Below are 144,179 nucleotides of genomic sequence, written 5' to 3'. Positions count from 1 at the left end.
TAAGGTAGATAACTCGTATAAAATTTTACCGGATCGCTTCGATCCAAATTAGCCAAAAATTTCTGCAGATGTAACGAACAATTTAGAAAAAGAATTTTGTCGATATCTTTTTCTGTTACGAAGGAGATTAAAAGTGAATAGGAAGATAACTCTTACAAATAAAATTGTTCGGCTTAAAATGGGTGAAAATAAAAAGCGCATAAACTGTATGATACTAAAAAAGAAATATATTAGCAACATATTGCGAAACAAAATTTTTACGCCCTAACAAAATTTGGCAGAAGAAAAAATAATAATAATCAGAACAAATACAAAAGGTCTTTTCACAGAAAAGTGGAAAGACCTAAAAATAATTTACTTTATATGACATTATATAATTAGGCGGAAGAAAAAAAAATTATAATCAGAACAAAAGCAATAGGTCTTTTCACGGAAAAGTGGAAAGACCAAATTAAAAACCAATTGTTCAGAGATCAATTGAAGGTTTTTCCACATCAGTTTTTAAGTTATTGAAAAGAAGCTAGTTCCGGTTTACTCAAAGTTAAAATTGGTATCCAATCATAAGTTTCTTCAAACTGATGCGATAAATGAATGGTTTCTATTTACTTTTGAGTGAAATAAGGAAGATAATTAACTACTTCCGATTAAGTAAATATCACTTCCGGTCTCATAAGATAGCTTCTTTCATACAGATTCAAAACATATATAGTTTCTATATACTTTTGCCTGTAAACCAGGAGATAATTGGCCACTTCCGGTTTATCGAAAGTCACTTCAGTCTTTAGTGATAAGTTACTGTATCTAAATTACAAAAAAAATGGATTCCAAGTACTTTTTCATGAAAAAAGTGCAAAAATGGCTACTTCCGGTTTTGTCAAGGTCACTTCCGGTTGTCATTTTTCAAGGTCATATGTCACCCAACCTTTTGTTAAAGGTCATATGGCTTTATAATGAACCAAGTTAAAGTAATAATCAATTAACCTTATAATTAGACATTTCAGGGGCACTAACTTCTATAAGATGCCATTGAATTGTATCAGACCAAATGTAACATATCTTCATTACAATCAAGCAATCATTTTGCACTTGTTCTTTTATACATATCTTTTAAAGTGTTGGAGAAAATGCAAAAACAAGGAAAAGTCACAATTGAGAACTTGACCTTGACCTTTGACCTTGACCTCATTTTCTAAGTTAGGACCTAGGGGCCTCAAATAAAAACATTTCAGGGTTATACGATTAACGGTTGATGAGTTAACAACACATACCGACAAAATTATTTCGTAAAGGTAGATCACTCATATAAAATTTCATCGATGCGCTTCGATTCAAACTAGCCAAAAAGTGGAAAGGCCTAATGAAACTTGGAAGATAATTCTAAATGCAAAATGAGATAACAGAAGTTACAGAATTTGTCAACTACATAACGAAAACAATTATGTTGAATTCTCAATGTTTGGTACTAATAAATGATGAGCTTTTCCTTAAACATGTTAGATATTATAATATAAATTTACTTTCTTTTTAATTACTTCAGTAATTTCAGTGTTCAACGTACGATTTTGACTTTTGCTTTTTTGTCACCTACATAACGATATTGTCATCTACATAATATTTGATTTTTTTTTTATTTTTGGTGTTTTTACGCCACTTTTAAGCTATTATTTGGGCTATTTCGTGGCGGCCAGTTTTTATTGGTGGAGGAAGCCGGGGTGTCCGGAGAAAAACCACTGACCTTCGATAGGAAAACTGACAATCCTAGTCAATTAAGATTGGAGTCGAGTGCACCCGCACGAGCGGGGTTCGAACTCACAACCTCAGTGTTGACTGGCTAGTGATTACAGTAGTAACTACTTAGACCACTCGGCCACCGCGGCCCCTCATCTACATAACAAAAATGTCCACTACATAACAAAATTATGGCAATTGTTATGTAGTTGACCGTTATGTAGTGGACGTATTCACACTTTGTGGCATTTTTTAATACCACTGATACTCGACATCACAAACACTGTGTTTTTTTCTATAAAACACAGAACATTGATCATAATGATATAGATATGGACGTGATGTTCCATTGTTATCTTGATAAAAAATCCCGTTACCAAGTGGACAAATAAACAAATACTGGGCTACCTCTACTAACTTAAATGCCAAAAATTGTTGATACCATTTACAGAGTTATCTTTTTATGCATTATTATAATGATATGTAGAGTTATAGCTGAGGCACTTTCTAGATAAAAATGGAGTGTCATAAGTTATACTATAGCAAGCAAAAACGTTTTTGTTATGTAGTTGACAAAATATCAAGTACACTATAAAACATTAAGATAAATCTGAAACAAAAACCAACTACTATTTAAAGGCTTTATAATATCAATCTACAGTGTATTTTCTATCTAAAAACAGAAAATTGTAAGATTTGTGAAATTGTTAAGATGTCTATTTTGATACTATATTTGGTATTTTTGAAGTTGGGTCATGCAGTTTGGGGTCATTTGAGAGCTTTGAGCATGATTTCCAAGAAAATCCACTGACCTATTCCTTAATTTTCTTCTGCAAGTAGTAGAACTTACGTTGCACTATGCAGGACACCAAAATTCAAATGACGATAAAGCCGTATTTTCCTCACAGGTCAGCCGTACAAGAATATGATCAAATTTTGAAAAAGACCCTTAAGGTGAACAAATTTTTATTCCCCAGTCCCTGTTGGGGTATATTAACGAAACATCAATATTGTTACATTTCTTTCAAATACTTTCAAATTTCTAGAAAAAATAAAATTTTGATATTTAATAGATAAAATATGTCGCACACACCTTGCAATATTAATTTAAAGGTGACTCGGCCATTTAACAGTGCGCATATTTTAACGCATGTTTCTAACGACGAGCGCTGTGGGTGCCACATGTGGAGAAGGATCTGCTTACCCTTCCGGAGTACCTGAGATCACCCCCCGTTTTTGGTGGGGTTCGTGTTGCTTAGTCTTTAGTTTTCTATGTTGTGTCATCTGTACTATTATTTGTCTGTTTGTCTTTTTATTTTTGGCCATGGCGTTGTCAGTTTGTTTTCGATCTATGAGTTTGACTGTCCCTCTGGTATCTTTCGTCCCTCTTTTGGAAACGGTCGCTTTTAGGGGTCTTCTCAAAAATAGTTTTAACGACATTGGAACGTAGGCGTGTCTGAGAGCACCCTTTCCCGATGTCAACAAGCGATGCAAAACGTTCTACAAAACAGATCAAAACAGGAAATACGTACGGTCAGAAATACAGAGTGCTTTGTTCATTTTTCACCTAAAAGTTTAAAAGGACAGAAATATATAGATATAGGAAGATGTGGTATGAGTGCCAATGAGACAACTCTCCATCCAAGTTACAATTTATAAAAGTAAACCATTATAGGTCAAGGTACGGCCTTCAACACGGAGCATTGGCTCACACCGAAAAGCAAGCTATAAAGGGCCCCAAAAAAATACTAGTGTAAAACCATTCAAACGGAAAAACCAACGGTCTAATCTATATAAAAACGAGAAACGAGAAACACGTATGAACTACATAAACAGACGACAACTACTGTAACCAGATTCCTGACTTAGGACAGGTGCAAACATTTGCAGCGGGATTAAACGTTTTAATGGTACCAAACCTTCTCCATTTTCTGAAACAATAGTATAACATCACAACATAGAAAAACACACTATAAAATATCAATTGGAAGGCTTAACTCAATCAAAAAACGTAAATTAACACACAATAAACGAATAAATTTGACCTGTACGTGACACCTGAATGCAAATACACAGTTAATAAAAAATTACAAGGGATAAATAATTAAAGTCAAAAGTAAATAAACAGGTTTAAACAAAGTTAAAGTATGATATCACTGTGAAATTTCAAACAACTTTTAGAAAATCATCACTTTTGAAGAAACCTGCGTCATATAATACACAGGTAAATGAAAATAATGTTGTTGTTAAGTATACTTCTTCTTCTGTGTGTATAAAATCTTCCGTTTAGGAATACCAAGAAATTTCTTTAATATCAATAAAACTAATCTTACACTTGGTACATATGGGGTGAATATCAACAATAAAAATATACAATAAGTGCTAGATAAAACTTCCTGTACAGGTCCAAGAACAGCATCTAAGGAAAAATGAAATAATTTTGATGTTCATAGTACGAAGAAGTGAAAATTAGTAGTAAATTAAATACCAAATAATCAAAGCTGGTAAATAGACAAGATCCATGTTAACATTAAATAACAAAAAAACATTACAAATAGTATCAACAGGTCAAATTAAAAAAAAAGTACGATTTGAGAGTACTCGCAGTTACTGACAGCTAGTTAAAAAGCCAAAACAATTAATATTAAAAAATCATGCATCAGAGACTAAAATCAACTAAAATACATTCCAAGGATTTAGTATTTTAACGTCATGAACAGTCAAAGAAGACATGACTTGTGCAATGAACAAAATAAATGTATCGACAGGTAGTAGGATAGTTAGGAGTGACTTCTTTATAGATAAAAATGAACGTGTGTGTGTCTCTATACATCCCGTTTGAAAAGAAAATACAAATTTAGTTATGTTTTAATTTGCTTATGACAAAATCGATATTAGTGCCAATGTAAACTATATTCAGAGATCGAATTACAACATTGGTACGATAACCCTTACTAATAAGTTTGTTTAAAGGTTCGATGAGTTTACACGGATCACAAATTGATTTCCGCGCTTTAAGTACAATATTACCATAAAATTTAGGATGTGAAATACCATTTTTAATAAGTTTTCTACAGGTACAGCCAAATTTATTAATCAAATCTTTGTATCTATGAAAGAATTTAGTAAAAGTTTTAAGTAATTTATAGTAACGAAATTCCTGACTTAATAATTTACCAGTGATGCATTGATTACGTTCGTTAAAATCTATGACATCACTACACACACGGGCAAATCGAACGAGTTGGGATATATAAACACCGTATGATGGAGCCAAAGGCACATCGCCGTCTAAAAAATGAAAATTAACAATAGGGAATGAAAAATCGTCTCTTTTGTCGTAAATTTTAGTATGGAGTTTCCCTTTAGAAATTGAAATGTCTAAATCTAGAAAAGGACAACTGCTGCTGTTTATGTTAGATTTAGTTAAAGTAAGTTCTTTTGGGTAAACTTCGGTAGTATATTTAGAGAACTCTGGATTATTTAACGAAAAAATATCATCCAGATAACGGTAGGTATTGTTGAATGTATCAACCAAATGTAACAATGATACATGATATAAACATAACATTAAAAAATATATATATAAATATTACAATGTATACGACGTCGACGGTATCTGGTGCGTTCGCTCACAAAACACATCCTCGCCCTACACGTTCGCCCCTTCGGTCCGTTCGCACCCTATTTTTATTTAAATACGGGTTGAATTAAATTTTGCCAATGACGCAATGTTTAACCGTAAACAAAGGATATAGCGATGTGAACAACTGCCTGTCACCGTACGGCTTTCAAAAACAAGTAAACCCCATAATAGTGTGCTATAAAGGCATCGGGGGTTCATCTGCACGCTATCCGTTTGGCGTATTATAACATTTTGTTACTGTCAAAAAAAAATTGAACATGACAATTTTCAAACAAAAACTAAGTACTTGACCGTCACACATAACATATTTATTTAAAGATTTATATACTTTATCAAATAATGGGCACGAAAATATCTAACAAATTTTCTCGTATCATAATTCTATGATTTCCGGAATTCAATATACCAACCGAGTTCACTTAAAAAAAAAAAGGAAATATTAGCGTAAAAACTAAAATAATTGAATAAGAATGTGTTATTATAATCTCGGGGGAGAGGGGTCTACTTCAATACTTAATTGATAGGGGTGGCGCTGGGGTTCTGTTACCCCACCCTTTTCATATAATTTAGATTTTAAAAATGTATACCTTTTTATATATTCCGTAGGTAAAAATGTAACCTTTTCCCATATTGATTGGGTTTCATGTGGTGTGTAATGTAAGAGCACAGACACAGACGGGAACACCAAGAAAGATGACAGACGAAGAAGTTATGGAACTTTATTGACCGTATCATATATTTTGAATAGTTTTACCGACCTATTCACATATTTTCAAGCTAGAAAAGGTGACCTATTCCAGCGGCACGTCCTATCACCTTGTATATAGGAACCTATACCCCCCTCCCCAAGATTATAATGGACTACCGGAACTCGAGCAACACATTTCACTAAATTGATTATTTGTTTTACGCAGAAAAAAGCCCGACACTTCAATAATTTGCTGTTTTCCACCTTTGATCATGTAGATGAAAATTGGTCAATAGTAACCGGGACCTAGTATTCCGTTCCGACCTTATATATCGGTCTATACTTTTATCCCTCAATACCGCATGCTTTGCGGAGGAGCGTAAAATATTTGGTTTAACCAAGTCGGGATTTTGCCTAGGACACCCGAAGTCTACCGGGCAGTTCCAAACACTACCAGCTAAAGACTTTATATATAAACAAAATTTAACTACTTACTAGGTTCAGGAAAAGTTGGAATTGTAATTTTAAAACTCCGTCCAGTACACAGGGACGCTATATTAGTCGGTGATATTGGCAAACTTTAACTTCTGTCTTACTTTTTGACATGCGTTTTTTTTTAAAGGGAAGCTAATAAGGAAAGTTCTTGATTTAAAAAAAATTAAAGTGGAGTGTGTCATTGCGGCAAAAAATATGAATGACAATTTTCTTAATGATGTGTGAACACTGGTTTGACCCACCTTCTGCAAAGAAGCGTAATTATCGGTCTATGATGATAATAAGGAGATGACAATTTTTTTGTAATATGAACTTTTAAATTTAAACTTTGGTGGATAGTTGTCTCATTAGCAATCATACCACATCTCCTTATTTTCATATCGTAGGGTTGACATGGGTATAGAAATATGACTTCCCTAATCTGACAGATAATCCCTTGCTTAGACAGGGTGTTCATACAGCTGGATGTATAAATTCGCAGCCTCGTAGGGTTAAAAGGGGGAATTTTGCCCATACCAAACATACTAGTGCACATTTTTGTTTAGGGGCCAGCTTAGGCACGCCTCCGGGTGCGGGATTTTCTCGCTGTGTTGAAGACCCATTGGTGGCCTTCGGCTGTTTTGTCGAGTTGTTGTCTTTTTGACACATTCCCCATTTCCATTGTCAATTTTATTGTCCATTCATTTTCTAGTGGCAGTCCATAATTATATCTAGCCCCTCCTACTTTGCAGAACCTTCATATGGTACTTATCATCCACATATTCTCATCCGTATTATGCTTGAAATATTTGCCAGTGAAGGTTCAGCAAGCACAAATTGTTATTATGTGCAATATATACAAAAGAACGTCATTTTTGGGCCTTTTATCATAGCTGACTACGCGGTAAGGGTTTTGGTCATTGTTGAAGGCCGTACGGTGACCTATAGCTGTAATCTTCTATGTAATTTGGTCTCTGGTGGATAATTGCCTCATTGGCAATTATACCACATCTTCCTATTTTTTTTATATTTCACACATCTCTCCAACCTTTTTAATGAAAATTTACTTTGATAAAGTTTGCCAAAGACAAAATATTAATTTCATGGTGAAAAGTTTTATTTGAGGGTCACCTTAGACCTTGAATGTCGCAGTTGTAATATATCTGTTAGACCAACTTGATGTACCAAATTTGAATATGGTGAGTAGACAGATTTGTTGGGATTACAACAATATTGACTTCAACCACGATAGCTGTGAACACAAAATATGGAAATAAGTTTTCTTAAAACATATAATGCTAATACAAGCAAACGGTGTGAACTATTAGGACTTGTTCCAATACAAACAAGAAGTATCAGGATAGATCACATATTTTTCAAGTTGTTACGACATATTCCTAGATACATCTGCATGTATGGCAGTCACAGCTTTCAGCACATATTTTGTGATAACAAGAGTTCACAAGCTGAAATGTCTCACCTGCTTTACTAATCATCATTCATGATTGATTTTATGTTGATATTCCTAAAGATAAAGTTTTACTACAAGTATCAGAAAACAAGAATATTATCAATGATCATGAAAATGAGGCCAAGGTCAGATAAACCAATCCAAGCCAGCCTTACACAGTGGCGGAACCAGAAATTTTCATAAAGGGGGGGGGGGGGGGGGGGGGGCACTGACTGCCTAAGAGAGGCCCGCTCAAGTCATGTTTCAGTGATTCCCTATATAATCAACCAATTTTCCCCCATAACGAGAGGGCGGGCACCATGGGCCCTCCCCCTAAATCCGCCTCTGTCACAATCATCCCCTCAACCAAATATTTTGAAACATATATATAGAATGCGAGAAACAGACAAAACCATGGAAATGAGGTTAAGTTCAGATAAACCCTGCAAGACAGGCATATTTGTTTTTCATTCATAATTTTGTACATAAATCATGCCGTTAGTTTTCACATTTGAATTGTTTTAAATTGTACTGTTGTCATTGCGAGGCCTTTTATATCAAACTATGAAGTATAGGTTTTACTCATTGTCGAAGGCCGTATTGTGACCTATTATAGTTGTTTATTTCTGTGTTATTTGGTCTCTTGTGGAGAGCTGTCTCATTGGCAATCCTACCACATCTTCTTATTTAATATTTCAATATATACATTTAATAATCATTCCATACATCAAATATAGTTGACCTATTGATTACACAATGTAGCATATTAAAAGAGGACTTACCATTGACCAATGAACCATGCAAATGTGATCAATGACAACCGCCAGACAGACATGTAACTCTTACATTTGTGAATCATTGCATATACATATAGTTTATCTACTATATGTACTTTTAGTATTAGAAAAACAGACAAAAACACAAAAACATGACATTGACAAATGACCTATTGCTAACAGTATCTGATAAACAACCCTAATCAGGTAACTTTAACCTTGATCACTGATCCATGAAATGAGGTTGAGATCTTTGTTGCAATCTGTTTCAATTTGAGTGCATATCTTATTTTACAAAACAATATTTATCTGATTTCATGATCAGTAATCTGGATCATTATGATACTGTAAGTTCAGAAATTATTGCGAGGTTTTTATTAATGCAAATAATGCGACATTGTGAATATCGCGATAATAAGAACTTGCATTCTGATAACTGAATTATAGATCTTTATGCAGATTTTCTTGAAATCGCAATAATCAAACTCGCAAATTAGTCCATTCATGAAAAATCGCAATAACAAATGCACGCAATAATTTCTGAATTTACAGTAGGTAATAAGGTTGTCAGTTAGTGAGGCACACGTTTTTCCAGACAATATATAATTTTTTTGATTGTTTTGTTTGGTTGCTGTCTCATTGAACAAAACTATATTTTATTTCTCCTTTTATCCAGAATATATAACTTTGGAAATAGAAACTGAATAGCATATGGATAGACAACAAATGCCAACTGATGTAAAATAATTCAAGTGGTCATTTAGGTCAGGGGTTGGTGAGGTAAAAGATGAGGCAAATGCATGTGCTTTTACCACAACTGCCACTTGGTATTATGATTTCCAAAATTTACAAATCTCATTAGGTACCTTCTGTATTAAAGACAACTGCATATATTGCAATTTGCATTTCATGAATCATGTTTGCTGCAAAATTCACGACAGGCAGCAAAAAAAAAAAAAATTAAAACAGCGCTATTAAAATTCATTTTTTGAAACATTTTTGATTTGTATTCCTCAAATGTCTATGAGATCAAATTTATAAAACATTTATTAACATTGTTAATTTCAATATACTAGTATAAATTGTTGACATGTATACATACAATCATTAGCTGATCAGCTCTATATTTTCATTTTTTTTATATCGATATTCTTCTTTTGTGTTTTTTTATAAGACTCAATAATCTGTATTCATTATTGGGACAGTTAGGTAAAGTAGGTCCTTTTGATCTTGGATTTTTTTTTATGGATTTTGACAGCACTTAACATATAGTTCCAACTTATAGTTGATCTTGGCTTCTTAAGTGGATTCTGACAACACATTGCATATAGACACCAAGTGTAGATGATCTTGGGTTCTCATATGGATTCTGACAGTACTTTGATTATACATGTAGTTCCAAGTATTGTTGATCTTGGCTTCTAATGTTGTTCTTAAGTTTCAGTACTTTATATATAGTTCCTAATTACAAGACAAGATGATACTGGCTTCTCGTGTAAATTTTGTCAGTACTTTGCCAATAGTTTCCAAGTAAAGTTGAACATTCCAGGATTGACATTTAAAAGCATAATGAAGTTCATATTTTAAATGAATGGGGAATGTGTCCATGGGACACAGATGATGCCCCCGCTTGCATATAAAGTTATAAAGGGACATAACTAAAGAACGATATGAGTGACTCTGCCCAAATTTGAACTTGATCTGAATTTTGTTGTAATAAGCATTGTGTATATGTTTCATAACATTTGGATGAGTCAAATTAAAGTTAGAGAACAGAAACGAATAAATCAGCAATTGTTCCATTTGTAAAGGGGCATAACTCTAGAACAGTAGAAGTGACGCCACCAAAATTTAAACTTGATCTATGTTGATTGGTAATAAGCATTGTGTATAAGTTTCATAACATTTGGTTGAGGCAAACTAAAGGTAGAGAACGGAAACCAATTTTGGAATGTACGTACGTACAGACGGACAAGGGTAAAACTTAATGCCGCCTCCGCTACAGCGGGGGCATAAGAAAATGAAGAATTTGTGGCGATCAATAATGAGCATACAAAATAAAATTACATGCACAGCAAGTGTAAATAGTGATTTTGTTTTTATATGTTGAATACAGACTTCTCGGGGGATGCTGTTTGGCTGCCAGGGACAAGTTATTTCTCTGCCTTAAATTCTAAAATGCAGCTGAGCTACAATTGTACTCCTCGTCAACCAAATTATGCTGAGGTGTCTTGTACCCTGTTTTGAATATGGGATACACAAATTTTGTATTCACAAACACTAAGCACAAAACCATAATGAATTTTTCAACTCAAATGTATGTGTTATTTGGTAAACTAGATAAGCCCTACGTGTATGTTTAAACCAGATACTTGATCTTATGAAATTTTAAATACCAAAGAGAGACGGGGGGGTTATTGTAAACAAATTGTGATCAAGACGAATCCATCAATAAAATGTAGTGCCTCGTTCTGTCATGGTAGGGGTTATAATTTACAAATAAGGAAGCGGGAAAAGGGTTAATCGGGTCTGTTAGTTAGCTTGGTCTAAAGTGAAAATAAAAGTAACTAGTTTGGTTGAAGTAAATCTTATGAAGATTATAAATAGAAAAGACCAGATTATTGTTGTCAACAGCCTGTGCCCTTTAATCTCGTGTGAGTCACTTTATTTTTAAACAATAAAATAAACTTAATATATCTTTATTTTATCATGTTATAGAACTATACAATGTACTAACGAAAGCACAATTTAAAAAAAAAGGAAGGGTACAAACAGACCCAGGGTGCGAATGTGTGGGGTGCGAATGTAAAAGGGGTGAACGTGAATTGGAGCAAACATGATTTTGGGTGAAAGGATCAGAATTCGAAAATAGGGGGGATGAATATACTGGGAAATATATTTTGCTATTTTTTTTGTCTGGGAGCAAGGGGGATTGAAGAAGAAGTAAAGGGAGAAAATCTTAGAGTATAAGGGAAGGGAAATGGGATTCGGGGATAGGGAGTGGGAATCATGGACCCCTGTCCGAGGGCAGTTATGGGGTACCCCACATTACTCATTAGATGTTAACTTCTTCTTCTTGTCTCCGTATGAGCCTCCTTTAATTAGGAGCACCACCATGAGTTATGGCGTTTAAAGGAGGACATTTTAGAGCCTGTATTGGTACAAATTAATGTGAGCATTAGCCTACCCAGTTCCCCAGCCAGGCCGTGACGGGTCTTACTACCAGAAAGTTAACCTTCCCCAAACATAATACAATGCAATAAAATAAAACATACTAACTCACACACTCACCTGATTCGCTCAGTCCTCAAAGTATAAAAAAGTGCAAACTATATACATAAAATGGAACAAGGTCACCCCGGATGCCCCACAAATGCCTTGGCAAAATACGTCAAAGGTAATAACTAGGAACCGGTTAGGACAAAATACATATCCAAACCGACACTCCCAAATGCCCTATAGTATCAATGGTAGAGGAAAGTCGAAAATCCTACTGAAAAGGATCTCGGAAAGAAACTACGGATCCATTAGGAGAGCAGCAAGAACTCTTAGACTTCAAAAGATAGGTCTGATAGTTTCCAATAATGGAAACTACTAATGGATCACAAATGGGGAGAGCACATGTCTTAAACAATTCTGAAAATATCTGCAACGAGAAAATAATGACCGAAATAAAAAGTATATAATCTATGGATGATAAAATGCATCCAAGAAAACAATTTAAAAAAATAATTTGGATGATGCTGATGGATTCTCGTGGCTACTAAATTAGATTTTACGAACGACGATGAAAAATCAAGACTCATTTGACCCTAACGGTAGCGCAACAAGGACATTTGTGATGCTTCCATCCCCTCCTTTTTGACTGTTTGACACGGATATTTTTCCCAACAGGCTATACATGTTCACAACTTTCCAGTTAAGGGTAAAATAAACACATAAATAAGATACCAGCCATAACGATTATACATAGAAATTAAGCCCTTGCAAGGTTTCAGCCGCAGAGATTTTCTACAGACTACAGTAGCGAGTATTTGAAACAACCCCCACGATATTTATCGTTATACTGATAACATTTGGCTGCCTAATATATTAAAATCTATGTTTTCCCAAATAATGACTCTACCTTCATCGTTGTCTATTCGCCACTATGTCTGTTATTCATGTACTTGGTCTTATTCATCAGTGCAGTATGGTGCTCAACAATGGCGAACCTGAAATTTCTGTTGTCCGATTATGGCGCCAAATTAGAGGGAAGCAACTCGCGCCAGACAAAATTACCGTATTTCACCAAAATAATCAAAATTTCGCTTTTTTATAACAAACAGTAATATGTTAATCACATTTATATTCAGCTATCGTCCATTGATATATTACAAACATTATTTTATTAAAGCCATCAATAAAGAATTCACAACAAAGTAATTAATGGAGTGCATTAAAATCAGACCTTATGGGGTAGAGGGGTTAAACAAAAGCCCAAAACTTTTTTAAAAGCATGGTGACCCCCATTTTATTTTACCTTAAAATGCTCGAAAAGTTCATAGCTTTGACATATTCGTTTTTAAAAAAAATCTACCGGGGAAATTTTACAAAAAATCGATTTAACCAATATGTTTAGCCTTAAACTGAAATTAGAAAATGCAAAATTTAGACATAAATCTGAAAATAAAAGGATATTTAAGTCTAAAACAACCAAGGGAAACGTTTACATTTCAAATTTTAATGTTTTTTTCACATAATAATCATGCTGACTTGGTTTTGAAAGTCTTTGAATTTGATGTAGCCGTTATTGTTGAAAGGGTGGAAATGTTTGGAAATAGGGTCAACATCGCACATTTCGCTTCCATTTGAGGGGAAAACGAGCCTGTTGACCCCCTTTTTTCTTTGCATTTTGGATTCAGCATAAAAAGATCTACAAAATATGAGAAAATAAAAAAATCTACTGGCCTTCTTTCGTGGGGAATTATGTCAGAATAAATATTCCAGCAATATGTGTCCTTTTACACAATGTCATTCTCAAGCTTTTTTGATCGATCGTTGCACTCACTAGCCAAAAACGTTCACATTGTTGATCGCGACTGATATTATACGATATCAGTGTGTGGAAAGCTCGATATTCCATACGTCTTTTTCAACAAGTTTCTATATTTTCCTTCCGCCCACATTCGCAAAAACCTTATAGTCGTAAATATGCTAAGGAATCATGTTTTAAGACATCAAAGCAAATATCTTCATGTGAAGAGATATTGACAATACATGCGTATTTATACAAATTTTCTTAACAAGAGAGACAATATAAACATACGAATTTATAGCAAAAGATTTAAAAACGATGCTGGCCAGTTATTTCATTCGTCAAAAATTGTTCATAGTTAAACGTTGTGTAAACGAAATACACAAACTAGACTGTCTATTTGACAAGGTAAATCTGTTTGCCAGTTTCTTATCAACAAAATGAAACCAGTGTATTTATCTTGTGTTATCTGTTATATTAATTTATGCATGATTGATTGTAAAAAAATGTTCTCCTTGTTGACGCTGTAATTAGTAAATAATATCTGTATTTAAAAATCAAAGTTATGTGTACAGATAATTTTGAGGGAGGAAATTACTATGACAGTGTTTGTAAAATCTTTTAGACCTATATGCATTATAATAATTCAAGTTCCCTTTTTTATAGAATTTAACAGAATTCGAAATGTTATTGGTACAAAATGTAAATATATACATATATAATAAGTTTGTCAAGAGCTTTCTTAAGCTATCACAGGGCCTAAGAAAATAAATGGACCTTTTCTGATTTAACTTTTTCCGAATATCTCCCTTTAAAAAATCTTCATGGGAAGTGAGTTCTTAAGATTACATCGAATTTGATGACATCAATGCATACAGTTATGTTTTGGGTTTGAATAAATTCAGAACATTGATCTATTCCATAGATAGAATAGCAGCTCAATGGAATATAATACCCCACCCTGTAAAATATACATGTACATGTTTGAATACATCAACAAAAGGAGGGGTATTATTTCAAACTTGTTGTGATAAAGCTGCATAAATAATGAAAATTTGGTGTTTTATAGAACTGGAATGCATTACTGAAACATTGAAACTGTCATAATATATACCAAATAATGTATTTTCTTCCATTACGGAAATAGCTATGAACAATCTTGAATGCTTTGATCATGTTGATTATAAGTAATAAGGAAACGAACGATATTTAAAAAAATATATATCTATTTTATTGTTTTCAAGCAATTCTCAGTAAAATTAATACATTTATTGATCGAATTTGCATGTTTTTTTCAATCAGATTTTGTTAATATACAAATTGATCTCCTATCCTAATAAGACGCGAAACAAAATCAAACTTTAACTGAAGAAATAAATGAGTTTTTGGATAAACGCAGGCATTTCGGGTTCAGACGGGTCAAAATGACGAAATTTGGAAAAAATCCGAAAAGCTGGAAATTCCGAATTTTAAATTTTTTCCAAGGCTACTGAAATTGTTTAGAACAATGAAGATTGCACGGAAAAAAAATTTGAAAGCAGTAAAAGAAATAAGTACAAAATTGTTGTACAGTCATGTATATGTAATTTTAAGCAGTTTGCAGTAAAACTTATACATTTTCGTACCTTTGTGGCTACAAAATTACCTTCAAATAATCAAGAGTAATAATAACATATGTATATGTTTAATATGAATGCAAGTAATTTGTGCCTAAAAATGTCTAGATTTGTGATTTAATATGAGACTATTGTTTATTTGAATGAATAAATTTGTTCAGTGTTGAACATTCATATTTTTCACTCAAAATGTGTTGGAGTAGGTGTAATATTTTCAATACTTTACGAATCCATCCTATAAAACAGATACACGTTTTTTTGGGGGGACAGTTTCCATGGGTAGAAGAGTATATGTCAATTGTGAGAACAAATGCGAACAATAAATCTTAAAACGAGATAATATTTAGATAAATGTAGCGTATACAATGGACTACATGTGATACTCTTCTTGAATATTTACATAACTCTTGCATATTGGTAGACATAATCATATATGTATGGTGTTGTATTTCAAGTACCTAAAGGCAGTCATTTTTAATGTGGCGGAAATATAGATTTATTTTCGAGGCTTTATTTTCAAAATTGTTCCTTTGTATCATAATTATCAATTTGCAAAGTTTCATCAGTTTACAAGATAGTGATCAATTATGCCAAAATATTGGATTTAGCTGCTTAACTAACATAACTTACTTCTATGAAAACATAATATTGGATTGAACAATGAGATAATGAGATGATTTATTGTGATAAATTAACTCAGGACATTTGTTTGTATTCATTTGGTATGCTAAGGACCACGATACCCCCTCCCCTACCCACAAACAGTAATATACAATGAAGAAAATAGGTAAATTACTTTTTATTCTAATAAATAAAAACTTGAAATAAATATAATAGTTTTCTTCTCTACGTTAGTGCTCAAAATATAGATGTACAACAGTATTTTTCGTAATTTAAAGTTCCAATTGATGTTAAGGTTTGATTGTATGAAACAACATCATATTCTTTAGATATGATTGATAAAGCGACGAATTATTCTGCGAATATTTGTACAATTCATTTCACAAACGATCGATACACATTTGAGTGACAAGTATATACCGCCTTTTTGTCGACTAAACCTTATTTAAAAACTGCAATTCTAATAAGACTTTCAGGTACAGAAAAAACAACAGTGTCTTGAGAATGTTTCAAGCAGTGTTACAATTAAGCCTTTTTGGACCAATTCTTGTGTCAGGTAAGATTAAATTGTACTTAGAAAAACATGTTTTTTTAGTATAGGGCATTAAATTTTGCTGAACACACGTGTGGCATCCTTTTTTAAAGAAAATATAAAATGTATCTAAGGCTATGCTTCAAAACCAGATGCGTTGACAAGATAACCACATCCTGTCATGCATCATCACCCGCCATGCAAGTTCACACTCAGTCAAAATCGAAAATAGGAAACAATCGGTAAACTCACAAATCAGGCTACTCTACCATGTCTACTGGTATCTGAAGATATAAGACCGCAATTCATGATGGTGGCCGTGACATAGATATAATGTCAGCCAATCTTCTATATTTTTCAAGCCGTCAAACTATGACATATCGGAGAAACATTGTTTTGAGTGATTTTAATCATTAGCTTGAATATGAGTACATGGACCCCTCTTTTCTAGAATGACATTTGACATGATACTGTATGAAGATTATTTGTTCTAATTTGTACCCAGAAATCACCGATTTCTTTTAAGCAAGATGAATAAACACCAAAATATGCCGTTTTTTTTTACTAAAATCATGACAATTTAATAAAAATGAACTATTTTGAAACTTTTGTTAAACAAATGAAAAGTCTATCTTTGTGCAGAAAATATTATAAATCTTTTTACAATAAACTACATGTGTTTCTCTTTAAAAAAAAAGTTAACCATGTCTGTCCAATGGATGGAAATGTTCAAGAAAGCGAAATTTAAAGTAAATGTAAAAAAATTCGACCCATTTTATCTCTAAATTTGGCACATAAAGGTATATATTTTTTTATTGCATATTTAATTGACTAGGTGAAAAATAGCCTGTTTGCAAATTTTCGTAAAAAATCAACGTGGGATCGAAACTGTATCGTCTGCCCTTAATGAAGTCCGTATGTGTGAAAAAGCACGAACGTAATGTATTAAATATTATGTACACGCTATAAGATGAATCACATTTGGGTTATATTGCTGCTAAAAAATGGAAGTTTACAATTGGAAAGTGAAATCATCTTGTTTATCATTGATCCCAATTTAAAGTCGTCCAACTATGTCAATACTAATGAAACGATCAATATTTGATGCATTTTTTTTATTAGTATCCCTAATCTTGAGTTCACTTATATATATCATGTATATTACATGTAAGCACTCATTGAAATGTGGGTTATTGGGTAACAATTAATGTACAATATATTTGAAGGTAAAACTAGACAACTTTGCAAGATTCTTTTTCCTATGTGTTTTTTTTTATAACACAGCTGCCGAAGATCGAAATCGATGGCTCGCCCATGATATAGCCTAAGGCGCTGAAAGTGCCTTTATACAAACAATAAATCAATGTTTTATTGCACAAACATTTTTTTTCCATTCAACATAGACCAACAAGGGTAAACAATGATCGATATTTTGAGCCATTTCTCCTTAATGGGAGCAAAGATAAAAGGGAATTGAAAAATAACAATTTATTAATTCTATGTGTCAAAAGCGTTTTTCTGGGTTAACCTTCATATAAAAACATTAGGTATTTCATCAAAGGTCATCTTTGCCTAGTGGAGTAAGAATCTAAGTTTCGAAATTATTTCTAAATTTATCAATGAACAATTCAACAGAGTTTAAATATTTACAAAACTGAAACACTTACTACTGTACTGATGATACTCTCGTGGATTACAGGTTATACTCCACTAGCAGGGGATATCTACCCATTGTTATAAAAATTGAAAATAAAACCTTTAAATTGTAAGTGTCCGAATATAAGTTATACTAGTCGTACATATAGCAAACAATATCCCAACATGAACACATCATTTGTTAATAATATATGAATGCAATATTTTTGTTCAACCTGACGTTTGAATAATCTTAAATTTTTAAGTTTTCTGATTTTATTTTGTTGGTTTAACTAGAAGGGTTTTTATGATAAAAGCGTTGACATACATTAAGCTCGAAAACTTGTCTTTTATTCTTATATTATTTCAGTAATCATCATGGAATGTGCCTATGTTATTGGAAAAGAACATAAAACATCCATTATAGTTTTACATATGTTTTGCTCTCTAATTAACAATATATCTTGCTATTCCACGTTTATTGAAATTTAACCGTACAGCTCGTTCGTATACCCGTAACATGTATGTGGTTGTACTTTGTTGAATCTAACTGGTTTTTTTTTGTCACTCAGGGCAAATGATATTGTTTTACAGTCGTGATCAGTCACGGTTAAATTTTCATAACTGTTCTAAACCGGGATGTTTTATGCTTGGCATATTGTCTGTAAAACCTTGTATTGTTGGTCTTAAGATTAAACGGGGATCAGACACCTTTACCCAGGAATCGATCCAAACTCATTTTAAAACCATGGTGAAAAGTAAAATCACAAAAATACTGAACTCAGAGGAAAATTCAAAAAGGAAAGTCCCTAATCAAATGGCAAAACCAAAAGCTCAAACACATCAAACGAATGGATAACATTCGATAAGTATACTTAACCTGAAGGGAAAGCAGCTTTTAAAAACCTGAAACCTGATGTATCTACATTGTAAAAATCTGTCAGTAGAACTGTGTTTAGGTGCTATTTCACTGACTATACTGGATACTTTTATCTAATGCTAAGTTTTCTGTCAATCCGATTGAGTACACTCCCCCGTCGGTTTCTAATGCAACTTGCCGGATTGTATTTACAAATTCCAATCTGTTTTTGTAAGCATTCAGCTCACAATTTCAGTCTTGAAAATTCTTTTTCTATTTTTTATTTTACAAAATTCGTTCGACTTTGTGCGTGTGTTAATAAGGCAGACGAAAACTAACCCATGATTATTCACTGCTACAATTATCTGTGAATGTTTTTTGCTAACAAGAGCTCTCTGTTTTTCGCGTCTCGTCTTTCTTTTATCTAGGAAGGCAATGTAGATAAATAAAATGTACTACATTAAACCTCCAGTCTCAACGTCTAAAATTGCAAAACCTTATTGATACATCTACCTGCAATAAGATGATCACATGAAGAAATAAACATTTATTCGTGTGAAATTTATGGGGTTAGATTTACAAAATAATGGTTTTGTGAATAGAAATCAGTTAAATATCAAATTGCTTGTTAATCTATGAGGTAACATAAGTTAATAATTTTTCCTTCAAGGCACAATTACATGTACGGGATCGAACTGGGCGTTGGATGGATCTAAATGTTATAAAATTATTCCTGGCAGTCCTGAGGATGGACAAGCTCAATGTACCAACGATTATTCAAGTGCTGCATTGATGCTAGCTCCAACAAGTCAAGCGGCTACCAATGTCGGTAGTATATTGTAAGTCGAATAGCACATTTTGAGGGTTATATTTATTTTGTTTCAAATTATGTTGGTACATGTAGTTTATTTAATCAAAAGGGAACGATCACATCTGTTATCATGACATCAATTCATTTATAAATATTTCTCTACTTAAATTTTTAAATGTTGTTGAAACGAATTGGTAATGACAACATATACTTGCAATTTTTTAGAATAGAAAATGTCTTTAAATGATGAGCATTGGAACGTTTGATAATCGAAAGTAATATTCATGGCAAAGTGCACGTACTGAATTTAATTTAAAGTTTCAAATATCTAATGTTCTAACACCAAGTATAAAACTTATAATATTGAACATCATTCAATAAAGACGTACATATATTTCATAAATAACCTCTCAAAAGAAGTTGAACTGACAATGTATTAAATTTCTATGCATCAATTCTCTGTTTGAAATTTATATTTTTATACCTTTCAACAACCCTTAACAATAAAGTTCCTCCTTTTTTTTTAATCACAGTAGATTAAGCGTGATCCCAGCACAAAGTTCGTGTCAATAAGATCACATTGTTTAGTACCTAAGTATAATGTAAAGCTAATACCCTGTTCACAGTTTACTTTTTTAACCGGTTTTGACCCGAATTAGTTAAATGATCGAATAAAATCTGGCTGCCTTTTGTTATCTTTTTTTATTTACTAGTAGAAGTTGAATCCCAAAGTTCGTGCAACAAAACGGCGGAATAAAAGATTACCATAATTTCTTGACTAATGTCTGGTATGAAGTTGTAGATAAGAATTGTCATATAGAAGACAGTCCATAATAATACATTGCACAATCCTGATGTTCATATAAACCACCTATATTTCTAAAAACGAATTTTGTTGCACAATAACTGTCATATTTGAAAAATTCAAAATGCGAAACAAAACATATAACTGAGGAGTGTTACCTTAAGTACATACATTAAATATTTGAAATTCTGAAAATCTTAGATAGATAGTAAATAGTTTGAAATATATATATAGGTTTTGTTTAATTTAGGTAGATAATAATGGTAGAGACCTTCAAATATTTAGAGGACGAATTAAGCTAAGATGTGTTTTTGCTGTGTGTGTTTTTTTTCTACATTGGCTAGAGGTAAAGGGGGAGGGTTGATATCTCACAAAACATGTTTAACCCCGCCGCAATTTTGCGCCTGTCCCAAGTCAGGAGCCTCTGGCCTTTGTTAGTCTTGTATGATTTTTTATTTTAGTTCATTTATATATTTCGGAGCTTAGTATGACGTCCATTATCACTGAACTAGTACACATTTTCGTTTAGGGGCACGTCTCCGGGCGCGGGATTTTCTCGCTGTGTTGAAGACCCATTGGTGGCCTTCGGCTGTTTTCGACTCTTTTGTCGGGTTGTTGTCTTTTTGACACATTCCCCATTTCCATTCTCAATTTTATGACATGATTGAATACTTAATGACTCTCTCTGGAGCGCACGATCTAAAATATAGAAAAACATATGATTTCATTCTGAAGAACTTCCGTGATGTATTGTAGCATTTACGTCACACCACTACTAAATTGTTGGCTTCTTTGTCGGCCGCTAAGTACACAAAATGTGTAAAAGTACTTAAAGTTTGATTTTAATCCTTGAATTTGCCTATTACTAGATGAATACTTTTGATACTTTCTAAATAATTGCACTCTTTTCTGTACTTGAACACATATTTGACACATTATTTCAAATGTATAGCTACTAATGTAATGAATCAAGAAATCTGAAATTCAATATTTGTATCTACATTTCTGAACATGAGTGGTTGTTAAATATTAATTTAAAGGGTCATTCTCTGTAAGCAACATAGAATTTCAACGAAAATAAGAAATGCATACTTCAGTGTTTCCTTTATTTTTATATAATGGGTTTTGTAATGGTGCACGGACAACAAAAATGATAATCATTTTAAAAGTTAAAGTTTTGGTTGCCATGAAAACAACTAACTTTGAATTTGCTTGAAAAACGTTAAAAATACTGAATGAAAAGTAATGCTATTTCTGTTTTTTCAACTTTTATTGTAACAAAATGTTTATGCTTCTTAAAAATATTGTATATTAGTGTTTCAAAATAACATTTGGAAAATGTTTTCATCTTACGTAAAAAAAAATAATTTAAAAATTTGTAGTTTTTTCAAAATTCATGATTTGCAAACATTTAATCTCATGTGCTCTGTGTATATGCCTTTTTGAGTTTCTTTGTTACATATGACGTGGCTCTGTACTTATACATCCCGTCATTGTGTTTATGTGCTATGGTAAATTTGTAAATTTGTCTTTCATTTTTACTAGTGTGCTTTGTCTATATGCCTTTTTGTGTTTCTTTGTTACCTATTTCTTTGTTTTTATAGTGATTAAGATTATATCACAATTTTGACTACTGTACCCGAATGTTTTACATTTTTACCTATTATGTCTGTTTGTTTTGTTCACACATCGTTGTCAATATAATGGAATTTTATGCGACTGTCATACAAGTGAGAGGTTTAGCTAGCTATAAAACGAGGTTTAATCCACCATTTTCTACATAAGAAAATGCCTGTACCAAGTCAGGAATATGACAGTTGTTATCCATTTGTTTGATGTGTTTGAGCTTTAGATTTTGCCATTTGATTAGGGACTTTCCGTTTTGAATTTTCCTCGGCGTTCGGTATTTTTGTGATTTTACTTTTTACAAATTATCCGTTTTTAAGGCTCATTTTTGTTATTCCAGATTGTGTGGCATAAACGAATATCATCATTAAACAATATTGCATCTGATGCATTTTTGGCCAAAAAAATCCAAAGAGTATATTTTTTTTTTTTTTTTATTAAATTTTGTTAAAAAAAATAGTCAATTTTGAGTTTTTTAAATTTTTTTTAAATCTTAAATTTTATTTAGACAAAACATGATTCCTGCAATTACTTCATATTATATGATCAGTTATGTTCAAGCAATAATAAGAAAATAAACTGTACACATTTTGATACCTTACATAGTCAATGATAATTTAATATACTAGTCAACAAAAGAAACGATACACAAGTTTGAACTCATATTTTTCATTAAATATTGTATATATAGGGAAAACTGTTAATTTATCCTATGAAAAACATTCATTTGCAAAGCGAATGCATATGATTGACAGAATCTGATCAAATTTGAAAGTTAGAAAATACCGTGTTATTGAATAAGGGCTCAAATTTATTTTGCGGAAAATGATGACTAAAGTCGACACTTATTTTCGAAGATGAGAATTAAGTACTCAAATATCTGCAAAGGCATTCAAAATTTTAAGCAGACCATGTTTGAGTTTAAAGTTTTAAGTTCTAACATCGATTTTTGAATTTTGCAGTGAAAATACGATTTTTTAAATAACAAAAATTCATAAAAAAAAATAAAAAAATTGCGTGTTTGCCTTACATCTATGGTTTTGATAAGAAAATAACACTCTGTAAATATTAGACCATTTGGTCAATTATTTATCTTGGTACAGTGTATCCAATTTCATTATATATGGAAAATGCATTGCCTTGTTTCGTTTCATTTGTTGACTAGTATACTGATATCACGTATAAGTACGAAAAATATTAGATTATATCCTTCAAATGATCTTGGTTGGTTGACTTTTTTCATATTTTCTTGATAAGCCAACTCAAACATTTATTTCGTATGCAGGTTGTTGGAAACTTTTGCATTATAGTATATTTATATATAATTTTAGGGATTCAAATAGTTGCTCTTTCTTCTTACACAGGTGTCCAAATTGTTTTCGTAACCATAGTAAGCATTGCAATCAAAAATTATGTTTCGATAACTTGTCTTGATGGAAGTTTACCAAAATTTTCTAAACATTATATTATATAAGTATACATGCAAGTTTTGGTACTAGTGAATAATTCGGTTTAGAATCTGGCATTCTGCTTAATGTTGCATTATCAATTTCACTGTAAGGGTAAGTCTACTAAATGAACTATTTACCAATGCTGTCTGTCGAATAATGCATACCTTCCTCGATCAAAATATTATGCTAGGCTTAAATCCAACATAGTAAGACTAACATGATTAAGAGAATGTAATTTTGATTTAGAAAAATATTTTAAATTCTACAAATGTTTGATGCAGCAATAATTATCACAAGATAGAAATTATATACGCCACAGAAATTAAGATCAATAACATCGGTTTCTTTTCTTTAACTATTTCGTTCGAAATAATAAAACCGCTTTGATATGACTGTATTATTTTTTTGAAGATTTAAGTGGAGAAAATAGCATAGACAATATTCTAAACATGATAAATCTATTTAATCGAAGTGGGTTGCTTTTTTTATTATTCTTTTTTCGGAGGGAGAAGGGATTTTCTGTTTAAGTATCAGAAAGTTTGTTGATTAAATTACTTGAAACAAATATGATCATTACATGTTAAAGTTTATAAAAATTGTCATTGCAAATTTTGCAGAAGTTCTGGAGTAAATTGCTCTTTAGCCGCACCACTTTTTCTTTCGTGACAGAAAAACGGATTGTTATTGGTTGAAACAGTTAAATTGATTCCATATTGTTTTTGTGTCGCATGTATGTCTTTTTCTGACAGTTGTTTAGATCATTTTCTTTTTCCACCAGCTACTGTGCGACACGACCCCGTCTGTAAATATTTTAAATATGGGTGTGTACTAATTGCCCTTGATACAATTCACTGACTCTCCTCTTCCTTACTTTATTTCGCTGAACAACGTGTTAAACATTACAGAAAATTCAGACAGTTCCAACTTGTTTGTTAAATTATTTACTTTTGTTGAAATTATCAGAATATCTGATTGTTGAAATGATTTTGATTTTACAAGTTCAGTTGGGCACTGGGAATGTTTTAAACAGTCTTGTTTATGGAAAATACAACACATTCCATTGTCTTTACAGTACTTTAGAATACATTTTGTCAGCATCCTATGTAGAATTGTTTTCTGTAGAAATGCATAAAACATTTGAGTCTCCTTTTCTGAATAGTAATTACGGGGAAGCTACTCCTGCTACACAGGGTAACTAATAGTGGTTTTTAATTGAGATTGAAGAATTCATCATCTGTTATACTTTATTTGAGAATATTAATTTGTTTTTCTGAGAGCATGATTAAGTATTTCCAGACAATATTTTGTATTTTGATGAACCAAGGTTTAAACTATAGAAACAATGTTTCAATCATATCTGGAAAATCTGGTTTGAAACTCTTAAAGATCAGAATAAAATGGGTCTCCCAATACACTAGGAATAAGACACTTTTTGGGGATAATTTTTTGACAAAACTGCTAAATAATATATTTTTATATTGCATTTCTGAATACATCATAACCATACTAGTCTTATCAACACCATAATAATCTTTTTTATTCTTTAAAAGTCCACATAAATCAAATTGTAATTGCATATTTTAAGCCTTTTTGACTTACAACAATAGACCAACAAGTGTTCAAGCAGTTGCCTTAAAAACCGTAAAATGTTATGTGGAACTTGGTGTATATTTCGGTATATCTTAATGGTTAGAACTTGTTTTACAAATTTTGAATAAATTCTGAGACATGTCATTTCCACATAAATTTCATGTTTACAGAGAATATTTCTAAAGATATTGTGAATAAGACATATTTGCTATTTTATTTAAAAAGAAAATGATTGAATTATTCAATTCATCTTCCCCCTCCCGGGTCATATACGGTATACAAACCTATATTCGATATTCAATTGACAATGTCAGCTGTCGTATAACTGTGACGATCAAAATTTCACAGATAAAATGTTGCTGAGTTGCTGTATAACAACTTTCAGTTACTGACGGAAGAGTCGAATGATGAACGACCAAAAGCGTTAACAGTCATACAAACAATGTATTTCTTTTTTGTAATTTCCGTGTTATTCCTTTGTATAAATTTATGATATGTATATAAAGCTAAATTTTGTTAGCCTAGTTGGTCGAATAGTTGTTTTTTCAATTAATGTACATAAAGCTAGATCTTTATAACTTAATTGGACGAATAGTCTATGGAGCTAAGCACAGAGCAAGTGGTGTTGCCACGATGTCAGAGACACAGTAGTTCAAATGGCAGTTCTAACATTGTTTTAGCTGAATTTGAAGCGAAATTTATATAAACCATGGGGTAAGCCTAAATAACCGCGGGTTATCTATTGAAGAAAGTATGTCGTAAAGTTGTCACATGTTAAGACGTATATGGTAAAAGTGAAATGTCGTGTAACGGCATGGTAAATAGCTTTACGACAGACAAAAAAAGCTAATTTGTAAGGTATACAATGTACGCGCCACTATACATAATGTAGTGCGTTACAACACTAGATGTAGCGGAAAAAAGAAAGAATCTACTGAACAAACATACGCTATATTTTCATAGTCTAGTTGGTCGTGTGGCTAGAGTTCTTGACACAGTGGAGGCAGAGTTTTGATGTCACAGAAGCAAGGGTGCGAATCACATTGAGGACAGAACAAATATTTACTAACAAAAATTTGCAGATCAAACATTATTGAGCTAAATTTGAGACGAAGTATATATGATAGATGTGTTTATTAATGTTTGAAATTAAATATAAACCTATTTGTAGTTCTGGTGAAAAAATATGGACAGAGCTTCGCTTCAGCTATGGCGAAAAATGGATTTGGAATGATGGTTCAACGGGAACAGTAACATGGGGAAGTAAGTATAAAATCAACACTGTTACTTTTTTATGAAGACGGTTTGGCTTGTGTTATCCTAATATTTCTTGATTTCTTGTTTTCAGATGACCGAATTGTTTATAAAAGTTACAAAAATAGTTTTGCGATGTATTCAAGGTTATAAAAGTTCAAAGCATGACAACATTTAGCTTATATAGGGAAAGTGGTAGTATGTATTCTTCAATAGGCGGCAATGCTTATATCTTCTGATTTCACTACTTTTTATAATAAAAACCTGGACAAAACAGTTATGTGTTATATTAGAACTTTATTATTCTGTTTTTTATGCTTTCCTCCTTCAACCAAAACAAACAACCAGAGGTTTACCATTCAATTGAATGAACTGCAAGTATCTCGTGTATTTAACAATGTATTGGACCATTTAGGTAATGCATAAATGAAAAGAGAAACAAGAGATGAATTGCAATATTTTTACTTATTCAGAGTAAAAATGTTTCTCATACAAAAATAAACAATATATAATATATACATGATATACATATACATTTTCCAACAAGATAATAACAGAGACATATAATGTGTCTCTGATAATAATGAATGCAAAACATAAAACGATAATAAAATAATACAGAATATAATAGCTTGGCCTAAGAAGGGGTCAACTAAGCCATATAAAGATATAAAAATAATAAATGTTACACATGCTACATAAGCATACAAAAATGAAGATGCCAACAAGCTCAATAAACTGGCATTATAATCAAAATACATTTGTAGTCGACCAAAAATATATATGAGCATCCAACAAATATGTTAATAAAAAGCTTAAGGTGTTGAAAGGGGATGGAGGGTGGGAAAGTTTATAAATCCCAAAATAAAAATCTTGTTTACAAAACTATCGATCTGTAGATAAGCCAGAAAGTGTAATAAGATACATAGTGAAGAAACTAACCAAATGGTTATCCAGTCAAAAGATCGTAATGCAGGGGTTCCCCAGAGGGTTATGAAAATAATCAAAATTAAGAAAGAAATTAATGGTTTTCGTCGTTGGCATAAAATAAGTTATTAAAATAACTTGCATATAAATTGAACCCAAATGGTATCATGACTATCTTCGAACGGAGCTTGTTTATGGTATCCATTCCCACCGTCATTGTACATCAAATTTGTGAAAATTTGGAAGCCTTTTCGAATAATTCTCAAGAAATATTTCAATGTGTTGTGTTTCAAAATTTATATTATGAATATGCAGACTGCAGTTAGTCATAAATCTAATATGACGACCTTCAAACGCTTTGAGTACACACCCGTGGTAAAATATGAATATATTGTTTGGGCTGTTCCGATCATACTCCCACGTCATATGCTTTTTTATGAATGAACTACCCGACGTCATTGAACGATGACGTAAGAATATAAGCATTTTACTTGAAAAGGCATGATTGTGAAACCTAAAATCATCACAACAAGGAAACTTAAACAAACGATGATAAAAGGTGTTGTAAGCCGTTTTTATTACATACAAGTAAAATCATCATTTAAATTCATCCAAACCTATCTAAATACGTTATTGCAAATAGTTTAAGCATGTCACTAGTTCAGTTTGCTCCGTTCTTTTACGTCAATGTAATAGTGCGTTTATTTACGGGAACGGCAAATATTTGCCTTCACCTAGAGCGCTTCGATCCAAAGAATTGCCGTATTTGTCCTATTAGAATAGAAATAATTCGTGAGGGCTTGAATTTATACTGATTTTACCACAAGTTTGTCCTTTATGCCGATATTTAAACGTCTAAACATAAAATTGAGTTTGGGACAAAGAACTGACTAAACAATTTTTTATTTGAAAATCTTTATCTCTATTTTTCTCGATAATGTTGCATTGTGTCGATTGTTTTGCCCTTTATGCAATATAAAGATTTAAACGTTTTACGATGTACTCTCTTAAATATGCACAAAAAGTGTTGGAATGGACGTAAATGATTGTCCTTAAACTAGCTCTTGTTTGGAAGTTAATCGTCATGCATATGTCTCAATCATGAGATTTCTTAAGATTTTCAGGGCACGAAAAACAGAAATGCAACCGTTTTTTATGTATATTTCAGCACATACAAATCACAGTAATTGAACATATTATCGTCTCCTTTCATAATCATGAGATAAACATGAATAAACGATGAGAGGTAAGCGTCATTGAGACAACAATAAAACGAATCACGAAATCAAACTGTTTCTCGTTTGACTTTTTAACAATTGTCCTAATCTTTGTTCAATATGCTGTGCTTCTTATCAGACCGCGACTTTCATAAAACGGTCAACAAAAAAAAAAGAATGACAGGTCTAATAAAGGTAACAATAGTATACGAACATTAACATTTAGCTTGTCAATATAGTTTACATTAGATAAATATATGTTTAGGTGAAGCTATTTTACCTCAGCTGTGTATAATGGTTGGAGACAGCGGATTCCTTTATGATTATTTCTGCTATAAGACACTTGCACTGATTTGTCAGATGGATATCGATGGATTAGGTACACATGATGATCTAATAGAATCTTTAATTAAGATATAGACGAGTTACGCATTTTGATATTTCTGAATGTAATTTATGGATGATTTAATTAAAAACGAATATTAAATACCAATATCATATATATCATCATACAATATTCAAGAATTATTGAAAGTCTTAATTCATGTTATGCTCGTATGAAATTTTAAGGAAACACATTAATGTTAAATCTTTACTTCAAGGAATACCACAAGATCATCAGCAGTAAGGGTTCTATGCAAACGCCGAGACATGAAAACATGCTTATTATATCATACATATTATGTTTTATTTAATTTTGTAATTCAATATAGGTTTATGTGAATCAGGTTGGACAAAAGTATTGAGCAAATGCTACAAAAAACTACGCCATGATTCTGTTGGTGTCACTTTCAATAGTGCAAGACAAATATGCAGTGACGAATATGCCTACATAATGACCCCACAGTCACTAAGTGAAGCCCAAATAATTACATCATATACCGTTTTAGACTTTGGAAGGTAAGCAGCCAATCAAAACCGCGATTACTATAATATTGATCGACGGCATATCATTAAAAATATATACGGGGAAAAATTTGTCAATGTATTTTGTCTTTTTAAAGTGTAAAGATGTATGCGTCTCTTTATCGCAAAATACATACCTTCACCAGGAGCTACCATCCGTTCGGTCAATTTTGGGGTAGTCAAGGGCCATATGTACCATTATCTACATGTCACCATAAAATGATACAAATATGACATATAAAGTACTAGTGAGAAAATTGAAATAAGATAACACTTAAGTAATGATATCTTTTGCAATTTCATTTGAAACGAGTAGTCAAATACATCAACCGTCAATAGACGACTTTTACGATTACACGAATTTGTGCAAAATTGGAAAGTCAATAGAAAGTACCGCGAAAACTTGATTTCAAAGTGTTAACCTTTCCATTTACTATAACGTTACATGGTTTGATATTTGTTAAAACTACTTACGTACATTTTTTCTAATATAACCTCTAGTTCTGTAAAGTTCATTCCAAGAAGGACTTACCTTTTAGATTTGAGAGTCGTATTAAGAAACCGACAATATCTTTTAAAAGATTTCTTCTTATACATATTATATACAAGAAGATATCGTCATCATTTCCGCACAGTGTTATTCACGTGGGTTGCACGAATACGCTGCTTCTGTTGTAATTACTTAACCTTCGTCAACTGTTAAATTTTTTAACTAAATTAGTATTTTTGACATTTCTATTCTTTTGAATGAATTCTATTTATTCAGTACTTAACCAACGTCAACTGTGAACTTTTAAAATTATACAAGCGTGGTTAGGATTTTAATTTTTATTACTTTATAGTAATTTCTTCCTTTTTTAATATTGGTGTTGTTTTGCACACGTTTTTTAGGGATATGTCTATATATGTCTAAATATGTTTCAACTTTACGCCAGTCGTTGCCTATCGAATAACCTGTGGTTATACTGGGCTTACAGCATAATTCATATAATACTTCGTCCAATATTGAGCCCAACGATATTTGATTTGCAAATTTGCGTGAGTCAATTTATGTTCTTTCCTCATTTTTTTTTAAATATTTGGGTTTAAGCTGATAAAGGTGAATCAGGAAATGTTCATCGACGATGACTTCAACACGTAGTTTCTTTTAATTTTTATTAAAAAACAGTAGGATCGATTACCATATTGATGGATTTAGTCCCCCAAAATGATTATTATTTCAGTAGTAAAATCTTCAATTCGCTCATGATACTGCAAGTTATTGGTGATTTCACATAATTAACCTATTCTATACAACAAAAACAACATATTCTCGTATTGAGAAGTATAACTTGAAACCAAATATTCACTTTTCATACCTTTTATGCTTTATGATTATTACTGTCGATTTCTATCACGCTTTATATTACCGATTATTTCTTTGGTAATTAATGTATAACATCATTTCTAATGAAGTACAGATTTTAGTTTATGGCTATACCCTGCCGGACATAAATATTTTGTAAACAATTAGACTGAGATAACATGAAATATGATTTATATAATCGTTGATAATTGGCGTATGTATGAACTTGCACAAGCAGTGGTGTCCGATTGCGTATCAATATGGGCTCCATTGCTTTGTTTAAATAATGTATGTCAAAGGATATTTTTTCAGCAACTCGAGATGATTTTCATTCTGTATTTTTCAATAATAAAACATTGTATAGTTCCGACTACCCGGAATGAAGAAGTTACCAGTGTGTCAGTATGTCACGCGACACTTACCAACTGTATATATAAACGCGCGAGCACTCGGTTATGGCAGGTAACACAAACTTCTACTGGCGCCAAGTTAAAAAAATAAACACTGTGCAAGCTAGCGGGAATTGTAAATTAAGAAGTTTTAAAGCAGTCAAAGATAGCCTTCAAAAATATTGTGATGAGATATATTTAACCAGTGGTGTCAATCAGATGTGAATTCTCAAACATTCTAAAGATCTACTGCTAAATCTCATATCACAATCTCTGCAATTTTGCAGCAACATTAAGACCTTTGATTTGCCTACGCTTTTCACTTCTATTCCCTATGCTCCATTGAAAGATCGACTTCCCCATCTCATTTAACAGAGCTGTTTCTATAAAAATGGGAATCGTAGATGTAAATCTCTTGTTTTGGGTTATAATAATTCTTATTTTGTGAAGAACCACACTGATTCTATCGGAAAATACAGTGAAGATGATATTATCAAAATGTTGGACTTTTTAATTGACAATGTATTTGTTGAGTTGTGAGGATTGATATTTCAACAGACAGTCGGTATTCCAATGGGTACTAATTGTGCACCCCTTCTGGTCGACTTGTTTTGTACTCGTATGAAGCAGAACTCATTCAGAACCCTTCTAAATGACAAAGAGAAAAAGCACCTTGCAAAATTCTTTAATTTTATTTTCATATATATTGACGATGCCCTATCACTGAATAACCCATATTACACATGTTACAGTCAGTACTTACATCTCTTATAACCCAGTGAACGTGAAATTAAGGATACTTCTGAAACAAGAAGGATTGCTTCATACCTTGATCTTTTCCTCAATATTGACACAAATGGACGACTTCACACTAAAATCTATAACAAACGGGATGATTTCAACTTCCCAGTTATCAATTTGCCATTTCTCAGCAGTAACATACCCTCTGCTCCGTCGTTTGGTGTTTACATATCTCAATTGATTCGTAATGTTCATGCATTTTCACACTATACTGACGTCATATACAGGAGTTTGCTTCTTGCGTAGAAACTGCTCCAAAAGAGTTATGAGTCAAGATTAAAAATGACACTCCGTAAATTTTATGGACACCATCACGAATTGGTTGATCTATACGATGTGTCTGTGTCTAAACTAACTAAAGACATTTTTACCACGTCTTAGATTGTGATTTACATCTATGTCGTTTGTCTGCTTAGTACCGAGCGTGACCTATTCCCGAATATGACTGTTATACCGAGTGTGAATTTGCATGGCTATACGACGTGTCTCGGTATTTTGTACATCCAACATTCATGTATTTATTTTTGATGTTTTTGTTATGGTTTCGGTTGAAAAATGAGTTATGTCTTATCGTTTGTAGTCCAAATAATTATAAAATTGCCTTTCAATACCATCGTTGTCATATTCCCGAAAATGACTGTTTTATAACCGAGTGTGAATTTGCATTGCTATACAACGTGTCTTGGTATTTTGTACATCCAACGTTCATGTATTTAATTTAGATGTTTCTGTTATGGTATCGGCTAGATAATCTGTTATGTCTTATCGTATGTAGTCCAAATAATTATAAAATTGCCTTTTCATAACATCATTGTCATGAAAATTTTTTGGACGAGAATTGTGAAAATAATTGTATAAAGTTCGAGATTGCATGTCAGTTACGTAAGCGCGTCACTGTTTTTTTTTATATCCTGTGGTGTTTGTCGTTGGTGAATTATGCTCGTTGTTGTTCTGCGGTTTGCATGTTGTGTCGACTATTATTTTATTTGTTTGTGCGTTTCTCTGTGATGAATGTTTTGCGTGTGTTTGTGCTGAATTTCTGTCACGTAGTGTTATCATTTTATCGATTTTTTTTTAACATTGTCATAAAGCGGGAGGTTTGGCTAGCAATTAAACTATGTTCAACCCACCATTTTTTCTTAAAATGTCCTGTACCAAGTCAGAAATATAGAAGTTGTTATCAAATAGTTCTTGTCGTTTGTTTTGTTGCACTTCAGTGATCCTGTTGTTCCTTTGTTTTCCTCTTATAGTTGATTGTTGATGTGTTTCCCTCGGTTTTAGTTTGTGACCCGGATTTTTTTTCTCTCAATCGATTTATGACTTTTGAACACCGGTATACTACTGTTGCCTTTATTTAAATCCACTTCATTTTAACATTGGTAGAGAGTTGTCTCATTGGCAATCATTTCAAATCTCCTTATTCAGGCTTCTTGTTTACTTCTAATAGAATTGTTAGAATTTCTTTATTTTTATGATATCTTTTAAACAATTCAACAAACGAAAAACTGTTAACATTGAAACGACCCGCTGTGTTTATCAATCTTGAATACAAACAAGAAACACAATGATGTATGATCAGTCTGGTGAAACTAAATACTAGTAGTTACATAATAAAAAAATGTTGAAAGTGGTTCGTTACACAAATAACAAAGTTACATATAAGTACAGAAAGCTGTTTAGTACATAAATATTTTTCAGTCAGATTAACCATTTGTATCAAAATAACAGAAGCTTTTATCATTGTTTATACACATCGTAATGTCCTCCAGGGAGCAGATACTGTATTTCATGAATGTTCCTAAATTAGCCGCCCAGTATAGCATAGGATACTATTGCCGGCATTCAATATATTATTTGGCCCTGATCTTGGTTGGATCAGGATTCTTTGAAGTGATAACATGTTAGATTTATGTTTTTAGACATATTGAATAAACAAATTGTTTTTATATCTGAAAGCATTTATTTTTCTCTTAAGCGGCTGTTGGTTGGGAATAACTGATTTTGATGCAGATCACACGTACACATGGGAAGATGGTACTGAAATAAACGAGTCAAGTCTGTACTTTAAAAGTAAGCATATATTGTTTTTTTTTTTTTATTTCATCATGTATCTAACTTCTGAATTGATTCGGTATAATATTTATTGAACAGTTTCAAACTTATAAGTTTTTATTATTACTTTCATATTCCTAGTCCGAAAAAAAACGCACAATATTGGTTTGAATTTAAGTGAAAATAAAGGAGTAGGTTCAGTAAGACCCCTTTTTGGCCCCAAAATATAGCAGTTTTACAAAATTGTTAAAATGTAAACTTTTAACTATTCATTGGAAAGAAGAATACTTCTGTTACATACATATGGGCTGTTTTTGATAATACAATGCACATGTATTGGGTACTAGCATCATGAAGCCATGCTAAATAACTGAAATCTTCGAAATTTAAGCATTTTGGTTAATTTTTAGACGGTTTCCGTCTGAAATGGAAGTGGCCGCATTTGTGTTCATTCTTAATATTTAAACGAAAGTTGTATTTGATGATAATACATAACATATATAAAGGTTGAGAATGAACACGGATGCGGCCACTTTCATTTTTGACAAAAACCATCTGAAAAGTGACATATTATAGCATATTTGATAGATTTTTCATATTTAAGCTTGAATTTGAGCGTCTTTAATGACCAAATCGGTTCAAACCTTTCACATAAACTGATTGAATCGACTGAAGTAGACACTCAAGTGTTTAAAAAGTGTCCAAAATCCTTCATCAGATGAACTTGAATTTTGAGGCCAAAATCGGCCCTTACCGGACCTACTCCTTTATTTGTTTATCAAAATTTCTACAGCAATTACAGAGACGTGTACATCCAATGCCGTTAATATGAATGTTTATGTGTGTATCCAAGCAAAACGAAACAATGAAAGCTGCTAAGGCTAATGCAACACTTATATATATTAGGTCAAACATGATTAAGAATGATAAGACGTTTACCACAAAATAAAACAATGAAAAATATGAGACATCTATCAAAATCATATGTTAAGGGGAAATAACATAGTTAAAAAAAAAAAAAAAAATATGTAAAACATTACATGGCAAATTTAAAAGAGATGTTAAACGTAAAACCGGGTTTGACATAAACGTGTAAAAACAATCATCATATACCTATTTTGTTACCAGTGACAACTGACCTGTTCTGTCATGTTGCTTTAATGATTATTATATTATAATGTATTATTTCTTTCGGTACACAAGCAAAAGAGCAGATGATCGTGGACATAAGCATAACATACCATACCGTAATCATTATTAACTCAGAAACTCAACAACAGTGAACTATACCATGATGTTAGCCCTAAAATAGTCTAGGTCTTAAAGTTAAATAAATAATCTTTGGTTGAGTTTATGAGAGGAGTAGTTTTCACAAAGTTTATGACTTTGCAACTCCGTTGACATACTGAGAAAGGGTTTCTAATTAATCATACAAATCAAACTACCAATCCTGTCATAAATAATTGATTATTGTAAATCATCTGAAATAAAACGTTCAGTAGGTACTTATCTACCTAACCTGATATATATCGGTCTGAAGTCTATAATGGCTTTTACACTTTGTTCAAACGTGGACTCTGCTGATGTGTCATATGTTTTACATATTGTGCGACTTAATTTATAAAAAGTTATACATTCTTACTAAAATTATTGCATTAAATCTTATTGAAACGCTTTTGTTTTATTTTGATGTATAGGTGATCAACCAAGCCATCGAAATTTGGACTACATATGTGCATATATACAGAATGGTCTGTACTATAATGCAGAATGTACCAAAAAAGAAAAAGTTGTTTGTGTGATAGACGGTAAGTGTAAGCATTTCAAGCCGTTTTATCTTCTTAACAATGTAACTATTATTATTGTTATAAATATAAGGTTTTTCCCACCTCCCATTTGACGATTCAGTTGAAAAATCTTTATAATTTCATTTTTTATGTGCAAAGTATATAGTCAAGATTTTATATCAACCCTTGATTGCTGTTTCCCAATTGACCTTGACGATTCGTAACTCTTCGCATACAGATTTTTTTTTTGTAAATGCTACGTTATGGAAACCATAACATATATTGATTTCCTTTCTTTTCCAAATCATCTGTTCCATCATCGGAATGTTCCAATCAGTTTTGACCGAAACTCGTACTTAGTTTATGACACCAGATAAACATTTCGACAATGAATATCTCTCCAGGAATGATCGGGAAAATACATATTCGAAAATCACACCTAATATAAAATGCTGACAAAACAACAAATGACCAAAAGTAAAACAAAACACCGGCAAGGAATCTTAAGGGGTATCCAACACTATACCCTAAAAAAACCTGTCGTTTAATTTTTCTTGTTATCATCTCATTGATAAGTTAGGCCTATCTGAACATCATGTGAACAAAATTAAAGATTTGAACCGTTGGTAAAAAAGATATGGCCACCCAAATATGGCATGGGTCACATGCTGATTTCGGTCGATTTTTGAAGTTCCAGAAATATGGGTACAGGGGTAAACATGATATTTTTTTTGAAAAATCACTAAATTTACAAGAGCATAGTTAATAGTGATGAATCAGGTAATTTTGAGTAGAGCGATACCCTTTACTTGTAAGTTTGTGTTTCTAAATTTAAATTTTAGTCTGAAATAAAAAGGGGGGTCTAAGATGAAGGAACCAAAAATGACTATAATTGGTCAAATATTTTTAGATAAAAATGTAAATTGAAAAAAAAATGTGTCGTTTTTTGTTGTTGAAAAACTAACCATTTGTAGTACTATATCAGACTGTTATTCTCACAAAATTTTGTAACAATTTAACCGTCAGATTGCCTCAATTCAAGATTAAAATAAACCCCCACCCTCAATAAATAAGAGCAAGTTCCGTTCTGATAGTACATATGGGCTATAATTTTTTTGTCTTTTGATCTAGGCCTTAGATATTTGGCATGTGGATTTATAGTCATGAGGTTAAGTGTCTTGTATCATGATGACCTTCTTGTGACCTTGAAATTTGACCTCAAGGTCACCTTAATGTATTTGATTGCAAGAAACACAACCAGGCAATAACTTCTTTGTCTTTTGACCTATACCTTACATTTTTGGCATGTGGATGTATCATCATGAAGTGGTGTGCCCTTACAGTTTTGACCTTGATGTGACCTTGAACTTTGACCTCGAGGACGATAACTGTATTTTGGCAAAAAAACAAGTGAGAAGGCCATGACTTTTATCTTTTGACCTATGCCTGAGATTTTTGGCTTGTCTGAGTTAAATTCAAAGTTTTATTTAGAGTCAATGTTTAGTTAACAAATACATGTTACACAAGCTCTAATCAACCATACAAAAATATAGACACACATTATGACATATCAACAAATTCCATGCACACGGAATATACATGGACATGTAGTTACATAAAAAATTCAAAAAATGTATAGTTTCTAGTGAGGCGAAGTGTACGTACATAACTACTCCACAGAATGTTTGTTTAATTTCACATACTGATTCTGCATGTAAAAGTACACGCGATAATAAAATAGAAAAGGGAGTAACCTTTTTTTTTGTTTTTGAGATACGAGCTGTTGAAATTAACAGCACGAGACGCCAAAAATACATTGGATACATAGGGAAATTCTTAAAAATCGGCAGATATTTTACATGAACAAGATATTCAATTTTGTTGGTCTACAGATTCAAAAAGAAAAGATAAACAATTCAAAAATGAACAACGAATCCATTGGTGGAAAGAGCCAAGTCTCCTGAAAATCCGAACTAGGTGATAAAATATAACTGAACGTGCAAGATCCTTATGTATAATCGAGTTTGTTAAACATATAATTTTATAGTATTTCTGGTGAGGTTATGAAAATGAGATACAACTGGTTTTTAGTTTAAAGCAAATCAGTTTTAAAAATGCTATCAAAATGTGAGAATCTTAACTCATTTCACCTTTCATTCCACGAAATATCAAACTGCAGTTACGAGTGTCACATTATCATATACTCTATTCAGTCATAATCTTGAATTGAGACTTGAGAAGAAAACTTTGTTTATAACGTCTTAACACTGATTCCATTGGATATTGGATGTGTACTGATTGATTATGTAGTCTTAGATGTATGATTTTTTTTATTAGTTGTTTTTGGCTTTGAACTAGCTCAGATCTGTATTTAGTGTCTTTTTGTTGTTTGGATGTACAAGTACCCGGCCACATGTTTTTGTTATATGTATTTCCATTTGTATCCATCTGAAGAACTTTTTCAGTCTTTTTCAACTGATTTTTATAGTTCGTTCTTATGATGTATTGTTACACCACTGTCCCATGTTAGGAGAGGGTTGGGATCCGGCTAACATGTTTAACCCCGCCACGTTCTATATGTATATGCCTATCCCAAGTCAGGAGCCTGTAATTCAGTGGTTGTCGTTTGTTGCTGTGTTACAATATTTGTGTTCGTTGTTAATTAACTGCCCTAATTTTTTAAAGGTCATCCAGCAGACTAATAATTTTGCCGACAAAACCGTTCTGATATGGAAAAGCTACATCGAATTTTGAAGAATGGCTTTACATGAAACCATTTTTTGAAAAAATACGTTTTTGAAACAGACTATAGTTTTTCCAAATTTCGAATATATGAGAATATTACTACTTTGGCATGAAAAACTACTGTAGAAACATTAATTTTCGTGGGGTTAAAATTTCGTGGTATTGTCTCCATATAAAATTTCATGGGGATTTAATTTCGTGGTTTCCATTAAATGGAAGTGATATTATATGTAGGTTAAATTTTCGTGGGAATTTTAATTTCGTGGATAAATTCTTTCCACGAAATAAACGAAATTAAATCCTCCACGAAAATTTCTGCTTTTACAGTATTCTCTAACTACAATACTTAATGCACAGATTAATTTTTCCACTTTGCAATTCAACTCAATCATTGGTGTTTGCTGAGGGGCTCTTTCTGCCAATTTTTACCAAATTTGCTTTTTGTTAGATTAGCAACTGAGTCACGATTATTATGTTTACAAAACAAAATATATCTCCAAATGCAAGCTACATACATGCTTTTCCCAATAAAAACATATATATTTGTACTGTCCCGGGTAAAGGGAGGGTCGGGCCAGCGCTGATAAGTTTAACCCTACCATATTATGTATGTGCCTGTCCCAAGTCAGAAGCCTGTAATTCATTTGTTGTCGTTTGTTTCCTTATATCATATTTGTTAATCTTTTTTTGTTTGGTACATAATTCAAGCCGTTTGATTTTTTTTACACTTGTCATTTCGGGGCATTGTATTACTTTCTGTGCGGTATGGGTTTTGCTCATTGTTGAAGGTCGTATGATGACCTACAGTTGCGTACTTCTACGTCATTTGGTTTCGGGTTGAGAATGGTCTTATTTGCGATCATGTCACATCTCATTTAAAAAAAAAAAAACTATACAGAGTCCCTTTTTTTTTTTCTCAAATCAGCTTTCGTCATTGGAAACAGCATTGAGAAAAGCGACGAATGCTTATTACTTCCCAGATTTTATTTTCAGACTTACTCTCTCTGATAAATTCTGTAATGTTCTCACAATTCGCTTGCAGTCAATCAAGATCTGTTCAGTGTATTTTCAGACTGTTTAGTAGTTATTATTTTTGTTAATTACCTGTACACATCAACATTATACTGAACAGTACTGAATGACATTGCAAGCAAATTGCCCGAACAGTACTGAATTCAACACAGTAGATAAGTTTGAAAATTTCCTGTACGACTGTAGAGGACTTTAATTTTTTTTTAATTTTAGAATCAGAGTGATGAAAGCTATTATTTTATGCCGGTAGAAAAAAAACTTGGAGTAAATCTGAAACTTCATAGTATCTCCTTTATTTCATGAAAAATTACAACAACCAATGTATTTATAATGGGCCGTGTAAGATATCCTTTGACTTGTACACCGTGCAGAACTTTAACTACCCTAGCATACTACGTTTTCAACAAATGGGAAGTTGCGATATTTGGAAAGACCTTCGAATTCTTCACTCAGCAATTGGTTATTTATCATTATTCCTATAAATGTTTACATAAAATTATCTATGGACACTTTTCAACCCATGCATCTTTTCTATATATCACTACAAACCAGTAAAAGTCTGAAATGGCCTATATTTGTACTCGACTGTACTGATTTTTACTCGACCAGTCTGAATTGGTCTGAAATTTACTTGATAATACTCGACTGTAGTCTGAACCATACTTAACAGTCTGAACTTGTACTCGACCTTTACTCGACCAGTACTTAACCATTTTATTTTGTCTGAACCATGCTCGACCTAGTCTGAACCATGCTCGACCTAGTCTGAACCATACTCGACCTAGTCTGAACCATACTCGACTAAGTCTTAACCAACCTAGACCTAATTTTTTCATCTATCTATTGTATTTCATCAATTTAGGAACTGTTTTTAACAGCTATTTCCCCTGGCTAGAAATTTGAACAACAATTTGAAATTTAAAATGTATTCAATATGGCATTGAAACCAAAATTTCACAATAAACATAATATAAATTCAACACCATATTTATCAACACTTACATATATATATATATCACCTTTAAAATAAAACTAAAACAAGCTGATCAAATAATCTCAAAACTGAATTGTGACTAATATTTTCAATGTTATTCAATTTTTTTTTAATGTTACAGATATATTTTATGGTTACTGGACAATTTTCACCATTTACTTAAGCCTTGTATAGATTTATGGTGTCAGTTGAGTTTAGTTGATAATGCAGTGAACATTTTTTTTTTTTTAAATATATTTAAAATAGTATATAAAGCAGCTTAATAAATTTTAAAAATCACACCTTTGTTTTGTAAAACCAAGAATTTAATATAATCATGGTAATAAAACTTCCATAGCAATCCTTGATAACCATTTAAAAAAGGAAATGTGTTCCAAAGTTGCAGAAAAAAATTATTTCAATTAAATTTAAATAACTTTTGTCAAAATTAAAGACATGGCATACAAGAAGCACTTTGATAAGGTTTATTTACCTCAGTACATGTGTGTTTTACAGGTAAAAAGAAAGCCCTTTTTTTCTTAAACTCGTGTATTACTTATCTAGTGAATTCAAAAGGCCTTGCGATTTAAGTTATACAGGATGTTGCAATTTTTAATGAATGTTAATTAGAAATTAATACTCTCTGACCAGGTGTGATCTTTTTAATGAGTTTGCCCCAAGCAGGAGGTATTACTTTATACTTTACCACTAATCAGAAGAAAATTTTTATCTATTTCTTTAATTTTTCTATCCCTTTTTTATAAATATTATATATAATATATCCCAAATTATAATAAGAATAGATATATTTCTAATATAAGGTTAAACAATTTCAGTGATTTTTTGGCTGTTGTTACCTCATTAAAAAGATAATTATATAACTATTGTATGTAACCATGAAACCTATATAGTTTTTCTTTGGGAATTTAGGAAAATCAAGTTTAAAAAAAAAAAAAACACATGCCAAACAAGAAGCACCTTAATAAGGCTTTATTACCCTCAGTAAAGGTGTTGTTTTTAGTTAAAAGAAAATCTTTTTTTTAACAAAACTCTAAAACTTTACAATTAATATAATTAAATTATTATATAAGATAATTTAATTTAACTATCTCTAAATCTGAGAATCATGTAAGGATGTAAAAATATGTTTTTAAATATATCTTTATTTTATTGTGGCTGTTGTCATGTCAGAAAAAATGAAATTAATTTTAACAGCTAAAATTAAAGAAAAGTATAGGTTTTTTGGTCAAGTATGGTTCAGACTGGTCGAGTATTGTTCAGACCTTTGGTCGAGTATGGTTTAGACTGAAAAAATTGGTCGAGTACAGGTCGAGAATGGGTTAAGACTGTTTCAGACTGGTCGAGTAATAGATCAGACTATTTTCAATGGCAAAGATAAGGGTCAAGTACAAATCAGTACGGTCGAGTATGGTTAAGACTGGGGTCGAGTAATGTCTAGTAAAATTCAGACCAATTCAGACTGTCGAGTAAAAATCAGTACAGTCGAGTACAGATATAGGCCATTTCAGACTTTTACTGGTTTGTAGTGTATTGTCAAACTAAAGTGTTTATTTCAATGTGTCGGATGCTTCACACTTAGCAGGAAATGTTTTGAATGATGCTTCCCAGAATACGATTCTAGTCGATCTTTTATAACGTTAATCAGTATACTGGTCATGTTTTAGAGTCATACAGGTATATATTTCACTAATCTATAGAGTGTTACATTTGAAGAACAATAAATACCCAAATAACTTTGTTTATGAACATTCCGTTTTAAATTTCTCTAGGAGTTCGGTGTTTTTGTTATTTTACTTTTTTCTCAAATACATAGTCTTTAGTTTTCTTTTATACATGAATACAGATTTCCTGACATTTAACTTTCAGCTATTGACAACTTGCCAACCACGGATCCAAACACCATTTCTACACAGAATCAGGATACATCAGCTGACATGAAAACATCAGAGCATACAGTCACGACCAATCCTACCACAATGGCAGAAGTATCATCTTCAGACTCAACTATCGCATTGAATACTGCAACTGAAGAAACTGAAAGAAATACAGACGACATAATTAAAACAAAAGGCAAACTGGTTGGACAATTCTATAACGCAACGACCATACCAAGCACATTTTTAGTTCCAGCCATTCCAGTATCTGGAATTGATTGCATCGATAAGTGTACAAACTATTGTTCAACAATTATAAATGGTAACGCTGATGCAAGCAAACTCAGTTTGTTCAAAGTTGATACAAAATCATTATCCTCTTTCCGAAGAAGCCACCAAAGCGCTGTTGATTCAAGAATGTCCTCATTTTACATAGGATGTGTAGGTAGTGCTATCCTTATTATATTTGTTCTTTTCATAGTGATGCTGGATTTTCTACCACGAGCATAATTTTGTTTTCGAATTCATTATTGTTGGTAAAGACCGTGTATTATGTAAAATAAGTAGTCTAAATTTTCTGAGACCAGCAAGCTATGATTGATACTGTTCATTATTGACACATTTGCTTCTGAAAAAGACAGTTCGTTCTCTAACTATGTTTTTATTATCTGAACAATGATAGATCTAAATTGATAGAAACGTTTCAAATTCAAGATTTTGAACATCAATAACCTCAAAATTATTGCGTTCTTTGAATACTTCTCATGTATTGTACTGAAGTATTTCAAATTACGGAAGCGAGTTTTAATAATGTGATAGTAAACATAATTAAGGAAAACAAAAATTGTTTAATAAACTGCAACTTAGAACCTTTTATATACCTATATGGAGTTATTTTCTTTCGGAAAGATAGGTCATTCTTTCAAAGAATAAAACAGGACGATACCAAGGTTCAATGAAATATGCTTCAAGGCATAAAATAATGACCTGTGTAAGGTAATTTTTTTCCTTGATAAAATTGCTTACTATAATTTGCTGAAACATTTTAAAAATTCGTTTGATAGTTAGTTCTTGCCAATTGGGGAATTTATTTTTTAATGTTCCATCTAATGTGTAAGGCAGAAACAATCTTTTTCTCCGTATATTAGATTAAAATACCAAAAATCGTCAGATACACATTTAACACAAGCCAAATCTAACACATTCATGTGTAGGATTTTGAAAATCACGATTGTATCACGATTTCGAGCTCTCTTCGTGTCACTTCTTAACTGTTACATCTATATATACCTTTTACTTTATCAAATGATCAACTGATCAAATATTCTTAAAGTCTATAAAATAACAGCCACGTACCTCACAATGAGGTTGGGGGAGTATAGAATTACATCCTGATTCTCTGTTTGAAAAAAAAAATGTTTTGCCATTCAAAAGAAAAGTATTCTGAATAGTTCATTCGTTAAAAATTGTTGAAAAAATAATCTGGAATTCTCTTGCTGATTGATTTTGAGAAGGCATTTGATTCCATATCTTGGTTCTTTCTTTATGATACATTAAGATATTTTAATTTTGGTGATTCCGTTATATCTAGGGTTAAAACCTTCTATAATTATATAACAGCTGCAGTGAAACAAAACTATTTTCTGTCAGAATTCTTCACTGTAGAGAGAGGCTGTAGACAGGGAGATTCTTTATCCCTTTATATTTTCTTGCTATGTGCAGAAATATTAGGCATTTTAGTAAGAAATAGTAAGGAGATAAAGGGTATTACTATAGATGATACAGATTTTGTACTTTCTCAATATGCAGATGATACATCATTGATATTAGATGGCTCGCCAGAATCGCTCGATGCATCTCTTCGTGTTCTCTAATTTTATGCTGAAATCTCGGGACTTAAGATTAACATAGGAAAAACAACTGTTATTTGGATAGGTAGCAAAAAACATAGCCAGGGCAAATTTGTGTAAAGTGAGGATTGAAATGGGGCTCCAGTACATTTAAGCTCATTGGAATTACTTTTTCAGTTGACCTAGATAGAATGATTAATTTAAGTTATAGGCCAGTGTTAGATAATATAGACAAAACTTTGACAAAATGGTCAATACAGTTTCTCACCCCCTTTGGAAAGATTATCATTTTAAAAACTTTGGTCATATCTAAATTAAATCATCTGTTTCTATCTATCCCTAGTCCAGAGGAGAATATGTCACGTAATTTAACAAATAAAATGTTTGCTTTTATCTGGGATAATAAACCAGATAAGGTCAAGCGAGATCTTTTTTGTCAAGATTATTATATGGGTGGTTTAAAAATGCTAAATTTAAAAGCATTTATACAGGGACTGAAACTTACGTGTGTAAGACGGCTGTATAACTCGAATTCAAAGTGGGTGAGATTTGTCTCTATTGTGGAGCAAATAAATTTTATTGAACTAAGTTACATTGGGCCTATTAAAAAGTCATTAAATAAATTTTGGCAAGAGGTTTTTGATGCTTGGAAAACCCTTAATCAAATTAGAAAACCAAGATGTATTGATGAAGTTCTATCTTATCCTTTATTGGAGGGAGAAAACATTAAAATTGGTGGTTCAAGTGTCTACTATAAAAAACTGGGCTAAAGCTAGAATTTGGACAGTGCATGACCTGTTTGATTATCAGGGCAAAATTATGTCATTTTAAAATTTCCAACAATTATATCAATTTAAGCCAAATGTTTTACATTATTTTGGAATAGCACACTCGCTTAATGAGTGGTTAAACACGATCAATATTAAAGTAAAGGAGAAAAAAAATCAAGCAATACTACCTTTTAATATAAGTATCTTCTTTGAATAAAAAAAAAAGGTTCAAAGGACATGTACAAAGTATTGAATGAGAAATATATTACTTTCTCTGCAAAGAAAAAATTGGAGAACCATCTTAATATGACTGGTATTAACTGGAAAAAAATAAACACTTCGTGTACAAAATATACTAGAAGCACTAAGCTTTGCTGGTTCCAATATAGAATTATCCATAGAATTTTGGAACTAATTCACTACTTTACAAGATGAAAACAAATAGTAGCAACATATGTAAATTTTGCAAAGAAGAACCAGAGACCATAGAACATTTATTTTGGAGCTGTCCGATGGTCGCCACTCTCTGGCATGCACTAAACAACTGGGTTTTTGAAATGACAAATATTGAACTGCCTTTGAATATTAAGATTACTCTATTTGGTAACTACTAAAAAGTTGAACTGAATTTTGTTAAAAATAAGATTATTCTGCTTACAAAATACATGTACTATATTTACCGAACAAAATTACAAAAAGTTTTGCCAAATTCAAATGCTTTAAAAAACTATTTAAAGAAACACTTGAACTTAGAAAAATACATTTCATTTAAAAACCTCTCTGTAGAGGAATATAACAAATACTGGAGTCCCTGGGCCCCTATTATAGAATAAATAATAAATGTCGAATTTTGATTTAAACACCACAAATAGATATTGTAAGAACGAATTAGATTCCATTGTTATTAGATAATTATTTATGTTTAACCTATTGTTGCACCATTATATATTCAATTGTTGTTTTATTATTTAATAATTCCTTTGTGTGAATCTGCCATTCTGTATACCTTTGTTCATACATGTTGTGCTAGTCTATTTGTTACAATAAAGAAAATTCATTATACAAAAAAAGCAAAAAAAAATCTGCTTTTCCGCGAAAAAAATGTCATTACAAATTACAAATAAAAAAAAGAACATAGCAACCCCTTTCATAAACTAAGTTGGTACAACAAGTTACTTACAAAGTGACTTGTATTTTTTATGCACAGATCGGGTGGTAACAATTCATTTGTGTCTTGCTCATTGCAGTTACAGTAATATCTTAATTGTGTCTGGATAATGATTTCTAAAGTTTATATCTATATTAATTGGTGAGTTTTATTTCACATTATGAATGAGCCGTGGGGCGTATTAAAACCTAAACGCATCAGAAAAGAATATCCCACTCTAGTGTGGCCGGTAAAATAGGATGCAAATTCAAACACTGTTACAAGATCCTGATAAAAAGCTCTAGAATTTCCAAAAGTAATTGTTTTATTATTTTATATTTCTTCTATTTTTTCTCCCATTCAACTTCTAATTTTACTTTTGCTCCATTACTTTATTTTTCATTCAGAATTATTTGTTCTGATTCAGCATTTTAAAACTAAAATATTACAGCATCTGCAATTTGGAAGGCAATACATGTATATGTAAGATTTATCTTTTGTCTATTTTTTCAAATTTCATTATCTCAATCTTTTTTGTCTTTTTTTTTTCTTAAACGATGATCAGCAAAAAGATTTACCGTAAATTGTCATTCAAATCATTTCATGTACAAGTATCACTTATCCATATTTTCAATATCTACATATGTACAACATTCATATTCAATTGATTTTGAGCATGTTGAGTGTTTGTTCTGCAATTGTGATATCACATTACTGTCAAATGTTATGTAAGCGTCTCACTAACTGCATAATACAGTCACATTGTGAATTTGCCTCTATGGCTTTCCTTTTGCATTTATCAATACTAACGTATGGAGTTTTATAATTGTATTTTCTTAAAGTGTAGCCTAATCGGTCTTATATTTAGATGTTCGCTTACAAGTTATGTATCTCATTCAGAATTTAAACTAAGGAATAAATTTTGTACAATATCGATCTCAAATTTAATCAGCTGTTGTCCGTGGTTTTGTAAAACATGATAAATTTGGTTGTTTTCTTTTAATAAATGATTATGTTCGCTATTTAGATATTACGTTTTTCATTTCTAAGACATTTGGTGTAATATGTGTCTGTTGTCGATTTCCAAATACATGTACCTGTTGATAGAAGTTAGCTATTATTGTGTTCGTGCGTATAATTATTGTGTACGTAGGTCGGTTCTATATAGTTCTAATGTGTTTATTAGAAACTACAAAAGGAATACAAAATTCCTTGAAAAATATACGCACAAGAAAACAAATAATCAATTTAAAACCAAATGTTCCGAGAAAATCTGAAGGGTATTTCAACCTCATACGTTAATAGTTAAGGTTTAAATAAACTGAATAAAAGATATGCAATTATTTTTTGTTTTTTTGTTTTACAAAAGAGTCACTTTCATTAAAATGAATGGTGTCAAAAGATAAATTCTTGCACAGATTCAGTTTATCATTTACTTCCGAATTCAAACGTCACTTCCAGGGTAATGGAAGCCTACATGGACTATATGTTTTTCTTGAAATGAGGGTCATTTAATAGCTTATAAAACACCTATTCGAAAAACATGTGGTTTCTATGTAGTTTTGCTTGAAATAAAGGGAGATAATTTGGTCATTCTGGTTTGCAAAATGACACTTCATATGGATTGTTAGTTCACACTGATTCTAAAAGTATTTCGAAGGAACCTTTACATGCTATAAGTCCAATTGCTTCTTGCTTACACTTACTAGGTGACTTCAGGTTTACATATTCCAAAGTCATACATAAGTTGTCCAACCTAGAACTACATATGATGAAAATGATGATGGATTACTTAGTAACGTACGCGTTCTGTAGCAAGTTAAAAGCATATTGAGGACGAGCACATGTATATATGGTATGAGCGTTGAACCATGTTTTGTTCTAAAGTAAAACGCTGAGCCGGATTTTAACGTACTAGTTCACATATTAAATATTGACTCTGTACTTTCAAATAATGCTTTGAATATATTTGTCACCCTCCTTTCTGGATGTTAACTCTGACAGTATCAGTTCTATAATAAATAAATAAAAGCTTTTCTGATATGTTCGTAGTGCAGGGATGATACCGTTTGAATTATTGAAATATGTACTTATTCTTTAAAATTTTAGTGGATTTCAATGTGACTTTTGGAAAGGGGGAGGGTATGAACCCTATCAACTTAGTAGTTATTGTGTCAAGATAAAGCTCACTACTGTTTCTAAAAAGGACCACAAACGGATTCCTCTATAGGAGAAGAATACCAAACTGACTCAATGGTGAAATGCTAAATGTTCAATGTTAATGTCATGCACTGAAAATGTTTAACTACATGTATCTCATCAAATTAACATTTTTTAAAGATACATGACATGTACACCTTACAATTGTTCAGTACATGAAAATAGTTATTTTTTTTTTTTTTGCTTTTGGTAATTAAATGACAGACCAAAACACAAAACTTAATATTGACCAATGAATCATGAAAATGAGGTAAATAAAAGATCAGATCAAACCTACGAGACTGACACGTACCCCTCACAATCATACCATACAACACATACAGCTGACCTACTGCTTATAGTATCTGAAAAAAGGACCTAATCACCTAACTTAAACATTGATCACTGATCCAAGAAATGAGGTCAAGGTCATGCAAACACTATCTGACAGACATGTAGGCATTACAAGGAACCCATATATACAACACGAATGTGTCCATAGTACACAGATGCCCCACTCGCATTATCATTTTCTATGTTCAGTGGACTGTGAAATTAGAGGTCAAAACTTTAACTTGTCATAAAAATTAGTAAGAGCATATCACAGGGAACATGTGTACCAAGTAACAAGTTGATTGGACTTCAACTTCAGCATAAACTACCTTGACCAATAACTTTAAACTGAAGTGGTCTACGGACAAATGGACGGACAGACGAACGAACTAACGCACAGACCGAAACACGTCATTCCCTTAGGAGGGGCATACAAAATCCCATTATTCATTATAAGTGAGAAATTCACATGACCAAAAAACTGAATTTTTTTTCAAATTTTTCAACACTATAACCACCTGGTTGATATATATTTTATGGTTTGCTGAACCATGAAAATGGGGTCGAGGAAAAGGGACATACATGTATGACAGAAGGAACTTCGTAGTATAAGGTATCTGCATACAAGGTGTGAAGCATCCAGGTCTTCTCCCTTCTGAAATTTAAAGCTTCATACAAATAGTTCACACAGCTGCAGCCAGATTGTAATCCCTAAGTCCTGCATACTGCGACTTTTTTCACAGGAAAAACAAAAATCAGTTAAAAGCATTATTTTCTTTATAATTCTATGAAAAATAATTATATTCCAAATAATCAATAAATAAAAGTCATTATCTTTGAAGATGCAGACACACACATGCCAATTCAGTCCCTTCTAACCAAACCACTTTGATTGCTTTTCCTTGAAGGATTAGAGCAAACACTTCATGGCCCAGTCCATAATGATCAAAACTTTTCCAGGCTTTAATTCATCCAAAAGGGTAGTATGTCCATGATCTTGATTAAAACATCTTATAGCATGCTGCCGCCAAGACATTATAAATGTGACTCCGATAGCTCTATGTCTCTATTATGTAGCTCATTATGTAGTTTTTCTGAAAAATCTGCAAAACAGAAATGAAAATATTGAAATACAAATGTATTAGTGCCAATTAAAAGTACATGTATGATCATGTTTAAAAAAATTGTAAGCATGAAAATCATAGAAATTAAATGTCATAAAAGATAAAAACAAGTCCAACTCAAGTTAATTTATACAAAGTTTAGTTCTATTTCAACTACATTTATCATGTTCATGAAAATTGTATTTTCAAGAATTAATTTTGGCCAGACTGCCAACTGATTTCAAAAGATGATTTAGGAATGATCAGATTTTGTTTTCTATTATGGAGAAATATGCTAGCCAATGTTGTACTTTTAGTACACATTGAGTAACTTGGAAGCGGGTTTATATGTACAAGTGTTAACAAAAAAAATCAATTCAAATAAATCAAGAACAGAAATAAGACTTGCAAATGCCAATAAATTTGCATACCAAATATCATTGACTTAAAATTAGCAGTTCATCTTAAACTGATCTAATCACAAACTAATACATATAAACTGAGCAAAAGTTTAACAGTCAATAGATCATGAATGAGGGGGCAGGGCCAAATATTCACCATGGAAATGAGATGTGCTAATGCTTATACAACTGAATACCAATTAACATTGGCCTACCACTAATGGTTCCCCTTGAACTGACCTAATCACTAACTAATACATGTAAACTAAGCAAAATTTTCAAAGTCAATATACCATGACTAAGGGGGCGGAGCCAAATAATCTCAATGGAAATGAGATATGCCAATACTTATACAACTGCGTGCCAAATATCATTGACCTACCACTAGTGGTTCCCCATAAACTGACCTAATCACAAAGTAATACATGTAAACTAAGCAAAAGTTTCAAAGTCCATAGACCATGTTTGAGGGGGCAACGCCAAATAATCTCGATGGAAATGAGATGTGCCAATGATTATACAACTGCATACAAAATCTCATTGGCCTATCACTTGTGGTTCACCATAAACTAGGCTTAATCACAAACTAATACATTGTTGACGACGCAGCCATATATGTGTCTCGCTCTTGGACTCCATCAAGGCGAGACAACAAGTTGCAGCTCTTTGTAGTGTTGTCATATGTATTAGAATTTTAAGTTTTGCAATACAATAGTTTGCATTTATCGACAACCCTGCATACCCAGGTAACCATTTCATGAGACTCTATCGAAAGTTACAAGCACATTGATTCACCATATATGATATAGAGTTACAAATGAAATTGGTCAAAGTTAAAAATTTCATATCAATGAAATTGAACTGTTTAAGCCCATTTTTAATCTAATGTACTTTTATGTGTATAGAAATTAAAAGGATCATTGCAGTAGAATAAAGGCATTAAAAAAAGTATACACAGGAGAACAAAGTGGCACAATCTACTAACATTTCTTTATTTGTTTTGACAACTAAATTTTCTAATATAGGAATAGCTTTAGAAAAATATTGTCTATTGGCAAATTACCTTGTGTATCACTTTCTCCATAACTTAAATTTCTGCTCTGGTAACTTTTAATGGCACTGGTAGCAGATACATGTACCTTAAACAAAGTTAATATTAATGATATTTTTAAATAAAGCAAAACAAAAAAAATGTATAAATATAAAATAACCTTCATACCTTTTCTCCAAAAATATGTTTGTTTGTATAAGGCTTAATTAGGAATAGGAGGAAAAGTGAAATACAAATGCAATTCCAAAGTTCCTTAAAGTGAGTCTGGCAACAGTAAAGAGTGATATAAAGTCAGTGGTGTCCACCGTGATATACAACAAACAAAAATACAGTAAATACAATGTATGTATTTCAGTTGCTCACTCATATGTAGTATAATAGTTTCACAACGGCATCATGTAATCATGGTACTGAATATTCCTGAAAGTTTCATGCAATCCAAGTCCTGGTCTTTGTGGTGTTGCATATTGGAGATATATTACATCCATAAATCCACAATATTCAAGTAAATGGTCAAAACAATTATAACATAAAATATAGAAAGGAAGCACACTTGCACGGTAAATCCATAAAAAGAAGCCTAAAACACGATAACCCTCCCCCCCCCCCCCCCCCCCCCCCAAAAAAAAACAAACAACAAAAAAACAACAACATAGTAAAATGTGTAAATGTTGTTAAGGTTGAATTAATAATAATGAAGACTTTTTGAATTGAATGCCTGTACATGTATGTGCATGTGCAGGGTTCTCACTAAGGCTGTTTGAAGGCGAGTCTAGGGATTCATCATTTTTGGCCATGGTGAGTCCAACAGTAAGATGAAATTCTATTGCTATATTGTTTATCATTTCAGTCCCCATTACAATATAGAGCAAGTTTCTAAACTTTTGACATAAAAAATTGATATTTGAACTCAGTTGATCATGTACATTTTTATACAACATTTTACAATCCTGATGCATCTTTTTGGAATCACCAGTTTTGAAAATGATGAGTACATATTTATCTAGGATTCACGGACTTGCCTTAGTGAGAACCTTGATTTGGGCACAATTAAAAAATATGTATTGAAATGGCTTAATTTAAACAATTGATATGGATTTTTCAATACAGGCATAAAGTCCTAAAGTGAAAACAAAATTTTGAACCCCAATCTTGTAAATTTCCCCACAGCAAAAAGAGGGACAGTTTTCCTTATACCTTAGGGAAGAACTTCTTTACAAAAAGTATTTAAAACATATATTTTTTTGCACGTATAATAAAATTAAATTGCACAGTAAGGTTAAAAGGGATATATACATGTATACCGTCACTATACAGGGAATACCTCTGGTTACAATTTGTGAAGAAATTGATATTTGGTACATGTAGTATCAGGTTGTACCAGCCATAAACTTATCTTGCTCCAGTCCATAACTTTGGTATGAAGTTTCAGTACAGAAATATATATATTTTCTGTTAATTAATACTGAGGCGGGCACATGGAAAAGCCACCAGTGTGCTTTTATGATGAGTTAAGTCCAGTCCATAGTTTGTCCTTCTGTTACACCACTGACCCAGGTTAGAGGGACCTGCAAACATAATTAACCCCGCCACAGTATGTGTGTATATCTGTACAAGTTCCTGTCCCTGTAATTCACGTAATTCAGTGGTTGTCATTTGTACATGTACATTGTATATATCATATTTGTTTTTTCAGACCAAAAATTGTAAAAAAATCAGGTTGTTAGTTTTCTGTTTAAAATGCTTTACATTTGTAATTTCTGGGCTATTTATAGCTTACTATACAGTATGGGTTTACTCATTGTTGAAAGTTGTAAAGTGTTAATGACAGTGACCTAGAAAGTTATTAACTTCTATGTGACTGTTAATTGATCTCTAGTAGAGAATGTTTTCATTGGCAATCATTCCACATCTCCCTATTTTGATATTTCAAATATTTATGTTCATTTTAGTAATAATAAATAATTTAACTAAACAAGTCAACTGTCTTGACTACATGGATGGTATTCCATTTCAATTGCAACATTATAATCATAATATGTACCATAGTTTGTTTGATTTTCCATTGCAAAAGTGTGAGGGTATCTACACATACACCACAGTTCCATATCAGCCCTCTGATTGGTTTACCAGATGCTTGAAAATGGTCCTGTGGTGTATGTTAGATACTTCACACTTTTAGCCAGAAACTACAATGTAACACATTTTCTTTCCTGGAATATTTTTCAACCCTAAAACTAAAGTGTTGGGTAGTTGTCTCATTGGTGAATACCCCGTATCCTTTCTTTTTCATATAATAAGTATATCACTGAATTTAAATAACTGTATTATTTTTTTTAAAAATGTGAGACTGAACGCCACATATATAAATCCTCTGATTCTACCAAAAAAGATGCACATAATTTCATAATGCAAACAAATTCACTACAAAAAAAAGGTGCACATAATTCCATTATACAAACATTCCAAAGACACCAAACCATTCAACGTAATCCAAAAATACTGAATTAATCACACATATACATTGTAATTAACTTCCATTATTAGAATTGAACATGCATTCAGTCAAAAAACTTCCAAAGCCTCCTCCAACACTATTTGATGGTTCACGATTTTCCGTTTTCATGATATGAGATACTTTGTTAACGCCTACTGACTGTTCACCAAACTTTACATGTACGTCCTTAATCTAGAGGTCTCCTGTAAAAGGCTGTCCCATTCAGATCACGTACAATATTCAAATACTGTTCCGTGAAAATTCTTGAAGGGTACAGGGTTTTGAATGTAGTGTTTTAAGATTTGGGCACTAATTAAGTTTCACTGATTTGAGTCCACCTGAAAAAAAAATGAAGAATTGACATTCAGTGACATAAAAATCATACATTGAACAAAACTGATTATTGAAATATAAAACAATTTTATTTGGCCTGGATTAGGTAAAATGTAATAAGCATACACACGGCACAATATACCCGAGTTTACCTTATTGTTTTCCATAAAAGAAGCACCTGTTGCAGAGCGGACCTCGACGAAGACACCTGGATTTTCTGAAAACCGTCAGTCAAGTGTTGATGACCCAAATAAACAAAAGAACGAATTGAAATACACAATAAAAACACAAATACTACAAAATTGTAAGAAAAATGGAACTTACCATAGTACGTTTTGTTGGCTCTGCCCTTGAATAAAATATAGCTTCCCGTCTGATCATTTCCAAGTTCAAACTGGTCCACGGACAGATTCCGATGCTCGTCTACACCTCTGAGCCCGAAAAATTTACTGTTGTAGAAAAAGTTAAAAAGTCAATGTCACTGACCTCCATTTTTGCAGCCATTTCAGACGACTGAAACCCGCAGAGTCCCCCCCCCCCCCCCCCCCCCCCCCCAAAAAAAAAAATCCTATTATCAATGTACTTGTTCTTCACATTTAATAAAAAAAAGTAAACATGTTGATTAACATACCACTTCCAACTGAGATAAATATTTTGTATTACTCCGGGATCATTTGGCTATGGAAACTTTAAGGCCTCTGAATGTCTGTCTTTTGTCTTTATGCCGAATCATGGTCAGGAGACATGATGTAAACAAGTTTAGATAACTTTTACCCTGTCGAAACTCTATACCTAGTTTTTAACAGTGTGATGGATAAACTCTGAGTGAAATATTAGTAGTAAATATCCATTCTCTGTGGGATAACACTATAAACAGGTCTGTTTTCTTCAGTTGTTATGATTTTCATGATTGTACAATGTAGTAATTTGTAGTTGTACGCAGCTATACTTCTACATTCAGCCCAACAGCTAATTTCAAGTGATATTTTACATCTCTATGACGCAAACTTAGCTAAATAACAGGTGTGACGTTAGTAAAGACCACAACATGAATCACTTTGCAGAAAGCTGCATAAACCACATCGTAAATTTGCCTCTACATGTAGTAAAGCAGAACCTGAAGAGATAATAGTAAATAATATACAAGATGCACAGAACAAAAATGATTAGTAAAACAGATTCATCTAACCAATTTAACATCATAAAAAGATGAATCTTTACTAAATTATTAATTTATCAATACTGTTAGTTGTTGTTTTTCAAAAGATGCAGCATACATTATTAATTTATTTTTTACTTGTTTTGAAGTTCAAAAAGAGTTGTATTTCTAGGAATAGTAAGATAAAGCGGTTGATTTAAAATGAAAATAACTTGAGATAGGTGCAAGGCTACAAATAAAAAAAAATTGATATGTTGTTTGGAAGATTCCATATTTTCTGTTATGCTAAATGGTTTACTACAAATAGCCTGTTCTCAGCAGATATATGTTATAACTTCCATCATATTTCCAATACTTAAATAGTGAGGAAAACATGCCCATCTGGATTTTTATTATGGTATAAATGACATTAATAATAGGCATTAACAATTATGGTTGAATATATGTTAATTTTTACTCAAAATATGTCATATAACCAAATATTAAGCACATTGGTAACATAAGGTAAATCACTTTTTTCTTCATATTGCATGATTCTTAGGTGGAGCCATACTTAATAGACAACACATTTTGTAATTTCAAACTATAATTTTCTTTTTTCACTTTTATGTCTAACAATTCATCCTGAGGTATTAAAAGAAACAACTATTATGCCAGTACAAGAATATTTTAATAAACAAAATGAAATATTGTCACTTTTCATTGTTATTGACTTAGATATTAGTAACCGTAAACTTATAGAGCTCTCAATTTGTGTAAAACTATTCATTCTTAGGGACAAAAAGAACAACATTTTAATGCTCTTGAAGAATATTCGAACAAAATAGAAAAATATAGGCATTTTTTTTTGATGCGACAACAAATTTTGCAATTTTAAACTTAAATTGTTTCACTTTTATGTCTAACAATCCATTCTAATATACAAAAATATACTTACATTTTGTAATTATCAGGCCAGAACAAGAATATCAACAATAAAAAATATTGTCAGTTTCTATTGTTATCCACATATATATTAGTAACCGTAAACTTATAGAGCTCTCAGTTTGTGTAAAAATCTTCATCCTTAGAGACAAAAAGAACAGAATTTTGATTCTGTTTAAGAATATTCCAACAAAATATAAACTTTTTTTATGCGACACTAAACTTTGCAATTTTCAACTTAAGTTTCTACACTTTTATGTCGAACAATCTATCCTATGGTATACAAAGTACAGGGCAGTACAGATAGTTATCAAAGGTACCAGGATTATAAATTGAAACCCCAGACGAGCGTTTCGTCTACATAAGACTCATCAGTGACGCTCAGATCAAAATAGTTAGAAAGCCAAATAAGTATGAAGTTGAAGAGCATAGAGGACCCAACATTCCAAAAAGTTGTGCCAAATACGGCTAAGATCATATATGCCTGGGATAGAAAAATCCTTAGTATTTCGAATAATTCATACTTTTGCAAACAGTAAATTTATAAAAATAACCATATAATTGATATTCATGTCAACACCGAAGTGCTGACTACTGGGCGGGTGATACCTTCGGGGACGAAACGTCCACCAGCAGTGGCATTGACCAAGTGGTGTAAATAGTTATTGCAGGTACCAGGCTTTTAATTTGATACGCCAGACGCGCGTTTCGTTTACATAAGACTCATCATTGACGCTCAGATCAAAATAGTTGGAAATCCAAACAAGTATAAAATTGAAGAACAAGAATATTTAAAAAAAGAACTATTACCTTCCGCTGAACTTTTTTTAGAAAAAGGACGAGACGTTCTTTGACATACCCCTGGCTCATCAACTTTCTACTCAAACACTGGTGACGTTTTACAAAGTCTGAGTAGAGTTGCAAGCTCTTAAATAGCGAAAACGTTGGGAGGTAGACAGTAATTGTATTAATCGTAAAAGTGCATTGCCAATAACAACGATGAAAGTACATCATATAAGGTTACTACATGTAGCACATAAGATATGACACAACCACATCATATAAAGATGTTTGCACATACTATAAAGGAAAATGCATGTCACATAAAGATATTTGCACATCATAGACGTATATTTGCAAGTTAGAGCAGTATCATTTTCTACATTGATGTCTGATGTTACTGACGTATGATTAACAATTAAAAGTGTACGAACTAAAAGGTGGTTTTGTGCTATCAAAATAGTAAGGTAAGTTTTGAAAAGGTGCGATGCAAGAAGTCGACACAGTTCACGAAGTATCTCTAAGACGCTATACATTTATTTATATAACAATATTTGATGAATGTGACAGGTTTCCCGTCATAATTTCCTTCTTTTCTTTTCTTTTTTGTTGATAATCTGTAAGCTCCTTCGTGCTTATATTTCTTTTTTTGAATGAATAAAACAATGACCACACATAACCCTATTTACTACATGTTTTAATTTTTAGCAAATTGTGGTATAATGCCGACAATACATTGTGTATTAGACTCTTCTGCAAATAAAAAACTTAATGTATAAACGAGCTTTTAGCATTTTCATCGATAAGTTATAACACGCGTTACTTTGTTTAATTATGAAACATTTACAAAAGGTTTATTAGAGGTTTCCTGATTTGCTACGTAGTGATTCCACAAATTCTATAACACTTTTTTATGATTTTATATAAGACTATGTGGTTAGTGCACAAGTGCATCAAACAGACATTGCACGAACTGGGTTGAGACGGGCTTAATTAGTTAACAAAAGTACCAGGCTTATAATTTAATACGCCAGACGCGCGTTTCGTCTACATGAGACTCATCAGTGACGCTCAGATCAAAATAGTAAGAAAGCCAAACAAGAAAAATTCCAAAAAGTAGTGCTAAATACGGCTAAGGTAATCTATGTCTGGGCTAAAAAAAAATCTTTAGTTTTTCGAATAATTCATACTTTTGCAAACAGTAAATATATTAAAACGACCATATAATTAAATTCTTAATATAGATTAACGTTTCTGTGTGTTTAATGTGGTGTTTTTTTTTTATATATAAAAGAACATAATAGAATAATGTTTTCATATGTATAATCAGAATTTTGAATAATTAAAATACTGGTTTGGGTAATACGTTGTAATGTCAAAACTGTGTTGATGTCTCAACATATTGCTAGCGTGAATTTGAAATAAGTTATTATAATTTAAGTTATGTATTTTGATAATTACAAAGATATTTTTCTTGAAAAAGATGGGAGAGCTTGAATTACAAAAGGAGTGAGAAAAAGCACCTGTCTCATGTTTTTTTAATCAATAACTTTTTATTTTCTTCTAGAGATGCATTCTAAAAGATTACTACAAAATATCGAAAAACATATATTTACGACTTAATTGCCGATGAAATAATAAATATAACCATCAATGTTTCGAATAGTTGAAATAAAAAAAAGAACAATTGTCGTATAATTATAATAAAATGCACCGACCCTATTCTTGAAAAAGTGACGAGCGTATCTTATAATTTGACCCTTTCTTTGTACTTTTATAATTGGCAAAATCCCTCGTTTATTTGTACGACGATTTCCGTGTAAAAGCCGAAATATATACAATTGCAAGCGATAAAGATGGTGATTTATATATTCTAACATGAAAATTACGATGGTTTTAAAGAATGTAAAGATATTGTGTAATGTATTATTGACAATAAGAAGAGACTTGTAAAGTCGAATTAACAGTTTAACTCTTACATCCCGAATAGCGAAATATAGTTTTAGTAGTATTTTATCATTAATACACTGTTAACGAGGATAATTTTGTATGTTGAAATGGTTCTTTTTTTCTAAAAGCCTACGAAAAAATTTCAATAATTTCACTTTGTACTGTACTGATAGTATAAAAGGCGAAAAACAGAAAGATAATAAATGTGCTTTGTATTTTATCTTCTTTTTCCCTTTTCATTTTCAGGGAAATAAATATTAATATCAGGTGTTCGATCAACAATTACTTACAACGGTTGCCTGGAAGAATAATCGAGTACACACATTATTGTTTGCTATAAATATGAACAATATACCCACCTGAAACTAATAACAATGTGGTGCAACGGTTGCCTGGGAGAATAATCGAGTACACACATTATTGTTTGCTATAAATATGAACAATATACCCACCTGAAACTAATAACAACGTGGCGCTAAAACTCGTTCAAATACTTATTTATGATTCATAAAACATTCATTGACAGTAAGTGACTGTATACTTTAATTATTTTACAAGTTCAACGACGGCTTTCAGTTCGTACAACGGTTGGTACGGTAGCAAATCGAGAAACCTCTAGTAGGAGTAGTTCACATATTCTTGATTTGATTTAAAGACGTTTACTTTATTTTCAAAGTTGTTTTAATTGTGTCGGTTTTTCGATGTATATCAATGATTATTATCTTCAAAATATACATGTAAACCACATGAAACAAAATCGAACAATCTACATTGTTGTGTTAATTTGTTACAGAAGATTAACTTTTTGCACTTGGTAAAGATTTTTGTTGGAAGCACATACTTTGTGCAACGAAGGCTATGTACGAATCAAGCTTTCACATTAAGAACTTAATAATTTTGCATTTACATGAACATTATAAAATGCAATTTTGTCCACACTAGGAGCTCTAGTAATTAGTGTTATATTTTAAATTTAAAAGTTAATATCAGTATGATATATATCTAATTTATCAGTGTGTCAGTTAAACAAAGACTAAACAGAACAAAAGAAAATATTATAAAAAAGTGAAACCTGTACTTTTTACACGATGATCTTTCGGACTTCCATTTAAATAAAGCCATTGTTTGCCTCCGAAATTGCAAACGTAGTTTATTCTAGACTTAAAAAACTACGTTTGTTGTATGGATACATGAACTGACTAGTATAGTCTGAACATTTCAGTGCAGAAAGGTCACCTGGTTTTTTTGGGGTGACTTATTGACCTTAAACGACCATTTCACGCATAGGTTTTGATTAAATTTGTATTATATGAGCAACATCTTTACCAAAAACGATATGATATACACATTGTACGGAAGCGTATTAGGGCCATCGTTTTTTTTCTTTCTTTCTTTTCAAATTGTCGTCTTTAATTTTGGAATTATCAACTTGAATCTTTGAATTATCTAGTTAAAGTTTGGAATTATCAACTTTATTCTTGAAATTTCCAACTTTAATCTTGGAATTATCAACTTTAATCTTGGAATTATCAACTTTAATCTTGGAATTATCAACTTTAATCTTTTAATTATCAAGTTTAATTTTGGAATTATCAACTTTAATCTTGGCGTTATCAACTTTGGTCTTGGAATAATCAACTTTAATCTTGGAATTATCAACTTTAATCTTGGAATTATCACCTTTAATCTTGGAATGTCTAACATTATTCTTGGAATTATCAACTAAATCTTGGATTCATCAACATTAAACTTGAAAATTCCAACTTAAATCATGGAATTATCATCTTTAATCTTGGAAATTACTGATATTTTACTTCTAGCCCATAGTCTATTCTATTGTGTTTCTCCGTATACATAATTTAGAAATTTTTAATTGATGTTTATATTAGTGTTTCATGTTCTGTCCGACTCGGCTTCTGTCAAAATCCATTATTCATTTAGGTAGACGATACACATTTTATTACTAGATTTATGATGTCTGTGGTCGAGACGGCTACGTTTTCTTAACCGTCTCATGAACTTGGTGCACGTGTTAATTTTCAATCTTTGTCAGGCTTATTCAGTCAGTTGCATTAATTAGTTAGTAGCAGTAGCAGTGCAAAAAATTCCAATCAATTTTTTCGGTTATTTCATAACTATTCTTACAATGCCAACATAACTATACGAATTACGACAGTATACTTATTGTGTTTATATTATACACCCGCAACATTTTCAACAAGAGGTATGAAGATTTAGAATTATACTCGATATTTGACACTTTAGATTGTGTCGAAACGGATCCGGATGGGAATAAATGCTTTATTCTGCAATTTGTGAGATTGCTTTTACTTGGAAACGAGTAGGCTGATTACTAGTCATGTGTTCTATTAGACGCTACGCAATTATTTGTTCATATAGAAATGGATGCTAAATTTCGAATGGTAACAACTATGTATATAAATATATCTAGTATACAACACTAAACGTACGTCAGAATTTTTCACTTGTTTGTTTTTTACGCTTGCGTTTCTGTCAATGCTGATATTTTCTGCTAATGACTCGGAGTGGATATTGGCTTACAGATAAGATTGCACTGGTATACCAACATTTTTAGACGTGTCTTGAGAATCTGGTACAAATTTATCTTCTAGACAGGTCAGTTTATTGTAATTTATTTCATTTTCTAGATTTTTCATTGATTCTGAAAGCTATCGTTAAAATAGATATTTTCAAATGATTAATAATCGATAGACATGTCATCTCAATTCATATTTTGGTCATACAACAAATTATGCGTGCAGTTTGAAACTGACAAGCAGCAATTAAGCATGCTCATTTGAATTATCTACACATTCACACGATAAAAGATCTACAGAAGAGAATTTATTGCGCCTAATTGAGTTCACGATGTTGTATATATATTTTCGACATTCATAGAACGTACGCGTGTAGTCAAGAGACAGAAACAATTACTTTCTATTTATTTATATATACATATATATATATATCTTTTATTTTTAAAGAATTGTTGTGTTACACAAGGTTCGCAAGTGCATAGGTTCATCTTGAATGTGAAATTTTCTATTTAATATTTGTTTTATCATTGACATGTTTATGGTGATCACCTGATTTAGCACGTGCACATAGACTTCAGATTTTGTATACCATGTACATATGGAACTATGATTACAGAGATGTTACACCAGGTTGTATTTAGTAAACGTTACACTATACTCTTATAGATCATGATACATTATTATTGTTAACACTCAACAAGACTACGTTCTGCATATAGGCTCTTACTTGACACTATGCTACGGATTCACAAGAATCATGAGAATGAGAGAAAAATCATCGGACTACAACACATTTATTATATGGTACTAGAAGATGCCCGCGAAATCGCGGTACAATTGGGCAAGTGTTGAAACAAAGAGTGTGTGGACACAGTAATAAAGTGGACACAGTAAGGATTTGGACACGGTTAATGCATTTAATTCTATTTTTTTTTTAAACGATGAAAATGAGGAACATAACGCAAAAGACCCCATTCATCTCGGTGGGAAAATAAAGATAATAAATACCCAAGAAAAGTGTGGCAATATGTGATTTTCAGTAGTTTTTTTTTTTTTTTTTTTTTTTACCCCTTTTTACTCAATAACCGTATGAGCTACGTCAAATCCGTTGACATTACCGAAAGGGATAAAAAATGAGTAACACAATGGAAAAAAAAAAATCCCATCGAAATCGGATAAAAAATAAATCAATAGTACTTCATCAGGAATCAACCCCTGACTGACTGAGCATGCGCGAAAGCGTATAAGACACGGATCGATAACGGTCTCCGAATTTGGATATTTACTAAAAATTGGCGTTTTCTGTGGAAAATGTTTGTTTTAAAGACAAATTTAGGAAGTACAAAACACTACATTTATATGTCATTTCACAATGTTTCCGACTTTGTACGGTTTCAGAGGAGTTGCGGCTTAATGAAATCGGTCTCTTCCTTTAGTAGTATAGATTTGTCAATACATATATAATCCACGGGGTTCTTCCTATGCATTGGTTTAAAAATGCAATTTCACTTTTACAATTTTACAAATGTATGTTCGTACATGTATATATACACTTTACCAAATTTACATGGTTAAGCAGATACATGTCCATTCGCTGTAACTATTCATACTCGACTCTCCCGCATGTCATATATTTATATTCTCTTCATGAAAGTTTTCGACACTTTCTAACACCCATCAAATATCATTTATCTCTAGTCCACAAAACTGCTTGTACATTAAACTAACAGTCATTCAGACTGTCTGTTATAGTTCATCAAACAATTAACCTTCAAGTATTCAACAACGACGACCTTATCAATTTACCTACGTAAATCTGATTACAGATTAGGAAAATTAACGAAATTAAGGTTCCATGACGCAATGAATGATAGACAAGTCATGCAACTTAACGTTTTATCCTAATATCTATACATTTGTCCCCGACAACGATTACATACTATGAGCAAGTAGAAAGGATATGGTATATATCAATTCATAACACAATATCACAATATGCTTTTATTGCCGTCCTTTATCTCAAAGTCACACTGACACTTCAAACATCTAACTCATCACAAGTTCAGATGTAACGATACATGTGTATGTAATAGTTGGATTGATTGAAACTATTATTTTACTACTTACTAGTAGTTGTTTTTTTTTTGTAATTTGGTTGATTATTACATAGTAAGGTTTAGTATGTTAAATGGTACCAGATATTGTGCACACAGTTACATTCGTTTTTTCTTTATTTCATATTTGGAATATGGAGGAGAAGCCCTTTGTCTGTTGTTCATTCAACCAATTGGATAAGTGATACTTATAGCGTATTTATGTGAAGAACTGACATCATGATCAACTGAAGTTATTGAAGAGGCCTAAATACATACGATCGCGTGAAAAACTGCAATTTAGAACTTTTGCTGACAATTATCTTCATCACTGTTTATATTTACATTTGACATATTGTTAGCTTACTATTTCACCGACGTAATTTTTTCAAATACATTGTATCAACTACAAGAAAAGTATTTATTGTCCGACCGAAGTCCATTTAGACTGCATAGAGATATTTTGTCCAGTCACACAATTAGACAAACGATTTTAGCGGACATTCCTTTCAATCAGGCGCGGCTAGCAGCATTATAATTTCATTGTTCAAGATTGATGGCATCGCTTGTCCGTATTAATTGCTATTTCAGATGTTTTGTTTCAGAAAGCAAAGTAACTATAAATTTAAAAGCTACAAAGACAGATATTTTCCGACAAGGTATTATAATTTCATTGTTCAGGATTGATGACATCGCTTTTTCGTATAAACTGCTATTCCAGCTGCTGAATGTAAGACGAAACCTATAAACGTAAAGCACAATGATTCGTTTTTCGTTGAAGAAATCGGAAACCCAGTTTCCCGGAACTATTTTATAAGCAAGCTTAAAACAATACTCATGGCATAAGGATATTGTGAAAAGGATTATAGCGGACATTCCTTTCGATCAGGTGCGGCCACTAGCGCTAGTTCTAAAGGTATTGAGGAAAGCATGATACAATCACTGGGACTTTGGAAATCAGATTGTTTTAAACGCTACAGTAGAACATTTAAATCGGATATTAAATCCGCGATCGGTTATAACTTTGTAACATGTCCTACATCCTAGCCTTGTGTCTTTTCTTTTCACGTTGATCTCAATATTGTGGTTAAGGATTTTTATATTGACATTAATTTTCTCTAGATCAACTATAATTTGAACAAGACACAAGGCTTCATCAGGCACAACATCTTCAAATTTTGGGGTTACTCAATATGCAACTTGGGCAGGCAACATAACGTTACATATTTCGTTTTGGGCTATGATATTTTATTTTGGCCAAATATAATAACCTTCCCCAAATTTTTCTGAGTAGTTAGGGTGCCTACGTACCTTAACGAGGAATAGTCTCATCTTGATTGCTCAACAGCTCTATTTCACGTCGGTCTATGCCCACAAAGATTTACTCTTATGCGGTACCACGTGGAAAATCAAGTAAGGCTATACCGCTCGGGAACGGCTTGCTAAAGTACTCTGAGACAAGTAGACTGGTAGACGTACACACACGTGTATGCAAATACCCCTATGGTGACGCATTTCTGTCAAAGATATGTGGCTAGCTCAGGCACAGTATTTTAGCGGCACATTATCCTTAATTATCTGAGAACACACTATCATTTTATGTACATACTGTGTGCTTTGTGTCAACTGCAGGTAGCATGTAATTTGTTTTGTTCTTGATTTACAATATGACAGAACTGAGTGAATTACATGATACTAGAGAAAAAATATCCTCAAGCATTCACACAGTGTGCCGCGCACACTGCTCGGATAGTTAAGTATAATGTTGGCGTCAGTTAGTTTACATTCATCGCTTGTTATTCAATGACGCCAAGGAAGTTTTCTGTAACATAACGTGTTGCCCTTAAGCCCAAATATTTGCATAATAAAAATAATTATTTTATCATGTTTTATATTTTTTGAGTACTTCAACAATATCAGACTGGGTATCTGAAATACTTCCTGCTGGACGTTTACAGGCTTTATATCAACAATAACTACTTTTGTAATTATGGTATAGTGTCTGTGATCGTTCTTATAAGAGTGGTCGTTAATAGCTATCAATTATCTGCGGTCAAGGTTTATTTATATTTAGTTGTATATCTCTAATCATTGTTCACGCCAGTAATTCTCTTATCAATTGGTCTATTAAGGTCAACGCATTGAGGTTTTATTAGTTAATTGGCTTTGGTCTGCTGTGTCGGTATTCACTTAGATCATACGCTTGATGTGTATTTTTATGTTTGAAACATGTTATATAAATTAGAAATTTTTAATTGATGTTTATATTAGTGTTTCATGTTCTGTCCGACTCGGCTTCTGTCAAAATCCATTATTCATTTAGGTAGACGATACACATTTTATTACTAGATTTATGATGTCTGTGGTCGAGACGGCTACGTTTTCTTAACCGTCTCATGAACTTGGTGCACGTGTTAATTTTCAATCTTTGTCAGGCTTATTCAGTCAGTTGCATTAATTAGTTAGTAGCAGTAGCAGTGCAAAAAATTCCAATCAACCCTCCAGCCACCCCAACACCGCCGAATTTTTTACGAAGATGTTGTGCCTTTATGGTTCACGTTATGTTACTATTATAAATGTTAAGGCCAGACATTTATGAACATTTTCTGAGTAGTTAGGGTGCCTACGTACCTTAACGAGGAATAGTCTCATCTTGATTGCTCAACAGCTCTATTTCACGTCGGTCTATGCCCACAAAGATTTACTCTTATGCGGTACCACGTGGAAAATCAAGTAAGGCTATACCGCTCGGAACGGCTTGCTAAAGTACTCTGAGACAAGTAGACTGGTAGACGTACACACACGTGTATGCAAATACCCCTATGGTGACGCATTTCTGTCAAAGATATGTGGCTAGCTCAGGCACAGTATTTTAGCGGCACATTATCCTTAATTATCTGAGAACACACTATCATTTTATGTACATACTGTGTGCTTTGTGTCAACTGCAGGTAGCATGTAATTTGTTTTGTTCTTGATTTACAATATGACAGAACTGAGTGAATTACATGATACTAGAGAAAAAATATCCTCAAGCATTCACACAGTGTGCCGCGCACACTGCTCGGATAGTTAAGTATAATGTTGGCGTCAGTTAGTTTACATTCATCGCTTGTTATTCAATGACGCCAAGGAAGTTTTCTGTAACATAACGTGTTGCCCTTAAGCCCAAATATTTGCATAATAAAAATAATTATTTTATCATGTTTTATATTTTTTGAGTACTTCAACAATATCAGACTGGGTATCTGAAATACTTCCTGCTGGACGTTTACAGGCTTTATATCAACAATAACTACTTTTGTAATTATGGTATAGTGTCTGTGATCGTTCTTATAAGAGTGGTCGTTAATAGCTATCAATTATCTGCGGTCAAGGTTTATTTATATTTAGTTGTATATCTCTAATCATTGTTCACGCCAGTAATTCTCTTATCAATTGGTCTATTAAGGTCAACGCATTGAGGTTTTATTAGTTAATTGGCTTTGTTCTGCTGTGTCGGTATTCACTTAGATCATACGCTTGATGTGTATTTTTATGTTTGAAACATGTTATATAAACTACCTATAACTATTTACGCGGCTAATATTTTTGTAAAAATTTAAAGAAAAATAGACGTATCGTGTAGTTTATGTAGATAAATCATTGAAAGTTCAACCGATCGCAATTTGACTATAGTTTTAAACCAATTTGAAAACTAACTTCTAAATTGAACAACTTTTCAATCCAATGATTATAATAATATCACAAGTAATCACAATCATTCGGTACATATTTCTAGCAAAATATAAATTTGGTTTGGGTGCTAAAAGCCAGCAAACAACAGTATTGACAATAAGATGGTCCACTTTAATGTCACGTGTAATAATTTCATTAATTTACTAAAAGCAGTTACTGTAGCTATAACTTTTGATAATTTTGTGAAGATCTGTACATTTAGCGATATTGTCTTATTTCCCTATACTGACTATTTAAAGGTGTGTAGATTCACATAGTGGGTAAGGCATGCTTCATTATTTTTTCAAATTTGATTAAAATGTTTAAATTGAATTTAGAAGTAGCAAATAATCAAATTCTTCTTGGATTGTTAAGTGTTACATAAAACATACATGTAAGGAACCAGTCCCTAGTTTATGCAGAAGTTGTATTTCGAAATAAATCTTCTGCAGTAAGAAAAAGAATATTTTTTTTTTTATATTTTGATATTTTTCATATTCATAATGTTTAAGATTAAAACATGTTTTAGGTACGTTGCTCATGCTAACGTGCAAACATTTTTTCTACAGGATGCACACACATATATATATATATATATAATTGAATGCAGTCTTATTAAAACACAGACCTCTGATTTCGTTATACTACTTATGAGCATATGTAGTATAACGAAATCAGAGGTCTTCATTTTAATGAGACTGAATAAAATGCTTTCATTCAAGTGAAGAGTGTCTGTATAATCGTTTATGGAAAATTTACTACATTGTTTTTGATTATTTTTTTTTTATATTGATAGCTATTTGAATCTACTTAAGGTTCATCAGTTTAAAATGTTATCAACCTCAGTATAAATTATGGAGTTTTTCTGCATGTTGATCTCCAGCAATATCCGCTGCGATTCAGAACATGTTTGTTAGTATGTTTTTTTTCTTTTATAGCTCGAAATAAAAAGCTTCATATTCTGACCTGATGTGATATGTACTTTTTTATGAAACTTGAAAATCTATTTAATTATCGTTTTAATTTTGATACTGCTTTCATTAACAACGACATTTTCACATTTAGTTGTCCTACTGGAAAATCTTGTACGTATGATTTTTAATAAATCGTGAAGTATTTATCGTTTTATTTTCGATTGTCTTTGTATCTATCTATTTGTGTGACTATAGGTATACCCCCGATCTGTTTAACTTCTCAATTTCATTACCAGTACCTTTAAAATATTAAATGAAATATCTTTAAGGTTTTTGCTTTTTTGTTTATGTTGTTTATATTGTTATATTCTCTCTTTAAGTTTTAACTTTAAGTATGTCGACTAAGAGTTAATTTGTCCACTTTTGCTTTATGTTCTACTATTTAATTTGCGTGTTATTCGACCTTTTATGAACAAAAAAGTGAGCGGGCGAATTTTGCAATCTCTTTTTTTAATTCTCAAAACGAATATTTTAGAAACTGATGCATGGAATTTGGTAATAGAATGGCGTATTTAAAAAGTTCTTCTTCTAATCTAAGGAGAGAGAAATGACGAAATAAAACGGACATTGTTTATTTCATTTATATCGAATTCGAAAAACTATGTATCGATTTTGAGTGATCATGATTTTTGCCGAAATAACAGGCTTTGGATCTTGAACTTTCCACTCCTAAAAATAGCTTCAAGCCCTTTTGCGAGTTGAGCCATCCTTGTCTTTCCAAAAAAGTCTAGTTTTTTATCGTTTGACAATTGTCATTTCAGGGTCTTTTATAGCTGACTATGCGGTATGGAGTTTGCTCATTGTTGAAGGAAGGTCGTACGGTGACCTATAGTTTTTATTTTTTGTATCATGTGATCTATTGTGGAGAGTTGTCTCATTGGCAATCATACCACATTTTCTTTTTAAATTTAATTTTTTTTTTTAACTTATTTCTGTTATAGTTTAACATATTACTAACGAGTTGTAATCGTGGCTTGCTGTAATATTGGATGGTCGTTTGATACATATAAAGACAAATATATTACTAACGAGTTGTATACTTGGCTTGCTGTAATATTGGATTTTCGATTGATACATATACAATGTAAGAACAAACATATTAATTGTAAAATTAATAGTATCATATTTTCTTACAAGCTATGTGTGTTTTAGAAGAAAAAAAAAAAAACCACCAAACTCAACAGCAAGCATTTAGGTTAAGCGATTTCGCTAATCACGTGACTTGTAAGGACGATACTAAAATGTCCATGACGCTCCGTCAAAGAAGCCTTATTTCATTTGTTTCTGTTTTCCCAACGTATAATAATAATGTTACGTCACAGTTGTCATGCAGTGTTTTACTACTTATTCAGTTTTGCATTACATATCTGCTTTTTACATTTTCTAAATGTTCTCTACAATCTAATTCATGTGTTTTAGTCTGCATTAATAGAACGAAAAATTGTGCATCCACTGTGTCCGCATAGATCAAGGTGTTCACTAAATAGTATTTGTCGTGTACTCACATATCTGTAGATTCTGTATTACAAGTGAGAGGTTTAGCTAGCTATAAAACCAGGTTTAATCCACCATTTTCCACATAAGAAAATGCCGGTACCAAGTCAGGAATATGACAGTTGTTATCCATTCGTTTGATGTGTATGAGCTTTTGAATTTATCATTTGATTACGGTCTTTCCGTTTAGAATTCCATTCGGAGTTCGGTATTTATGCTATTTTAATTTTTTCGCAACCTTTAGTAATGACTTTCCACCTTCATTTATAAACCTCTAATATTTTGGTGTGCGTAAACAACAATGAAAAAAGCTTCTGATAATACAACGAAGTCCCCAAAATATTAAGGTTACAATGGTTTTACAGAAAAATATGGATCTGCAAATATTTGCATAGTAGTTAAATCTTACTATATATTGAATGTATAGAAAGTATTTTATTGCAAATACTGCTTCTTTGTGTCAACGTCAACATTATATAAATTACACATTTTTCTTATCAAAGGATGCAAATTATAGATTCTGATTATTATAATAGCAAATTCATTCGTGAATAAAGTATGTAAAATATAATTATGATGAATCAGTTTGTGTTTATTCACGTATGCAACATCCCGGCTGTATACATATATAAAAGAGGGACGAACGATACCAGGGACAGTCAAACTCATAGATAAAAAAAAAAAACTGACAACGCCATGGCCAAAAATATAAAAGGTAGCTGGTACTTAAAACGATAAATCTATAAAATGTACTTATCAGGTGAATTCCATAGCAGGCTAAACACTCTGATTTCTTTGGAAAGTTATTGAATGAGAAGTTTATTTTCCTAGTTTTTATATATTTCCAGACGTAGAGACCTCACAATTGTCAAAGCTTTTATGAATTTGAACAAACATTAGTCCAGGTGTGAACGCCCGATTATGTAAACTAGGGAGGAATTTGAAAGGCAGATATGCATTAAATATCATGTTAGTGTTCTTTCGTGTTCCGTATAAAACTGCCCTGAACCATATGAGTGAATTATTCACAAGTGAACTAAGTACACACAAACTGTGGCATGCTTGAAACTATTCATAATAAAAATCTGAAGATTTGGTTTGATTGCAAGTAGAAGAAGTATCAACCAGAATTCAAATGGCATTGGTGTTGGCAATTAAATGTCACCAAACGGCCTTCGACAAGGAGGCGAAAAATAGCGTGAGGAAAGCTACATAATAACTGGAAATGAAAAACATTAAGCATATCAAAGGATAAAAACTAACGTCATAATGTATAACAATACAATACAATTAGAGAAAAACAAAAATAAAAGCTATGAACCAATGACAATGACTGAATTACAGGCTTCTGACTTGGGATAGGCACCTAACGAATTTGGCCTGGCTAAACATGTTTGTGAACGTATAATCCTCTCCTAGTTTTGGTCAGTGGTGTAACAGCACAACATAAGCAAACACAAAAAGCAAAATGTTTACTCAAAAAATCAGCTGAAATCACATATCTGCTTTTTCAACCAATTACAGCGTTCAATAAATTTAAAATATTAATGCAAGACAAAACAAATATTAAATCGACACTACATATACATGTTAGTGTTCTTTTGTTTTCAATATCTTGAGAAATCAAACGTGAAAAGTGAAAGTTCGTAAATTGAATGCTAGAGTCTTCATGTTTTGGTTTTATGAGGTGGTCCTGACGAAACAAAATCTCCAAAAGGGGGTATTCTATGAGACAGCAACTAGCGAATTTGAGAATTTATAAAGTGAACTAATCATAGATGCCAGTCTTACAGTTTTGTACGTATAAATAACCCTTGACTCAAGGAAGATGGACGAGTCTTTTGTATGTGCAGCTAAGGTACAGTTTTAGTAAAGATTTGTTGGTCTTTTGTTTTGAAAAAGTAATAAGATTAATCTTTATAACATCAAATGTTCAAATTTTAATCATAGAATAATTCAGTCTCACATTACATATTTGTTTTAAGGCTTTACACTTCGTGCATTTGAAACAAAAACTGAATACATGGCATACATCGCTACATGCATCTCATTCGAAATCTAAATATGCTCATGAGCTGCTAATTAAAAAAAAAAAAGGATGAGGGAACAAATACCATATACAATTGGACGTCATTATCAAATATGACTATATATTACATATGGAGTTGCATTCTACTGTTTCCATTGGATAGGATAATCACGTGTTTCAAAGCTTATTTGACGTATCCGAAGCCTTGTTTCTATTTTAAAGAATATTGACGCTATGGTTCTATGTATATGTATATTGACGGTCAATATAAAAAAAATCTTGACAAGTTTAGATTTATGACGTCATGACGTCATGGCGTCACACATAACAACGATGGAGGAAGCGCCGCAGCAGACGAAAAGAAAATTTGCAAGTTTATCAGGAGGTTTCAATATTTTCATGTTAAATACAGACGCTAACAATACAAGAAAGCTCAGTAATGCAACAAGCTATGAAGTTATTCAAAGAATTGTATTGATATTTTCAATAACATGTTAAAATTATTATAAAATACAATTTTAAATTACACCGGAAGAACACTGAACACCATTTTTCTAATACATTATTAACATATGTAATATATAAATTAAGGACTCTCACTCATTCAATACGTTATATTTGGACCTGTTAGATTATATTGACCGAGGACGAAGCTGGAGTCGTAGTACGTGTCTTTATCACGTAAAAAAGGTAAGCAACATAACTTAAGACTGAAAATTAAAAAAAAAAAATATTCTAGTTATCTTTAAAGTTTAATTTTTTTCTCAATCATTTGTGTATGAAACAAAAACGTTTATGTTGGTTAAATATTAGACATTGTTTGCAAACTTGAGGGAATTGGTCAAATCGAAAGTCACAATTGGTCTAGTTAAATTTATACAACGCATCAAACTGACGTGGTGGTGAATATAATTTCATAATTAATTAAATATGAACAGAAATTTACATGTATTTCAATCGCCTAAAAATGAACAAAAAAATGTTTGAAGAGGCACTTCTTTACACACACAATACTTATTATAATTATTTGTTTATAGTCAATTCAATACCCTTTAAACAAGAATGATGAAAGTTTCGAATCATTTTGAACATTTTCTAAAAATCTAAGATATGAATTCCAAAAGTTTGACCCCCACTTATCTCATTGTAAGTGTTGAAAAAACTTGTTTTGGGTAACATGTGTTGTTTTAGCAGGACTTTCAAAGATATAAAAAAAAAGAAAATCGCTTAACTTGCCAACTCATGTATATTAACATCATAACGGGATACTTGCCAAGAGCTGTTTTTCTTTAAATTTTTATTTTGTGTTTGTTTCTTTGAAACTTTTTTCCGTTTTTAAATGTTGAATAACAAAAGTTACCTGGTACTCTAAATATTGATTTATAAAATTAATCATTTCAATAACCTTGAATTTTTTACTTAAAAATGACTCCCATAAAAGGAAACTACACACCAAAAACAAATATATTCTTGCACAAGAAACAATTTCATTCATGTTATACATTCTATTGAAGAACATGTATTAGAGTTACGATATATTATTTGAATTCTTTAATATCCAACGTATATCCTACGAGTGAGACAGATACTTAAACATGACAAAACGTTTTTAACACAATCATACAAAAAATAAAAAACAAAGTAAATAAACTAAAAGTCTGATGTAAAAAGGTCCAAAGAAACACCAGGACATCTTCACGTCTATATCGACACATGGAAAAGATAAACATACAGGTGATTGAGAAATTGCTCTTTTTCCAGATGTGTCTATGCAACATCAAAAAAATATTTTTAGTGACTATATTTTAAGGCGACAACGATTTGCTTAAAAAGTAAAATAACAAAAATTCCTAACTTCAAGGAAAATCCAAAACGGAAAGTCCGCAAATGGCAAAATCAAAAGCTCAAAAACATCAAACGAATGGTTTACAACTATCATATTCCTGACTTGTTACAGGCATATTCTAGTGTAGAAAATGGTGGATTTAACCTGGTTTTATAGCTAGCTTAACCTCTCACGTATATGACAGTCGTAAACATAGGGTACAGCAGTACACATTGTGTTATAATCTTAATGGCTATCACGTACGCTTTTGCTAGTACTCAAGTTGTGTTAAGTTTGGATTTAGGCCGATTACTGAATTATTAGCATATTATTAAGTAATTGTTACCATGGTCATATTGAACAAAAATAGCGTCCATTGTATGATGCACATACATAATTAGATTTGGTAATGAATATACGTGTGCAATAAAACTCTGTTTTCAGATTAGACAGATAGAGAAACATACATGATTATGATATGAATATATATTTGTGTAAAGATACCTTTTATTCACAATTTACAGAAAATAGTCGACCATTAACGTATAATAAAGCTGTATCATGTCTCTGAAAAAAGTTTTAAAGCTTCCACTATTTTCTACATGTACCTAAGAAAATGCCTGTACCATCTCAGGAATATGACAGTTGTTTTCCATTCGTTTGATGTGTTTGAGCTTTTGATTTTGCCATTTGCTTAGGGACTTTCCGTTTAGAATTTTCATCGGAGTTCGTTTTTTTGGTTATTTTACTTTTTCTCAATATATTGATAAGTTAACACGATAGTATGCAAAACTGATAACCAACTTGAGGACGGGCAGGTGTGTTGTAAAATATAAACAAGCAACCCATTTAATTGGAATTCATTCATATTGTACGTTCTTTTTAAGGGCAGGTAGGAACTGTGAACGATTCAGATTTCCAAAGCAAACAGATACTATATTGTAAACTCAACTAACTACTAGATATATTAATTGATTGCAACTAATAATTTAATCATGTTTCTTTCTCTCATCCTCTCTAACGCTGTACGAAAAATTCCCTAAGATATATTATAATATGAATGGGAGTTTAAGTTCAGAATACACTTGAGGTGTTTCCAATTTTTAAGAATCACGTGATTTGAATAGGATGGAGTCTTATACAACATCTTGTAAAACATCTACATAGTAATATTGTTTATAAATAATACAAGACTCTTGATTGACATGTTTACACCGCCTTTTAGTCGTCTAAAGCTTATTTATATTCACAAATAATGGTATTGTGTTTCGTCTCTGACAAAAAGCAACAGTGCATTCGGTATGGTGAAGGATTACCTACTTCTGAGCCTGTTTGGAACAATTAATGTGTCAGGTAAGATTGATTGTAATATACGGATGACCACTTTTATGAAAGATAAGCAGGTATTTGATTTTGAACTTTTATATATATATCTAAAATAACATACTGAGTAGAATTTACCTATTTCTTAAGATTTTTTTTGTATCTTAAATAAGTCAATTGTGTATTTGTTCCTTAAACGTCCAATGCTGTACAAATGTATGAAAGTTCATCATATATAAATGTACTACCCATAACATATATTATTTTTTATAATTGAATATGCATTTGCTTCCATTTTAGCATATTCGTTTTATCATCATTGAATAATCGACAATATTGTAATAAGTACAAAAAAAAAAATGTTGAAAATCATTACATCATATGTTGGTCTCGTAGTTCCTCTGTTTAGATAACTACTATTTCAAATTTCAAATAAACAACTTCCATTTTCATTCAGTCTTTAATAGAAAGGCATAGTTATCAATTAGTTGTATTTCAACATGGGGAGGGGATCCAGGGTCTACCAAGACACATATTTTAGAAAATAAAACAGAAAATTAAGTTCGATATATTTTGCATTTATAGACTCTGAAGAACACCTTCAGCAGACTTTTGATGCCTTTAAAAACTATAAAAAAGAGACTTTGTTGAACGAGAGAAAACAAAACGTAATTCGAACGAATTTTGTTCAAATGTCTATTGCCAGACTAGTATGCTGTTTTGATATATAACTGAGAAAAAAAAACTGTAGACACATCTGCAAGAAACTATATTCATTAAAGCTACCCTCTCGAAACTTTAATCTCTGAATGCTCTGTTCAACTTATGTTTGGCAGCCTATGTTTCAAATCCAAAAAGAAAGTTATCATGCTGGATATTGCCCATCATAGACTATTAAGACTGGTAAGCATTGAAAAAGATGTCACGGGAAAACGATCCTTTTTTAAATTTTCATTTGTCAAAAAAACTCTTGGTGCCATGAATTAAGGAAAAAAACAATCAACATAAATCAGAGAAATACCTCTTGATCCTAACTTAAAATACCAGTCTTTTCCTATCATCTCGTATACTGATACTACTCACATTGCAACTAAATGTTTTAAATACACACGCCTATTACAGGTTGCATTTCTTTAAATATAGTCAATGCAATTTCCAATAGGAACTCCCTTTGCGGCTAAAACTGTGACACTTTTACTATGAATTTCGTGAAAAATTATATCCTAGAATGGAAAGTTAATATGCACTACTAGTTTATTCAAAGGTCAAAACATAGGGCTGTGCAGCATATTTTCAACATGTATATGCCCTGAACTTGTTAGAGTTTAAACTTATACTAACATTATGTACCACCCCTACCTTTACTTTTTGCCTACTTCAGAATTCATTTTTCACCGCAATAGTATGTTTTTATACTTGTAACAGTCCCAAGTTATGTCTATATGGGATGAAACATAGATATTATATCTGGGAACCAGCTGTATGTCAACAAATCAAATTATCTATAAATATTATATATCTCCCCAAAAGAGGCGTGGTTTGAGAAACAGCTGTATTTACAAAGTGCAACCTACAGGATTGCAATACATACCACCTCATGTCTAAACCGCCTGATTGCACATTTACTTTGTCCCCTTCGCATAATCCGTCTCGGCACGTTGTTTCTTGTAACTTAAATATTGTCAATTTCTGTGAAAACGATAAATTGAATAATGGTCTTTTATAGAAATTAGAATTAGGAAAACAATCGTAGGTGAATGAACAGTCCTGCTACCTATATCTTAAAAATTTAGGGTGATGGATATTGCCTTTACTCATTGCACCAAGACTTTTGTTGTCTTTTGAAAGGTTTTAAAAATGATCATTGGTAAACACCATGACTTACATTCAAAAGGTTAAGAACAAAACTGTACGACAAAAGAGACGATTTTAGCTTTTCAATTTATGTACTTTCCATTTACCATCATGCCAGCAGGGTTGATACGTTATTCCAGCGCTTGAATAATTGTCAGGATTTTCTTGATAGCAGGTTGATTCTTACAAATAAACCAATTGATCATGGATTCCTTATAGTAAGATTACAGTCACCTCGGTTATTGGTGTCATTAGGAACCGGTATCGACTATTTGTGTCACAGATAATGACAGATATTATTAAATTATTGTATACATTCTTCCGACCTCGATTTTAATATAACCAACCTAACATAACAACAAATTTAATGGGCTAAACAACAGATGCTATATATAGAGCAGACTGTGCTTGCTGGAATTTCTCGCTGTATTGAAGACCCATTGGTGGCCTTCGACTGTTTTTCGCTCTTTTGTCGAGTTGTTGTCTCTTTGTCCCCATTTCCATTCTCAATTTTATTACTCTTCCGAAGCACCTGATATCGTCTATATTTTTGACGAAAACAACTAATATGACACCTCTTGTTAACATATTTACACTTTTAAACCCCTTTTCGTCGGTTCAAAATTTGACGATTTTACTTAATAAACACATGTAATGTTACGTAGCAAGAATACAAATATGGAAACCCACTTTTTTTGTTTTACTACAGAAAGTTATCAGACAAACTTATTTTACAATTCTCATTTTTAATTACCTAGCGAGCTTTCTATTCACATAAAAATGCTTTATCGTGTATAATGTTACATAATTGGACAATTTTGAACAACACGTAGATACATACAAAGGTCCGTTGCCCATTCATTTTATTACAATAAGCTTGAACAATGCTTCATTTTGGCAAAGTACGAAAAATTCTATCGCTTTTAATTTAGACATCCATTTACCTTGGACATATCAAGTCTTACACATGTTGTTACTCAACAATTATTTAGAGTATGTCTTATTTGACATGTTTAAACGTAACTTTTACACTTAAGCTAGATTTTTGTTATCATAGGAAGACAGGAAATTTAAATTCTTTTTTATTGCAAATAACTGCAAGTGAACGTTCTAGATTACCTACAATTAAAACCAAATATATAAAGACAGATAATTTATTATTTGCCAATGAAATAAAATAAGCACGTTTTTTTATCTAATGTGACATCATAATTTTGTCATAAAACATTATATGTTTTCATCGGTTCAGCCATGTTATATTAGGAGAGATACATGGTACTTGAATTATCTATTTTCTTCTAAGAATGTATAAAATGTTAGCTATCTTTGTTTCTAAAAGCGCATATTGGAGCCTCCCTTTTCTATTCCAATTTAAAACTTTATAGTCCGAATTTTACACACAATTCATTATTTAATACACATAATACAGTATTTATTAAAATGTAGAATTCAAAGGTAAATGAAAAAGTGCAAATCAAATGCATGTCAATATCAACAAACAACACAAATGGAAAACAACTGTTATATTCCTGACTTGGTACAGGCATACTTTTGAGGAAAATGATTTGCTTAAACTGGTTAAATACCTTCTTAATCTTCAACATGTGTGATAGTTGTTTATAGTTCCGTTTTGTTTCTATAAACTATTCTTTTGATGATTTTTTCAGCGCATATATATTTTAGCACAAATTCAAGATGAGAAATTGTCCATTCTCAATTTAATTACTTTACGGGTTATATTTTGTGGTAAAATATCAAAACAACAATTTATAAATTTTCTACATTCTTTGCGTTCTAAGCGCTTTCCTGGAAACACCTTCATCAAAAACGCTCAAAGCCGAAAATTGTAAAGCCTATGATGTAAAAGAACCCACATAGTTGAAGAGCTATATTACCAAAAAGGTCTTAAAAATAGCCAAATATATCTAAGGCCAACTTTGCCTTAGGAGGTTGAAAATATGTTTCGTCTACATGTGTCATACCAGTGGGAGGTTTGCACACGAAGGTTGCCACATATCGATGCAGGATCTGCTTATCCTTGCGAAGCACCTGAGATCACCCAAAGCTTTTTGTTGCGTTTGTTTTGCCTAGTGTACTTTTTGTGTACTATTATTTGTCTGTTTGTCTGTTTTTCTTTTTTAGCCATGATGCTTTATTTTTGACTTATGAGTTTGAATTTCCCTGTGATATCTTTCGTCTGTCTTTATATAGCTATAAAGTAATGTTTTACCCACCATTTTCTTCGAAAAAGTTTGTACGAATTCAGGAACATGATAGTTGCTTTTCAATTGTTCTGTTGGTTAATAGCGTTTGATTTTGTCCGCTTTTATGGACTTCCCCTATTTGGGTTTGCTTTGGAGTTCATTTAGTGTTATACATTTCTACTAGAAAAGAGTTAAGTCAACTAATACTCAGTGGTCAGACATCCACAACTCAAGATGTCTTTGTTTTGGTAAATGGCAAATGTTAAACTTAAGAACTAAACGTTCTTTTATCTGTTTATTCCACAAAGTAGAAAGATACTCATTTTTAGTTTTGATAGATATAATGTTCTATGACACATGTATGAACTTACACAGTTTTGCCTATGATTCGTGTAACTTGTGTAGTTATCTAATGTTAATCAGTTTTATCCTGCAATCAGTCTGTTTACTTTAGAAATACAAGTTGACAGATAGTATTTATATTTATAGTCCCCTCGTATCCCGCTAATGTTGTTGGCGACCAGTTATATTCAAATTATAATTTACATCACAGTTCAATTTAAAGTCCTCACAAAAGTCCGCGTTATAGTCAAGTCAATTCCACTTTAAAAAAAATGTAATATGGTTAAACACCGTTCTATAACTTTTTTACCGTCAAATCATTATAAATCGTATGTCAAATTATTAACCTATACACATATGTCAAATTTATTAACTTGAACACATATGTTAAATGTATTCACTTGTACACATATTTCTAAAATGTAATCTATTATTCACTAAACAATGTATGATCTGACTCGTTGAGTCTATGAATATTAATTAGGGACAACACTATTATGTGTGTGTGTTCAACAAGATCATAAAAACAGCGTAAATCGTTACTTTGCAACACTTAATTTGCTTCATAATATTTACTGGTAACCAGAGTTTCCTATATTTGCCCTTGCGCTGTTAAATTACCTGTGTTACAAAATATTTATGAACAAGCATAGTTGGTAAAAACATGTACTTAATTACGGATCATATACCACTATAAGGGACTATTTTGCGACTACGTACGGTTGGTAGATGTGCATGATTACATAAATAAATTAAAGCCTGAACTTACATTAAAATTGACATGAACATTTATACAGGTGCACTCGCGTCATGTCAAACAGTGGTAGTAATAAGTAAACGTTTTGCATGCCAGTTTATCTAATAGCAAACAGTATTCTGTATTCTGGTATTCAGGTACATTTACATGTCCAGGATTGGGGATGAAATTAAAGGGATCTAAGTGTTACAAATTGATTCACGGGACAGGACAAATGTACAAACGAAGATACTAACGCATCATTGATGTTATCTCCAACAAGTGACGCTGCAAAGGATATCAGTATAATGTTGTATGTAGAATAAGACAAACATTTGGAGGATCAATACATTTCACATGTAAACTATAATATTTGATATTTGATTTAATTTTTGTCGTGTATTTACTAAATATAAGTTCACAAAGTTGATAGCATGATATCAATGCATTATAACAGAATGTAAATGGTTCAAAATTTTTTAGTCATTGTTTCATCTGTTGGGTACACATATTTACTAAAACAAAGAACTAATAGATAAAAAAAAAACAATATTTCGATTCCATAACGATTATTTCTGACTACTAATGAGGTATCTAGACGATCATTATATTAAACAATGGTGTATGTTTAAATTTGATTTTTACAAGACCATTTCGCTATGTTTGAGTCGGCTGACATTATATTTAGCATTGATGTGTACTTGTGTCTTGCTATACAAGTTAATGACTGTCTTGTATTTTTCAATTTGAATTTATCATGCAATTTGTCCAGTTTCTTATTCCATGTGTAATCTGAAAGATGCTGTGTCTGGTTTTTTTTTTTTGTGTTTATTGTTTCCAATTACTCAACTTTATTTTTTCAAGTCCTGATGCAACAATATGGGTAGGACTACGATTCCACAATGGTACAGCATGGATTTGGGATGATTGGTCACTTGGACCAACTCATTTTAGAGGTAAGTATACAATCATCAGTAAAACAACTGTTTTGGAATATCTTTTATTCCACATTTTGTGATTGTTTACTCGGCTTAAAATCATGTACGTGATGTACACCTGGATCATTGTTTTGAGTATAGTTTATATTATGTCTTACGGGTTTTGCAGTATTTTTGAATTTTTATATTATTTGAAACTCCACGAATATGAAAATAAGAATGCATAAGTCGCGTGTGACCGAAGCTTTTTGCATATTATTTCACTAGCAAACCACAAACCAAAACACTTGAAAATCAGGGATTAATACAGACATAGAAACGTAATAAGGTATATGACTAAAAATAAACCTGAAAAGAAATGTTAAACGAAGCTACGGTACATTTTACCTTTTATTTAATTTCTTTTATAATCTATCAAAAAAAAAATGTATGTATACCCAATCAGTTAATTTAGTTGAAAACAAATACATAGATATATGAAGATGTGGTATGAGTTCCAATGAGACAAATCTCCATCCAAGTCACAATTGGTAAAAGTAAACCATTAACTCAGTTATTAATTTAATATAGATATATGATAAAATACTGTTTGCTACTCTGCATTCACTATAATGTCTCGGGGTAAGAGTGCAATACTAGTTCTGAAAGTTCTGAATCTTATAAAGTTTGCAATAGTTTGTTTAACCAAACAATTTCGAGTAAATCACTATTATTAATAGTGATTTGGCCAAAAGCTTATAGAATTATCAAATAAAAATGACTGATTTAGAAGTAACTCATGATCACAAAAAATTGGTATCAATCAGTCTGAATGTTAACGACACGAGGCAGGTCAAATGCAGCTCTTAATTCAACACACATTGTTAAAACTATTATTGTTCGATGAGAAAATCTACAGCCAACGCTGTTCGAAATCATTAAAAAAAACAAAAAAAGAGGGAATAAGGCTTTACCTTTACGACAAAACTATTGATACGAAAAAAGTAGGTTTTGAAGTTAAAATATCTTTGTTTTTCGGTATCTAGCATCAGTCACGATTTTTTTCGTAAGGATCTTTGGTTGCAAATGAAAATTATAATGATACATATACGTGTTAAGGACAAGAGTAAGGATAAAAACTTGAATGCAATATATATGTGAAAGATACCGAAAGGATATTCAAGATCATTAGTCGTAAACAAACTGAAAATGTCATTGCAAAAAAACGACGAACGAACAAAAGATATATTATTTTACACATTTTACAGTACAATACAAAATTTGATGGTCTAAAAGAAGGTAGTTTAAATGATTATATTTTGCCATTAGATAAAGAGTTCCGATTGTGATACATTATGCCGTTCAACTATCATACAAATGATGACGAACTTGAAGGTGGGGACAGTAACATTTTCGTATGATATTTATCTTCCTCCTGACTTGTTAATTATTCTGATTTTGTCAACGTGTGGTTCGTTTGATCTCAACTTTTCGTTGGTCACAAATATCCAGTTGGAAAGCAGGTAACGGTTTGACCCCAAGTCTATCAACAACTATAGAGTCACGTGACCGTGAAAATTCAGTAAAACTACGGATGAGACAAACCTCACTGTTACTCACTAAAATACCACTGTCATGGTAAAAACTTATAGATCAAAATAATCTTGAATATACATAGTTTTAACTCGTCAAAACTTACACATCAACTCAAAGTCCTTTATTCTTTATTTTATCTTCAGACTTGAAGTTTGTGTGAAAATTGTCAAGGCTCCTGATCGAAAAATTTAAATATTTTCGAGGAAACTAAAAATGATGGGCTGAATTTAAATTTAATAAAGCATCTCATTAAGACAAACGCTCGATATGAATATCTTGGCAATACAGTTTTGGATAGGCAAACGTCAAGTTATGTTCAACGCGAAGCGGTGGTTTTTTTACCGATTTGTGCAAGTGGTTATCTCCCCTTGATATCACCAGCCAAAAATAAAAACCCACCAAAATGAACAAAAAGGCGTTTATTTTACACAAATCAAGAAGAAAATAAAAGAAAGTCGATTACAACTATGTTATTATAATATCAAGAAGAGATACTTCTTTACTTTTCAGAGAAGAATTACAGGTAAAAATTAAAAGACAAAAAATTGGTAAAAATTAAATCTAGAAACCTAGCTGAATATTGATATAAATTAGCTCTGGCTGATGAAATTTTCTTTCATTTTGTAATTTTTATAATGGGATATGGGATCACTCCCAATGGATTTTTCACTACTTCTAACAATGTTTAATGCAATAAAACATACTGTATACAATTTATATAATCTTTTTGAAAAAAAAAAATAGCACTGACCATTTATATTATATATTTCAATAAAGTGGGACCAAGAGTCACAATTTAGTTTCTTCAAAGTAAAAAAGCCTTTGAACTCAAGCCCATGTTTCTTAGTTGAACAGTTCAGTACTGCCTAGAAAATATCATACAGAAAAAGGAAAAGTTTACCAAAAAAAAAAATGAAAAAATTCTGTAAAAAAATAAGGCTTAAAATTATAAGTGAAAGTGACATAATTTTGAATTTTAAAATCATTATTATTGTAAAATTCAACTATTAGATTAGCTAGCACAGAAGCCCTTGTCCAATTTCTCAGGGTATTTTATAGATTATGAAAGTAAACATTTTGAAAAAAAATGGGCTTCTTCTCTTCAGGTTGCTGTATCTGCTGCTTTACATATTTATAAACAAAGTATTGTATATTTTACCTGAATAATTGGATATTTATCTCAGAAATGAAAGTTGGTATGACAAATCTTGTGCATTTTACTTTAATAATGATCAATGATGATTAAATTTGACAAGAATTTGCCATTTGAATAAATTCAATTTTGTAAGAACACATCCCTATGAATTAATTTCTTGTTTGACTTGAAAAGCTAGTGTTTGCTCTTATTATGTAGCTTACGTAGTAAAGGGATAAATAATAAGCAAGGTTTTTAACTTATAAAAAATAGATATAACATTAACTGACCTTCATTTCCTTTTTTCATATGTTTTTTCCTCCATAATTTGCATAAATTTTCTTTGCAATGCATTTTCTATTGCTATTTTTGTGCCTTTGTTTATCCATAGGCCATCATTGTGTGCCATCATTAATTTGACATATTTGCTTCCAGTATAAATGAAATTTTCTTAGACCTATAGTTTCAAACGCCATAAAGAAGAACTTTGTTTGTTGTTTCACTTGTCCAATGTGTAAATTTTCACTATGCACATGACCCTGACACTTAGTTTGTAAACGTTATATGACGTATGTTGAAAAAGATAACAATGTCATCGTCAATTTGTGTAGGGGATCAAAAAGGGTTTTAATTACTTTAAAATGGAGGTATCGTATAGAATTGTGAAAAACAACAATTTTTAATCACAATTTCATTCATATCTATAATAAAATCAGTATTTTAGAGTACTTTGGAAACAGGTACAATGAAAAGCAGTTGAACTTTACTGTTTTGAAGTTGAAACCAGGTACTAATTGACATGACTGGTGGTCACCAAAATTGATGTATAATAGTAAAAAATGATGGCTTCAAAATTGTGTAGAAATTTGAAATAGTTTACCAGGTTTCATTTAATATTATTACCGTTCTTTCCCGTATTTGGATACGCAAACGTCAAGTTATGAAAAATCGATGTTTTTGGCGAACAAAAAGGTGGCTGAAATTTTTTAGAACGGACAGGATAAAGAAATAGCAATAACAAGCTATTTTTGATAATGTTTGTATGACGTATTGAAATTATATTGGTCGCAAAACCGACAAATTTTAAAATTCAATTATAATAAAAGCATGACAAGTTGAAATGAATACTTTAAACGTCAATCTTTTAGCTGATTGATTTGGCGGACTTTTTTACGTCACGGACAACTGTAGCGCCACCTAATTAATTCCCCTGCTATTGTTGCTGATAGAGCTTGACGACAACGGACGTTTCCAAGGACTTGTTTTCCAACTGTATCATGAAGTCAAATATTCTTGCTTTTCTCTGAATTTACTATTGTGACGTCACAAAAAGGCTTCTATGCTTAATTGCGTCAAGTAGAAAGAACATATCGTTTTTGTAGATCATTGGAAAACAATTAATAATATAGATGAGAAGATGTGTTATATGAGTGCCAATGAGACAACTCTCCATTCATTTCACAATGTAGAAAAGGGAAACAATATCAAAGTCAAAGTACGGCCTTCAACACAAATCATTGGCTAACACCGAACAGCAAGCTATAAATGGCCCCAAAATCACTGGTATTAAACATTTAAAACAGGAGAACCAATAGTCTTATCTATATGAAAAAACGAAAACGAGAAAAACACCAACAAAGGTCAACTACTGAACAACATGCTCTTGACTTAGAATTTGTGAATACAAATGCAGCGGGTTTATAGAACACCGAATAAAACATTGATATATACTCTATGTTTTATTGATGGCATAATTAAACGTTTTAACAGGCGCCAACCTTTATCCTTATTTGAGACAGTAGTGTAACATTACAACATTAAAACTATAAAATATCAATTGAAATGGCTTACTTCTTAATTGTGTCTGCATGTCGTCGACAAAAAAAATCAATAGAGAAACATATGCCATCACTAAATATGGTGCAATACGATATTTAACCACTCTCGGCAGTTACATTTTGAATAAATCTAACGGCGAATCTCGCGTTTTACATATGAAGATGTTTCTGTCCCGAGTGGTTAAATATGATACCACACTCGATGCAATGGTAAAATCTATATACGCCCTATGATTTGGCATTAAACTATGAGATAATACTGCATTATGAATTAACCATAAGAAAAAAAAACGTTTCTTTGATAAAAAAGGCGAAGAAATCTTTTTCACAAATATCATGGTTTGTTAATATTCATTTCGAGCTATTGTAATCATTCCATTCAGAATATTGTCGAAATTAGAAATAAGATTATTTCTAAATCATAATACACCAATGCCAAAAATCAGCCTTATCTAAAAGATAACATGTATGTATTTAATGATTTTTTTCGGTATGTTCTCCCTTCTATTTGGCTTTGATTATTCAGGGAAAAAACGTATAAAATCATGATATTTATTATATATGCCTGTTTATGTATGTTCATATATACTCTATGTTTTTTGATGGCATAATTAATAGATATTAACAATTAAAAACCATTCTTTCGTATGTGATGTTTGTCGCGAAATGTGAAACGTTTATTACGAAGTATTTGCAATGGAACTATGAACAGTTGAAGAAGGTGATAACAGAAACACATTTTACATCATTCTAGAGTGTTAAAGATTATGTGAAACTGGAATTTCAGAACATCATGTCGTGTGCAGAGAGACTCCGATTTAGAACACATTCAAGTTTTTAATATACGTTGGCCTTTTATTTTGAATTGATATCTTTATCGATATTTGCATCGTTTTACATGATAACTTACTTTGAAATAAATCATCTGTGGAACTTAAGCAATATTGAAAACATTCATCTGCTTTGAACTTTGGAATAACAATATGCATTAGATATACTAGTACTTGGACTATGAACTTCATACGAAAGTGACTTGAATCAACAAGCTAGTATACAGTGCATACTTTGTTGAAACTTTGTTCATATCTGACTATAATAATCTAGTGTTTTTTTTTTCTTAACTACTAGTATAGTCTTTTTTTTCTAAATTGTTGGTTCCCTCTTTTATGTGGCGCCTATTTACTTGAGATGTACCAGTAATTAATATAATTACATTTGTTTCGTTATATTTTATTTACCTTGTAAAACTTGATATTAAAATACTGTAACTGTATGTGTAAGTCAACATAATAGATATACCGAATAGTATTTATTCGAACATTTTATACATGTACTGTCCACTGGCTATAGAAAATTTTCTATAAGTCTTTGGTAAATGCTTTTTATGAACAACATTGATTTGTGTTGGTATGGTTTTTGATCTATACTTTGTAATTTTTTAAGTAGAATTATTATTCTTTTACTAGCTTGGTTTAACAAAATTGTTGAACTTTAGATTTAGTGTCTAACATACAGTATACAGTAAAACAAATTTAAATTAAGACATGCAAAAATAACAAACGAAATTCCCAAAAGATCATATTTCTTGGTTATTAGTGAATAAAAATAGTGATAAACATGCTTGAGGGTCAACAACCAAATTTAGATGTCTGTGTCGGTGTGTAAATGTGTAATTGAAATTTTAATCGAAATATATATAACATTACAGCACATGACACAAAAAACTCAGTGTCAATATACGTTTTTCGACGATAAGATAAGAATAAATACAGTATGATGCAGATAATAACAAACAGTTCAAGAGCTACATGAATACCGAATAGAAGCTAAATCTTTCTAAGTAGATATAAGAAGATGCGGTATGACTCTCTCATCCAAGTCACAATTTGTAAAAGTAAATAATTATAGGTGGTCAAAGTACGGTCTTCAACACGGAGCCAGGCTCACAGGTCAATTTTGCCTAAAGGAGCTGTTCAAACCTGGGTTTCTTGATAATTTCAAAATATATAAACGAAATATTTAAGAAATGTTTGGTATAAATCTATTGAGTTGATGATACCTCAAGAAACTGATAGTCCACCAGCAGCTGTATCGACCCAGTGCTGTACATTGTAATACACGAAAGCAACACTTACTAGTAACAATCAATTTCATGCGTCCGAAATGCTCTACTGAATCTACCTACATTGGGAACTCTAAATTTGACCGGTACATGGCGCTGTACTGTGTTCGTATTCAGCTTAAACAAATGAAAATCGATAGAGAAATTTAAAAGTCGATAGACAAATTTAAAAGTCAATCAACTGCAATCAAATAAAATCGAATATCTTATCATATAGATGCAAGATACCGTATCAATTCCATTCATCGCATTTGATTTTATAAACTTTTTATATTACCAGATTCGCTCTACAAAAACATAAAAAAATCCATTATTATGTAATGTCATTATAGAAATTAAAGATATAACGCCAATATAAAATACCTGTTCAGTAGGATGAATGCTTAGAATTTACATACACCTAGTCTAATTGTTGTTTGAACCGAGACTCACAAAAACACAATTTCTGTAAATAACACTTCCGTGTGAAAGTAAAAATATCAAAATCCGTTGTATTGAACTTAATTTTATATAACGCCTGATATGTTTACGATCATAAGATCAATATATATATTGAAGGAATTTAAAGTATACGCCTTGAGTAAATCTCCTTTCCCGCCCCCCGCAAAAAGGAGGGGACAAACAATATGGCCATTTACAATAAACATATTAGTATAAATCAAGCTTTAGATTATCTTAAGTCTTGGAAATAATTGAAAGAATTGTTTGAAGGTTATCTACGAGACTTAAAATGAATAAAATGATACAAAGTTAACTCTCGTCTTGTATATATGATAATTTTACATATTACCTTGAATTAAAATAATATCTTTTCAGATCTAGATCAGGTACTTCAACTGTGCATTGTAGTAATGGCTAGTGGGATGAGTTTTAAAGTTCATGACGGATTATTGCATGATAGACACTGCTTCGAAACAGATGGACTTGTTGCCAAAAGGAAATCGACACATTAAGTGATGGTGAACATAAATATAAATGTCGGTTTAATTAGACTGCTACTACATTGTAAGGCATATTACATAAAAAAACAACAGAAAATAAACAAAAACCCAATATGATAATTTTGTAATTATGAAACTAAGTGACGAAATATCACACTGAATTTTTTACCAAAGGACTAGGATGGTAAAGACAACAAAGTGCTCAAACTTCCCGTTAACATGGTATTTTGAAATACATATAGTTCAAAAAACAAAATCAGTACTACCAGCGGCAGAATATTACTTACATGACTTATAAAATTGAGAATGGAAATGAGGAATATGTCAAAGAGACAGCAACCCGACCAAAAAGGAGACAACAGCCGAAGGCCACAAATAGGTCTTCAACTCAGCAAGAAAATCCCCAGCCCTGATGTGGTCATCAGCTGGCCCCTAAATACATTTGTGTACTAGTTCAGCTAAATGAATGGTACACGTAACTCAAAAACATATAAATGAACTAAAATTAAAATAATACAAGACTAACAAAGGCCAGAATGTCGTTGAACATGTTTTGTGAAATCTAAACCCTCCCCCTATACCTCTAGCCAATGTAGAAAAAACAAACACAGAAATACGCACAGTAAAACTCAGTTTAAAAGAAGTCCGAGTCAGATGTCAGAATAGGTAACAAAAGAAACTAAACAAAATTACAATGATACATAAATTACCAAAGGACTACTAGCAGTTACTGACATATCGGCTCCAAACCTCAATTTAACTGCTAAAAAGATTATGTATTTATCATATGAATATCAAGCACAATCCCTCCCGTTAGGGGTTTAGTATCATATCATCATAAAATATATGAGAAGAACATAACCCGTATCATGCCAAAACTGGTTTTAGAATAAATGTGTTTATTTCCGATGCAAAGACACTATAAGTGAATCAATATTTATACCAAAATAGGCCATCTTTAATGACCTGGCAACAGTATCGTAGCTATATCCCTTCTTAATAAGTCTGCTGAAAGGTTTTGTTAGCTTTTGAGGTGAATGCCGACATTTTTGTGCTTTGTAAAGGATAGTACCATAAAAGATTGGATGTGAAATACCTGAACGAACAAGATGTCTGCATGTTTATTTGAATTTACGAGTAATGTCCTTGTACCGATGATTTAGTAAATGTTTTGACTAGTTTGTGATATCGAAAACCGTGGTGTAATAATTTTTCAGTAGTGCATAGATTTCTTTCGCTAAAATCTAATACGTTGTTACATACACGAGCGAATCGTACAAGTTATATACACACCATAAGATGGTGACAAGGGAACGTCACCATCTAAAAATGGATAATTAACAATAGGAAATGAAAAATCATCTCTTTTATCATTAATTTAGGTATTATGCTTCCCGTTAATGCTATAGATATCAAGATCCGGGAAAGGGCAGTGTTCATTGTTAGTATTAGCTTTATCTAAAGTTAGTTCAACAGGATAAATCTCTTTAGTGTACAATCTGAAGTCGTCATTATTGAGAACTAACGTATCATTTAAATATCTAAAAGTATTATTAAATTTTTGTATCAGACATGTCAGATGTTGTTTCGATGGGTCTTTGGTGATTTTAGTTATAAATTGTAACTCATAACCGTTGCAGAGACATGTCTGCAATAAGTGGTGCACAGTTAGTCCCCATTGGAATTCCGACAACTTGACGATATATGGAAAGCAAACAAAAATGTTATCTAGTCAAGGGCAGTTATAGTATCAAAGCATGTTCAATTGACATAGTTCTTTTGTTTGTTGTACTAAAGAAAGTACTAAAAAGGTTTGAACATGCATATTCGCATTCTGACTTTTTAAATGCCCATTTAATTAGGTGTGTGAATTTTTTCTTAATAAGAATATGAGGCAAAGTGGTATATAGGGTAGAAAAATAATCGATATAAGCATGCAATTTATCAAGTACTTCCAACGAATTTTTAACACTCCAAATGTAATTACTTCCAAATTAAATTATGTATATGTAAGAAGTAAGAAGTTGGAACCTTAATACCAAAATGTGAGACAAAGTTCAAAATGTAAACAGGTATTACGAAAATCTGAACGATGTTATTTGTTAGATTTGATTTCTATTTCTTTATAATCTTCAAATGCAAAGTGCCAACAAGGTACCATATCATTTAGAGAGAGAACCGTATATTTGTCAATTACCGATTTGATTCTGTTATTGCACAATTTTAACTCAAGTTATTTATCTTTGCCATTTATCAACTAGTTCTAAAATACAAAAGACAACAAGAGTTGATGTCAGCATGTTAAGTTAAATTTGATAATTATTAAGGTGTTTTAAACTAGTTTTAATGAAAAATTACTATTCATATCAACATTAATTTGCTAAACAAAAGATTTTTTTTATTGAACATTTTGAAATATTGCAGATAACACATATAACACACATTGCCTTAACTCTTCTCTGTCAATGAAGCTTAATGTCTTTTCGTAGGGAAACCACTCATACAAATTGATACCTTATGACAGAATCAATTGCGGAATAGCTAAAAATGCTATATAAACTTGACAGTATTTTACGATAATAAAGTCAATATTAGGACACTGACACCAACATGACCAAAGCCGACGTTTTTTTCATTTTATGAGATTATTAAAAAATATATAAAACTTTCTCCAAAAACGAAATCAGTATCGTTAATTCTTTTCAATTCTAGTTCCAACAATGTCCACTGATATTTTGCTCATCTGCTTTATTAAGTTTAAAAAAAGAACTCCGTCTTTTTTCTCTAAAAGAGTTTGCTGATACGCTTTTTCATAAGTAAATGAAAAAGAATAAAGGATCTTACTAAACAACCACAGCAATACACATATCTTCATGTTAAATTAGTTCATCCCACTTCTCTGTCTTAATATATAAATTATATCTTGTTTTTGAAATTTTATAAGTGTTGTTTTATTGAACGATATCCTAATCTCAGTAGAAAATAATTTATTTCTGACAAGATTTATAACATGTTTTTTTTCTCGATTGTCTGTTTATGAATATAGAAATTATTTAGAAACTAAGGTTCCAAATTCATCTCTCAGACAAAAATGACCTTATAGGGATTTGGTAAAAGGTCATTAAATAGCAAGTACGAAATCACCAAAGTAGCTAGAATATTTGCATTACATTCAACCGAGCATACAGGTATGCAGTGAGACTGAAGGTTAGGCCGAACATTGTTAAAGAGGGAGGCAAGATACCAATGCGGGACCCGTCGTGTCGCTCATGTAAAGCGATAAGTGTAATTCGGTAGGTCATATTGGAGGAAAAAGTATGCTTGCGACAATTTGCACATATCCGTCGTCATATATGACAACATTTATTTAACCCTTAATTCAGTGATTGCTTGCAACTCGTATATCTCAGTGAAACTGTGATTCAGGATACTGCCAAAACCATAAAGTCTGCTTCATGTTTTGATCTTTTCCTTGATATTTACACAAACGAACGACTACAATGAAAAATAAATGACAAATATTGTGATTTCAACTTTCAATTGTTTATTTCTACGCAGTTACATACCCTAATTCCCATCGTATGACATTAACATAATATAATAACAACTTTAGGCTCTTGCATCTTCGTAGCATCCTAAATTCTTGAAAGAAGTTTGATCCAAACATAAAACTTGTTATACAGACTAAAGTGTAAAACGACTTAAATCGACACGAAATAAGTTTTTTGTTATAATTAACGAATACTATATTGAATGTGTTGACTTAATCTATGTGTCTCTTAACGTACGAACACGTATGTTTCAGCCTCTTGACTAGGGACAGTCTCATACACATACATAATGTGACGGGGTTAAACATATGTCCTGGTGCCAAATTATCCCTCTTACCTAAGACAGTGGCGTAACAGTGCAACATCAAATTTTCAGAAATCCTAATGTAAATAAGTAAAAAAAAACACTTAAGACGCACGAATTTGAATTTGTAATTTTTTGTGTATTAACTCACTTTCAAGATACCGCTGTTGATTGACTACCAATCCATGATGGCATCAGTAACCCAGTTGTCAGCGCTTTGGGACAGAAATACTTCAAACTATAATTCTATTGAGTTATCTGATTACAAATTTATGTATTTATCAGTTCAAATTCTACCAGGCAAATATAACCTTAAGAAAGATTGGCTATTCTTTTTAGTTTCTTCCGGGAATGAATATAGTTATCAAAGGTACCAGGATTATAATTCAATACGCTAGACGCGCGTTTCGTCTACATAATGAAGACCTGAAGTGATTATCATCCCTTAATTTTTATTTTTTCAAATCTTCGAATACACAAATACTGTTGTAATTTTTAGATCTCTAATTGTTGTTTTGATGTTTTTCTAGATTAATTTTCCATTTCAACGAAAACATTATTAATGAATCAATGGTTTAAAAATAAAAAAAAGATGAAGTAGCAATTCATTCGAAATCAATGGATGGGTCAAATAATTATTATAGGATCTTTTCGTCAGCAATATAAATCTATATGTACCTGTTCATCTTTTCCAAATTCAAGTATTTTCTAAAAGGTTAGCCACGAAATATATCTAAAAAAAATGATACTCTGTTCAATTACAACAGGGTAGATACCCCTACTGGTGGTGGACAATTAGACCCCAAGTATCATTCATTCAATAGTCTTTTCTGTGGCAATTACCTCGTTTTTATATGTTTGATTTGTGAAATTGATTAATTGGATTGCTTACTTATACTTGATATTATGTTCTAAACCACGTATTAATTTTATATGATTTTTTCTTAAGACTCTGTTGGATAGGAATAACTGACTTTGACGCAGACCACATGGGAGAACGGCACTGATGAAAACCAATCAAGTATGTATTTCAACTGTGAGCGTCTATCTAATTTGATCAATTATTTATTTGTGTTTATGCATTATCATATCATTTGATGTTGTTATGATTATACCACTGGACCAAAGGAGAGGGTGTTTACTGTGTTTTACTGTGTTTACTGTGTTTATCCCTTTCTCTATATGTATGTCTGTCCGTCGCTTTAGATTACCGTCGCATTTTTCTCAGAAACTACAAATAAAAAAAACACTTGGAAATTTCACATTATGCTTAATTTAAGCATGGTATCCGTGTGACAGGGTTTCCGATTCATCTAATATTAACTTCTTGTTGACATAATATACCGAATATTTTTACATTATAACAATAATGGCCATGAATGAGATTTTAGTCGCATTTCTCTATTCTCTTAATGTAAATAGGATTTAGCGTGTAATCCGTTTTCAGATTCGTTTTTCGGCACCTTCCTTTTTGCTGCACTTTAAAGGTCAGCAATTCTCGATGTTCTACTCCTTACCTTTTTTAACATCATGTTAATATGTTACATATTATAACCCATTTGTATACAAAGACAATTAAATTTATAGTTATAAAATATGAAATTTCATCTTGCAATTTTGAAAAATATGACTGTGTTGATTGAACATTACCACGTAAAACTGAAAAATCACTTGATGTAGATATGCATATTACAGTCAGTAAAGATGACATATTAATAAATTGGAATATAAAGGCTTTGATATGCTGTAACATATAGATATAACAAGATGTGGTATGAATGCTAATGAGACATTTCTCCATTTAAAATATATAGGAAGATGTGGTATGAGTGCCAATGAGACAACTCTCCATCCAAGTTACAATTTATAAAAGTAAACCATTATAGGTCAAGATACGGTCTTCAACACGGAGCCTTGGCTCACAACGAACAATAAGCTATAAAGGGCTCCAACATATGACTAGTGTAAAACCATTCAAACGAAAAAAAAAACCAACGGTCTAATATATATATATATATATATATATATATATGTATACATTTTAAAGGTGATATATAATACATAGATATTTCATAATAAAATAAAAACGTTCCGAAATTAAGAAACTGGAATTTAAATTTATTAGAATATTACTTTTTAAAGTGCGTACTGCAAACATAAAAATAACGTGATACAGAAATTCATGTCATAGTTTCATAAGATTTGTATTGTATGTGGAGTAGTGGAATACTGAACAATATAAGTCATTAATGTCTGATTAAGACCAGGTCAAATTACATTCATAAGGACGAGACCTAGACTTCAAAACTAAATATACAAATGCAAACAAAATAACAGAATAGGTAAAACTGACAACGCAATTATTCTATGACAGACCAAACAAAAAATAATAGACTGAACTTAAAGATGGAACAAAAATTAACCACCGGAAATGCATAAAACAAAGTTGACATTACGAACGTGAAAAAAGACGAAAATAACATAAATGTAATCCAATGTGAAAATGTTTTCCGTAGCAATCAACTAAATCATAAAGACAGCTATCTAACTTGAAAAGATGACTTTCAATTTTTCTTAATACACATCCTGCTTCAAAAGTTATGAAATGTTGTATCAGCTAAGACATATTTCATCTTCATGTATTGCTATTTATTCAAATGATTCGTAAAAACGAAATAGGACCAAACATAATATTCTCTTGTCGTACAGTTTATCTCAAGTTATTCTAGTGTATTTGTTTTTTTAAAAGGTTAACCTAGTTGTATATTTGTATTCTTGAAGACCGTTTTCTGATGCGGGCTATTCTCGCGTGTTGAAGACCTATTGGTGGCCTTTGACTATTTCTGCTCAGGAGTGTGCTCGTTACGCAGAAACTGCTCCAACAAAGTTATGAGGAGGAAAGATTAAAAATGACACTCAGTAAATTTTATGGACACCATCACGAATTGGTTGATCCATACGATGTGTCTGTGTCTAAACTAACTAAGGACATTTTTACCACGTCTTAGATTGTGATTTACCATTGACGTCGTCTGGTCTTTAAAGTACCGAACATGAACTATTCCCGAATATGACTGTTTTGCTGAGTGTGAATTCGCATTGCTATAAGACGTGTCACGGTATTTGCTATCCAACATTCATGTATTTAGTTATAATGTTGTATGTGTAATTCTGATCGGATATTGTGAAATGTCTTATCGTTTGTAGTTGTAATTCTACTCTTTTTATTTTCTATTCGTATGTAAAAGTAAAGATAATTAATCACCCAGTTCATTCTAAGATTTTAGTTTAAATCTACTATATGTACACTTTTTATTTGTTTTACAGTTTGATTTAGAAAAAAAAATACCGACATAGCAAGATAAAACAATTAATTATCTAATAACTAACACAATTCTATATTAATATTCTTGTAATTGTTATAAAATACATCAAATGACATAGTTAGAAACCTGATCTTGAACAGTATCAAACTTTTTAGAAATTTACCTGTGACGTCACTTTTGTGACGTTGACCCAGTCGTGTGAAAGACAGTTCGTGGTTCTGTTGTGCTGTTTTGTGTGCTGTTTTGTGTGCTGTCCTATGTTGTTTTACGTGTTCGTTTTTATTCTGTGGTTAGCATGTCAAAATGTACTATTGTTTGTTTAAGTGTATTTCTCTGTCCTGAATGTTCTTGCATTTATTTGTACTGTATTCCTGTCATGTAATGGTGTCATTTTAGTGTTATATTTAACATTGCCATAAAAGAGCGAGGTTTGGCTAGCCACAAAACCAGGTTCAACCCACCATTTTTTTCATAAAATGTCCTGTACCAAGTCAGGAAAATGGCAGTTGTTATCTTATAGTTCGTTTCTGTGTGTGTTGCATTGTCGTTTGTTTTTTTGTTCACTTCAGTGTTTCTGTTGTTTCGTTGTTTTCCTCTTATAATTGATGTGTTTCCCTCGGTTTTAGTTTGTAACCTGGATTTGTTTTTGTCTTAATCGATTAATGACTTTCGAACAGCGGTATACTACTGTTGCCTTTATTTTCTTGTCTCTTTGACACATTCCCCGTTTCCATTGTCAATTTTATATGATTTATTATTAATCGTACAGTCCGACCATACGCGTACGGTCCGACCATATGAGTATACTCATACGGTCTAGTACAAACTGGACAACATAATTATGTATTTGTACCATATGTGTTAATTTTAGACAAACATTTATCAAATTCTTTATTTGGGTTTTACAAATTGATATAATTACAAAAATAAATGAATAAAGTGAAATAATAAACATTCAATCAAATAAAATAAAATATTTATTTAATTGTCTATCTGAATCCTATTTTGGCACTCCCACCAAGGGTGACACTTGCTGCCACAAGGAAGGTCAGATTTTTTTTATATTTACATATATTTTAAACAATTTTATTTTAATAATTTCTGTCAAGTATCTTTGACGGTGTTTGTAGTGAAGTTCCTAAATATTCTAAAAATTTATCTTCCAACATTACTTTTACTTCCGATAACTTTAATTTCAGTGAGCATAATTAAATTTCATGAATTGCTGACATGCTAAATACAGAATAGTAACAGATTAAATTAACATGACTTTTTAAAAATATTTAAATATTAAGTTTTTATTCCATTTAAGCATGTTTAATACAAATGAACTTTTGATATTAATTCGAGATTTCAATTATGCTGATCTTTAATATACATTTGTGTCTAATAAACTAAAATTAGGCAGACCGTACGCATACAGTCCGAAAGTTTGCGTATTTTGAAAGAGTACGCATACGGTCCAGATCGTACGCGTACGGTCCAAATACTCATATGGTCTGGAACATGTATACCTCAATAAAAGAACAAAGTCTAGATAGATCGAGGCACATGGAGGTATGTTTCATCAGTAATACAATCAATGTTTATACATGATATTCATGAACCAAATATCTGTTCATATCCTTGCCTTTGTACTGGCACGTTGAATTGGAAGTGATGGATTGAAGTGAGTGTTACGACGAGCTAAATTTAATTATGCTTACTTTGCAGTAATGTCGATTCAAATTATCTATGTATCATTTAACTAAAATGTTTTCAAAGTGCTACCGTCTATTGCACGTATATCATTAGACTTTAAAATTTTAATTCGTTATTGTTGTAAAATAAATAAACCAAAAACACAAACATAAACAATCACGATTCCTAATTATACAGGTTTTATTAAGGTTTTTATTACATACAGAGTTTATCATTTTATGTAATAATTCATTTCCAAATATTGAACATAGTAGACTATTAATTTACCTTAAGTGTAATGTTAAATAGCTGGATTGTGGTACATGTGTAAACAGTTATTTTAAAGGGAAATCGTGATTTCCAAGTTATTTTGGAAGACTTATATCTATATTTAGTATAAAAGAAATTTTGAGTAACAGAAAGCATGTTTCTGATTTTGAATTTAAAAAGTATCTACCGAAAATGTCGATAAAATCTTGAATAAAATAAACATCAAGAAGGCTACAGGAGCTGATGGTATTCCAGCAAAAATAGTGAAAAATTGTAAATCTTATATTGCACCACAGCTGACAACTCTTGTAAATTTGTCAATTGATAATAACTGTTTTCCCAATAAACTTAAAGAAGCCCAAGTGACCCCCCTTCATGAAAAGAGTGACCCATTATTAAAAACAAACTATACACAAGTTAGTGTCTTACCCATATTTTCTAAAATCTTTGAAAAAATATATGAAATTCAACTAACTGAATACTTTGATAAAATATTTAATCCTTTTTTGTGTGCATTTATACGTGGACATGGATGTCAGACCACACTTCTCAGAGTGTAAGAAGATTGGCGTGAAACTCTTGACAAAAACCAGTACATTGCAGCGGTATTATTGGATCTTTCTATGGCTTTTGACTGCCTGCCGCACAACATCTTGCTAGATAAATTATCAGCAAATGGTGTCTCCCTCAAACCCCCCCCCCCCCCCTTCCCCCCCCCCCCCCCCCCCCCCCATTCAGGTTCCTCTTTTAAAGTCCTATTTAACTTATCGTAAACAACAAATAAAGGTCAACAATGTGATTGGGGTGACATCCATAAAGGCGTACTACAGGGTTCTAAACTAGGGCCATTGTTGTTTAACGTATTTATAAATGATATTTTTCTCTTTTGTTAAAAATAGTAGTTGATATAACTATGCAGATGACAATACTTTGTCTTTCTGTGCTCAAGATTTTGATTTATTAATTTTAACTTTGGAATCTGAGTCACAAATACTTATTGAGTGGTTCCGGGTGAATAAAATGCAAGCAAATCCCGGCAAGTTTCAAGTTTTGGCTGTTGGCAAAAAGACCCTTGAAAAAAACCTATCTATACATATCCAAAATTCGAACCTTACATGTGAAAAAAACATTAAATTATTAGGCATTGAAATTGACTATCAGTTAAATTTTGATGTTCATATCAGCTCAATCTGTAGGAGGGCCTCACAGCAATTACATGTTTTAAAACTTTTGGGCTCAGTTTTGGATAGACTTAGTAAACTTACTATTTTTCATACTTTTATTCTTCGTAATTTTGATTTTTGTCCTTTGGCATGGCATTCTTGCACTCAGAAAAATTCCAAAAAACTAGAAAAAGTGCAGGAAAGAGCAGTCCGTTTTGTATACGAGGATTTTAACAGCTTCTACGGGACCTCTTACTTAAAGCTAAGGTGCCCTCCGTCCAGATCAGACGGATAAGAACAATGGCTCTAGAAACTTTCAAAGAACAATATAGCTCCTGTGTGCTTACAAAATTTGGTGAGTGTAAAAAAAATCTGAGTATTCTTTCAGGTATGAAAATATTCTGGATGTTCCACAGGTAAAGTCAACCCATTACGGTAAAAAAATCTTTCAAATTTGCTGCCGCAACTTTATGGAACAGCCTTCTCAACCATTTGAGGACTGAAAATAGTTTTTCACAGTTAAAGTCTTGTTCAGTCCTGGAACGGTTTGGAATGTCACTGTTCTGCTTGCAGATAACTCTTGAGCTGTTTATTATTTATGTTGCTTTTTGTTAATTTGGACTAGTATTGATGTACAAATGTACTTCTTCACGAATTTCTACATGAATTTTAATTTCTGACACAAATAATTTCCAGAAATTGGTAAATCAATTCATGTTGAAAATATTCTGTTCTTTGAAATTTCTAGATCTCAAAGCATGTACTAAAGTTCTAAACTTTTTATTTGATTTTTAAAAGTAATCTGTTTAATTAAATAGTTACCATATTTTTAATCTAAATTTTAAATTCTAATGTAGGGAAACAATGTTTTACTTCATTCTAAATGTGTTGGTCAATTTTTATTGCATGCTATGTATGTGAGATTCAACTTTGTATCACAGGTTGTTTTCGTATGTCTAATTAGACTGTTATTATGTTATGTATATGTTTTATATTCGGTCAAAAGCTCCTTAGAGCTTGTGTTGTATATTTAACTTACGCCGGATCAATATAAATTTTTCTTATCTTGTCTTATCTTAACTATTGAAAATCTGTGATAAGGATATGACCCAATCTTATTAGAATCCTTGAATTCAATTTATTTCAATGTTTTTTTTATGTACAGTTATATCGAATCAACCAGACAAGCAGAAGATAGATAACATCAGTGCATACATAAAAAATGGTAACTTCAATATCGGAGAATGTAACGCAACCGAGGGAGTAATTTGTGAGATAGACGGTAGGCCTTTAGCATCAATATTATTATTATTAATATTAACAATATCTTATTATTATTGATATTCATATTATCATTATCACAGTTACCATTATTATTATCAATGTTCACATTCAAAATTTCAGGTCTTAAAATTATAAAATTGCCTTTCCATACAATCATTGTCATGCAATTTTTCTGGATGAATATTGTAATGTAATAGTGTAAAGATCGGGATTGCATGTTAGTTACGTAAGCACGTCACTGTTTTTAGCTCACCGGGGCCCGAAGGGCCCCATGTGAGGTTATGCCATCATTTGGCGTCCGTCGCCGTCCGTCGTCTGTCGTTGTCGTCTGTCGTCGTCTGTCGTCGTCGTCTCTGTCGTCGTCGTCTGTCGTCGTCTGTCGTCGTAAACTATTTAAAAAATCTTCTCCTCTGCAACTACTGGGCCAAATACCTTCAAACTTTAACTTAATGTTTCTTAGGGTATCTAGTTTATAAATTGTATCCGAAGTTTTGATCCATCGACAAACATGGCCGCCATGGCTAAAAATAGAACATAAGGGTCAAATGCAGTTTTTGGCTTATATCTCAAAAACTAAATCTTTTAGAGCAAATGTGACAGGGGTCAAATTGTTTAATTGGTCAAGATCTATCGGCCCTGAAATTTTCAGACGAATCGAACAACCCATTGTTGGGTTGCTGCCACCGAAATGGTAGTTTTAACAAAATTTTGCAGTTTTTTGTTATTATTTGAATATTATTATAGATATATATAAACTGTAAGCAGCAATAATGTTCAGCAAAGTAAGATCTACAAAAAAGTTAATATGACCATAATTGTCAATTGACACCTTAAGGAGTTATTGCCCTTTAAAGATAATTTTACACAATTTGTTCATCAAGTTTGCTAACATTTAAAAATCTTCTCCTCTGAAATACAGGTGAGCGATTCAGGCTCTTGAGAGCCTCTTGTTGATATTCTGAGGTGTTAATCGTTGATGGAATATGATCGTTGTTGTTCTGCGGTTTGCATGTTGTGTCGACGTTTATATTATTTGTGCATTTCTCTTTTATGAATGTTCTTGCGTGTGTTTGTGCAGTATTTCTGTCACGTAGTGTTTTAGCAATATTTTTTTAACATTGTCATAAAGCGGGACGTTTGGCATGCCATAAAACCAGGTTCAACCCACCATTTTATCTTAAAATGTCCTGTTTCCTAATCAACTAACGGGTAGTAAGATTAAAATAAACTGGTGCCAACGTTGGTGGTTTGCTGTCGGTACACACAAGCTGTGTTGCGTAATGTCGTTGTAACAGTTGTAACGATGCTACGTTGTAGTTCCTTGTCTGGATATGTAAAGACAAGTAGTTGTAAGTTTTCTGTACGTCAAGGGATGTCGCGTTCTTGCAGGGCTCAACAGGCAGGTTGTAGATGTAGAACTGACGTGGAGTGGCGTTATCTGTTAAACACAACAGGCAAGTTGTAGACTTTTTACTGTAATGGCCTGACAATTAAGTATAACCGACGATTGGGCTCAAGCAGAAAGGACTACTATAGTATCAGGTGCTGATACTTTAATTATGAACCAATCTAACAAATGGTAAAAAGCTGAAAATACAAAATAAAATACAATTTTACAATGTGTTGAATTAAAGTTATAATGTATGAATGTTATATATAGATAATAGCACAGTCTATAAAACGCAAAATAAAGCTGCAATTATAAAGGTGAAATTTCCAGTATATCACGGATAAAGAGTTCAAATATGTGATAAACGGTTTGAAGGCATCAAATACAATGTTATAAATGTGACTCATTCTGTGGTTAGCCACGAATTGTGTCTAAGATGACGTGTGTCCTTAAATATTCTCCAGTTCTGGAATTACCTTGCAATTCAGTTCGAGGTACGTGTAAATAGTTATTAAAGGTACCAGGCTTATAATTTGATACGCCAGACGCGCGTTTCGTCTAAATAAGACTCATCAGTGACGCTCAGATCAAAATAGTAAGAAAGCCAAACAAGTACAAAGTTAAAGAGCATTGATGACCAAAATTCCAAAAAGTAAGAACGGGAAAAGGTAACGATGGTACGATGTTTTGACGTTCTTATAAGATAAAAGATGAATAATCCTCCTAAACTGGAACAAATAAACAGATTAAGAATATAATCTAATGAACTATGTAAATTGAGGAACGGCGTAACAGAATACATACCATCCTTGTCATGTATTTTTTCTGGAGGAATATTGTAAGGTAATTGTGTCAAGTTCGAGATTGCATGTTAGTTACGTAAGCACGTCACTGATTTTGATATCCTGAGGTGCTTATCGTTGACGGAATAGGATCGTTGTTGTTCTGCGGTTTGCATGTTGTGTTTACTGCATATTATTTGTGCGTTTCTCTTTTATGAATGTTCTTGCGTGTGTTTGTGCTGCATTTCTGTCATGTAGTGTTTTAGTAATGTTTTTTAACATTGTCACGAATTATATCATAAAATGTCCTGTAGCAAATCAGGATAATCGCTGTTGTCAAATAGTTCGTTTCTATGTGTCTTGACGTTTGTTTTTGTTGCACTTCGGTGTTCCAGTTGTTCCTTTGATTTCCTCTTGTGGTTGATGTGTTTCCCTCGGTTTTGGTTTGTGTCCCGGATTTGTTCTTTTCTCAATCGAATTTTGAATTTTGATCACCGGTATACTACTGTTGTCTTTATTGCATACATTGAATGTATCTTTCATACGGTTATATTTATCTATCTTTACATTTAGAACGTTTTGTTGACTTATTGTATGATGTTCAAACATTTTTTTACCATTGGTTTTTAATGCAATAAGCTCAAATTCCGATATATATTTGTTTACATTTAATTGTTAGCAATTGACAGTTCCCGACCATAGCTTCAGTAAAAATGTCTACACACAAACGGATGGTTTATTAGCTAATACACAAGCAAAGGTGTATACACCTACAATCAGGACAAATATGACCATTATGACATCAATATCAACAGCTTTGGATTTTACAAAAACATCTAGTATGTCTTCAACTGACCCAGGTGAAAATACAGAACACACAGCTACTTCGGAGTACAACTCTGTTGGACAAATCGACAATACCACGATAAAGCCAGACGAATATCTAGTGCCAACCATGTTCGATTCCAGACTGCCCTGCATCCTTAGATGTACAAGCAGTTGTGCAAAAAGTACTGCAGGTGCAAGCACAAATGCTCCGTACAAAGTGAAAAGAAAATTATTGTCATCTTACCGTAGAACCCATAGCAGCGCCAATGACACAAGAATGACATCATTTTATATTGGAAGTATCGGTAGTGCTATTCTTTTCCTGTCAGTCCTTTCCATTATTATGCTTGATTGTCTGCCACGTGAATGATTTTTACTTTTTAATTGTATTCTCGCCAAGAATGTTATTGTTAGTAACCGAGTACAATCAAATGTGGTGATACCGTCAGTATCGGCGAAATTAATTGTCCAATATTTATTAAGTACGAAGACCTGCTTTCTTTCAAATGTGTTTTGTACATTTAATATTACTGTTTATGATTACACATTGATATTGTTAATTGCATGCACAATGACGTGTATGGTGTACATGGTGTATTTTAGATTATATTTACTATGTGTGTTGTTTCTCACAATTTGAAAGTTGTAAATAACAATGCGTTTTAATACGTTTTTGATTTACCTAGTCGTATTTTTTGTGTTATTTTGTTTTAAGTGTAACGAATTAGTACTAAGTTTACTTAAATTGATAAGTTTGTTTGTCTAATCAAGCAGTCAAATGTCGTATTTCAAAATAGAAATACATTTCTGTTTCAAAATCTAATCATGGACCATTCAGGTAATGTTTAACATTGCGATGTGTCGATAGGTACATGTAGATTAATAAATCTTTTTTTTTTGTACTCCCTAAAAAGAAACTTTAAAACCACGTGCAATTGGATTTTTCTTGGTCTGATTGATATCATATTGTAATTTTTACCTGTATGAGAAAGATTTTCTTTTTGTGGATGGAATGAGTCAACTATATGGTTTATCCTTGTTTCACTTTCAATGTTGACATTCTTTTGCTTTTAATAGCTGAATACATGCGTAATTCTTCTTCAGCTAAAGGTTAAGTTGAGGGTCACATGAATACAGATTTTATGTGGTCAAATTATTCACTTGCAAGTGAATAATTAGCAATCTCTCTTAGCTTATGCTGACAGAATTCGACAAAATTGGCTGCTTAAAGCGAACTATTATACCATAATATTACTTTCATTAATAATTGAACAAAAATAAATCATATACTGATTCTTTTATATCTCGTGTAACTAATGCCCCTTTAAACATTATAAGAACAGTGACAAGTTCATTCGTAATTATTTTCACGATTTAAAATTCCAAATGCCTTGTATTACAAATACTGATCATAATTTTTCTCTCTTGTAAAAAGCATTTCATCAATAAACAAACAAACTTATTAGTAAAGGTTATCTTGCCAATGTTGTAATTAGATCTTTGAATATAGTTTACATTGGCACTAATATCGATTTTGTCATCATCAAATTAAAACTTAAAATAAATTTGTATTATTTTCAAACGGGATGTATAAAGACACACCCACGTTCATTTTTATCTATAAAGAGGTTAACTCCTAACTGTCCTACTGCCTGTCAATACATTTATTTTTGGCATAGCACAAGTCATGTCTTCTGTGACTGTCCATGACGTTAAAATACTAAATCCCTGGGATGTGTTTTAGTTGATTTTAGTCTCTGATGCATGCTTTTTTATTATTAATTGTTTTTGGCTTTTCACTAGCTGTCAGTACCTGCGAGTACTTTCAAATCGTACTTTCTTGTTTATTTGACCTGTTGATACTAATTGTAATGCTTTTTTTTGTTATTTAATGTTTAATTATTCCGGGTTATATCTGGTCTATATACCAGCTTTGATAAGTGTTTGGTATTACTATAAATTTTCACTTCTTCGTACTATGAACATCAAAATTATTTATTTTGTAAAAATATTTCCTTTCTCCATTTGAACTGTACACGTATACCTAACAACAAAATTATTTTCATTTACCTGTGTTTAAAGTAATTGCAAATGGCTGATATTTTTGTTCAAGCATATTGTTTTTCTTAAATTGTTTAACATTTCACAGCGGTATAACATATTACTTTAATTATTCTTCCCTTAGTTTATTTATTTGAATTTACATTGTAGCACAGATCAAATTTATTTGTTCAGTGTATGTTCACTTTTGTTAATATGTCATTTGATTGAGTTAAGCCATTTCAAATGATATTTTATAGTGTGTCTTTCTATGTTGTGATGTTACACTATTGTTTCAGATAATGGTGAAGGCTTGGTACCATTAAAACGTTTAAACCCACTGCAATTGTTTGCACCTGGCCTAAGTCAGGAATCTGATGTTCAGTAGTTGTCGTTTGTTGATGTGGTTCATAAGTGATTCTCGTTTCTCGTTTTTTATATAGATTAAACCGTTGGTTTTCCCGTTTGAATGGTTTTACACTAATAATTTTTGGGGCCTTTATAGCTTGCTGTTCGGTGTGAGCCAAGGCTCCGTGTTGAAGACCGTACGTGGACCTATAATGGTTTACTTTTATAAATTTTGACTTGGATGGAGAGTTGTCTCATTGGCACTCATACCATATCTTCTTATATCTATATATGGAATATCTTTTAATGGATTTCCGTCTAATGTTTTGAAACACTTTTAGTTAAAATGTATATTAGAACGGATTTAAAAAAAATATAGACTAAAACAAACAATTCTATTTAGTTCAAGGATACGTTGCGAATAAAAAAGGACGTCAAACATTTAAAGCAAGAATAATTTCTGTGTGACACAGATATAAAGCAGATTCTACCTCTATTGCTGGATTAACATCGACACTGTTTAAAACCAATGAAAACACATTTAGAAAAAAATTGTTTAACTTTTACATTTAAGAGGGCAAGAAAAGACTAGGTTGACAAAGCATAATTTGGCGTACACACATATTGTATAATAGTTATCAAAGGTACCAGGCTTATAATTCGATACGCCAGACGCGCGTTTCGTCTTCATAAGACTCATCAGTGACGCTCAGATCAAAATAGTTAGATAGTCAAACAAGTATAAAGTTGGAGAGCATTGAGTACCCAAAATGCCAAAAAATTGTGCCAAATACGACTAAGGTAATCTGTGCCTGGTATACGAAAACCCTTAGTATCTCGAGTATAAGACTTACAAACTTGACTGACATACATGGATCTAATTAGAACGAAACTTTCTTCTACGTTATGTTTAAAAGACTATTATGCTAGATTCGTCGAAATGATATACACCTTCAGAAATATTAAGACTGAAAATTCATTGGTGAATATTTAATTTCCCGAACAGAAAGTAAAAAGTGATGTGTCTTATCCTTGTAAGTAAAGAGTGGACACATGATATATATTTCAAACATAAGAACTGTAGAATATTTCCTAATACATGGATTTTCTATTAGTAGAATTTGCTGTTCTAAGAGTTTGCAAATTATTTTAAATTAAGGAATATATCTCTCTCATCATGCTCATGCAAATCTAAGATTCCATGACCGACATTGGCTGTACGTTTATGTCCTTTTTTGTTTAAAGGATCTTCATTTTCTTAATAAGATTAGCAAATATATTAGCCTCAAACATTACTGAAGAGACAATTCTTGTCGAACGGCGATTATAGTGCTAAATTGGTTCCCTTATTATTGTTAATACAGTGGTACTTTAAGCTCCAATAATTATTTATTCGAGACTTTCGAACGTACAATATTAATTTTTGTGGGAAAAATAATTGCGTGGGGAGGTTTTTTAGCCGAAGTACCCATGGCAACAAATCAACATTCTCAAGATATTAAGCTACCAACAAAATCATTGTTGATGTAAATATTCAAGCCATGCCTTTACTAGTAGAGGGGTATGTTCTCCGGTATGTGCGTCTGGAAAGAGATATACAATATTCAAATGCATTTTGTGTTTCAGAAAGAAAAAAAATTAACCAGGTTATACTGTCTACTTTTCATAGTCCTTCAGAAGATGAAGAAATAACACCTGAGTTTCATTTAATGTGCCAGTCAGTTTCGTATTGTTGTCATATATATATTGTCCTAGATTACTTTGATTATTACCCAACAGAAATATTCAAAAACCTTTCCTCACTTTGGTTGTTTGGCACCTTCTGCAAGAATGAAAAAAAGCGGACAGCAAAGTCCGGTTAAGTAATGATCTTGATAATTGAAATTTTCATTTAACGTTTCAGCAACAAAACATAAATGATTTCTTCAATCTCTATAAAGAATATGCTTTGTTTTCAATCAAACAATCACATACATAAAATACTCTGTTTTATTAAATTACATTTTCATTTCTCCTAGTTGCAATCCTCAGTTTGGCTACATCACATCAAAATTTGGCGAAAGCTTTTTCGTTTTACAGTACTCTTCAGGTTTAAAATATTCTATGAGCAATCTGTAACTTCGTAGCCTATTGTCGCTATTATCCGAGAGAGATTTTGCAAATGAAGATCGGCAATAATTGACATATTTATCGAGAAATTTTGACATATTAAGTTTTTCAACATAAACATGTATCCATATTTGATGGACACAACAATTGACATAAAAAAGGGTCTCTAGAAAGACAAAGTTTTTCACACATTTGCGAATTAAACTCATACAGTCAGCCGACGTATGCACTGTTACATTTTATCGATTTGAGCTCCATTTATTAACTTTTCACCGCGAACAAAAAATACTAATGAGAATCGAACATTACCAAGGACAAACTTATAAAAAAGAAAATAGTCTGCAACTCCGTGACAAAAAAAGGAATTAGGTCAAAAGACAAACATCAGTATATATATCAAAACATAGTTAACTAAAGACTGAGCAACAAGAATCCTACCAAAATCCAGGAATTATATCATGTGCTTCGGATGGATGGGCAGATCATGCTCCATCTCTGGCACCCATCTTGTAGCTGACGTAAGTAAAACGCCCGTGAAAAGTTGAGTTCGGTAGGTCAAATTTGGCAAAATTAGAGGACTTGATTGTGGATTCAACAATTTATATGAAGGTATAATTTACAGCCTATATTACTGATAAAATATGTTTTTTTTCTTATAAACCATAATCACTTAATGAGCATTTACCTACATGTATACAAACGAATGATATATCTTTCCTTTGTCTTTTCTAACGTATGATAGTCGATTAGTTCATCTATGCTTTCATAATGGTTTTGACATTAATCTATCATACAAGGTGATTGATATATAAAGTTTCTAGGATTAAATAAAAATTCAAAGTAAATACTCGATAATGCAGCAACAAAAGTGTTACATGTATAGTATACATATGCAACACTGGAAGTGTGTTTTAACGCTGAAATTGAAAATTCTCTCCAATCAGTGGAAAGTCAAAGAGAAGAAATATCAACTCACAGTAGCTACAGGCTTCGTTTTGACATTTTAATTCTCCCATTTTACACTAAACTGCATTAAATACCACGACAAATGTCGTTTTGGTCTTGGATTTTAATAAGTGGCGTGCAACTAATTTTCTTACTAGTACCTTGCAACTAAACAAGAACGTTTTATTTAATTTTGTTAAACACCATGGCTAAACAATAGAGCTAAGATGCGTCCAAAAAAATCTATCCGATGATTTATATAAACTACGAAATGTAAATTGGTCTTAAAATTCCGCTGATTTTTACGACTTTTCTATTCTCTACCTATACACAACACTTGTGTTTGTTATTAATCCATAGGTCATGAGAACAATTGGATGGATAATACATTCGTTCAAAAGTAAAATCACAAAAATACTGAACTCCGAGGAAAATTCCAAACGGAAAGTCCCTAATCTAATGCATATACATTTATATTACGTTAGTAAGCCGATTTTCTAATAAATTTTGAATCTACAAAAAGATACTAGTTCAAGGTAGCAATAAATATTGAGGGAATCGCATTTGAAAAAAAGCGGGAACTGTTCCGTAGACAGAATGATAATCTCGTGCTGTGAATATTCCCCTCGTCATCCGAATCAAATCTTGATCAAATTGTAACAATTGGTTAAATTGGGAGATCGGACGAATATTCTGATATATCTCAAGATATATATAGGCCGCGAAAACATCCGCCAGTGAGTTGACAATAAGCATAAAAGATTTAATAGTTTGAATTGTTTTACAATAGTCAGTTTGGACCCCTTTATAGGTTGCTGTTCGGTGAGAGCCAAGGCTCCGTGTTGATTGCAGTACTTTAACCTATAATTGTTATCTTTTATACATTGTGACTAGGATGGAGACTCGTCTCATTGGCGCTCATACAATGTACCACATATTCCCTTTTTATATTGAAAATCCATAATATGTTAAGTGTATAAATCACAAGTGACCAAGACTAGTCTTTTTTGTATAAAGATGCTGAACACAATAATCCCTTTGCAACTTGATGTAGATCACAATGGCCCACTTTCTACCACTTTGTCTAGGATAAGTACGCGTACAAAACCAAATGGCATAAGGTCATACGGGATGAGCTTCTTAATATGACATACTGTCATTTCCCCTAGTAAAGAATAATTATGAAAATAAGACAATGGAGGATAACCATGATTCATAGTGTGCATTAATATATTTGTCCTGTATATGGCTATCTAAAAGGATGCGTTTTACATCGGTTTACCGAAGGATGATGACATTGGACACTTTTGTCGGCATTTATAGGCAGAAAAAGAATTTTCAGCACAATTAAACAAAAAGACTTGTCTTGGCATTGGTTATATGTTTTATACATTTATCATATTAAAGATTTTCAAATATATGTCCATTTATGTCCATTTCATCATTAAGAATGTATAATCTCTTTTTTTCTGATCCCGTTTATAAAAAACGAAGTCATGTAATGTTCATATTCCTAATTCAAAGGTAGCAGTTATAATAGTTATTATTTTCTTCAAACGGTTCATACCATTGCACAGCTGACGATAACTTTAATATTTGGCGGTTTACGAAAACATTAAGACTGAATAACATATATTTCCGATGTTTTCCTCTGATAACATCTTGGGTAAAGGTTGACCTATGTCAATTCTTTCGAGACGCTTTTAGAACGTGCAATTAGACAAGAGAACATATCCTAATTATTGCTTATTGTCAATTTTAGAAATAGTCTATGGCTATTTGGACTATTCCTGTCCTGACTGTTTTACTGTTTTAAAGGATCGTTTAGTCAAATACGAATGCTCTATTTATTCAACAAAGATTGACACAAGAAACTAACGTAAGTTAATCTAATATCCTAAGCAGCAGATACTATCATCTTTATTGAATATTTCAAAAGGAACTTTCATATTAAAATTGACGACAAAAGAGAATGATTTTTTTCGTTCCTGAATGAAAATAATAATTTTTGACGGTAATGTTCTATTGAAACTTTGTATTTGTTCTAAATTGGTAGACAATGCTTGTCTGTAGTGACGTCTTTATAACTTTTATTTGATCATATTTGTTTTGGAAATATAATATATAGACGGATACTTTTCTTTAATTATCGTCACTACAATTCCGTCCTTTTGTCCTCGAATCTGAGGTCACTTTATTGTACCTACATGTGCAACACGGCAGTTCCCGCGGGTGCCAACAGTGGAGCAGTATCTATTCGCTATGGCTTTGTAAGTTTGCCCAGGAAATATGAGTTTGAATATCACTTTCGTATCTTCATCCTATTTTTGTAAATTGTAATTATTCCGTTACCCCTTATAACTTAATGCCTTTACTAAGTTCATTCAAATGTTTGGTTTACTAGTTTGACTGTACATTTTTCTTTTGAAATCTTCCAACAGACCGGTTATCATATGGCAATGTTGTTTTAAGAGCTTAACTAAGATACGACTCATGTAAATGTATTTGTCATTTACATAAAATTATTCTTAAATGTTGTTCATATAATATTTTACATACATTTTTCTCCGTCAGCTCTGTTCTAAAACTGATTATAATTATATTGCAATCCAGTCAATAACAGGTTTGGTCCTGCATCCTGTCAAAAATCATATCGTGGCATAGTGCAGGGTCATGTTTATGTCACAATGTTTATGACGTGTCTACATAGGTTTAATTTTAGTTACGTTTTGCCATTGTTTATTTTTTAATAAAATTGGGCTAAAAACTAACATTTATCAACTGCTAGTACTAGCTATAGTCCGTCGATCAATAATGTATGTCTTTTGTTTCACTTTATTTGTTATTTTTGTTCTTAGTACAACATGGTACGTTTTGAATAATTTTCACTTTTTTTATATATCTTTTCATGTTATCAGCTTATATTGAGTAATCAGTTTGATCCATATCATATTGTTGACCTTATACTAAAGGCCTGGTATTTTTGGCCTTACTATACTATGTGTATTTAGGGCAGTACGATGATGTAGTGTTGTTTATATCCGTGTACTGTGATATATAGTGGATAGTTGTTTGGATGTCGATTAAATCTCAAAACAGCCTGGAAAAATACTAAACTCTTAAATAACGGTAAAATCAACCACCCAAAATACAAAAAAAAAGTTTTCTAAAGGATTGTTAGGTATATATGAGATATTTTTCGGTTAATACAATGCAAATCGTATTCGTAATCAGCTACAATGTATTCATCTTTATTCTTGAGTGTACATTGTATGAACTACATGTTTTGAGAGTTAAGTATGTTAAGTATTCATTGTTTTTATCATTACTAACCAGCTTTTAAGATATTCAATTGTGTATAGGTATGTTGCAATATCTCAAAAATTGTGTTGATTGGATTGAATTTATCATGATTATTACTGAAACTAAAATCCCAATGCAGTGTAACAAGATAAACGCAAAGTGTACGACTTCGAATGGACCAAAAAGATACTAACTAAAGGTTTGATTACAGCAGAATATCCCAAAGCAAAACAAGAAGATCATTCGTAAATATAAATCAAAATGCAGACATTTTATAATACGTTCAGGTATTTCACAATCAATCTTTTATGGTAATATTCTAAACAAAGCACAACCAAAATGTCGTTTAAGCATTCAAACAGACTTATTCAGAAGGGATACTGTTGTCAGGTCATTAAAGATGGCATAGTTTGGAATTGATATTAATTCACTCATAGCTTATAAAGGATTTTTGCATCGGAAATAAACACAATTATCCTAAAACCAGTCTTTGACATGATACAAGTTATGTTCATCCCATATATTTTATGATGGTAGGAATACTAAACGGGATGGATTGTGCTTGCTTTTCATATGATGAAGACATAATCTTTCAATCAGTTATCAGTTTAATTGATGTCTGGAGCACGCTTGCCAGTAACTGCTAGTAGTCCTTTGTTAATTTATGTATCATCGTGATTTTGCTTTGTTTCTTCTGTGAACTATTCTGACATCGGAATCGGACTTCTTTTAAACTGAGTTCAACTGTACGTATTGCTGTGGGTTTGTTTATTCTACATTGGTTAGAGGTTTAGGTGGAGGGTTGAAATCTCACTAAACATGTGTAACCCCACCGCATTTTCCCGCATGTCCCAATCATATAATGCGTTTGTTAGTCTTATATATTTTTTTCAATTTAAGTTCATTTATATGTTTCGGAATTTAGTGTGCGGTCCATGTTCACTGAACTAGTACACATTTGTGTTTCGGGGTCAGCTAAAGCCCGTATCCGAATACGTGATTTCCTCGCTGTGTTTAAGATCCATTGGTGTCTTTGAGCTATTTTCTGCTATTTGGTCGGGTTGTTGTTGACACATTCCCCATTTCCCTCTCAATTTAAATCATTATTGATTTGTATAAATCTCTATATTGTGAACGAATAAAAGTTTTTGATGATTTACTATTTCCAGAATGCCAGAGTTTCTTACGTAAATGCTTCCAAAATGTTGCCATATATTCATGTTTCACATTTAAATTGTGTAGTATGCTTACCCCCAAAACCCTTGGTTTCTATGTAGAGTATGTACTTCTAATTAACATCAAAGTCCCTTTAAAAAAATTAGAAGGGAAGGATTGCACATTTTCAGTTACTATCTTTTGTCACATTTTAGATGGTGTTATTTCGACAACAAGTTCAAGGAAAGCAGTATTTGGTTGGAGATTTGAAAATTCCGATGTCTTCTTTAAGGGTAACATTCAACTCTATACTTAACCAGTTGAAAACTAGTTTGACAAACTGCTTACTGAAATGTTTTCTGCAACAAAAATGAATTAAATCCGACGAGTGCTCAATGAGATATAAAAATTTATAGACTTCCAAATATTTTATTCCTTAGGACTGTAATGGGAATAGTATAAAACTCTTTACTTTGAAATCAATAGCACAAACAAGAAACTCACAAACGTTTAATAGCATATAGAAAATTACCTTCACATGTCAACATCATCGCAAAAAACATCAAAGTTACTGATTGATTTTAAACCGGTTCATCCTGCACATGTTATGCTGCAAACTGAAAAAAAAGTTCGCATACCAGGATTAATTTGTCACGAATTTTTATTTAAAATTTGAAAGATTTTGAATTTGAAAAAAAAATGCAACGTCAATTGCGTATGTCCATGGCATTCGGTCTAATATATGGTCACAATTTCACGGGTTAGAGGGAGTGAGGTTGGGGTGGGGTGGGGTGATGGTGGCGTTGGGAGTGCAAAATATGTCGTATATTATTATTACTTTAAAACTTAAAATAATGTAAAGCGAAATTTCATCTGAAGTATAAATACGATAAATGACGCAGCCACCTTTTTGAAAATTACCTTCATCGTCGCAAAATGTATAGTTCTAAATCGACTAGGGACGTAATAAGTATACGAATTCAACTGTTTATAAGAGCATGTATAAGAAGACTTATGTTTGTATTTTTACAAAAGAATAAACGAGACGAAGACTAGAAAAGGAGTAATATTTACAATAGACCAAGAACGTAGTCAAATCCAAAATTAAACTGGCAGCGTGCGTGAACATATTCATTTTTAAGAAATAGTAGCATTCGGAGACTGCGGAAAGAGCAGCAGGAGTTAAAAACGGGTTCGATTTAAAGATAAATTTAAATAAGTGAATATTGCCTATGCAATATCTATAAAAGACAAAATATATGGCGGATTGTCATGTCATCGCAGTCACATGATGTCAAACGTGGATATAATCACAATATTCATCTGACATCTCATTGGATAACATAGATTAAGTGACAATCTTAATAGTACAAAACTCGATAAAGAACAGGAGATATCAAATAAAATAATTCAAGCTGATAAGTTTGACATGATGAAAGAAATTTCCTATTTAATTGCAGTCGAAGGTACATGTATCATTTTTAAGTCTTTCGACAATAATTTGCATTAAGTGTGTGCTAATATGCTACATGACCCTAGAATAGAACTAGCAAAAAATTGAGGGCATGAATCCAAGAGATGTTTACAGAATAGTTAATTAATCACATTAAGATTGATAAAAGATAACCCCGTTTTGGTTACGATAGAATAACTTCTTAAATTCAATTTTAATATTGTAACACAATATTGTACATAAAATAATCTTTGGTTAATTAAAATCTTAACTGCACTTGTTTTTCAAACAGGGATCGTTATAATTGGCGAAATGCACAAAATTGTCAATGTTATTTTTAACAAAATGTGAAAACAAGAGGTTGGAAACACAGTCAGCCTCGATTCATTGTAATTGGTACCTTTAATATGATTGATCACATGTATGCCAGTGCAAGGGTAAAACTGTCAAAAGACAGTAGTGTTATACTTGCTAAAGGTTGAATTTGTTGGTACAATTAAATGTAAACAAAACCTAAATGGTCATTTGAACACTTATGCGAGTTATATCCATCTCTTCTAACTAATATGGCATTATCTGTCAAATCCATGTTCACTGATTTGACTCAAATTCTCATATTTGATTTATAGCATACTAAAACATATATCCAAATTACGAAAAGTCTAAAATAAACAATTTACAATGCATGGGCTCGAATATATATATCAACATTTTGTGTTTATTTGATTCTAGACTTAATAATGTGTTAATCATCGTTTTTACCTGTTTGAGAATGAGTTTTTGTTGATCAAACAGTCAATCAAACGGTTTACCCTTGTTTTACTTTCAATGTTTATATTCTGTTCCTTTTGATAACCGAACAAGCCTAACTCATGCGTAACCCATCTCTAGCTAAGGGATTCAATTGAAAGCCACATGAATACGGATTCAATGAGGTCGAATTATTCACTTGCAAGTGAATACTTCATTAGCGATGCTTTTAGCTTATTTTGACAAAATTGAACCAAACTGGTTTCGAAACTGTTATATGTTAATATGTTTCTATATCTCGTAGCTAATGTCCGTTTGAGGGGTAAATGGTGCATAACATCCAGTTTTATTTCAATGATCACCTCGGTGTGTTCGTATGAATGCAGGAGGTCGTGTGTTTGAACACCGGCCGGGTCAAACAACAGGCTAAACAATTGGTATTTGCTGTTTATCCGCTACGCATGCAGCGCTTCGGACTTTTAAAATATGTCCAGGTAGATTGACATGTGTTTCTTCGGACTGTTACCGTGTGAACTTACACGTTACAGACCTCGCTCATATTGCTCAGCCATGTTCTCGTCCTGAAAATGCATTTGATTTCCCACATGACGTTAACAGCAACCATCCATTTTACTTTGATGATTTATATGTAATCTTAAATACAAGAAGCAACATCCTACACATATACAGATTAAACTACATGAACTATTATTGTACTAGAATTACCCATTTGTCGAAGACAGCCAAATTGTGTTTTTCAATAATACTTTGTCCTTGGCATGTTTAATTTTCTTTGGAAGGTACAATAAAAAAATAGGGATATCCTGCCACCCTACTGGATATACAAATTATACAAGTATCCCTTCCAAAACGTTATGTCTTCTAAACCTACATCTAGATTATCAAGATATATTCAGTTCACAATTAATCTAAGCTTTATAAGATGACTGTTTAATGAAATCTATTTTATCTATTCACACGAAATCACACGGTCTTATTTTAAAAATCGTCTTTCCCATACAGTTTCCCATATTCACTCATTTGCTAGCATTGGGATTGTACCACTGCTAGCTGGTGTACTAAAAGTCCCCGAGGGTATCACCAACTCACCAACTTAGTGGTCAGTGCTAAGTTACTGACACGATTGATAAAAAAAATCTTCGTTCATAATTATAAATTACTATGGAACTAAGGTTCTAACTCGCTCAGACAAAGCTGACCATATATATATAGACTTGGTTTCTTTATGAGCAAATACATTTAGCATTTATCTTGTTTTGATCTGGTATATCTTTTGGCTTTCAAATATCTAGGTTAGAGCGTTCCTGCATGACGAAATAAATCTACTTCGGACGTACGATATTCATATTGAAATTTTATTTTCATTTTACTTCATTCCTAACTTTAAAGAAATTATGAAAATGACATTTTTTCAATAATTACATTTGCTCCAGTAGTTTTAAAAATCTTGCATAAATTTATGGAAGATCGTACTCGTTCAAATTACCATGATTCGAATATAGATTTTCCTTGAAACATTTCATTTAAAACCTTGTTCAAAATTACTTGCATCGATTCAAACAATACCATTGAGTGTACTGTGAAAGATTATCTACAAATGTGTACTTCATTTTTCTACTCTGTATTATTGGAAAGAAGTATTCATCATTCTAGACATAAGCACAAAATAAAAGAATAACATCTAATTTAAGAAATGAACGTCTTACTTAAAATAATCTTCTAAAACATTGCTTTTTAAAACACTCTATGGCGGATAAAAACATAGGACTAGTTTCACAAAACAAAATGGCGTGCTTCTTAAGCTTTGGCAACATGATTTGCAAAATTGAGTTTTTGTCATGTGTACCTCAACTACTAAGAACAGTTGCACAGGCAAACACGAGATTATAACACGAATAAATCACGCCTAAATTATATGTACATGTAAGCTAACATTTCGTCTAGAGTGACATAAATGATGAAGAAACAACGAAAGACTGTATGTATTTAATGTTTTAATTAGCCAAGACATTTTTAGTTAAGAAAGTGTAGCCAATTAGTCGAAAATGTACATGTATGACCCATAAAATGCATATTTATTTTGAATATTCATGACCATTAATTTTATCTATTGCTGGTCATATATTTGATTCGAAATTCGAATAATAAATTAAAAATATGCTTGATAGGTAAAATCTATATCATAATAATTAAGATTTATGCATGTTTATAGAAAAAAAAAGATACAGGAATGCTAAAATAGAAGATTCAAGTTATGCAGTTTTTTGTATGCTACGTATAAACCTCCTATTATTAGGAGCACCACCATGAACTATGGTGTGTAAAAGAGCACATTTGACACGCTGTATCGCCACAGGTTTAACGTGAACATTTGCCAACCCAGTTCACTAACCTGGCCGTGACGGGACTTACTACCAGAACGTTAACTTTCCCAAAAATAAATAAAAACAATGCAATTAATATACGAACTCACCCACTCACCTAGTTTGCTCATCCTCAAAAAACAAAACGTGCTAAATATATACAAAATAAGAGACAATGTCACCCCGGATGCAGCAAATTGTCATGGCAACGAACGGGAAACCCGTAATAACATACTTGAGTTCCAAACTGATACCGCTAAAAAGCTAGATGTATTCCTGTGAGAGGAAAGACGAAAATCCTTCAACAAAGACTCTCGGAAAGAAACTACCGATCCATTATGGGAACATCTAAAACCCTTATACATCATATAGATTGGTCTGATAGATCCCATCATGAAATCTACTAATGAATCCCATCTGATGAGGACATGTCTCAAACAAACATGAAAAAATCTACAGATACTTTCCTAAGTAAAAATATATAATCCAAAACATAAAATACAAATGTATACGATGTAAGAATAATAAAAGATCACCATCAAACAAATTGCCAAACAATTTCAATGATGTTGAAGGATTCTCTTTGCACACATTTTCATTTCCGCTCTCATATTTAAATACCATTGTATAGGACCAACCGTAGACTTAATATTAATTCGTTTACGTCGGCAACAGCATACTGTAACTCTCATATATCAAGACAATACCCACTTCTCGTTTTATTGGTTAAAAGTAAATATTCCTGTATGATTGAATGTTAACTGCTTCAATTATCATTTTGTTAAAACTGAGTTGAGATGTTTCTATATGGTACCATAGAGTATATTAACATGATTAAGTTCAGATTTAAATGTTTGCATTTATTTTCACTAATTTTCAATTACAAACAAGGTGTGATTAATTGATAGCGCAAAATTCTGTCGTAATTTAAGCGTAACTAAAACATCGGTTTTACTTCTGAATTGAGAAAATTTATTAAGCTGTTCTACATTTGCAACGTAAATCGTTGATTATCCGTTATAAATAATTAAGATGCAAAACCTACGGATTCAACATAATGAGTTTGTGAAAAGTGCAAAGATAATCGATGTATTTGTAATGCATGTGTGACACCTACGAGAAAATGTGTTCTACACATCAGTAAACATGATGTTTCACTTCTGAAATAAACACATGTATCGTAAAAAGTAAAATCACAAAAATACTGAACTCCGCGGAAAATTCAAAAAGGAAAGTCCCTAATCAAATGGCAAAATCAAAAGCTCAAACACATCAAACGAATGGATAACTGTCATATTCCTGACTTGGTACAGGCATTTTCTTATGTAGAAAATGGTGGATTAAACCTGATTTTATAGCTAGCTAATATAAACCTCTCACTTGTATGACAGTCGCATACAATTCCATTATATTGACAACCGTATGATTGTGAAGCAAAACAATGAGATGTACATATAACGATAAGATTTTAAGTTTTAATGGATTAACAGTAGAAATAACAACGTTTTTTCAATATTTAATTATGTCTTTCCAGCAGACAATAGATAAGGACACAATGTCATCCTACATCTAAGTGGATGATATTTCATTTCATTTTTTTTCGTGATGCAAAACAGGTAATTGCGTCAATAGAATAAACACAAATTTTAATTGCAAATTGAAAAACAGGATTTGAAATGATGAATGCTATATGTAAAGAAATGAGGATGCAATAAATATAATTGCAAGTATAGTTCAATATTTTTAGTCATAAATTGTCGTTTTGAAAATGGTTTAAATTGTGAACAATTACAGGTTCTGGAATAATTTTGAAATTTAATAATTAAAGCTCTAATTTTTTTGTTGACACGAAAACTAACACAAATAGTGTCTATGTAATCTACGTTCGAAAGGAACCTTCATTCATAAGTCTGTAGGAAGATAAATGATATTAAAGGTAACATTTTTAACGCATGTTTCATATAAGAGAAATTCAATATAAATATATACGTAGTGAATATAGCTGAATTACATTCAAAAACCGTTTTGGATGACACTAGGGTTTAATATTGTGTCTACCTGTCAAGTGTTAACATTTTAGTGTTTTTCTTAAAGACTTTCAATTAATCACCAATAAGAAGACCAGCACCACGGGTACTTTTATCTTACTATTTTATCATTCCCAGTATTCTGTTTTTGTATTAAGTATATCCATCCTAATGCTATGTTTGCATGTAGTTTTTTCCCCAAGCCTACCTTACAATATGTCATGATTTATGTTCCCGTAGTGAAGTAATCTGTTTACTTATGTTTGAAATTAATTCTTTCGTGGGATAAACGCCTGCATCACAAAACATACTATTTTCCTAAATATAATTGCAGAAAATAATGTTGCGTGCATAAGGTTTTTTAACCAGTATAATAAAAAGCCGTTTTGCTCTGGTTTTTGTTGTAACTTTTGTTTATCATTGACCGAAATTAGTGCAATAGTCCGTGTGCTTAGAAACTACCTTTATATTCTGAATCATATAGATACAATAATTGGCAGGTCCTGCAACAGGGTTTTACCGGAATATAAAGGGCAAAATATGTGGACTTCCATTGGAAAACGAGAGTAAATTGGATAAGGACAGAAATTTGGCCTTGCAACATGCCACAAATGGGTTCTTAAAGTGCAGAGTTCGTGGCTTTCTAACTACGCGAGGCATTGTATTTAACGTTTCCATTCTGACCGGATGTTGTTGGAATTACATCCCAAACAACCAAACAGTTGCCACACTTTAGAAAGGATTATACTGTCGACCAGAAGAAGACCAAGAGTTACCATATTTCTATTCCCCAGTCATCTTCGGGATATATATAAGTTAGAAGCCATAGTATGCATGTAAGCTAACTTAAGTTGACCTTTAATTCTTAAGAATAATCTACAGTTAGAACAATATACTGAAGTCAGAGATAAGACTAAATAAATTAAGACATCGCTCGGGGGTGTGTTCTACGTTAACATGGAAACGACAAAGAATAAGATTACCAGGGAAAAAAACTATATATGCCTGATCTTCGTGCGAGCAACACTTGTCGTTCCTTATAGCTTTCATCAGCTACTTTGAGGCAATATCAAAATTTACTATAAACCAGAAGAAAGCAATATGAATCAAACAGAAAATATAACAAAAAACAAATAATGAAATTAAGAAATGGAAAAACACTAAATAGCAAACTCGTTCAAAGGGTATCTACACGTCTCAATCTTTAAAATTGCTTATCTAAAAATACAACAATTGCTAACATTTTTAATAATAAAAATCGTGGTTACCCTTCTATTGAGAAGTGTCATGCCAAATAATGACTTACATGTCCCCCTCTCTACACTAACAATACGGTCAGGTCCACGTTTAATGGTCGCACATTTTCCTTAAATTTTGAAACTGATATAAATTGAAAAACTAACAGTTTTATCTATTTACTCACATGAAACAAACCGGGATGCGGTATTCAGTACGTAGGTGAAACTGGGCGCTATCTATCTAAACGCATGCAAAAACACCTTCATCGTTTTAAAAGACCCAATAAATTCAAAAGTATCCTTTATCAACACCTTAAGAAGCACAATCATTCTATTAAATATTTAACAGTTCAACCTTAGAAATAGTCAATAAGCAGCCTTGGAAATCTCATTCAAAGTTTGTACGACGATCACGGAAAATAATTGAATTAAATTGGATTAAAAAATTACAGACAATCTATCCTCTTGGTCTTAATGATAATATCATGGGAGTTGGTAATATATATAGAACCGATTCTGTTAAAATTTTGGATATATTTTCTAAAACTGTTCGTAAAACCGTTCTCATGGGCGTAAAATAAATCGCATTCAAAGAAAATTTCGTACCAACAATAAAAATATTTCGGACCTAATTACAATTAACACTACCGATCCATTATGGGAACATCTAAAACCCTCATACATCATATAGATTGGTCTGATAGATCCCATCATGAAATCTACTAATTATTCCCATCTGATGATGACATGTCTCAAACAAACATGAACAAATCTACAGATACTTTCCTAAGTAAAATTAAAAACAAATTGTTCAGAGAACAATTGAAGGTCTTTCCACATCAATTTTCTAAATAATTGATAAGAAGTTACTTCTGGTTTACTCAAAGCTACTATTGGCATCCAATCATAGGTTTCTTCATAATGATTCAATAAACATATAGTTTCTTTAGACTTTTGCCTGAAATAAGGGAGATAATTGTCGACTTCCGGTTTAGAAATTGTCACTTCCGGTCTCATATGATAGCTTTATTTACACTGATTCCAAAAATATATGGTTTTACATGAAATAAGTGCAAAAATGACTACTTCCGGTTCACTCAAGGTCACTTCCGGTTGACATTTTTCAAGGTCATATGTTACCCAACATTTTGCAAAAAGATCTTATGGCTTTATCATGTACCAATCTGAAGTAATACTCAATCTACCTTAAAATAAAATATTTCAGGGGCAATAACTCCAATAAGATGTCGCTGGATTGTCTCAGACCAAAGGTATCATATCTTCATCACAATATAACAAACATTTTGCACTAGTTCTTTTATATATTACGTTAAAAATATCGGAGAAAATGCAGAAACAAGTAAAAGACAAAATTCAGAACATGATCTTGACCTTTGACCTCGACCTCATTTTCTAAGTTAGGATCCAAGGACCTCAAATAAAAAGACTATAGGTTTTTACGGCTTACGGTTTATGAGTTACAAAAACTTTACGACAAATTTATTTAATAAAGGTAGATAACTCCAATAAAATTTCACCGGATCGCTTTGATCCAAATCAGCGAAAAATTCCTTAGGATGTAATGAACAAATATGAAAAAGAATTTTGTCGTTATTTTTTTTTGTTACGGAGGAGATACACTAACAAGAAAAACAGTGTTTGGGAAGATAACTCTTTTAATAACAAGTCTTCGCCTTAACAATATAAATTTTTAAAGCGCAATAACTGTTCGATATAATATCTAAAATATCTAAGCGACATCTTGCGAAACAACTTTATACCGCAAAAAAAGGGTTTGGCGGAAGAAGAAAAAAAATAATAATAATCAGAACAAATACAATTGGTCTTTCCACAGAAAAGTGGAAAGACCTAAATATATAACCCAAAACATAAAATAAAAATGTATACGATGTAATAATAATAAAAGATTACCATAAAACAAATTTGCCAAACAATTTCAATGATGTTGAAGGATTCTCTCTGCACATATTTTCACATCCGCTCTCATCCGCTTTCATATTTAAATACCTTTGTATAGGGCCAACCGTACACTTAATGTTAATTCGTTTACGTCGGCAACAGCATACTGTAACTCTCATATATCACGACAATACCCACTTCTCGTATTTATTGGTTAAACGTAAATATTCCTGTATGATTGAATGTTAACTGCTTCAATTATCATTTTGTTAAAACTGAGTTGAGATGTTTCTATATGGTTCAGATTTAAATGGTTGCATTTATTTTCACTAATTTTCAATTACAAACAATGTGTGATTAATTGATAGCGCAAAATTCTGTCGTAATTTAAGCGTTAATAAAACATCGGTTTTACTTCTGAATTGAGAAAATTTATTAAGCTGTTCTACATTTGCAACATAAATGGTTGATTATCCGACATAGATAATTAAGATGCAAAATCAAAATCTCAAACACACCAAACGAATGGATAACTGTCATATTCCTGACTTATGTAGAAAATGGTGGATTAAACCTGGTTTTATAGCTAGCTAAACCTCTCACTTGTATGACAGTCGCATACAATTCCATTATATTGACAACCGTATGATTGTGAAGCAAAACAATGAGATGTACATATAACGATAAGATTTTAAGTTTTAATGGATTAACAGTAGAAATAACAACGTTTTTTCAATATTTAATTATGTCTTTCCAGCAGACAATAGATAAGGACACAATGTCATCCTACATCTAAGTGGATGATATTTCATTTTTGTTTTCATGATGCAAAACAGGTAATTGCGTCTATAGAATAAACACAAATTATAATTGCAAATTGAATAACAGGATTTGAAATGATGAATGCTATATGTAAAGAAATGAGGATGCAATAAATATAATTGCAAGTATAGTTCAATATTTTTAGTCATAAATTGTCGTTTTGAAAATGGTTTAAATTGTGAACAATTACAGGTTCTGGAATAATTTTGAAATTTAATAATTAAAGCTCTAATTTTTTTGTTGACACGAAAACTAACACAAATAGTGTCTATGTAATCTACGTTCGAAAGGAACCTTCATTCATAAGTCTGTAGGAAGATAAATGATATTAAAGGTAACATTTTTAACGCATGTTTCATATAAGAGAAATTCAATATAAATATATACGTAGTGAATATAGCTGAATTACATTCAAAAACCGTTTTGGATGACACTAGGGTTTAATATTGTGTCTACAAGTGTTAACATTTTAGTGTTTTCCTTGAAGACTTTCAATTAATCACCAATAAGAAGACCAGCACCACGGGTAAATTTTATCTTACTATTTTATCATTCCCAGTATTCTGTTTTTGTATTAAGTATATCCATCCTAATGCATGTAGTTTTTTCCCCAAGCCTACCTTACAATATATCATGATTTATGTTCCCGTAGTGAAGTAATCTGTTTACTTATGTTTGAAATTAATTCTTTCGTGGGATAAACGCCTGCATCACAAAACATACTATTTTCCTAAATATAATTGCAGAAAATAATGTTGCGTGCATAAGGTTTTTTAACCAGTATAATAAAAAGCCGTTTTGCTCTGGTTTTTGTTGTAACTTTTGTTTATCATTGACCGAAATTAGTGCAATAGTCCGTGTGCTTAGAAACTACCTTTATATTCTGAATCATATAGATACAATAATTATCAGGTCCTGCAACAGGGTTTTACCGGAATATAAAGGGCAAAATATGTCGACTTCCATTGGAAAACGAGAGTAAATTGGATAAGGACAGAAATTTGGCCTTGCAACATGCCACAAATGGGTTCTTAAAGTGCAGAGTTCGTGGCTTTCTAACTACGCGAGGCATTGTATTTAACGTTTCCATTCTGACCGGATGTTGTTGGAATTACATCCCAAACAACCAAACAGTTGCCACACTTTAGAAAGGATTATACTGTCGACCAGAAGAAGACCAAGAGTTACCATATTTCTATTCCCCAGTCATCTTCGGGATATATATAAGTTAGAAGCCATAGTATGCATGTAAGCTAACTTAAGTTGACCTTTAATTCTTAAGAATAATCTACAGTTAGAACAATACACTGAAGTCAGAGATAAGACTAAATAAATTAAGACATCGCTCGGGGGTGTGTTCTACGTTAACATGGAAACGACAAAGAATAAGATTACCAGGGAAAAAAACTATATATGCCTGATCTTCGTGCGAGCAACACTTGTCGTTCCTTATAGCTTTCATCAGCTACTTTGAGGCAATATCAAAATTTACTATAAACCAGAAGAAAGCAATATGAATCAAACAGAAAATATAACAAAAAACAAATAATGAAATTAAGAAATGGAAAAACACTAAATAGCAAACTCGTTCAAAGGGTATCTACACGTCTCAATCTTTAAAATTGCTTATCTAAAAATACAACAATTGCTAACATTTTTAATAATAAAAATCGTGGTTACCCTTCTATTGAGAAGTGTCAAGCCAAATAATGACTTACATGTCCCCCTCTCTACACTAACAATACGGTCAGGTCCACGTTTAATGGTCGCACATTTTCCTTAAATTTTGAAACTGATATAAATTGAAAAACTAACAGTTTTATCTATTTACTCACATGAAACAAACCGGGATGCGGTATTCAGTACGTAGGTGAAACTAGGCGCTATCTATCTAAACGCATGCAAAAACACCTTCATCGTTTTAAAAGACCCAATAAATTCAAAAGTATCCTTTATCAACACCTTAAGAAGCACAATCATTCTATTAAATATTTAACAGTTCAACCTTAGAAATAGTCAATAAGCAGCCTTGGAAATCTCATTCAAAGTTTGTACGACGATCACGGAAAATAATTGAATTAAATTGGATTAAAAAATTACAGACAATCTATCCTCTCGGTCTTAATGATAATATCATGGGAGTTGGTAATATATCTAGAACCGATTCTGTTAAAATTTTAGATATATTTTCTAAAACTGTTCGTAAAACCGTTCTCATGGGCGTAGAATAAATCGCATTCAAAGAAAATTTCGTACCAACAATACAAATATTTCGGACCTAATTACAATTTCAAAAAGCAACGGCAGACATTATCTGTTAACCAAGCTCTGTTCTTTACCTGTTAATAAGTTACATCAAATTTTAGAGGATTGCAACACAATTCCATATTGCAGTCCTAAGTATGAAATCGTCCAAATTATAATTGCATATTGTTAATCTAAACTTTTTTCCAAAATTGATCTCCCTGAAGATCATAAAAAAACATTTTATTAAAATCAAATATGTCAATAAAGTTTTGATTTTGTAAATATTGCCGGTATTTTTAATGATCATTTTATGTTAAAGAACAAATTCCTGGATATTTTGATAATACTTAACTCCCTCTTATTTGTTATGTTTACAAAAAGTCTACCCGGAAATATGTGTTTAATTATAGCGAAGTGTGTAAAGATGTTAATATCAGTGACAATACACCTAAGTCATGAAATTGCAGTAATTCCAAATACATTTATGGCCCCAGTTCCCATGTTATAACAGGAGACCTTAACATTGTTCATGACCGAGAGTTGAAATCATTCCTCAGTAAAGGACCTAAATATCGTCCCCCGTCAATTATTAATTGGAATGAGTGTCGTAAAATTATCCACGACTCACTCCGTACTTACTGCTCTAAATGGATAAAACGAGAAAAAGCTGACAAAAAATCTTTAGATTCTTTTTTTAATTCACTAATGAACATAGTTGATATTCGTATTCAACATTTTAAAGAACATTTCACTCCCATCAACAACCACAATAGCCCTATTTCTCGTATCAAACATAAGCTAAAAGAACTCACCAAGGAATTTGTTTTTGTCCCCGCTGATAAGGCTGCTTATAATATCATTATTGTTTGACGTAAATTTTACATTGAGGTTCTGCAAAAGGAAATCACTAATTCACCAACATTCCAACTAACTCCATTTTTGAAACATGACATCGGTATCAAACAAACTTTTAGCTACCTCTTTACAAGCAGAACCAAATACAATGAAAGTTCCAACTATGTACTGGCTTCCGAAGCTGCACAAAACACCTTACAAATATAGATTTATTTCGTCTTCAAGCCATTGTTCCACTACTAAACTATCTATTCTACTCACAAGTTCACTTGGTACAATCAAAAACCTGATAATAAATTGTTCAAATAAGGCCTTGGAAAATAGTGTAATTAATTACTTTTGGAGTGTCAAAAATTTCGTTGGAAGTACTTGATAAATTGCATGCTTATATTGGTGATTTCGAAACTGTTCAAAGTTTTAGATTTTAGAAATATGATAGGGAACTTGAATCTAGATAAAGGTGTAATACCACCAAATCATAGTACGTCACATCCGGTTGCATACGAAAATAGGTCGAAAAAAATATTCCCTTGAATTTGACAGTTGTAGGTAATTGATCCTACATTTCATTGCAGTAAAACATTCTGGGTCATAAACATATATCTTGGGTATTTCAAAGCACCATTATTTTTTTATTTGGGGTTTCTATAGAATATTTTGGAAACTTGAGGTTACAAGGTTACTAAAGCTTGTACACAGGTTAAAAATGGGGGAAAATTTGATAGGTTAACTTCCAGTGATGGTTCTTTTCTTATATGCAATGAAATGTTATGTGAAATTTTTCTATAGTACTGAACAGGATCAAACTTTACTAATGCCAAGTATTTCTTTATTTGAAACAAAGATAAATTCTGCACAATTTTTTGAAAAGTGCAAATTTAACAAAGACTAATTGGGGAAAATCAATGGTGGTATAACACCTAATATGGGAAGCTGTACATGCACCTTTGACCTTGTGAGTACTCTCATGTGTTAAAATTTCTTGCTATTTAAGTAAAATATTACTAATAATGAAATATTCTGAGTGGATTGAGTCTCCAAAACACATTTTATGAGAAAATTTCCTTGAAATAGGACTTTACCATGAATATTAGTTGATAGAATAAGCCATACTTAGAGTTTTGGGGAGCTTTTTCTCCTTTTTTCTTATATTCTGCTATACTAGAAAATTTTTCCTAAGAAATACTTTCATAAATATATAGTTTTAAGTAAATGAAATTATTTTTAAAGCAGTAACAACAAATTATTCACCAAAAGAGAAGTTTTTTATGTCCCTCTCTGGAACGCGGCGTAAATTTAAGTTTTACGTAAGGACTTATTGAAACCTCCTTGGAGACAGTAAACTTTTATACGGATAGTTCATTCAGCTTGAATACTTCAATTAATCATTTATTATAACATTTCTATTATAAATGAGTGAAAGTTACCCCAAAATTTTTATTTATTGGCCTATAAAGTAGAAATTTTGAGGAAATGAGAGGTATAAATGGACCAAAAGAGACCTTATAATGAAGACAAAGAGGTCCATTAGTAGTATTTATCATCCTAAAGTCATCTTTTGTATCATATTCAACTGTTTGTAGGCAGATGAGATAAATATTTGATCATTTATTGGTCCACACTATATTCTATCATGATGCGGCTTGGTTTGGATTTTTCGAAGAAATTTAGCTCGAATCGCTGTAGATGTCGTCTTACATTATACTAGATTTTTCTCAAACTATTGAACTGATTATGACAAAACTTGACAGGAATGCTTGAAATAACCAGTATTACAAAGGAAAAAAGTCACATTCAGTTTATTTAACAAAAAAGTCTTCTTTAGGTGTAATACCACCAAATCATAGTACGTCACATCCGGTTGCATACGAAAATAGGTAAAAAAAAATATTCCCTTGAATTTGACAGTTGTAGGTAATTGATCCTACATTTCATTGCAGTAAAACATTTCTGGGTTATAAACATATATCTTGGGTATTTCAAAGCACCATTATTTTTTTATTTGGGGTTTCTATAGAATATTTTGGAAACTTGAGGTTACATGGTTACTAAAGCTTGTACACAGGTTAAAAATGGGGGAAAATTTGATTGGTTAACTTCCAGTGATGGTTATTTTCTTATATGCAATGAAATGTTATGTGAAATTTTTTCTATAGTACTGGACAGGATCAAACTTTACTCATGCCAAGTATTTCTTTATTTGAAACAAAGATAAATTCTGCACAATTTTTTTGAAAAGTGCAAATTTAACAAAGACTAATAGGGGAAAATCAATGGTGGTATTACACCTAAATGACTTATCGATTGATTTCAGTTTTCTAATTGCCAATGTCAGATTCTGGAATAGTATATGTAACATACAATCTGGTGTTCATCAATTTTAGTTTATACCATAATACTAGAGCTTGTTTTACAGTAGCTATAATTCAAAAGTAAGGCAGCCTTAAAACGTGATACTTGAAATCTGAACACAATTCTATGTCTTTAGCTAAACATTAAATGAATTGTTTCAACGAGAATGCTTTGTAAAATTTAGTTTTATCTAATTTGTAGCATGCACTTATTGTGGTACATATATTTTATCTAAGATGAAAGGTGACACCGCTTATTATTAACGAAATGTGTTATCGCAAAATTTACAATCACACTAGTACTAGAAAAAAGTAGTTTCAGTTTATTTCGTATGCAAAGTTTAACATGAACTTGAATTCAAATTAAATTATGATACGACTTACATGTTAAGCCAAGGGATGTTCAAGAAAACCTGGTACTAATGATTTGACAAAACAATTTCAATTATTTTAAAGTCATGTGAAATGAATTTCTTGATATTATAATGTTATCGAAATTATCGAACCAATGCATGCATATATGCTTTAATAAGTCTTGTATACACAGTTTATTTCATATTTATTACGAACCTATAACGTGTTATCGACAAATAATGTTTCTTTCAGTGATTGCTGATCGCAGCAAATTAACTTTCGAGCTTGTTGCCGTAGTTGACCGGATCATGATATTGATAAACAAAAAACACAGAACAGATGGAAAACGTGACAAATAAGTGATTTGAAAGAGCCATGACATTTGTTTTTATATTTGTTAATTAAACTTTTCCTTAACAGTTGTTAAACGATTTGTTGTATTAATTGTTTTTCATTAAGAATCTTGTATTGCTATTTACCTTCCAGAGCATGCGTGTATGTATACCAGCATGAATTTATAATTAATATATAACGTCCTTCTTTTACGATGATGCTAATGGAGAAGAACATCGATTTGCATGCTGTGTTTAATAGTCTTGAGCAAAGAAGGCGTAATTTTAATATGGTCCCAAATTATATTAAACTGACGTTTCGTTGACACTCTGAAATACAATGGTATTGTAACGTTTAAAGTGTCTATTTAATTTGAAATATTAATTTGGAAAAGAAGTTATTAAAACTTAGTTTCTTTTTATTCAAAATGTCTGGGGGATTATAATGTAAAATGTTTTGTCAATGCAAAACACTTAAAGTATCTAATATCTACATGATCTATTGAATGCCATTATGATTTTTGACGTAGTACCATTCATATCATGTCAAGGATCTATTATACGCATTTACCTATGTTAATAACACAATTCAAATTTCCATCAAATTTATTGCTTTTACTTCATGATATCTTTAAAACGTGTTATTAGTTAAATTTGACCAACATGACCAGATATCATGAATAAGGTTATTCCAGAAACGGGTGTTTTCTCATTGAACTTGGTATTTAACATACTGGGCTAATTTGCAACTGACCTAAAATTAATACATTTTTGTATGCAAAACTTGACACCGGCGTTATACAGCTCTTGTTATTTGGCGGGTGTACAAATGAAAGAAAAAAAAAGTACTGCAAAATTGGTCAATCTGATTGACAATATTACATTTGGATTGCCACTGGGCACAGAATGTATGTTTGGCAGGGATGGTCAATTTGCATTTGTACAATCAATCTGCGCACCCTAAAAATTGGTGAAGTTGTATTTTTACACAAGTCATTTGATCTATCGCCCAGTTTTGTTTAGCAATTAGTTCTGGAACGTTTACGATATTACATATGTATTTGTATATACAACTGACTCTAAGAAAATTAAAACATTTTTGTGATGAAGATGCAAGGCTGTTAAAACGTCCAGTTGCAAGTAAAATGCATATTCAAGTCGAAAACATGTTAATGAGGTATGAATATAAACCCTGGTTTGTACTAGACCGAGGATCTGAGTCGAATTTTTAACGTGATAGTAAAATATTTCATAAACATTTAGAATGAGATCAAAGTTTTGCCCTTTGCAATGACTTCGTTTATACGCACGTACGAAACACATTTCTAAAACTTTATTCACTATAATGTAGAGAAAAGTAAGTGAATATATTTTTTACTAAAAATTCGAGAGATAATATTTATCAGAATTATTTTCAACATTTTTACATATCCCATCTTTGGATCATAAAAGGTGTTGTTCTGATAAATCGGCCCCTCCCATTTTCCGGTTATAGAACGAAATAGCGCTTGAAATAATCTCCTTAAAACCTCTGGCATTAAGTCCCATTTCAGTTCTGTCAATATATGATGTACAATTTGTTATGTTTTTTTTCAAACCCTGTCACTATTTTTCATTCAACAATAAAAGACGTTTTTAATTTGGTAGTAGATGGTTAAAATGTTTACTTACGGAAGAATTTGCAGTGTTTTTATTAGGTTATAGTTTGTCCAAACAATTGTTTCATAAATTTGAAGCGGCTACCAAAGTACATGTATGAATAAAACTAATAATTTTTTAAATGACATATCTTGATACTTGACTTTTCACAGCAGTTTTAAGAGAACATTGTTGTTTGTTAGGTCCTCCACCATCTTGGAAGGTTAATTTGCAGAAGTAATCAGTCTTCATTTCCATGAAAAAAGCAAATTTTGAGGCACGACTGCAACCCATTTGTAAAATTTATCATTTTGTGAAGAAAATGATGTGATTTAATCATATCACGGCTGATTTTTTTCTCTACAAATACAAATATTGTCCTGATAAAATTGTGTTATATAATTTAGCCTCATAAGGGTAAACAATTAAAATAACTTATTTTCTCGTATTCAGACTATGTCATTTAGTTTTGTTCTTTTCACACTCTAATGCTTTTTCCCTGTAAATTCCTTACAAAATGTGTAAATGTTTGATAATTTGTGGCTTAAAAACACCTACAGTTTTTATCATAGTTATCAACAACAGCCCGATATCGACTTCATTGATTAATACATTTCCTTTCTTTACAAGGCATAACGAGTACTGCTAGGGTATATTTGCCTTTTTTGTTGGAAAACAATTGTTTTTTATGAGTAATATTCACTATAGAATTGAACAACTCAATAGATGCACATGTACACTGCCTAATTCACAGTTTTTATTCATGTTTTTTAATTTATATAGATGCGAATTGATTCTAATACTTTGTAATTGTATTTTGTAGATTTTGCAGGATGTTGATCATATTTTCTAGTGAAGAGAATGTGATGAGGACTTTTTGTGCGTAACACTTGTAATTCTCAATATTTGTTCACATGTTGTTATAATGTTTCAATATCAATATTAAATGACTGAATGCTGCAAATCTATATCCCATAGAATATTTGCGTTTTGTGTATATTAGCCTTGTATAAAAAAAGAAATGTTTTATGTTCGGTTGAACTCGTTTAAAAGAACATAAAACCCCAATTTTGCAAAGTATAAACACATTTTATAATGTTTTGTTTTACTCCCGTACTACCTTACATTATTCAACACTGTTACAAACAAGTATATATAGCAATTAAAAATGGTTGCTCTATATTTTTAACTTTGACTACCATTTGTCATTTGTGTATATCAACTCTTTATGAAGGTTCCTTCCAGCAATTGAAAATTTACCATAGCTGAAGAATACATTGTCCTACTCTTAACATACATGCCACTATCACATGCTCCTTTTATAAATGTCAAAATTGATTTTTTTGTGTTATTCGAGTGGACAAAAAATGGTTGGACTTCCTTTCCAAAATGGCGAAGAATGGATTTGGGAAAATGGATCAATAGGATAAATCAATCGGGATAGTAAGTAACATGTATTCAACATTTTTATCTATATTGTGAAAACACTTGTTTGATCAAGCATTATCAATTTTAAATGGAACTTTTTGTTAAAGGGGAAGGTGGAGTAGTTCTATACAGAAATAAGAACTGTAATTTGATAATACCACTTCTTATTTCCTTTGTTGTGCACAACAAAGGAAATAAGAAGTGGTATTATAAAAAATTACTCATTTGAAAATAATTAAAACAGTTTGTTTTTTTAAAAACTATTTAGGTAAACCTAACCGATAGGTACAATAAAAATATAGCATTACTTCTCTAATGATTTTGACATATGTGTCAAATTGAGTTGCAAATAAAGTCGTGATCTATCATTCCAGGTATGATAGTCTTTGTCCTACAGATGAGAATCAAACTTAATTTAATACAGTAACTGTATTTCTTTTGTGTCAGGCATGTACAATATCAAATTAAGAGAGTAATTATTCATCTACAGAATTTACTTTTAAAACTGAGATATTTAACAAGACCGAACTTTGCTTGTCTCTTCTTATTCAAGTCAGTGGTAATCCTTCTAGCATTATGCATGCTTGTTATTGTGTGTTTTACTACTGCTGGACTAAAAAGGCAAAATGGGGGATTGTGATTACGTAAGACTATTTGAACCTCAACACTTTGTCTACCCGTAACAAGTCAAATGCTATTTGAACCATATGTTGTCCGTTGTTTGTTTTTGTTTATTCGTCTATGTTCTAGGAAGAGGTGGGTGTTGCATGTGTTGGTGGTTGTTGAAGTTGTCATAATTTTTTATAATCTCTGTCCCTTTTATGTAGTCTTTTTATTTTTAATTCGGCATCGCGATTTGATGAATGATAAGGAAATGTAATTACTATTAATTTTTTTAACAATTTACCTGTACTGATAGTTCATGCATGTGCATGGTTAAGTGCTATAGCTATTTAAAATAGGGAGATGTGGTACAACACTTTTGGTCAATGGAACAACTATTCTACCAGAGACCGAATGATGTAGATGTAAGCAAATATAGGTACGGTCTTCACGAACTAGCAAAACCATACCGGGTACCAAGTTAAACAATGTCACCGATATAACAGAGTGTAAAACCTTTCAGAAAACAGAAAACAGCCAATAAAACAGCAATTACACAATCATATACACCAACTTTAAAGGATATATTAATTCTAAGCTATCCAAATATGAATTTTAGTTCACACTTACTTTAAAATTTGAGAAATCCACCGGTGCAAAAATGCAAAAGCACACACCCTAGTCATAAATCAATTTGCCAACGAAGTCTCAGTTTGGCTACGAATATCCGAGATGTTGCATGAGCAACGCGACTGAAGTTTTTATAATGTAGGTATCTTTTTTCTTCATAATGTATCAGAACATTATAAAACCATAATACCCTCCTTTGTTGAGTTACAAGAGCAATCCATTCATATAAAGTGAAATTTCAAATAAAACATAATAATCATACACTTGTTTTGACTAATGAACAAATATTGCTCATTTTGATTATTATTCAAAAGATCAAATTTATATTAGAAAGTGAAATTCGATAACTGTATTGGTCATATATAATACATAATTATAAGTTGAATAACAATTACGGAATTCAGAAATATATAGAGAGATATTTCACACGTATAATTGTTCTATATTCATCACCGCAAACTGTGTCAATGATTACATATTCGATGATGATAACCGATAAGAATTTCAGTAGTGTATTCCAGTATTTATCTTTCAGAGACAATTATAACCATTATAAAACGGTAAATACATATTATAGTATTGTCACGTTAAAGTTACCGAATCGAACCTATAAGCTCCTCAGCAGAAATATCTCATCTATTTTCTAAGGTATCATTATTAAGGCTTTCTACCCGTCTATCTCTATTAGAAAGATTTAACACATGTTTTTTAAAAGTATGAAAAAAAGTCACTTTTCTTGAGTTTGTTTCTATATGATACTCCAAATTGTCTTAGATTACTTTTTTTCAAATTTACAAAATATGCAATCTTCTTTTCGCTAATAACTACATTTATTACAGCTACGTCTGCAGGTGGAGTATATATCTCCCAGTTGATACGGTATTCAAGGCCTTGTGCTTCTTATCATGATTTCCTAGATGGAGGGTTGCTGCTCACAAGGAAGCTTTTGAGCGAAGAGTTTCATGTGCTGAATTTGAAGTCATCTCTTCGTAAATTTGGCGGATTTGTTTTAATTGTCCCGTCCTAATATGCCGAATGTCACCTTCCGAATAAACTAGACACTTAATACCGGTTTGCATTAACATGAGCAACACGACAGTGCCACATGTCGAGCAGGATCTGCTTACCCTTCCGAAGCACATGAGATCATCCAAGTTTTTGTCGGGATGGTGTTGATCAGTCTTTAGTTTTCTATGTTGTGTGTTGTGTACTGTTGTTTGTGTGTTGTTTTTTTTTTTTTTTTTTTTTTTTTTCTAGCCATGGAGTTTTTGACTTATGAGTTTGAATGTCCTTTTGGTATATTTCGCCTCTCTTTTATAAACGTACTATACTTTTACTTTTTCGTTATTCTTCAAGATTTTTTTGAGACACCACTTATTTCAATATAATCATTCTAAATACGTCAGGATTTCATACGGTTGAAAACTACTGAGTCTTTTACCAAAATCATATTGCCCTTGATACTTTTGATAAAATTATGATGTATCAGTATTGGTTCTCTGTGTTTGGAATTTTTTCTTCGATTTCGATTTCCCTTTCGGCATATGTTTTAAAAGAGCTGTCACGTTTTTTTTTTTACAATTGTAATCTCTGAATACACTTTTTCGCACACAAGTCCATATCACCCAGAGACAAAATGTCCATGCTCATGAAGAATTAAAATAAAAATTTCTAAATTTAGGTAAAACTATTGAACTTTTTTGTAACAATTAGTGCATTACAAAATAAGTCATCAAACTCACTATTCAATTTGAAAATTTGACAAAGGTTCCTTTCATTCCATATACTTTGAAGCGTAGAACAATAGGTTATACATTAAACGTGTAAGGTGCATGATCACACTATTATTACCTCCTGTATGAAGGTTCTTTCATATTAATGCAGGAACACGTCGACAAGAAAGGGGGCACAGTTGTTATGGTTCTTTAAGGAAAGCCGATTGTCTGCTGAAGAACATGTCCTGCAAAGATAACAAATATGTTCATATAAAAGAAATCCGAAAAGTATCACAGATCTTTTGTTTGAATCAAAGTATGTATTTCTCAGACCCATCAATATAACGTTGTTTTTAAGGTCACATATGTTAATATGGTATCCAGTACAACAAAGGAAGATTTAGTTCATCATCTATAAAGGTGGTTTTCAAACTTCTCAAATTGGTAATTATATATCTTACTACTTAAAGCGTCTTCTTTTCAGAGAACGAGTTGATAATTTTTATCAAAGAAACTCAGTAAATTATATTACTCGGTATTTGTTTTAAATATTGAGATTTATTAATACTTCATTTAGAGGGGAAAAATACAATGACCATATACACTACTGTATTCCAAAGAAGTAGATGATATTACGTAAGTCCAATTAAATGAACAGGTTATTTAAATGAATGATAAAGATAAATATTTTAAGATTCTTTTTTTTTTCTGTTAATGTTATTGCTCACAATAAACATATGCAGCAATATTATTTTGAAATATGAAAATATTTGTTTACCAATTTTATGATCAACACGTGATTCGAATAAGACAGATTGATTAGCTTCATGGGAAATGTTTTACATTTTTAGGGACAAACAATTAAAACACATTTGATTGACAAGTTAACAACACCTTTTCTGTCGATTAACGTGGCATTTATACTTAAATTAGGATACAATTTATTTTAATTCTCGGAAAATCATCGCATTGTTATTAGAATGTGTCAGTTATTGTTTATAATGAGCCTTTTTGGACCAATACTTGTGACAGGTAAGGTATACTTATATGTGCACTTGTTCGATATGTTGCTATTAAATTATGCTGAACACACATGTAAATGTTAACACTTTGCAATAAAAACAAATAGCTTTCCCCTAATGCAATATAAAACATTTAAACAGAACTCTCCATGTAGAAAATGTTTTGTTTTAGTTTGGATAATTTGATATTTAACTATATTCTTTAAAACATCAATACAGTATGAAAGTTGACCATGCACAACTCGTCATCATTATTTATGTTATAAATAAATTAAGATCGACTACTTATATTTAGTGATTTTTTGCTATCATCACTTATCAGTCAGCTTTCTTTGAATAGTATAGTTAAGAGATGTGGTACGATTGCCAAATGTGACAATCATTCATCAGAAATCAAAATACGGGGATGTTAACAATAACAGTTCCTTGTAAGACGTTCTCACAATAAGCAAACTAATACCGTAAAGTATGCTAAAAGATACCATGCATGACAAAATATGAAACGATTCAAAAGAAAGAACCAATAGCTTGATTTTACATATTTACATTTCAAAATCTTTCCGGTTTTTTTTCTTCTAGAAAAGAAATATATAAAAAGGTGAAACTGTCATCTGAAAGTAAATGACATAACTCTTCAGGTCTAATGGAAATTATTTGTATACTCAATAATTATTTTTTTTTCATTTCAAAGGGGTTTGGTTTTAGTCAAGGATGTCCACTTTATTCGTTTTACACATTTAAGATCATAAGTTTCGTGACTATTGATATTTTTTTTGGAAGCTAGGTTGCTTGTAAGTGAATTATAGTCTGAAACGGATACTTTGATCTTAACATTGTCTGAAAATACTGATCAATAAATTATAAAGAAACGTTCAGTCTTTTAGTCAAGTGTCAGACTAATTGACTGCGGTACGGTTTAATACGGTACAATTTGCTTAGAGATTGTTCGGTATGTTGTTGGTGTGTACAAGTAAATAACATTTTCTGAACAGTCTGAACATATGCTGAACATAATTTTATTGACTGCATGCGAATATTCTAAACTATGCTGAATTGACCGCAATGAATAAATCTGAGAATTAACTAAAGATGACGTAATAATTAATCTTATTGTTCAGTCTTTAAAGAGCTGTTGAGATCAAATTTGTTCACTAGGAAGGTGCCCTGAAGATAAAACAAAATTACGAAATACACATATACGTGATATATGAAAGAAGCCTTTTTGTATCAAGTTGATGGGTGTAATCGGTTAACGGTGCATTTAAAGATTTTTTTATAGATGGCTTTTATTAATTGCATCCAAAGATATCGTACATTTGGCTGTGAATAATTTAATTGACATAGCCATAGCTCGGTTGTGCTGTCATTCATTGATACTCCTCCTCCTACAATTATTTCCGTATGTTGGTAACGGATTCTGTTGAAATGTACAGATAACGTGATCTTTATCAGGAGTCTAACAGTTAAGACTCAAGCTTTTAGTTGGTATGGGTGTCTAACATAAAAATGATATATTTGTCTCAACTTTGGGACATTTGATCCATCGAACATATAAAAATAATATTAGGGGTTCACCGGCCATATGAGAAAATTAAATGGACCTAAAAAAATCATACATTTTAGAATATGTTGTCTAGATATATAGGAAAAATAGTCACCTTTTTAGCTGAAAGTCTTATTTTCACTAAAAAAACAAATGATAGAAATTTCTCATAATTTAGAGATGAAGTACTCTTATTATAAGCTTTAAAAAACGGGAAATAATACATAGGTCACTATGCATATTGTTTTGGAAAAATCACGAAATATGAAAAGTTTCCGAAACTTATAATATAAACAACATTATGATGATATATTTCTTCTAAAAGTTTGGCCTTATTATATACTATCAAGCTTGAAATAACTACGCATTCCACCGACTCCTTTTTACCACTTAATACAACGTAATGGAGTCACACAAGAAAAAAATCACAGGAACAAAGTGACAAATTTGGTAGTGAAAAAGGTCACGAATCTGTTCTAAATTAGGTTAATTTTTGAACTGATTAATATGATTTGGCTAAATTGTTTTATGTCCTTTTTGGTTATCATGGTTATATATATCTTCAACTGTTTCGGTTCTTATACATCATTGTCAATCAAATATTCGGCTTAGATTCTGGGGAAGGTAAACCCAGAAAAGCGCTTCGGACGCATGAAATTTATAACGTGTTGTTTTCATTTTTCAATAGTATTCTATATCTTTTTTTATTCTTTATTTACATTTATACGGAACTTAAAATGGTAAATAAAAGAAATCTTATTAAAAAAAACAACTATATTTGTTTTAAGGTTTTAAAGTGTTATATTCTGTCTAGACAGTTGATGATTGACACGAAATACTAGCAGTAAACTGAAGGCAGTTATTAATAATTAGTTGACAACCATCTGTGTTGTTCTTTTTTTTAAACTGATATTTTAATGGTCAAATTGTGTTTATAATCTATAAAAAATTTACTTAGTTACAATAAGCACAGGCATTGTAATATCTTATTCTGCATTCTAACATTAAAATATATTGAAATATTCATAAAAACTATCCAGTTGATATTAACTACATACAATTTTAGATAAATTCTCTGTGGTTACGACTTAGTTTACGAATGTCCTTGAGAAATATATTTTCATGATATTCGAACGATTTAATTTTCTCGATATAATCAAAGAATAACAAAGTATTAGTTAACCATACATCATTGATGTGGACAAATATTTTAACAAAACATACAGACATGTATATTGTTTTGACAAAATACCAACGAAATTTAAAGTGAAGGTATCATTCTGAAAAAAAAAGAAAAAAGTAAACAATGAAACATAAGAATAAGGTAAGTGTCATTCTAAATTTCTTATTGTTTATGACCTTATTGATTGTCAATTTTTGTAAATGCATTTTTCTGAAATTTTTGATATGGAATAAAACTGTTCAGATGCCAAGGTTTACAATTGAAATAATATGAACAATGATATGCATCCAAGCGAGCGTTTTTTTTTTCAATCAAGAATTGTGCTATGGTAGATGGTTCTACGTTCCCACTAATGTATGCTCTACTGCTAGAAAAACACGAGATCATCTACTCACTCTTCATCATCTACATACGTTAAATCGCTTAACAACATCAGTTACTTCAATCAGAAACAGTATTTGTCGATACCGAGACAGCAACCAACGACGCAGCACGGACAATTGTCTTGGAGGTTTCCGTTAAAATCTGTCTCAATTCCTCCACTTTACCCAGTGTATTTTGCAAAGGCACAGACATGTGGATTAGTGTCATACTATAACGAAAATAAAGACATCAAGACGAGCTGCAGTATTACCCCCTGTTCCAGCACACCTAGTTGATTAGAAGATGTTTGACTTACTTTGACTTTAGAAAACAGTGGTGAAGCTGACAACGTGCCCGCTATAACAACATTTACCAACAACTTGACAGAGTGTTTGGTATTGAATACAAACACTATTTGATCGTATAACCCCCACAACCAACCCCCTGGAATGATGGTACAACAAGAATAAGAATAGACTTGAACATGCCCACCCCAACTTTTACGAGATTATCGAACTACTCAAGAAGACCCAGACAGTAACATAATGAGATAATAGAGTTTATAGAAGGCGCTCGTTCACCAAAAAAAAAAGACGATGACATAGAGTAACAGATTCCAGACTTCAGCTACTTGAAGACAGATACATGTACCAACGTGATAGACTCCTATGAGGCAGCATTTCATCTACTTCAATTGAACTATACGACTTTGTGAAAGATTGTAATTTTTTTATTTGAAAATATATTGTTATACATACTATTGTATTTTTATCATTATACATAGAAAGCTGCATAATACTTGTTTGTACATAGTGCTTTATTTATTCCCTCTTTGAATTGAATGCATCCACCTGCTTTATAAATTTTAAAATTATGTTCTTTTGTTATAAAAGGAAAATATATCATACATTAATGTATTTTGTCATTATCATTGAAAAACTTTAATGTTGAATTTATAAGACAATTTTATAAATGAATGCCAATTGTGTGTTATTAGTTGTTTCTTTAATGAATCCATTGCAATATATGGCATTACATTATTGGGAAAAATATGTTATTTCTTCATTATCTATTTATTTACACACATTAATATGGAACTGTTCAATGAAAATACTTGAGTTAATAGAAATGACAGATAATCTATACTAGCTGTAAAGTTGGAACAGATTATACAATTGTGTCCTCACTAAACCTTTTGTCTATTTAAATCACCATTATTTGTAGTAACGGATAATTATTTTCCATTGTTTATCTTCATTCATCTAGACGCTTTTCCTCATAATATGTGCATTTTTAAAAAATGCTTACCATTGGATATGTTCTGAAGATGGACATGCGATAACGAATGAGATTAAAACTTGCTAATATTGGATTGTAAGGTGGGGTTAATCGAATGGTAGTGAAAACGCGCAACAGTTACTGACCAACATGACAAGTATTATTTTAACAATATGTGATGCTGTAAATTGTCCTGATTTTATTATTGCTTACATCCACTTCATTTGAACTTTGGTGGATAGTTGTCTCATTGGCAAACATATCACATCTCCTTATTTTTTTAATTAAAGATTAATTATTACTGATTGTTTTTATCTGGGATAACATTAAAAATCTATCGGAAAGCTAACACAAAACTAAGAAAAACTTGGGACTAGTATTACGCCAACAGAAACTTACGACTTTCTGTTATACTAGAAGATGCCCGCGAAATCGTGGTACAATTGGGCAAGTGTTGAAACAAGGAGTTTTTAAATCTCGCGGACAGTATGTCGACTGAGCATCCACGAAAGCGTATAAGACACGGATCGATAACGGTCTCGGAATTTGTATATTGTCTCAAAAAATAACGTTTTCAGTAGAAAAAAAGATTGTTTCAAAGACAAATTTAGGAAGTACAAAACACTACATTTATACGTCATATCAAAAATATTTCCGACTTTGTATGGTTTCAGAAGAGTTTCGGCTCAATGAAATCGGTCTCTTCCTTTAGTAGTATAAATGACCGTCTTTGCCCGGAAAAGGTTTCCAGCGTGGTCAACAGTCAAAAACAGTAATAACTGAAATCAGGTTAAATGGAAAAAAAACTTTGTCAGAATTTGAAAGTTTTCAGTTACTAGCAAAGTTCAGTTAAAAAATCCAAATCTATTTAGAATTAGGACAATATGACAGAAAGACCTAGAGGTTTTATCATTATTTTATAATTCTAGGTTGTATTCAAAACACCTTCGTTTGGTCGTGTAATATATATTGTAATGCCAGATGCAAGAATTGCAAAGTTGTTCTATTTACTTTTGTTTTTTTGTTTTTTTTTTTAATCTTATTAATAGACTGTCACCAAATCTATTCCATACAATAGGTTGCTTTCTTTTTTTTCAAATTCGGGTATTCACCCCAATCATTTTCCTTTCTTAAATCATCATTTGTGTGAGAGAGAAAAAAATCGTTGAAGGTCTTTTCCGAAAAAAAAAATTCTCTAAACATGTAAGCATCTTCTGGACATACTCAATATTTTTATTTCAGTTTTTACGATACGTCGAATGATGTGATACATGTAGTGCTGTAAAACATTTCAATAAAATTGAGAATGGAAATGGGGAATGTGTCAAAGAGACAACAACCCGACCATAGAGCAGACAACAGCCGAAGGCCACCAATGGGTCTTCAATGCAGCGAGAAACTCCCGCACCCGGAGGCGTCCTTCAGCTGGCTCCTAAACAAATATGTATACTAGTTCAGTGATAATGGACGCCATACTAAACTCCAAATTATACACAAGAAACTAAAATTAAAAATGATACAAGACTAACAAAGGCCAGAGGCTCCTGACTTGGGACAAGCGCAAAAATGCGGCGGGGTTAAACATGTTTTTTGAGATCTCTATCCTCCTCCTATACCTCTAGCCAATGTAGAAAAAACAAAAGTACAACAGTACGCACAGCAGGCATGGGGCGAATTACATTGCAATGTAATGCATTATATTACAATTACTTTGACCAAACCATGCATTATATTACAATTACAATTACATGCATTTATCAAAGTAATGCATTATATTACAATTACTTTTGCAAAGTAATGCCTTGAATTACACATTACATTTGAAAATTTTATTAAGTGAATAGAAAAATTAAACATCTTGAAAAACAACTAGAAGTCACAAAAGATTCTAGCATATGCAGCAACTGTTCCATGAATTGAATATAAGTATACATGTAAAAAGTCTATTTAATTCGGCTTTTACAATTTTAATTTAATGTTGACTTTACTTTTATAAATATACTCTTTGTTGTTTTTTTTTAATTTTAAACGAAATATTTAATAACTGTGAATTACTTCCCTAATTATAAAATAAACATAGACCTTAATTAATGAACAATTGTCTAAATGGTGAAAATATTGATTGTAAAACAAACTAATTAGTGTTTTATAACAAAGTTTAATTATCTTTTATTTAAGCAAGACAAGATATTTTTTGATCTTATGACAACAATACAGTTATGCTTTTCAAATATCAATCTTTTTATGCAGGAAAATGTATGAAATAAGATGAAATAAAGAATAAATTCTCATGATTAACATATTCTTAGTTAATCAAGAAATCTTAAATTTTGTTTAGTTCAAACTCCAACAATATGTTAAAGATGTGGTATGTGAAAAAAGTAATGACATGTAATGCCATGTAAAGCATGAAATTACACAACTTTTTCCTAAGTAATGCATTATATTACAATTACATGTAATGCACTAATTGCTGCATTACACATTACATGCAATTACTTGGAAAAATGTAATGCATTACCATGCATTACAATTACAAATTTGCATTACCCCATGCCTGACGCACAGTACTAGTAAAACTCAGTTTAAGAGAAGTCCGAGTCCGATGTCAGAATAGGAAACAAAAGAAAATAAACAAAGTGACAATGAAACATACATAACAACAGACTACTAGCAGTTACTGACATGCCAGCTCTAGACCTCAATTAAACTGATTGAAAGA

The sequence above is a fragment of the Mytilus californianus genome, unplaced genomic scaffold, assembly GCF_021869535.1.
Source record: "Mytilus californianus isolate M0D057914Y unplaced genomic scaffold, xbMytCali1.0.p SCAF_9, whole genome shotgun sequence".
NCBI lineage: Eukaryota > Metazoa > Mollusca > Bivalvia > Mytilida > Mytilidae > Mytilus > Mytilus californianus.
This window is presented reverse-complemented; position numbering follows the sequence as displayed.